This window comes from Mesocricetus auratus, unplaced genomic scaffold (genome assembly GCF_017639785.1).
Source record: "Mesocricetus auratus isolate SY011 unplaced genomic scaffold, BCM_Maur_2.0 Super-Scaffold_100004, whole genome shotgun sequence".
Classification (NCBI taxonomy): domain Eukaryota; kingdom Metazoa; phylum Chordata; class Mammalia; order Rodentia; family Cricetidae; genus Mesocricetus; species Mesocricetus auratus.
The window spans coordinates 31221624-31324446 of NW_024429189.1; the positions used below are offsets into that span (position 1 = coordinate 31221624).

The following is a 102823-nucleotide window of genomic DNA, read 5'->3' on the forward strand; positions in this document are numbered from 1 at the left end:
GGGGGGGGGGGGGTCAGGCTAAGCTCCATCAAAAGGGATGCAGAAGACCTCCATTTCCCATGAGTAGAGAGGTGTGAATTTAATCAACTTCTGGTGATCTTTCTCTGTTATATGTTGTAGGATTCAGCCATGGAGATTGTGGTAAGGTATGGGCTGTTCACTACTGGTTTCCGTGCGAATGTAAGTAGCCTGTATCTACAGTATCTCCCACAGTACCTACTACTCCATGTGGCAAGTATGGTTGAAGTACTGCATTTTAATTTCATCTCATTTTTAATCATTTACATTAAGATAGCCACAAATGACTAGTGGCTACACTACACTTTAACAGTGTGGTGTGATGTGAAGGAATGTGGTATATTAGGAGAAATTCAGGTCTTCTGGAGGCTTGTGACTGGAGAAAGGTTAGGAAAAGTCTGCATGGGAAAGACTGTCAAAGGCTCCATGTGTCAAGGTGCCGTGCGGTTTAGATTCTGTTGTAGATGGGGAGGATCCCTGGAGATTTCTAAGTAGGGAAATGACCTGATGGGATTTGTCTTTTGGAACTCACTTCTGTGAGCACAGAAACACAGGTCTGAGACTCAAAGTTACTTTCTGTGCATTAATATGGGAACTGGTCTTTCAGATCCCACAAAAAACGTGAAACTCATTGTTACAAGATTTCTGATGGTCATCTTGTTTGTAACTTTTAGGCAGAGTACCGCTAGCAAATGCCTATTGGTTATTCTCTTCTCCGGAGCTGGAAAACGATGAAGACCCTTCTGGGCTTGCTTCAGAGACTGTGCTGTGGAGAGCTGAAAGCCACGCGAAGCAGCATTCTCTGGGGCTCAGGGCATGAGTGCTTGTGGTGAGAGAGTCTTTGGAGTATAAATGTGTTCCAGCTCCCCTGTCTACTCTGCAGCCCTATGGCTATGGGAGGTCACACTGTGTGGCCAGAGGGAGAGACATGTTTCAAAACTAGGTAGAAGAAAGGATTTGGGGGTTGAGAAGTGTCTGAAATATCTAGAAAATACTGTGACCCATGAACCTTCAAGCACCTATCCTTGCTTGGATTTAGTTCTTCCAGTCAAAAGAAACAAGAAGAGGTTTTGAGGATATGGAATCTGTAACCAGAAAGGAAGACTTATGTTTGGGGTGGAGTTGGAGTACCCAGAGCAAGGAAACATAAATGAAAGGCCTTCTGGACAATGCTTCCAAATTCATTCCTGTGTATCTGCTGGTGTCCTATGGTGGCTCTTTCTAAATTCTGAGGCAATCACAGACACGGCAAGCTACCCAAAGTTTCTGATTTGACAACAGGCATTGTAGCTTTCTATTATTTGAAGTGAAATTTAGAATGTAAAACTTCAGAAAGATCTTACAGATGCAAATTTTTCTTGTTTAGATATTGCTATTCATTTTATTTTTGTTAGTTTAATTTAGTAATCTAGTAATCTAAGGTAGAGCTCATTAATTCTACAGATCAAAGTAATATCACTTGAGAGGGTGAGGTGTCCCATGGGGAGTCAACAAAGTCTGTCACTTTGAGGTAGGATCAAGGCCCTCCTTCCTGTAATCTGGGCTGAACAAGACATGCTACCATAGAGAATGGGCTCCAAAAAAGCCAGTTGATGCCCTAGGGATAGATCCTGGTCCCACTGCCAGTGGACCCATAAGTCACCCAAGTCATACAACTGTTACCCACATTCATAGGGCCTAGTTCAGTACTATGCAGGTTCCCCAGCTGTCAGTCTGGAGTCAGTGAGCTCCCACTAACTTGGGTGAGCTGTTTTTGTCAGTTTCCCCATCATTGTCTTGACCCCTTTTCTCATAATATCACTTCCCTCTCTTCAACTAGACTCTGGAAGCTAGTGAATCTCTGCATCTGCTTCCATCAGTTACTCTATGATCACCGCACTAGTCATGTATTTTTCCTACAGAAGCATTTTCCACAGCCCTTCACAGAGCCTGAAATTAGTGCACACAAACGACATGGCATAACTTGAAATTGCTGACTTTATTTCCCCTGAAGTGAACAGGAGATAGAACATTGCATCCAAAGTGAGATGTGTGGCTCTTTTTTTTCCCCTCTTCTTTCACAAAGTATAAGAAAATGTAAACAATTTTGAGCTTGAACTTCTGAGCCCTCCTAAATGATCAATGGCCTTGAAAATATCCATGGTCAAAGTCATCCACATGAGGCTCTCAGACTGTGATACAGGCTAATACCTGCGTTGATTCAGTCGGATAAAGAGAAGCATTGTTTGAGGAAGTGGGTCATGTGGATATATAAATGCTTCGTGGACCCGCGAGAGGATATGCCATGGTTCTGGTCAGAGTACCACTGCAACACAATGGAAAAAAACATGCATGTTTTATTCCTGGAGCTACAAAACACACATAGCTTTGGCTTTGTTGTGCTCTTAAATCACAGTGAGTTTCCTAATATGCTTGGAAGATTCTTTTAAGAACCCTTAAATGAATACAATTGTTCGCAGGCAAACATTTGGAACAGGAGAAAGTAGAGTTCTTATCAATATCCAGTACTGTTTTTAATCTTTAGGGTTAGGGTTTACATCCTAAAGGATGAGCTGTTCTAATGGCCAGAATCCTGGAGATTAGAATCAAGAGTCTTGGCTCCCAGAACTGATACACTGGGTCTGTTACTTTGGTTCTTTAGCACTTTGGTTTTTTCATGTGAAAATTAAAAACATTGTATTTAATTTTCTCTAGGATCCTGGTAGCTCAAAAGTTCCATGAGGCTTTGGCCTATAAATCTAATTCTCTGCTTTAGAAAAACCCATATGGTTACATATAACCATAAATACATTTCATAGGACTTTTAAAAAATCACTATAAAGGAAAAAAGGGAGGGATAACATAACTTAAAACTTTATTGTTGGAGAAATTCCAGAAGGATTATTGTCTTTGTTTAGTAAGGGTGGCAAAGGTCAATATGTAATGCTATACATTTACCAAGTTGAATTTCTTTTAGGAAGTCACAATGAACAAAGTCCATAAAAACCTTATCTCACTTCTTGTAAGTTACGTTTTAAAAATACAAACTTCTAAAAGCTGAGGAACTCCCTTCCTGGAGTCCTGTCAAATACAAGCTTTTGCGGGAGAAAATACATTTACTGAAGCAGGGACACGGCGGCTACCAATGGCTGCTCTCCTCTTGGCCTTATTGCCTCCTCGGATACCATTCCACATTCTTCTTGCAACCTGGAATGCATGTGCCAGGCACTGAGCACACACAGATGAACTGATCCTCTGCCTGAATGGAACTGTAGAAATTCACTGAGATTCTGGTATCATTTCACAATTTCTTCTTACTGAATACACAGAACCTTTAGCTGCTCTGCGGCTCCTAGGTTCTGGAGGAACTCTGACGGGCCTCCACTTAAGCACACAGGACTGCAGAACCATTAACTACCCGAGCCTTCTAATCTTATAAATGACCTCATTTTATGTGATTCAGGTCACTTTATATGACATAGGTGGTTTGGCTTACCTCCAGTCCTTGACGGGATTCAGAAAAAGTCTGTGATTCATTTACTTATATTCTGCTTTTTCTACTCACCGGCTGTGCTTTCAGGTTTTACTGAATAAATAACTGTATAAGTATTTATGCAAGACCCCATTCTTTTAGTTTGGTGGTTAAAGACCATGAACAAGGGTAAGACAGAATCATGTACCATGGCCTGGAAATCCACTTGTGCATTAACCAAAGCTTTAGCAATCTGTGCTGAGTTCTGAAAGTGCACATTATCTGCAACAAAGAGAGAGTGAGAGAGAGAGAGTTAAAGTGCTGCTAAATACCAGAAAGCCTAGAGTGACAATGTACTGCCTGGAAATGAACACCAACAATTATCTAGTCATGCATTTGACATTGTCAGCCGCGAGTGATCATGCTCAGATATGGAAATGTTCCTGACTCCTAGGTACTGACCCTGAGCACAGGCATAGGAAGATGCTTAATGTTTCTTAAACAAAGTGATGCTGGCTCAGTATTTTTATGTGTAAGAGTCTTGCTTAAACCTCACCATCTGCTGTTCCGTGGATGAGAAGATAGTCTACATTTCTGAAATATTCTGCTCTTGCCATCACAGTTGAATTCTGGAAAAGGAGAAAAATTAACATTTTAGTTGCTGCAAGTTCTAATAGAAAACTAGCTAAATCATTGTGCAATGGACTTCGCACCAATACTGAAATTATGTATTGCTTTGGTTGATAAATATTTAAGAGTCAGAGCAACACATTTTCCTCATCATTTGCATTACTTCCATCTGATTCTTAGTTTGAGAAACTGAAAGTTTATGTGTCATATGTTACATATGAGTGAGACCTTAGGCATAAATGATGCCCGCTCAAGCTGTGTAGGCGTTGGGGGCGGGGAGGGGAGATGAGAAAAGGGAGGTTAGGGAAAGGAGGATGGTGGAAGAATGGAGTCCCCAAAGAGTATAAGTTCATTCTAGTGATGCATTCCAGTGAACAAAAGATCTTTATTTTTGCCTAGGGATCTAGAACTGAATCTGCAAAACCCAGAATCACTGTTTTAAAATGACTTAACACATTTGAAATAAATTAGTGACCTAGATACCAGGGGAGATGCTTACTTTATAGTGCTCAAGATTATCATCCTTTGTTGGAAGGCCCATGAATCGCTCTGTGTAGATAGATGCTGTGAAAATACAGAAGGGTATGTTATTTTCCCTTCATACATATCATCTCATGCCTTACGTAACTCCTACATTGTAGTTGTTCCCCTGTTCTCCCATGTGGATCCCTTGAGGCATGCTCTTGTTTTACTTGATATTATGGTTGTCCTCAATGAAGTTGTCCTTTCTGTAGCTCACCTCACTGAGGCTCAAGAAACAATGCAGAAAATTATGGAAACGTGAGTATCTAAGCCTTTCCTTTTACAGGCTGCTCTTAAGCTTTTTCACATACTCTCCTTGGGGGAATGTTGAGATGGGGATGGCCTCATTATATTTTAAAATAAACTGCAAAATCCACCACCTCTGGTCCCTTCACTGGTGTCTGGTTGCATCTGGTATGAAATGTGTCTCCTAGATTTACTCAACTCAACATCATACACACATATTCAAACACACAAACACATATCTTTCTGAATAAAGAAGGTTCCTTGTAAGGAATGAATGCCTCATTTTTACTCCAGCATGGGAAAGGGATCTAGAAGAAGCTATTTTTCATTTTTGCATGATTATTAAAGTTAATTTCAAATAAGCATCCTGCATTGGGGTTAATCACGAAAACACACACACACAAGAATTTCTCAATTCTCACACACACACACACACACACACACACACACACGCACACACACATTTTTTTCTCTGACTTGTGAAGCAAAGGAGCTGTGCTCCACACTGTAGTGTGAAGGTGAATTCCTTGGCCCCCAGCCTGACTTTGCAAAAGATATGCTTAAAAGCCATCATTGCTGGAATTAATGTGCCTTCAAAAACGGAGTTAGCTCTGGTGTTAAGCATTTGTTTCAACAGAAACTTAAATTTTCTGGGAGAAAATAAGATACACCAGATTTCTGAAGAGTCCTTCCTCTTAAGACCTCAATCACTAAAGGTGGTTACAGCAAGATAATAATGAGTTCCATGAACAACCTCATTTATAGATTGTATTTTCTCCAGTGATGCTAGGGTGAACTTTACTGCATAATTTGTTTTCCTAGCAACCTCAAATACAGAGTAATTATGTGTTAAATGTTTTCAAGGCAACATTTATGAAATGTTTCCATACCGTAATATTCCCAGCTGGAGACTGGAGCCACTGCTATCCCACATTTGAAAAGCCCCGTTCCGGATGCAAGTGCCAGGGATGAAACATAACCTCCGTAGGACTGCAAAGACATAGTAATTGGTCAGTCCCAGATACACACTCAGAAGTTCCTCTTTGTTGTTAAAGTGAATCTACTAACAGTAAAGACTGAGGGGAGCTGGGGGTATGCATAGAGCAGGTTCTATGCCCACTTTGTACCTTAGCAGCAAGCGCCACTAGTAATTTTATCTCTGAATGTCCTGATCAGACTTCCTGAATACAGGGTAGGCAAAGTTTAAGAGATAAATACAATTACAAAGTTTCTATAAAAACACAAAACTCCGTTTCCTTTTGGATCTTTCTAACTAGGACTTTTTTAGAAAATAAAAACAAAAACAAACAGCAAATACATACACACACACAAGCTCCAAGCTTCTACTTGAAAGAGATGTATAGACAAAGGGAATTGTTTCCAAATGCAAATGTAAGATGCTTTCTAAAGTTCACAAAAGTCCTGTGAGGCAGAATCTGTAGCTACCTTTTTACCTCATCCATGAACAGAGCGTGACTGGCGTTTGTGTTTTCTAGTAAAAAACGCTCCTTTGAGGCATTCTGACACAGCAGTTCAAAAGAAGGAAAATTGTTGGTGTCCTTCAAAACCGTATATTTCTTCTTACTAATTTCACAGAAGAGTAAAGAAATACTAAAGGAAATGAGAGTAATTTAGGTCTCAGAGTTCCCTCCCAAAGGGATCAGAGGGTGTTTCAGAAACAGTATCCCTCACAGAGAAGTTCCATGTGACTTAGCTAGTTGAGTTTCTTCACAGATATGAAGAATTGAATAGGATTCCACAAGGGGTTTCATTCCCTCTTGCGGGGAAAGCTTGCCTGTACAGACATGCTTGGAAGAGATGCTACTTCTGGGAACATGAACTAAGTGGTCCTCTGGGATATGGACTGAAACCAATGCACTGGAGGTTAGAAAGCCATTCCTTGTGCTTTTGTGTGCCTTGATGCAGGAACACCTGTCCACATCACATGGGACCTTGCAACTTTCCCCTGAAGTAATGCAAATCACGCCTTCTCCTAAACTGTTCGTCTTTAGAGAAGGATAGGGGGAGTAAAAGGGGACAGACAGGCCCATTCTTAATCCATGAGCTATAAGGAGTGGAAGACTAGCTAAGAAGCTTGTTGATTTTTAAGAGTTAAATGAAGAACCCTCTAAGTAGTTTGTGGTTTTATGTTTCCATCTTTGGGAAATTTTATTGAGGGCCTTTGGCTGCAAAACACAGAATAAAATAGGCTACTCCAATTATACGATGGCCTCTTTTTTTATTATATTTGGAGGAGAACTAGGTTTTAATAGGGGGAAAATATATTTTAAAAGCAAAAGGAACATTTGGGCTTTAAAATCACTTTGGTAAGTGAAATTCTCTATATGATTTGAAGTTTCACTTATGAAAATAATTCGCTTTAATTAGTAGGACAGCAAGAACGGTTCCTAGATGGAAACAGTTTCCTCCCTTTTTAATTTCAATTTCAAATGAGAGTAGAGTAAACCTAAGAACTTCATTAAACGCCGTTGTTTTGATTTTATCGGAAAAGAGTATTTACTAAAATAATAGCATTGGGTATGGACTCCCCTCTTTGCGTTCCAGAGCAAAGAAGAGTATGGCATGACACTGAAATTCCTACCACATCTCAAAATGTTCTGGAACATTTGTGCCCTGAACATTAGACATTATTAATATGTACTAACTCAGGGTTAGGTTTTATAGCACCATTTTTAAAAATGTTTTTTTCTTTTTAAGGTAGAATACAAATATTGTCTGGCAATTAGTAATAGCAAAATCATACTGTATCCACAGCAAGGCAGGAGAAGTTTATGCTTTAAGTGCTCCGGGTGGCTTGGAAAAGCTATTCCTATTGTAGAAATGAAGAGGGGAGAAAAAACCCACACTGACTTTCTCTGCTCTCTCAGGAGTGGGGCTCCTAGGCAGAGTGGGTGGCTGCTGAAAGAAAAGAACCCACAGAGCAGATTGGCCAAGAGAATTCTAGAATTGTGTCCTTTGCACTTAGATGCCTTGCCATTTTGTTTAAATGAAGGATGCTTTTAAAATCATTCCTGGAAGGGCAAAGAATTTTAAAACAGGGGTACGTATATTCTTATTTAAGCTGTCGTATACACTGGGACATTTTTCGTACCGACAATAACAATAACTAGCTAACACTTATCTGGCCCAGGAGTTCACTGTGATGCTCTTTGAGGTTCCCGACCATCTGTTCATCCTTACCCACCCAACGCCCCCTGCCAAGCCTCTCCTTTCTCCCACTTTGTTCCTTGGATCTCCTGTTGTTCTTCAACTCTGGAAACAGGGTCTGGCCTCAGGACATTGGCAAATGCTGTGACTTCTAGCCTGGATAGCTCTTTCTCCAGAAAGTGCCTGTCTTCATGCCTTGTTCTCTCTTCTTCAGGTCTTAACTCAAATGTCACTTTCAGAGACCTCTATAGTGGTCTTGTTTCAAATCATGCAGGTGTATTGGCCCTTCACAGCTCTCTGTTCCTGTTTCATTTTGCATTTTAAAAAATTTCCCTTACCACCTCTCAACATTTTATATTGTACTTATTTGCCTTTCTTAGTTTCTTCTTCACTATTCTCCAATCTCATGAGTAGAGGCTTTTGTTTGTTTTGCTCATGGATCTATCTCCAACACTGAAATGGTCTTATATTCAGGGGGGATAAAGTACATATTCACTGGAAATATGATTCCACTCCTATCCCCTGCAATCCACACAGTGACCACGGGAAGAAAATGTTGATGTGTTTCATAATGGAGTAGCTCTAACTCAGAGCGAATTTACAGTGGCTGCGGAGTCAGTAAAAACCAGAGTTGGGGTTCAAACCTAGAAGGCCTGCCTGTCTCAGCAACCCTTGACATTGCCTGTCTTCCCACACCAGGGCAGCTTCTTCTGGCAGAAATAATATAGTCTAACATGGTCTCTCATTAAAAGTGTATTCATTCTACATTTACATCATTCTCACATAGCAATTCACATTGCTTATAATTAGTCACTGCAAGAGAAAGGAACTAAGATTAAATAATGAACTGATGCTTATTCAACACCACCTGGCTAGGTCTATACTAACAAAGCAAAGCCTCAAAATGTAGCTTCTTTTTCTAATAGTTTAGGCAAACCTCTCCCTGCTCCTGAACAGTAAGAATAATTGCTTCACTTTTTCATTGAATTTAATGATTTTTTTTAAACCCTATTGATGCTATAGACTTTCTGGAGCAGTGTTGGGCATTTCAACTTCACCCTGTTCTCTGTCGCACATACCAATGACCTTTCTCAAGAGTAAAAACCTAAAATGTCTCGTGCTTGCTTCGGCAGCACACATACTAAAAAACCTAAAATGTATCTAAGTATTGCTAAATGTCTCACGGACAAACCCCTTCCCATCAGGAATCACTAAGTGAACAGGCATTTCTTAAACTCCATGATGGAGACATAGCAGATATTTATCATCTGCCTAAAATGAGGATATAAATATTTTGTAGTATGATTCAGTTAATGAAAAGCGGTGTTGAAAGTGCTTCTTTCTCCTTTAAAAAATCCATATCTTGGAAGAAAATGTAGGACTTGAAGCTTATTTACAAACCAATTGCAAATAACATTTGTTGGGTTGGGCACAACCTATTTGACAGGCCACAGACATACCTACTATTGCACAGGATAATGTTCCTGATATGGAACATTAACACTTAAGAGGCCATTGTGATCATATTTAAAGTCTTCCTCATTCACATCTCCATTTCCCAATAGTCTCTGACTTATTAGTCTGTAAGGGAAAAGGCTAAGGCCTCTTCCCCACTCTTGCCTCTCTGGCTAACTGCAGTCCTTTGCAATTTGTGCCAAGAGTTAACATTCTAGTCCCATTTCTATCCTCAGACCATCTTCTATTCTATGAAATTACATTTCTAAGACACAGACACAGTGGTATTACTAGAACAACAGCACTTCTCATGACGTTCATGAAAACATCTGTTTTCGCACTGTTAATATGTGTTTGTGAAAAGAGAAGGAATAAATAATTGTGGGATAAAATACTTTTGTGCTAAACAAAACAAATTAACATTTTTCTAGTCTTTCAAGGGGCCTAAACATGCTATTCTAAATAAACACCTATTTCCCAAACTGCTAGACCACAGAATATTTTTCTGAAAAAGAAATTTCTTGGTAGGAGTGGGACAAATTTTGGGAAAACAGTAAACTATAGGACTAAATTCAGCTTAAGCAATAATAGAAATGCTTGTCATGGCTTCATATTTTGCTTAACATTTGAGAAAAGAAATCTGAGAAAAGAAAGATACAATCCATTCTCTTGAATATCCCAAATATTTATGGGAAAAATGAATAGCCTAATAAAGCATGCCAATTCCTATAAGAAGAATGCAAAGAGTTACTGTAACCCAAAGGTTGTTGTGTTAAGCTGGATCTTCAGGAATAAGTATTTTCTGTTTTAGAGAGACGAAAGGGTGAGGGTGGATGAAGTGCATGGACATGTCACTAGGAATTTATAAAACATGGGAACAGCAAAGCACAACCATTGTTTAGATAATTATAAAATTTGGAAGAAAAAAAGATTGAAAAAGTAGCAGGAGTGAGGTTGCCAAGGACCTTGCATACAAGGCTATGTATTCTTTATTTCTATTGTGGGCACAGTAGGACCCTAAAAAGTATAAGTAGAAATATAACTTGTTAAAGGTTGTGCTTCACTGTAACAATGACCTGCTAGGTAGTGTGTGCCCCTGGTTCAATAAAGGAATGATTATTATGGATTTAACAATCTTTTGATTTGATTTGAGGCTCACTCCACTCTCTAGGTCTGCTCAAAAGAATGTGTTTGAGAAGGTCAAAAGGTTTATTCTGCTTCTAAATGGACATGTCATCTGACTTCACTTTAAAAATGATGTTTACACCCACAAATTAGTACTGCTCTCCATGTTTTGCCATAGAAGCTTACTTTTGGAGTGAGCAATAGTTAATGTGGAGATTCACAAGTCCTGAGAATGAGGACAAGTAAGTGCCATTTAGACCACTTCCTTCAAGGCTCATGGAACACTGTAGACTGGGTGAGAAGACAGAAAGAACTTAAGAGACCAAGGATGAGGATAAGTTGCTAACATGGACATTGTGCTAATGGATTCAAAGTAACTGTGGCTAACCTGAACAAGATCTGCACAGGACTGGGTCTGTCAACATTTCATCACACATGGAGAGGGGTTCATGAAATCTTACCCTTTGGGGGATGGTTGGCAGTTAATAATTACTGGAAGAGAGGAGCAATTTTATTTAGTGGTATAACCACTAAAATGTTGCCAATGTTGTCTCCTAGTAAATACTTGCCCATAACTCATGCTCATTCAAGCAGCCTTAATAAAAAAAATCAGTGAGTCAAAAAGCAAAAAACAAACAACAAATAAACAAAAAAAACACCCCAAAGGACATGAAAGTGTGAGGTAGGCGTGTTGAGAGGATGGGTCTTGGAGGAAGATGGTAGGAAATGAGAAAGGGTAATAAAGGGTGGAAATGATCAAAGTTCATTATATATAAAAGAGTAAAAAACAAAAAGCCTTAGAATGACACTCTTTTAAGCAACATTGGAGTTTGTGAGGCCCGACTAAAGTTGATGGTTAAGAAACAATTAAAATAACTTAATTAGAAACTGTTATCTGAGGTCATAAATCAAAAGCATCAGCATTGCCTAGAATCTGGTCAGGAAGGCAAACTCTGAGCCTGAGTAGATGCTGTGGTAGAAGGATCTGGGAACTGTTTTAGCAGGCTTTTGGGGTGATGCTTATTTGAGAAGGTCTGGTTTAGTGACTCTTGAAGAGACTGAAATCAAACAAGGTCATTGATGAGGGCAGTAGCTACTTAGCTGTTAGAAGTGGAAAAAGAATTCACTAATCAACAGAACGTGGGGCTCAGGAAGAGGTAAAGATAGGAAGTAACTCTTCTGAGCGTCCTAATTTGGATGACTAGGTAGAAGGTCCTCAGTAATGATGAAGGCTTGTTTTAAGGTTAGTTTGTAGTCAGTGAAGCTTGAGGCCCATGCGAGTCACCTGAAGGAGAGATGACTGGCAAGCAACTGAAATATAAGACTCAGAAGAAAAGTGGATGTAAATGGCCAACCATCATCAGCTTTGAAACCACAGAGTTGGTTCCAATGACCTACAGAGTATTGATGGATGGGTTAAGGCCACACTCAGAAACATAGTAACATTTAAAGAACTTGTAGAATGTGATGATCACAGAGAGAATGCAAAAAGCCACATACAGTCCCCTTCATGTGTCCTAGTAGGTCCTTGTTATCTGAAGGGCTACTTCTCCTGCCGTATCTCAAAGTTTTCTTCATGATTCTTTAGACTTTCAAAGTTTAGCATATTCATAATCAACTTATTTGCTTTATCAAGACCAGGATAAATGTGAGCTTCGCATTCTGGAATGCCCATTTACTAAGCTATTTTTGCCTATCAAAGACACTGACTCATTTCTGACATCTCTATTAGCTCTCACAGCCACAATTAACCACTTTTCTTCCTGTTGTTTTGTACAATGAGTTATATCTCTTGATAAGCCATTGTTTTTCTACTCTCTTCCCCATATGATGGTCAAAAGTATAACTTATTCAGCCTTTTGTCCATAAACAATGTAGCATGAAGGCTGGGGATGTGGCTCTGTTGGTAAAGGACTTGCTTAGCATATGAGAAGACCATGTAAGATATCTAATACCACATAGAATTGGGAAAAGTAGTGCATGTTCATCATCCCAGCACTTAGGAGATGGAGTCAGGAAGATCAGAAACTCCAGGTCATTCTCAGATATATAGGTAGTTGAAAGTTAGACTGTGATGAATAAGACTATGTCTGAAAAAAAAACCAACATAAATTGCTTAACACAGTATCTAGTTGAGATATAATGATAATTTGCAAGGATAGAGAAATGGATGAGTCAGGGATCAGACATATGAGCTAATAAGAATGGAGTTGTTCAAAACTTGAAGAACTGATACAAAAAGGGGCATAGTAGTATGTCTTTTTTGCATTTGTTTCCTCCAGCGATTGGAGTCTACTCAGGCATGGCAGGCACTGGCAATGCCCTCATTGCCTTCTTCTTTCAAACACACTCCCACAGTCTGCTTTATGACCACTGCCACGTGAGAGAGTAAGCAGTGCAGGGAGACTAATACACTATTTCTTTTGATGGCATTTACACAATCTGACATGGGACAAGTTTCTTATGGAAGGATTCTGGCTGACATGGATGATGGGTGATACGTGGGTTTTCAATCATCCCACATATAAGAGTCTCTACCAAACCAATATATAACCATATTCTATAAATGAAATGAAAAGTTCCAGCTTATGGTTACTCAGAGTCCCACAGCAAAATCAAAGCGTAGCTCTAAGCAAAATGTTAATGATTACATAGATTATTTGCTTAAAACGAGACTCTGTCCAGGATTTGCTTTAGGAATTTCACAAAGATGGATGGTAGGAAAGGTCTTGTCTGAAATATCCCCCTATAAAAACATTCTTTTTTTCTATGCATTTAGAATCCCACTCTGTTTAGATACTTAGCGTTTGAAAGTTTTAAGAAGGACCAAATGGCTTGAAATAACAATTTTCTCCAAATTCCTAACAGACCTTCATCTGGTCACTGAGCTGGGAGTTGAGCTGGAATCTGCAAATTCCTTTCAATGTTGTGTTTCATTCCCTCCATCTTGTACAGTTCCCTTTCAGCAAAAACATCCAAGAAAAACCACCCAGGCACAACCGGCTGTAAATTGACTTTCAAATGTACAAATCCAGACCAAAAAGAAAAGCAGACAAACTTCCTTGGAGGGTAATTATAATTTATGATGGGCAAGCCTAAACTCTCCAGTATTTCTCTAGGGTGGCCAGTGACTTCACCACCCACAATAGATAACTTCTGCCACTTATTTTTGTGTTTATTTTCAATAAATGGCATCAGTTCTCAAATGTGGGGGAGTGTAATCTTCAAGAGTAATAGCTAGGTAGCCAAAGAATGCTTCTCTTCAAATTAGCCCAAGTTCACATTGGGTCTACTAGGAGAATCCGTTTGTCCCAAAAGAGGAAAGTATCTAACAGCCCTGGTAGCACTGCTGTTTACTATGCAATTTCTACACTGAAAGTTCCTATAATTTCAAACCTTTGCTCAGCTTTTCATTAAAATGAAGTATAAAACATACAATAAATATTAAACCCCAAATCAGAAAGGCAATCTTTGATAGGCATAGTTCAGTTCAGTACACTATAATTTAGCATCAAAAATTAAGTAAAAATGTGTCAATTATGAGTTCATTTGTTATACAAAGAAGAAACTGAATTAAAGACAGGAACAAACATTTAAAAGCACCACTTCAGAACTGATATTATCCAAATTGACTGTTTCTATTGACAGATTAAATTATGTTGCAACACTGACATTTCATGAGAAACCTTCAAAGCAAACACTTCAGAAAACGAGGATTACCAAACCGAGGAATAGGCAGGAACTTATAAAGCAACTCACCCAGCCCCATATGGCTATTCTTTTTTCATCAATGAAACCCATTTCTATGAATTTTCTAAAGTGAAAGAAACAAATTTTTAGAATTTTAATTGTGTACACATGACATTTACTTCATTACACAAGCATATTTGATCCAAAGGTTTAATAGAAACGCTTCATTTCTTTGTTTAAACACGTGCATAATAAGGCTGAATTTACAAATAATTAAAATAATATTATCGTGTTTTCAGAGAATAAAAGGATCATCTTAGGTTCCCTTCTTCATCTGCAGTGATCCCCGTGCCCTCAGGACCAGTAAGTCCTGTTATCAAAGCCTGTCCTCAGATTGCCTCATTAGAACACAATGGCTCTACTAAGTAGCGCCAAATCCTTGGGTCTTGGAAAGGATCTCTGTTTCATTGCTGATTAGTTTTTTAAATTAAATTTGTATCCCCTTGTTTACTTAGTGTTTGATGACCACCATTTTTTCTAATTCTCTTGTTTTTATAGTATTTGAAGATCACACCTCTATGGTGGGTACATCTCTGAGTACATAGAGACCCTAACTAACTAAAATAATTATGTATACGAAGCATTCGTAATTATAATATTTAATAATTAGAAACGTGATGACCACCATTTTGACTTTAAGCCCCACTCAGAGAAAAAAATCGATCCTCTTGCCCTTCATGAAGACAATTACCGTGGTAGGGACAATTACGTGTATCCTTTAAAATGCTGAAATGATTTGCTTGGTTCCATCACATTTCTAAAACCTTTTGAAAATATTCCTTCCTTGGGAATATCGGACTGTAAGAATAAACAACTTTTAAAAGTCCCAGGGAACCTCTAGACAATACAGAACAATGTATGCTGGTCACTTGGACCTCAGTTTTCCAGATTCCAGAGAAAATGGGACTTACTTGGGGGAATGGGTTAATAAAGTCTCAAGGAAACTTAAGAAGCAGAGAGAAGAAGCAAGAAAGGTGTGGTGGGAGTGGGTGGGGTCTAGAGAACACCACAGTAAGCAGGTGGAAGGGAGGTACCCAAGGTGAGGAAGGCCCCAAAATACTGGGGTGTGGTCCTTGGTTTCTATTGATGGCTTTCTCACCAGCTCTCCAGAAGCAGAACACAAGTGCTTTTTGTTAGTTAAATAATGACATTTCTCCTTTTCTTTTGTTGTGCTGGGGGACTGAACCCAGGTCTTTAGGTATATTATGCTAACGCTTTACCTCTGAGCCCTTTTGGCCAGCTCCGTAGAGTTACTTGAAGGGATTTTATAGCAACCATTTCTCTCATTACATCGACTCAGCATGCACGTTTCTGACGCATTGAAGAGTTGGGCAAATGCCCGGGACAAACAGATGGGAAGAGGCCCCGTTAGTCACAGCTTACCCGACACGAATTCTGAAGGACACTGAGTGTACAGGGTAGAAGCAGAGTAGCGAATGGAAAATTGCTACCTGTGTGGAAGCTCATCAAGGCAAAGCGAATATGCAAAACTATGTGGCCCTTCAGCCTTTTCCCCACAAATTTCGAAATCCAAATGAGGGACGAGAAGGTATACTTTCTTTTTCTTCTTCTTCTTCTTTTTTTTTTTTTAAATAGTCTCGCTACTGGTGTTGGAAGATGGTCCTGAGCCATAAAATCGTGAGCGATTTTATGATCTCGCAGAAGCTAACAATCATACTGCCTTGCATCCGGGGCACAAAGCAAATAACAAAGCAAATAACATGGGGGCAGGAAATTCTTATCCGCGCCCTTCCTAGGTGTATTCCGAAAGGATGACATTTACAGGAAATGATAGTGTAGTGCTTAACATGGAAATGAAACATTAACACTTAATGTGGCAGGACTAGGTTAAAGGTTAGCTAGATAATACGAGCCCTTTGAGATCAACAAGGCTCAATAAATTTCACTTCCAAAATCTGAAAAGCTTCCTGGAAGGTTATCAGAAAGAATTGATAATACTGCTTAATCAACACAGTTATAGTAACAAAAGAATAAAATGCTTCTCTCATGTTAGACATTGAATTGAACTCGAATTTTTTTCCACATTAGAATGACTCTTGCCTAAGATTGTCCTGAATCCTAGTGATCAACTACTACTATTTGAGAAATTTTCTTTTGACACTATCTGTAAGTGTGATAACATAATTTTTCTCATGTAATTCTTCACCATTAACTCTTAAATTACATAAAATTAGAACTACGAGAATATAAACAATGCTGAATAAACTGCAAATGTGTGGTGCTGACCCTACAATCTCTGAAATTGTATGATTTTCTTATATGTGGCATTTTCCAAGGAGCCTGGAGAACTCATGTTACTTTTTCACCAGTGCGTGTGAACTCACAACCATCTGTCTCCTTAGAAGCATTCTCCTGCATAGACCAGCTATGAGGTAGTATTGGCCTGTTTTTCCTCCATTTTCCACTTGGTTTAAATTTATTAGCTTGACTTGACTAGTATTTATTTACTTCTGTTTCAAACACACAAGCATGGTTTTCTGCTCATGTGTATAAAATTAACCTATGTAAAATTTTATAAGAGACTCAAGGAAAATAATTTCATTGCTGGAGTGATTTGACAGTGACAGTCTAGGGCTTACAAAACCCATTTCCTTGGGTCAGCTGTTTGACGTGTGATTCCTAAAACACTTCTTAGAAAGAGAGGGAGGTGAATCATCCTCAGGCTCATCATTATCCTTTCCTTTTTAGCTTTTACTTTTTTAGGGATTGGGTTCAAGGCCTCTTTTACATGTTCATGGAGCAGAGATTTTGAACAAAGACAAGGTTAGGCCTGGAATTCTCTCTACTGTTGAATATGTTGCCTGAATTCTCTCTACTGTTGAATATGTTGCCCGAACCGGGCACACAGCCACTCTGTTCACCGTGGAGCTTGCTAAAAGTTCCTTGAGTAAGAAGTGCTGTTCCCATAGAGCACAGACCGATTATCCATGTTTACCCAATTGTAAATGCATTTAAAGCTAGGACTTCGAGTTGTGCCATTTTGTACAGAATGCAGTATGGCGGTATGTATTAAAATTTGAGATGCCATTGTTAAGAGCATGTGGGTGGCTGTATGCTTACCCTACATAGCTTTCTCTACATTCTATTATAGAAAAGAAGATTCAGAGAAGCTAATGGCCATCATTTTCTACCTCTGGCACAGCTGCAATTATGTACCAAAGTCAAGTTGGTATTAATGCAAAATTGATAGAAGGTAAAAATTGTGGCTCTGTTTTCTCCGTATTGAATGCTAGAAATAACAATTTTCATTAAGATCCTTGTATGGGCTTAAGACTATGTTTTTACTTCTTTAAATAGAGGAAATTAAGAATTTGTTTCTTGCTGAGTACTGTATTTGTGATGATAAATCAGTGTCTTGACATATTTTGATTATGATTATTTTAAGTCAAAGACAAAACAAACACTCCTTCTAGGCCTATCAACCTTAGGGAATACTTGAAGAAACAATGATTTCTAATTTTTTATCTCCATGCCTTTGGGAAGTCTTTGTTTATATTTTTTGGTGTTTTGCATAGTTTTAAGTATTAACAGACAAGACCCAAGATGTACCTCTTACAAAACACCTGAAGAATTAAAATTAAAAAGCTGACAAACATGTTCATACTTTTGATAGGGCACATTAAAGCCTGGAAACTCTAAGCTGAGGATTTAGCTCAGTGGGTAAGCTAAATACTGCAATACTGCAAAACTAAAACAAACATACAAAATCAAAAAAAAGTTCTCTGCTACCCCAGTGGAGTTCATTTTGAACCGTTTCTCCACTGGGCAAAGTTCTTCCAAATAAATTAATAGTAAAAGTCTGGATCAATGAGAATCATGCAGCCTTCAATAAGTGAAGGGCTAATTATAGATTTTGATGCTGTTTAACAATTTAATCATTAATTTACTATATTATATCACAATTAACTGCTTTTACTGAATACATTTTGTCTGTGCATAAATGACTATTCACTGAATGGAAGAAACATAGCAATACATGAGTCATGATTGCCTTTCTATTCTTAAAATTAGCTGCATATGAATCTAAACTTTTCTGCCTTGATTAGAATCAGAAATGCAAAAAAGTGCTGTCTGGGCCTATATACTAGCTGTGAAATATAATCTCTTTTGTATATGTTGATCACTGGTGCTAATAACAATAGCAATAATGGGATAAAAGAAATATTCCATTGAATATTCTAAATATTCTTTTCTTGTGAACCAGTGTTTGGCCATAAATTGTTGCATGTACAAAGTCATCTGCATCTATGAATGCAAAAGATCAGCCAGCCCAGCTTCACCTACTCACACTATAGCAATCAGAGTCTGGGGAAACCCTGTATATTGGCCTCAGTGTAGTAGCAGTTTTACCAACAACATTCTTTTAGGTTCAAGAAAGTTTATGGAATTATAAACAGTAGTTAGAAATATAGCTGGGGGAGAAGAAATTAGATCTGCTTTCCTTCTGAATGTTTTCATAATATTACTTCTATTATAAAAAACAGGGGTTTTTGGTTAAATGAAAATTGGCATATACCTTCATGCTAGCATAGTGAAAATTGACAGCGAGTTTAATCACAAATGAACTCCCAACACCTAGGACATGTAGTGTGATGAAAATCTGAACCATCTCTAAAGCGTAGGATTGAATACATTCAGATATTTGATTTACTGAAGATTATTGCTAGAGTTATATAATATTTTTCTTTTCACTTTTCCAAATATGAACCGTAGCAATACTAATAAAAGTGCATTGGAATGTCTCATATCTACCCAGCATTTTTTCTGCACTTATATTAGCCCTTTTCGATGAACGATTTTTGCCATGTTTGGCCCAAAAGATCCCTTTATAACTAATAATGGTTTTTTTCCAAATCGGGAAACCAGACCAAAAAAGAACACAGTTACTAGGAGTTGAAAACATAATTAAGCCGGGCGTTGGTGGCACACGCCTTTAATCCCAGCACTCGGGAGGCTGAGGCAGGCGGATCTCTGTGTGTTCGAGGCCAGGCTGGACCGACAGCCTCCAAAACAGAGAAACCCTGTCTCGTAAAAAAAAAAAAAAAAAAAAGAAAACATGATTAAGAGTATAGCTCAGTGGTAGGTCACAACTGCCATGTTCAGGAGCCCCATTATGATCTACATAGTGATTGTGCTATGTTTGTTGTGTGGGGACAGTTTGATGGGAAGGTGCTCACCTGACAGCTGTGATCTGGTCCTCAACTTCATACACACCCAATTTTCGGTACACCGCATACAGGAATTTGTCACCTTGGAAAGCAGTGCCTCGACCATCCACCAAGGCAACGACTATTCCCTCCTTACTTGCAAGATAAGTTATCCAATGAACAGCAAATACAGACTTTACACTCTGGCTGCAGGGACCACCATACCTAAAGGAAAACAAAAAATAATCTCTGCAGTCTTTATAAAATTCAGTTTCCTGTAGCAGCCTAGCACTGACTTTGGCAATTCCCAGACCAATTATGTGATGAAAATTCTGATATCAGTGGCATTAGAATTGGCTCTAAATCAAGAGGAGACCAGGCTTCCCCAGAGGTTTGCTACAAGGAAGTTGTTTTGGGACACAGCCTCTCCTATTCCCCAAAACGGATACATCTAGGGTTGGCATTTCAAGGAATATGTGTGGGTTTTTCGTCATTTCTGCCACCTGCCACTTGCTAAAAGCAGACATAAGATATACTAAAAAAATGCATGGTGTTTTAAGCAAATTGTGTGTAGGTCAGCACTGATTTTGGGTGTGATTCCACTAAATGTATTCCATTCCTTTATTTCATTTCTAACTCAATTACATAAGATGTTAAGATGATTTACACTATTTTTTTTGGCTGCAATCTCTCTATCTCAAAGGTATTCTGACACATTCGGCAATTTGCCATCCCAGGGAAATTCAACACAACAAATGCAGGCAAGTCCATCTCAAATCTCAAAACTCCCCCGATCTATTTTAAATAACCATATTTTATTTACTTGGATTAGTTGGGGGAATATATAAAAACAGCATCAATAGGAACTGTTACCAAGGAGAATGGTTCGTTCTATTTCATAAACGTGTATTTCACCCAACATATTTCCAGTAAATAGCTTGTACACTGAGGAAAACATTACGTACACTTGGATCAACATAGGGTACTTTTTTGATCTGTCAAATTGAGGAGGAAGAATCATCTTGTACCACAAAGCTTCAAAAACAGAAAGAGACAATAATTATTCTATCACATGTATGCTATCATTTATTATCATAACAATACACACCATGAAAGCAACCCATAGCAAGGTAAGTCATTTAGAATTAAAAACACATTTTAAGTTGACTTTATTACATATATCAGGTCTAGTTTGCAAATGACTATAAATCTCAAAAATACTTTTTATTCTAGAATCATATATTCTAAAGTTCAAATGAGATAATCTCAACACGAAAATGACAGTGTTGAGATGTAGCTATGAAGATGATCAACTGTATATATAATCATATTATTATGTTTAACAAAGCTAAATATTATTTTGGAAATGTTATTTTAAATGAGAACTTATGTCACATGGGTTGGACTATAACATTTACTCAGTAAGTTTTTTTTAAGTGAGAGAAGTATTCCTTTTCATGTCTACATGTGAGAAATCTTTAAAATATCTTACTAAGTTCACTGTCTTCAAGCTTCTTAATCTCCTCTGTAGGCAGCTGGATATTTCTCAGAGCATTTTCCAATTCTTTGTTTTCTTCCAATATTTGTATTTCTTTAAAAAATATAATGTTCATCATTAGTTATCACTATTTACATAAATAATTTCTTTAAATTCCTTCAGCTTGTGTGGATGACGCTGAAGTCACCAAGGTTCTTTAAGGTACCTCATATTGGCACTTAGTGCATATGTCAGTGTCTGAGGACATCACATTTCTACCAGAGTCCTTCAGTGATCCTTATATTCCCTAATATTTCCAATATTTCGCTGCGTGGTGGTGGCCCACACCTTTAATCCCAACTCTAGGGAGGCAGAGGCAGGTGAATCTTTGTGAGTTTGAGGCCAGCCTTGTCTACAGAGTGAGGCCCCAGGACAGGCGGGGCTACACAGAGAAACGCTGTCTCAAAAAACGAACAAACCAAATAAAGACAAACAAACAAACCAAAAGCTCATTTCCAGAATTTTGAGCAGAAACATAAAAGTAACAATGCTAATTTGAACATGTTTTCCCATATCCAACTGTACTTTTTCAATTTGAAGTTAATTAAAAGGAGGAAATATCATAACCAGATCATTGACCCATCCAGGTGAAATGGTGATAAAACTACAAATCTAATGTATTTTGTGTGAGTAGTTAAACATTGTTTCTGAGATTTTTATATTTGTATATTAATCTTTTCTGATATTTGATTAATATAGAAATATCTCTTTTTGATAACAAATTACTGTGTACATGATTCTTTCTAAATCTATCTCCAAAAATTGTCATCTATCTTCATCCAAGAGCAAAACATGGTATTGTTCTGTTTCATACCTGAAAAACAATCTAAAAGCTGCTGTTAAGAGTCATGAATGGTGGATCCTACATATAGTTTCAGTGTTTTGGAGGCTGAGACAGAAGGATCTCTGTGAGTTCAAGGCCAGATTGGTTCATGGAGAAGAGAGCTTGGGGTTAACCTGGTCTATAGTATAAGAGCCTCCCCCTCAGAACAAAATAAAAGGTTCTGTTTATATTGAGCTAAGTTATATCCCATGTGTTAATGTTTCAAAATGAATAAATCAGTTGATTCTCTGAATGTTATAGATTGACAATACATGTAAATGGGTTTATATCAAGGAAGCTTTTAAAAATAGGTTTTAATTTGATACTAGCATCCTCATGAGGAAAACTAGTCTTTCATATAATATGTACAGTTAGATTATTTTTAATGTGAAAGGGAGAAGTAGATGGCTTGTGAGATATGGTAATTACTACAAAATAGGTCCTGAAGATTTTTGTTGATGTTCATTTTTGAAAAGTGGTCGCCAAAGATAGTGAACTGGAGATCTAACTGCTCTGTTTGTCAAATCACTTCCTGTGTAGCTCTTTGTTTTCATATGCTCATGGCATTTTGCTCCAAAGCATGTTATATTTAATCTTAGCACACATTGAGATGCTTTGGGCATGATTTATATAAAATACATAATAAGTTTCACATTAGCTTTGGGGAACTCATCAGAAAAGAAATACTTCTGACATTAGAAGTTAAAACTCACAAAAATGAAATGCACAAGTCTAAGTGAATCCAGCTCCTTCCTTTCCTCATGTGGAATCTGTATGTGGAGTTCTCCTGTAAGACGTGAACCCTGTGTGAGGCAAGGGTATAAAATGGGTGATGTACTAATTGATTACTAATTCTGTAATCAGACCACAGGTACTGGAAATAGAAGATGTTATCATATCGTAAGATTTTTAACTTCATTGGCATTCTGTTGTTGATTATTGAGTCTTTAAATTTTATGACTTAACGGAGTGCTAGGTTTAATTGAAAGGCCAATCAATATTCCTGTAGTTAGAGTTTTAGTCTTATGAATAGTGAATAAGTCGTTTTACCACTTAAAACACAAATAGGATTTCCTGGGCTATGGTAAGAGTGAGAGGTGACTTGTGGACTTCTCTATGGAGCTGTGCAGTATCAGCCATCAGTTTGTAATGGGTGGTATAGTCTGGACCACATCTTTCTTCCCTTCACTTACTACTCATCCAGCCTATTAAGGGTCTCATGCCAGATATAGAGTCCATACTCCAAATGTTTGTATATACTTTATTATGATGAAACTGAATTGAATTTTAAAAGTGATAGATTGTATATTTGATATTTGTTTGTCATATAGAAATGCTGGTTTTTGTATTAATTAAATTTTGCAAAGAATCTGTGGAAAAGCTGTAAGTGAGGTCATTGAGTTACTTAGCTTAATGAGAACCTGCAATGCCCAAAGCAACTAACTTCAAATGGATACTCAATGTTAAGTGTCAACTCTTCTGGGTTTCCATAGTATCTGATTCAAATATAATCTGCTGTTTTCAAATGACTTTCCTCTTTGAAAGGAAAATAAAGCCCATTGGTTTCCCTAAGGCATTCAAACCTTCATAAAACTCTTTTTCCTCACAACAAGAGATTAATTTCTTCATGTACTTCTGGACCCCACCCTTCCCAATTTCTCAGGTCTTGTATGGTGCAGGCTATGTATACATAGCTAGTATGAAACTTCTGATTCCCGTTTCTCTCTCTCTCAAGTGTTGGGGTTACAGACACATGCCATGTGATTTGTCTAGCATTCTCTAACCCACTTTGGCCTCATAATTTCTTTAATCAACCTTCAACAAATATTTATCATCTCAAGAAACATTAATTGCTGCTAGCTATTATCCAAGCCTTCAACTCTCTTCAAAGACGTATTAGCTAGAAGCATGGGTGACTTGTCAAAACAAACACACACAAAGAAAATACCCACTAATTTCCCATGCAGGTCCAACTTCACATTAATCTTGTCAACTTCTCCACTGTTCTCTAGAAACATCCCCAAAAGTTAGTTGTCATTGTGTCTTTGTCATTTGTATACTGGTGTCTTCTTGAGACTCTCTTATCTCTCCCTTCCCTGGCCCTATTTCAAGGTTATTTACCTCCTATTTTTTTCTTGATCTCCCGTTTTCAGTTCTTCAGTGAAGGCATTCTGAAGGGTTTTGCTCAAGGCTCACTTTTTAGTAACTATCCATCTCATCCACTCCCAAGGCCATAAACACCAAGTTCTCCATAAACTACCAACTTCTTCATGATCATCTTCATTAAAACTGCTGCTTTGACATTCAGATCCTCAAATCAATTCGCCATAGTCAAATCAGCTTGATTTGCACATCCTACCAGTACTTTAAACTCAATATTCAAAACAAATTTCACCATCTCCTCAAAGATCTTTTCTCCACAGTCAGTACTTTGTGAATAAAAAAGCAAACATTTCAACCCGTCCACAAAGCCAACCATCCAAACAGCATCAGCCTCCTTTGTATTCAAGAATCTTGGGTTTAATGAAGGCCACTATGAAACATTTCCTACCTTAAGTAACCCAGACAGGGACTTTCAGGTTTCCTACATTTCCTTTCTCTTAACCCTGCATTTTGTTTCCTCATCATCATCTGTGCCCACATTTGCATCACCCACCAATCTCAATGATCCCTGAGGGCAGGAATAACAGCCAATCTGGCTGTTAGAGAAACAGTACCTAGTATAGTATAAGACCTTATTTAGTAAGTCCTCAATATTTGTCGAATAAGTATGGCTGGTATGAAATGGACAGTGGGTTTTAAAAAAATACTAAAATGTAGTGCACAGGATCTGCTTTAAAATAGCTGTTAGATGGACTGGACTGGAGCCTCTGGGAATTTGTGATAAGCATATGATGTGCTTTGGACATGTTTTCCCCCATAGGCTCATGTGTTTGAACATTTGCTCTCCAGTGAGTGACAACTTTGCACTGTTTTGGAAGGCTGTAAAATGTTCAGGAGGTGGAAGCTTTCTAGAAGTGAGTCACTGAGAGACTGAACTAGCCCTATCCCCATTCTTGGCCTTTCTCTGCTCCCTGACTGCAGGTATCACATGACCAACTGCCTCAGGCTCCTGCCACTATGCTTTCTAACCACAAGGACCTTTTCCTTCAAGCTGCTTCTTACAGGGTCTTATAGAGTCCCTATAAGAACAAAGAGAAAAATAACTAATACAGTGAAAAAGAATACTGTTCTCATTAGACAAGTTGGTAGATCTGTTCTCTAAAAGAATTTGAGTGGTTTCTTGAATTAGAAAATATAAAAATATATCTGATGTATATGGAGAGTGGTGTAATACTTCAAAAGCATTAAAAAGATTAGTATCTGCCTGGAATATAACAAGAACATCAAGAAAAAATGCTAGGATATAGAAATTCATTTTGTGGAGGAAAGGAAGTAGAGTTATATTTTAGAGTGGTGATAAAATTAACTTTAAATATCTATGGAGATTTCCATTAAAACAAAAACTTCAGGACTTGAAAGTAGTATTGCTTTAAAATGTTTTTCCTTGAATGTTGAATAAGTCTAATTAACAAATTTAACCTGTTGTTTATCAAACCATTTCATTATTAGATACAAGGTTAAAATAACTCCAAAATGAAACCAAGTCCACTGTCTCACTTCAAAATCCCTGACCGTTCCTCATGACTTCATTTTTGCCTATTCTAGACCCATTAAACTGATACAAAACAAATCCCCAAGTAGTGTCCTGACTGTCAGCAAGGCTGTCCAGGGACAGCTGCAGGCATGAGTGCTGAAGGCAGAAGCTTTAGCTAGTCCCACATCACCCCTGCTCTCTAGAAACTCCAATCTTTTGGTGTTTAATGGCCAACCAGAGGATAATGGAGAGCTATTGAGAAGAATACCAGGCAGTTACAACCCTGTTGAGAGCAAAACAAAAAGAATTGGCTGTCTTTGAACTGTGAGCTATTTTTTAGCCACTATCAGAAATTCAAGGTAGAGGAGAACTAGGATGACAGCAGTCAAAAATGAGAAGTTTCCCCAAATTCCAGTTCTTTCACACATGGCAACAATGTGATATAATTGTTAACACAAAGCCGAACAAACAAAAGTGCTGGCGTGATAATCACCCTCTGCTCTGAACTGAATCAGAGAAGTAATGTCTAGAATTTTTTGCCAGTATGGAGTGAAAGAAGGAGGAGGAGGGGAGGAAGAAGAAAAAGATACTCCTTGAAAAGCAGGAGCTCTTTTTTGTGTGTCTTTTGAAGAGAAAAGGAGGTGTGTAAGTAGTCTGTGTGATTCTACTCTTCTGTGGTTTAAGAAGGCCAAGGGAGAAGGGAGAATTGATCTCTATCATACGATGATTTCTATTATGTCACATTCCCACTGCCAATAAGTACCAGACTTCATGTGATCAGGTTTATTCCAAGCCACATCTGAATCTGTGGAATAATAAACTTTATGATGATAACATGGTATTATAATTTCTTCTTTCAAGGTGGGCCAACTATCCTACCCTCTGAAGTGGCTCATGGTAGAGAACTCAGGGTATTGATGGAGGCAAGAGAGTACCTTGGTCTGTTCGGCCATCATGGAGGGTGGAAATGGGGAGGCCAGGGCCTGTGTGTAGGACAGAAATAAAAATGTGACTATTGTTAAAAATAGCATTTCATTTTCATCCAGGATTGCTTGTAGTATTATGACTAGTGTCAAGCACAAGTACATCTTTTAACTCTTCAGTGACGTTTTTTTAACCATAGTAAAGCAAACATTTTAAATTACATTTAAACCACATGCTTCAGATCAAAATCCAATCAAAGAACAGTTGTGAGAAAAGCCTTACCTGTACTGTCCCTCTTTCTAGGAGTAACCCTGGATAGTTAAAACATGATTAGTTACAAAGAGAAACCTCACAAGCTGAGAATGGCCTTCTAGGAAGCTGTCACACTGCATCGGACAAGTTTTAGTTGTATATTACCAAGTAACCTTCATCAGTGCCTAGACTTTGTGTCATTTGTTTAATGTTCATTTGTTTTGGTGGGTAAAAACCAATATCCCTTATCCTTGTGATTATTATTTGCAGAAATAATTTTGTATAGAATATCTTTCCTTTTCTGATATGTTGTTTTACATCATGTTTTAGGGGCTATTAATTTATGGCATAAGGAAGGGTGGTATTGTGCTGTTGCTTGAGGGGTTAAAGAAGGAAGGATAGCATCATGAGGGAGGGTGGACTTCAGCGTCTGTCACAGAGACTCAAGCCACGCCTCTAGTAAACTATGAAGTGTGCAGAACTGTCTAAATGGGGCAAACAGGACAGGTCTTTACCCCCTGGCGTAGAGCACAACCATTGGATATGGCCTGTGACTAGATCAATCTCCATACTTGGTACTTGGGTTGTAAGGTGTTTGCTACCAGCATCTTCAGTAATGACTGATAAACATGTCCTTAAGATGGAGGTTCTGGTTGGGTGGTGGTGGCATACTGGCACACACCTTTAATCCAGCACTCAGGAGACAGAGACAGACAGATCTCTGTGTAGGCCAGCCTGGTCTACAGAGCAAGTTCCAGGACATCCAGGGCCACACAGAGAAACCATGTCTCGGAAAAAAAAAAGGAAGATGGCGGCTCTGTTCAGCACATCATTGTCTACAATGTATTTCAAATCTGGGGCCTCTGTGTAGAAACTGGCTATTTTAACAAGGTACACATAAACAAACAAACAAATTAACAGTCACTCATCTGAAGTATAGGATAAAATAATGCCCAGAGCACACTTTGAAAGAGTGCATTTACCTAGGGACTCAATGGGTTGGAAAGCAACACATTTGTGGTTGGGGTAGATGACTTGCCATTCCTAATACCTTAAGGGAGCCCCCATTGGAATCATGTCATTGGTGCCAAATAAAGCAGAAGAGTGACTTCTCTGGGTTCTTGGAAGACCTGCTCATGAATGGAACCTTCTGACTGACTCCTGGCGGCCTTCTCACTGTGGAAAATATGCTTCTGGTTTATTCCGTAGAGCTTGGCATGCCAAGCCCCATGGGCCAATCCTGCAACTGTACAATGTACCTATGTTTGCACAACTGTAATTGTGGGGCCCAGTGGAAGATACACAGCTTACCTCCACCACAATCTCTGACTAGTCCTTACAAAAAACATAAAGCTAATACTTTGATTTCCTGCCTTACTTCTTAGTATAACTTGAGACTAGAGGAAAGAGATTTTTATTTGACTTTCTCGAAAAAGCAGCAGTCCTTCTGTGACAGTCAAGAGTGTTGGGGAAGATAACTGAAAAGCTTTTCCTGAGACTCAGTGTTTCCTCAAAGTTATCAAAAGGGACACCCATGCATATTGCATTTAGGGCCAGAATCTAAGAAGACAAGGCAGTTTAAATCTCCAGGCTTTGATATATTAGCATCCGTCATATGGAATTTTCATGGGCATATGTTTCCAGTAGTGAAAACCTGCATGGCCCAAGAGACATGGCATCAATGTGTAAAATTCCTATTTGTACTGTTTTTGTTTCACATTATGGATACAATTTTTACCTGTGTTAATCCTGTCTTCCAGGGCTCAATAGCCCTTTGGAGAGTTTGAAAGTTACATAATGAGGCGTTCCTCTTAGCCCTAAAGAGAAAGATTTCAAGGTTTTTCCTATGATGGTGCAGTGACTCATTTTACTGGAGCTTCAAAAACACCAGACGATGCGATGCTTCCCACACAGTATATTTTTTGCTAAATGGGAAATTACCATACTGCCGAGGAAGAGTGAGTGGTAGAAAAGTCAGGCGATTCAAGTTCTAGAAAGGACTCTTCCACCAACTTTTGATGAGGGCTTAGTCTTTGGTTCCTTATCTATACTTCAGTGAACATTTAGGTTCAAGTAGATACTAGAGAGAAGCGATACAAAACATGTTAGCATGCTTTTCCTGAGAGCTGTACTGCGTTATTCAAATACAGAGTGCACACTGGTATAAATGCATATGTGTTAATGTGACACTATTGCCTTGCTTATCAGCAAATGGAACAGCAAGAAACAACTATCTCAGTAGAGTTTGCAAAAGACAGTCATCCTTTTCACATTCCACGATGTTTATGTGAAATGTATTAGACACTCCTCTTACTGTTATGAATAGAACAACTAAAGGGATCAGCCTCACCCAGCCTTCCAGGAGAGAGAGATAAACAGATGCTCCAGCATCCTTAGTTCAAGGATGCTGTGTGCCTGACATGTAAGCTTTTGATACATGTTACATAAATATAGAGTTTGGGTTGGAAAATGTTGCATATAATTTGAGAGGGACATTTAATGTTTACCTTTAAATGCCATAATCACAATCAGCACATATGGCCATGAACAACAAGCTCTTGACATTTCAAAGATGCCACTGACCAAACATTTTATGGAAGTGTTATTTCAAACTGACATCTTGTGACATCTTGAAGGGAGCGTTTGGGTTAAAATGGTTATTCATGCCTACATAGTCAAATGAGCTGTGGCTCGGGTTCTAGAGCCAGGTTGTTGGCTTACGGGAAGTGGGAAGTGGCATACTATGATGGCCTCAATTCTTGTTCATTTTACAGGAAACCCACAGGAGGCCTCTGCAGCTGAGTACAGACCTCAGCTGATGAAAGGTTCCATTGTTCTTTAAGTCACCTACCTGCACAGGAGTAATTGATATCAGGAACAAGACGATGTTGTGTACTTTGTTGAATTTCCTGCCAATTGTGCTACCCACTCACCTAAACTGGGGTTGCCAGGGTGACAGTGCAGCAATTATAGAATTAGTGATTCTACTAAACCCTCAGTAGTCACCAATTCTATTGGTTTGTAGTGTTAGTTTGTGTTTCATGTTATTTATTCAATATAACATGGTGTGAATGAAATTAACTTGTCTAGATAGCAAATTATTCGTAAAATGTAACCATGGTCTAAACAACCAGAAAATGCTTTCTGTATTATGCTACAATGGTTCATTTGTTAATTTTTAAATGCATTGCTCAAAATATCTTCCAATTTTTAAGAGGAAGGATTGCGTTTCAAAGATTTACTTTTGTCCCCATTTGATGCTAGAATTAGAAGTATACTTGTCTTCACTGCACAGACCTCAGGTTTCTGGGCCATTGTTCTTTGATACTTTGCCCATAAACGAGGCCAAAGCAGAACAACCACTTACAGAAAAAAAAACTACTTCTGTTTTAACATTTCTCCTTCTGTACCTATATGGTAGATGGTGTCTGCGTGCAACATCATAGTGATATGAAACATGGCGGCTAAAAGCAAAAAGATCAGAGGCAGCCAACTCTTGCTTCAGCCCTGACTATTTCCCAGCAGAGATATACAACTTAGCTGGCTATACAACTTCATCAAGCACAAACAAGTGAGAATAATACCTTACTATGCTGTTTATTCCCCAAGCCTTAGGCATTTGATAAGATCCTTCTATATAACAGGCTCTCAAGAAATGAAAAGCTTCGAAGTAATCAGATGGAGTGACGAGGATGATGACAATGGCTGTGGGGATGGCAATGCTTATGTTAGGTCCGTCACCTACCATAGCAGATGAGTGCATAGTACTTGGCGTCGTAGCTGAAACTTGCTGTGTAATATTGGCACCTTTCTTTCCTTAGATGGCAAGTAACACACTTCTTGCTCGGAGGAGAGTTTCCAATGCTAATTCTAGAGGGAAATGAAAATAAAGCTAAGCTGAAATTTTGAGATTGTATTTATCAAAATGTACTACTCCATGTAAAGTGACTAATTTACATATTGACATCAAACCCACTCTATTTTTCTGTTGCCAATATCATTTAAAGTAGAGGGGAATCACAGTGTTTTGATGTAGCTTGATTTTTGATCCATTTTTGCCTGAAGAGGCACAAGCTTTGAGGGAGAAGTCCTCTGTGGTTTTCCTGAAATGGGAGAGCTATAGAACACTTGCAATGGGAGTGGGGTAGCCATTTTTCACAGCCATTAATTGCTTATGAGGTAGTTGGAGATTCACCACCCCTCCCCGCCCCCTCCACACACCTCCTCTCTTCTACTCCACATCAAAACACAAAAAGAAACCTGGTAGCATTTACTTAGAATAATGTCCCTATTTTTTCCTGTATCTGGAAGGGGACTTTAGTAATGTGGACATAAGAAGACACATTCTATCTGCACCTTTCATCCTTCCAACAGGACGTGCGAGCTTTCGGGAGCTCCACCTAGGATGTTGCCTCCTCCAACACCCACAGGCCAACCTCACCTTTCCTTCTTCCACGTCCCCACACTATGGTTCTGGAATGGAGTGATTAATTTCCATGAATAATAGACTTATGGACCTTACATCAGACACTTCATCAGAATCCCTTTATGGGGATACCTGATGGTGTCTTGACAAGGGTAGGCTGTGTCAGAGCCCGTTCTGACTTTGCCACCTCCCAAGTCTTTCTCTTCCTTCTTCCTGAGATTGCTTTGAGCATGACATGGGCTGGGGGTGGGGGGCTAGAGACATGGTTGTTTCCAGAGAAGGGGGATTCCCAATGGGAAGGTAAGTGTGTATCCGGGTGTGAAACAGGACTATGAATAAGAGGGGTTTGTTTGTTTTTCCTTGTACACATTGCATGCTTGAATTTTTACATGATCTTGGAAATGGCAGGAAGAGTGGTAACAGTAAGTGCTCAGAGGATAGCATACCAATGTTCAAATCTCAACTCCGACAATATTATCTACTGTATAAAGTTATTAAAACCAAATGCAATTATATGTGCAAATTAATCAAGAAGATATTTGAGTTATATTAGATCACTAGCAACATTAACCACTGGTTCTATTTTTATATGCAGAACAATTGGATTGAATTTTAATAACTAATATAGGAATGGAGTTGGCTGGAGCAAAGTGAGCCAGAGTGATGATCACACTACAAGAGTAAAAATAGTGTGACACTTAGCAAGTGCTCAACAAATGTGCATTAGTAAGTAAAAGTCCAGAAATAAATTCAAATTTTCAAAGCATCTACTATTATACAGAAATATTTAGTATTTATATCATCATTAGAATTTCATTTATTGTTCTTTTCAAAGGAAAGCATTTTAAGTTAACTTTTGGGAGCATGTGACTTTTATATTGGTGTTGCGTGTGTCATTTTTCTGAATTATTTACTTTAACTTACAAGTGGATTTTATAACATTCCACACTTCAAAAAGCATCCTATATCTACCCAGGCTTATGATTTGATTTTACTCAAGTATCTATGCATATATATATATATATATATATATATATATATGCTATTTTGAATTGGCCTAAATTACCTGTAGATGTTTCTTCTTCCAGGGTAACCTTCAAATTCATTGCTAGAATAAAATCTGAAATGAATTTAGGAAATATTAAGTGTTGGTTATTAAATGACAAAAGTATTGTCACTAATATTAATAAGTAACTTTGGCAGAAATCCCATTCATTTAATGAAACTATTAATTAATACTTATGTGTAAAAATCACTGCTATGCATAAATGAATTTGGGGCATTTACTGTAACTTACAGAGCATCAGAGAAAGGTAAAATTGATCTGAGTACTCTTTACAATCAAAATATTTTATTCTGATTCATTAACTATGAGCCATGAAAACATGACCTATTTAAACTAATATTATACTTTTCCTTTTCCGTTATGAATGTTTACTGGCTTCTCAACTATGTTATTTATTTTGTCTGTGACTGAGAACACATTTTGATTTATTATACATTCCATGCCAGGAAACTCATCTGAACTGGATGGTATGAACATAGCATGGGCTATGTTAATTCATCAAGCTGCAAAACAAACCACAGGAGAACAAACTTGCTACCTAACTACCCAGGTGCTGGCTCCATTCTGTCTTAATATAGCTATGAAGTGGAAAATCCAGTTTGGTGACATGACTTCCATTCCTCTGTGAATTTATGGGAATATCTCAAAATATCTGTCTTTTTTCCCTCCCTCAAGAAAAGCATAATAGAGTGTGAAAAGTTTAGAAAAAACAAGGTTTGTTTTAATTCTCAGGAGGGCTTAGCACTTCAGGCATCCTCAGTGTCAAAAAAAAAAGTTCCTTAAAGAAAGAGACAACACAATTCAATGCATTTCCTATATGAAATTCATATTCAAAACCTGTGTACATCTGGTTTATTTATGTCTGCACTAATGTCACAGGACTCCAGTCATCACTTTCACTTGCCTTTCCCACACCCTTTCAAACACTGTGTGAATTAACTGCTCACTCCCCTCCCCCAAAGGCCCCTTGAAGCTTTCCCAGGCTGTCAAAGTTTCCAGTATTGCTTTCACCTCTAACACTGCAGGCCAGCCCGCTTTCCCACTTAGCTCTCTCCTCTCCCTTGCAGACAATAATGATTACCCACCCCATCTTTCCTAAACATCTACCCATTCCTTTCATTCACTTGAGAAATATGAACTGAACCCCTACTGTGTCTGGCTCATGCTGAGGACCCACAAGAAAAGAGGCGCATCTCTGTCTTTCTGGTCCACAGTTCCTTGTCATCATGCTAACTCAAGCCTCGGTCACCACTGGCCATCATTACAACTACAGCAGGATCTTCAAGCCTTCAGTGGTTTTTTCCCATTCCTCAAACCTATTATGCCTGAAATCTATCTCCCATTCATTTTTATCTCATCAGTTTTCTGACTCTACTAACTTTTCAGGTTGTTCTGTGTAAGGACCAACTCCTTTAGCTCCTATTCAAATAATTTCATAGAATGGCTATAGGTTCCTAACACTTTCTATATGGTAAGGGTAGATGAATGATTCTGTTCCTTTGCTCCCCATATTCCATTTAATGGCAGTCAGATTATGAGTAGTGAGAGAATATCCCTAATTTACCCAGTATTAGAATTGACAGGGAGGAAAACTAGCAGGGACTTCTGATTAGTTTAATGCACCATGAATGTCTATTCCATGTAGGATGGGCAGAAAGGAAAGAACTTAACGAATTCCCTACTGAGGTTAACAGCAACAGTCTTGGATTTATAAGCTTTAGCTCTGAAGGTTCACCTTCCACTAATTAAATGGCCTTTAGCCAAGTCAATTACATGCTCTGAGTGTCTGTTTTCTCATCTACAAACTCAGAGCAATTATTCTTACTTTACAGTATCTGGCAGGCAGCAATCGTTCAATGGCTAATGGCTGTTACAGATATCATGAAACCCAGATAACACTGAATCTCTACGTAGAGTCTCCCACATCTGTGGACTACCTTCTATAGGGTTTTGAAACTTGTTCATCCCTTTAAGTGTTGAAAAATAAAATTACCCTTAAGAACCGATTGCTTATACATTTCATAAAGGTATCTAACACAATTCTTTCCAGAAGGAAATCGTGCTGACTGGTTATTAAAGAATGCGCACTCTTAATGAAATCTTTGCTATTTGAATGTAACCAGAGAGCAACAGAATGCTCCTTCAGCTAGCTGAGTAGACAGTACAGCCCATCATGTGTACACCCATTGTTTGGTGCCAATTAAAACCTGAATGGTGCATCGTGATGCATGAAACACTTACAGTGAATCCTGTGTCACTCTGAATATATATATGGCCTCCCACTTGCCACTTGTAATTTGAATAGCATTTTCCTATAAAAAGACAAACATTATGTTGTGTGAAGCTGAGCATTACTTGAGCAACCTCAATTCAATGATCCATGAGGAGACAAATCTTGGAAGGAACGTACCACAGTGTCTTTGATGTAATGAATATGTTTGTAACCATCCTTGTCGCTAAATATTTTGTAGTATGAAGTGGCATCATGGCTGAAAGCTGGTGTTGAAACAAAGAACTGAAAGAAATGAACAGAAGTTATATTCAAAGGACAAACTAAAGTCACAGATAGTTTTGTAAAGCCATCTATGACTAACGATCCTAGTGCCTGGCCTCTACTATCGCCTGCCATTCTCATCTGAAAAGCTTTCAGATGACAGCTTTTCCAGTGATTCTCATAGGCACTTACTTGAATGTGCCAACCAGTGCTTGTCTGCCACTGCACCCGCCCTCCCACTGGGACCCCCAGCTTTACAATGTTTAATTTAACAAATTCTTCTTCTAAGATGATGTAGTTTGGAACTGACTTGAATAACGAAAGAGTGTTGATACTAATCAAACCAGACTTTAAAATGAGGCATTTGATCAAAGTATAATTCTCATTAAATCTCACAGTACTTTTAATTTTTAATTTGTCTAATGCTAAGCTCCTAATGTCAACAACTTAATGAAGACATATGAAGGATTCTGATATTGTTGTCTAGCAGTCACAGATTTTAGTAGTCGGGTAGGCCACACTTGAGAGAAACCGTGAAGCATGGTTAGGGAGTAGGGCGACCTTAGCTCTCAGCTCAGGAGGCAGAATGACCTTGTAATCTGAGTGTACCCTGCTGGGAACCACGTAAATGTACTGGACCTACTAAACACTCAAGTGTCTTGGGACAAAACTAGTGACAACTCACTATCCTAAGAAGTACAGAGAACTGAAATGCAAACGTCTCATAGCAAATTTCCATTCATAGAGTCATGTGCTTTCCCTCGTAAAATTTTGATTTGCTCCTATCAATAGTGCCATGTGTCTACCATTGTAAAATTTTATTTGCCCTACATTTATGGCTATTTTTACAGGTTGTCCTCTGGTGAAATGGTGACACCTTTCTGAAAAAACAAAACAAAACAAAACATGAGAGCAGAGCTCGTCTGTATCATGCAAGAGTACCTTAAATCCTGGTTTCTCTCTCTGGTTTAAGTCCATGGAACAGTATACAAAGTTCAACTATTTTACACCAGAAGGAAATATTGGGAAGCTCCACCCAGCTCCACTCCTCCAATTCCAGACTCCGCCCCTGAGAAAGCCTGCCATCTGTGGCTCCTTTCCCTGGGATGCTCAGAACCACACCTACAGGCTATTTGAGGCTCTGCCCTGACCTACCACATAGTTCTCCATCATGGTTTCTCCCCTTCCCCTGGAACGACCCGGGAATGCTTTTCTCAAATTAAAACCCGGACTTTAATTCTGCCTTATCTGATATAGTGCATCGGTGGAGAGACTTAACATTGGGGTATGGAAATCTATCAGAAAACCATAAACACCAAAGCACACACCAGTATCTTCTAGCCACAAACATCTGTCCTTTTTTATATCTTTTCTGAGATCAATTTCTGAGCAAAGGGAAAGTAGGAACAATTGCTATGGACTTATTTCATGATCACATATGGATGTGATCTGAAGCTGGATATTTTTTGATAAAACTATTTCCCTTATATTGTGATAATGTGCCATTAAAATGTAATGTATCTCTTTTATCTCTACAGGGTAAATAATGTTTTTCCAAATTCATTTCCACCTGGATGAAAGCTTAACAGATGTAATTATGATAAAAATGGAAGATGTGGCCTCTTAGATTAGCGTTAGGCCTAGATCCAAGGACCACAATTCTCATAAGAAAGAGGACACCAGGCAACATGGAGAGACACAGGAAAGGGCTCCATGTCTTGGAAACTGCCTGATCGATGAATAAGGCTTTCCTCAAGTAAATTCTGCTAAATGCAAATGTCTGATTTGTCTTTAAATACATTTGTAGCAGAATTGAAAATTGAGTAATGCGAGAATGTCTGCCTATGTATTCATAAGCACCATCCATCATAAGATCTACTCTGTAGGATTTTGCAACTTGAGACAAACTCCATTAAGTCAATCAAGAGGGTTAGAGATTGGAAAATTAATCTGCAGTTTGGTGGACAAGCATTACACTAGTATAGGCTTTTGACAAAGTTGTTCTTTCATTTCTGAAAGTTTTGCCCTCAACTACATAATGGCAGAATTACACAGACCTTCTTTACGATGACTCCCTCATACTCTGCAGTGTGAGAGACAATAGACTCTGCATTGTCTTTGTCACTAAAATGGAACCCAAGTCACAGGACCTTTTAATGTAACACAGTGAAAACTTATTCCCCACAGACCTAGTGAGCTACTTAAGGGACTTTTTTAAATGATTGTATTCTGAGTAAAGCTTACAATTTCATTTGTACTTAAAATAGAAAAAAATTTACAGGACAGACTGTTTTGTTTTAAGATATTAGAAGCAGGCAAACAGGAAGAATCTTTCTGCTAGGATAAGTCTGTTATCTCCTCCCTTTCATTGCACACATGGAAGACAGTTGCTTCCGATGAGCAGGTAGCTTAGGGGAGGTAAAGAGGCTGTGAAATATTTCCGCTATCATGTTGTCAGAGCGAGGACCATAATGCATTCCGAGTTAAGTGCTTCTTGCAGCAAGTCACACCTGGACCCCAGATAAGACATTCATCTGCACTGACCTCAGTTTTAACAAGGCCCTGCTCTGGTTTCTTTATCATGCTTAGATCCCCGATAAATTGCTTATCTCTGTGTGAAGTGCCAAGCCATTTAAAATATCTTACCTAGAGTAAGCTTACATACACAGGGCTGTATTATGCCATCCTCCCGAAATGGCAAAAGATGATGCTTAAACCGAGTTAACATTAGTCAAAAGTGCATGCTTTCAGATACCAAACACAAAATTCCTTTTTGTTTTTTGTTTTTAATCAAGTGGATTTAGCAACAGGCCAGGGATGTATGGAGCATTGCTTAATTAGCTGCTGATGGCTGCTGATGGCTAGTTACAACTCTAGTCTAAGCATTATGAAGAAAATTTAGGTTCTTTTACCTTGAATATTTACAGAAAAATATTTCTAGTTAATTTCTGTGATCTTTGTAGTTTAAATATCACTTTTTAAAAATAACTATTTATTATATGCTAGTATGACTACCGTTTGTAATTTGTCTAAATACCCAATAAACATTCATTGAATAAAGACTGGGGGTGTAGGGCGCTTGCCTTGTATCTGTGGCCCTTGTTGGTCCCAAATACCACACATACATACACACTTTACCTAAATTACTCTATAAATCATGTATTTAGGTTTTCTTGGGTTAATTTCACTGCTGCTAGTTTGACTACAGGTCAAGGAAAACTATTCAATAAAGCAGGTACCTTCAGAAGATGTGAACTATGAATTTTTTGGATAGTTTTTCTTGTAAATTTAGAAGTTCCAATACTAAATAAATTTCCAAAGATTGAAATTAATACTCATATTTCCCTTTCCATAGAACATGTCTAAGTCTCAGCAGAGCAGTTACTCAATGTAAATGCTTGCTGGATGCAATCACTGCGACATGTGGCAGCATCCACACAGCACTTATTCTCCATCTTGTTCTGTACTCTTAATTAATATAGGATACAAGACACAATTTATCGTCTTAAACATGATTATTTTTTACACCAAACAAGCCTCATCACTGAATAACTCTATCAACAGCTTCTGGACACAAGTAACCATAAACTATACACACATTTTCCTGTTTGATACCTAACAAGGTGGAATGCACACACTGTGTAAAACTCAGTTCAGTGAATAGGTTGGGTACCATTAAATAAAGGAAAAGATAGAAAAATCATACTCCACCAGCCCATCCTGTTCTGCTTTCTTCTATATGCTCCTGGGTCTAAAAAAAAAAAAGATCACATTAAAGCATAAAAAGAATAGGTTTTCAAAAGTGTAATCTGGACACTTTGAACAGTTAAGCCACTTGGTCATTGAGTCCTACTGCTCAGTCTCCAGTTCAGGAGACTTCATTCAAGTGGTTTCAGAGCAGCACTACTGAAGTATGCATGGGGGAAATTAGTGCTGAACCTAATTTCGGGATTTTTTGTCTCCTTAACTCTTCCATGCGGCGGCTATTGGAGTTATTGCACACCTGTGGACTGTTAGCACCAACAAGCACATGGTGTGACACAGAGAGAAAGGAATTCCATATTGAAGTCAAGGTTGTAGTCTTTCTCTTCTTTTGGGGTGGCTAGAAACCTAAACATTTGTATTTTTAGATTTCAGCAACGTACAGAAGCATCACATCTCAAATACATTTTTATAAATACTAAAAGGGTAAACAGTACTTTTTTTCTAGGGAAATAACAAACAGAAAAATCAAACTAAATGGACATGTATGAACACAGTCAGCAAGACAAAAAGGCAGCCCGCAGAATGGGAAAAAATATTCACTAACCCCACATCTGACATAGGGCTGATCTCCAAAATTTACAAAGAACTCAAGAAGCAAGTCTCCAAAACACCAAAGGATCCAATTAAAAAGTGGGCTACAGAACTAAATAGAGAATTTTCAATAGAGGAGTCTAAAATGGCTGAGAGGCACGTGAGAAAGTGCTCAACATCCTTAGCCATCAGGGAAATGCAAATCAAAACAACTCTGAGATACCATCTCACTCCTGTCAGAATGGCTAAAATCAAAAACATCAAGGACAATTTATGCTGGAGAGGATGTGGTGAAAGGGGAACACTCCTCCACTGCTGGTGGGAGTGTCAACTTGTACAGCCACTTTGGAAATCAGTATGGAGATTCCTCAGGAAAATGGGAATAAACCTACTTCAAGACCCAGCAACTCCACTCTTAGGCATATATCCAAAAGATGCCCATTCATACAACAAGGAATATCTGTTGCACTATGTTTATAGCAGCATTATTTGTAATAGCCAGAACTTGGAAGCAACCTAGATGTCCCTCAACCGAAGAGTGGATAGAGAAAATGTGGTACATTTACACAATGGAGTATTATTCAGCAGAAAAAAACCAATGGAATCCTGAAATTCGCAGGCAAATGGATGGCACTAGAAGAAACTATCCTGAGTGAGTTAACCCAGTCACAAAAAGAGAAACATGGCATATACTCTCTCATATGTGGATTTTAGACCTATATCTGGGGAGTCCCAGCCTACAATCCCATGGCCAGAGAGTCTGGGAAACAGAACCTTCATTCAGTGGCTCATGGAAGCAGAGGCAGACTCCCACGGCTAAGCACTGAGCTGAACTCAAGGAATCAAGTGACAGAGAGGGAGGACTGATGATCAAAGGCATTAAGACTGGGCTGGTTTAACCCCCAGAAACAGCTGACCTGACAAAGGTTAGCTCTTGAATCCCAGACTGATGCCTGGGAATCTAGCATGGAACTGATCAAGACCCCTTGAATGTGGGTGTCAGTGAGGAGGCCTAGGTAATCTATTGAACCTTGGGTAGTAGATCAGTATTTATCCTGGGCATAAAAATGGACTTTGGACTCCCATCCAACAATGAGAGATGCACTCTCACCCTGAACTCTTGGGGGAGGGTCTAGGCCCTGTCCTGGATGAAATGATAGACTATCGACACCCCCATGGAGGGCCTCACCCTCCCTGGGGAAATGAGGGGATAACTGGGGGGGGTTGGGGGGAGGGCACGGGAGGAGGGGAGGGAATGGGAGAGGGACCTGGAATTGACATGTGAAGCAACCTTGTTTCTAATTTAAATTTAAAAATTATATATATATATATAAAGATAACAGAAATGTCGTCAGTGGAGCTTCTGAAGTATGTTATGGAGCAGAGGACCCACTCCACACCACATCTCCTCTTCTTGGGCTTGTTATTGAACCATAAATTCATATTAAGTATAAAGTCTTTGTATAAAGTATTAAGACACTTAGTCATTGGAATGTTCTCCTGCAGCAGTGCTCTTTGCCTGCCTTGGAGATGTAGTACCTAGAGAATAAAGCTTCTATGTAGGTGGTCAGCATCATTGCCCAGATTTGAGCTCAACAAGGATGACACCAATGAACATGACAAAACAGTTGGGGAAAAGCCCATGAGGTCTTCCCCTCCCACCACACACACACATTTAACAAGCAAGCAAACAAACAAACAACAACAACAAAAAAAAACTATAGGCAAGTCAGGAAAGCTGGAAGCTGGAAAGACGATCTTCCCCAGAACACACCGATTGTTTGTCTAGTGACAAATAGCCTTGAAAACATACACACAAGTGACATTATACAGAATGACCAGTTTCTATTAAGGAATATATATGTATGTACATATGTGCATGCAATAACAATTATGGAAAAGAAGAGGGTGTAGAATTGATGTTAAGTGGGGAGGGGATACGGAAATATTTGGAGGGAGGGGAGAATTGTTGTAATTACGTTATAATTTCAAAAAGAAACAAAATTCTACTTAAGTGAGACTTATCTAGGAAAGAAAAGAACAGGGCTATGGGAATGGCTTCTTGGGAAGGTGCTTGCCTTGCAAGCATGATGACTTGAATTCTAGCCCCAGACTTCATTTAAAAACGCCAAGCAGGCATGTTGGTACACACCTGTAATCGTAACACAGTTTTCTGGGGCCTGTTGGATGCTTGTGTACATAACAGTTCAGTCTAAATGCTGAGCTCAAGGTAATGAGAGGCTCTGTACAAAGGACATGCTCAATATTCCAGAGGATGGCACCTGAGGTTCTCCCCTGGCTTCTACACTCGAGCATGAACACACATGTGTATACCCTCACAACACACAAATACACGCACACACATAGTCAAAATAAAAGTAAGACCTTGAGAGTACTCTTAAACAGGGCATGAAGATGAAAAGAATTTTAAGAGGAATTTTTTATTATCTTCTATGTCTCACAGAGAAAAAGAAATGTAAGATTGGAAAAAAAGATTGTATTTTTAGACCTGAAGATAAAAAATTATTTTAGTCCATTTTTAGAGAGATAAGAGTAATATAGAAGACAGTTGTTCATTAAGTTATAATTTCGTTTCTTTGTCTCCCTCCGTCCCTTCCTTCCTTCCTTCCTTTCTTTTTTGATACAGAGTTTCCTGACTGTCTTGGAAATCCCTCTGTAGACTAGGCTGACCTCAGACTCTTAGACCTCTTGCCTCTGCCTCCCAAATGTTGGGATTAAAGACATGCATCATCACTGCCCAGCAAACTATAAATTTCTTAATTAATCTCACCAAAATTGTTTTATTATAAATAACTGTCACCAGGTTCTTTACCTCTTTCATGTCTGACAAAATGAATAATACATAGAGTATCCTCAAACATTACTGGTTTTTAAAACACAAATACCTTTGTCATGAGTGTGGCTATTGGAAAACTGTGAGTTAATTCAGCCAAGATATTCTAAATACAATTACTTTTCTAGCCACACAGGTTGTTTTCCAGGAACCTCTCTGTCAATTTAGATTAAAATTGTCTCATATTTGGATAAATTGTGATTTCAGATTCCAAATAAATCAGTTTTTATTTGTCTATGTTCATAGTTTCCAAGCTAATAACATTAAAGCAGAGTTCATAATGCTTAGATTCAGGGAGTGTTGATTATACATCCTACCAGAGCCAGTCAATCAGATCAGTGTGATCCAATTAACTAGTTTAATTAAGATCTTAGTTTGTCAATGATACTACTTAAAACTTTTCTTTGTTTATAAAGACATAAATGAGATAAACTCAGTGTCTAGAAATTTTTCTTAGGGTTACTCAGAACTCTTTCTGACAAGGTAATGACTTAAAAATATTTTTAGCTTAAGTAATGTTAACTAGTGTAGCCCTGATATATTTCCAAACAGAATAACATATTCTCCATATGAAATAAAATGTTTTAATTTCTAGATGGAATTTAATGACTTACTTTAACTGATCTGGACTTTAAATTCATAAAATAAGTTTACTCTACATTTGACTTAAAGAAGCATTTCTTCATAATTAGAACACTCTCAAAATACATTCATCAATATTTCCTATTTAAAGAATTTTTAAATATTTTAGTATATAAAATGAGACTTAAAGCAGGTATATTTTAATGATTTCAACTGGTGAGTTTTTGATTCTTTAACTTCAACAGATTATGTTTGAATTTGAAAAATAAAAACAATTGAAACTCAACAGTAAATTTGTATCTTATTTTCAAGCTTCCCACCTCTGGATTAGTACATTTGGGGGCACTCTCCAAAGATAATTGGACAGTTGTGTAATGTGCATAATAATCTAGTAGTTCAAGTCCTATTATCTGGCATTCACCTTTGATTAAAAATAGGTAATATTTGAATCCTTTTTGCAACTTTTCAAAAATTTTGACAAGATAGAACATGTCTAATTTTCATTTCTTCCCTATTTTTCCATGACACAGCTATTTCCCTAATAGACCCACTCATTCTGTGTCTTATCTTCTTTGTTTTGCAAACCTAACAATCTCCAATCAGAGGACCCCCATCATAATGTCACATTGTCTCATTTAGCATTTTTCTACATTCAAAGGAAAAGTAGTTTAAGAAAGCAACTGCTATGTGATAGGTGGCCACAATGCTGGGATGGCTGTGAATAAGGGGCACATTGTTTTAAATAAAAATCACCAGTTGAATGCAACAAATCCTGCTTTCCAAAACAAAGTGTGACCAACAGATAAGAAGCTCCTGTTGTATTTTCATCTTCAGAAATAGTTACCAGTGGTTCTAATACACTTTACCTTTGGGCAATTCCATGTATGCCAATCTTCCCTGAAGTCACATATAGACAAGACAGAGACATTCTGCACTCTCTTTAGCCACTGCAAACATATCCGTTCATCAGTCACCCATGTGAGCCAGCTGAAATAATAGTCACTGCCAACAAACCAAAACAGATGCCCATTGTCACATGTAAGTGATAACTTCATTTATGTTTTCTAAAGTATAGCTGTTATTATAGGACATATGTATTTAGTAGGTAAGTAAGACAAGCCTTCACTGAGAAGAATATTTAAATAGATCTGCTGGCTAGAATAAATAACATCTTATTCATCTAAGGCAATGATTTTATACTTGAGTTTTCTCCCCATTTTTGGCAAAAATATTAAAATGTAAGGGCAAAGTCAAATCTAGGAGGGACAAAAGTATTCAATTTTCTATTATGTACCCATCTTTGTTACCTGGTAGGTTCTGAGTAGAAGGCAAGTTTTAGCTGTCACCATGGTCAAATACTGAAACGTGGGTTAATATAATAATCAGGTGATGTAAATAGCTTCAATGGTGTTTATTAACATACTTAAGTGTCAGTGAATGACTATGATGATTATACTTCTCTCTGAATGAAAATTTATACCCAGAATTTCAGAACTCTTCAATTTTCCATAGAATTAGAAGGGACATGGGGCTCAAATCCTGACCTCATCATATCCTACTGCAGTGAAAGTATTTAGCCATGTAGTTCTTTGTTTCTGTATATATTTGAAATAATAATATACTGACTTAAATATGTAAATATGGGCCGAGAGTGCTTAGGATGCCTCTTGACCTATGTGTTGATTTCACAATTACTTTTGGTACTAAAGGAAATAATATTTTTCAAAAATCACCTACTCAACTACACAACTGAGGTTGTTGTGAGCAATTGTTTGACTCTGTTTGATTCTCCTTGGTGTAGCTGGAAAAGACGTAGGTCCTCCATGTTAGGCAGGTGAGACCCTTGGAGACCTTATTTTCTATTTTTCTTTTTTACCTACTCAACCAGAAAGACACAGAGGACTGGCTTAGGCCTGGAAGGGTGTGATAATCAACATTAGTCAGACAGGTGTGTGAAGTATGCTAGAGAAGTTTTTTTTTCTGTAAAGAAATTTTTTGTCAGGTGTGGTGGCCTGCACCCAGAAGGCAGAGACAAGCAGATCTCTGGAGCTGGAGGCCAGCCTGACCTACAAATCAAGTTCCAGGAAAACCATGGTTACATAGAGAGACCCTGTCTCGAAAAACCAAACGAGCCAAAGAATTCATTTATTTTTATTAAGTGTGTATGCATTACACATCTGAGTGTAGGTTTATGTACATGAGCCCAGTGCCAAAAGAGTCAAGAAGAGGACATCAGTCCTCTTGGAGTTACCCTGCGGGGATAGTGGGAGGTAGACTTCATTCTTTTGCCAGAACACTATGCTCCTGAAGATTCTCTCTAGCCTAAATGCTTCTTTTTCCTGTCTGTCAATAAATAGCTCCTTCACATGCAATTCTACAACCAGATAATCAAAACCAAACTATCTCACAGTAGGAAAATGCTGATGCTTGAGAAGAGTTGTCTTATCTGGTTTATAATACTCCCACGACACATGGAGATCCAGAAACAAGGTTCGAGGGAAGTAGATCAGACTTTAACCGAGTCATGCTGAAGACGTGATAAACTTTCCAATCTGCACGTTGGTCCCACCTTTATATTTCTAACTCTGAGGAAATCCCCAGAAAGGTTTCGATTCATCACCATGGTCACCTTCAAGTGAGTCTCTCAAATGAGTGAGAGGGTGTTTTAAAAACTAGTTCTAGAAACTTATTTGTGACTTTTAATTTGCATGCGTCTTACATGTTAATTTTCTGTTTCTGGCAAGAGTATCTTTAACTCACTAGAAAAGAAATCTAAACTATGATATGGGAAGTTCAGCATGTTAGAATTTAGTTAAATGTGAGACGGAGCCCGGTGGTGGCGCACACCTTTAATCCCAGCACTCAGGAGGCAGAGGCAGGCGGATCTATGTGAGTTTGAGGTCAGCCTGGTCTACAGAGTAAGTTCCAGAAAAGCCAGGGTTACACAGAGAAACCTTGTCTCCGTCTCCAAAAACAAAACAAAACGAGAGAGGGATCTGAGATCACTGACCTTGAGGCTATCATTTCTGGAACTGGTACTTCTATCGGGCCCACATGGTGAGGATAGGTGGTGTCAACAATAAAGACTCGAACAACAGGATTCTTAGCTCCAGCCTACCAAGAAAATGGAAACTTACAAGATGGTACAATTTTACTTACCACTAATACTTTAAAAACATTATAGGACTCTGGGCATATTTTAATAAGTGAATAAAGCTGAGTATATTACAGTTAAAGATATTCTGCACAGAGGCCAGGAACTTAATTTCTATTTTATTAGCAAGGCAATTACCAATGTCGTACCAAAGGAGTCAAATGTATTTCATGTGTTTAATTAGACACTTAATACATAGGAGAAATTACTGGGGATATGAAATGTGTGTCTGCAACCTCTACTCTGTCTTGGTTTTTGAGGCAGCTGTGTTTTATTATTTTTAAAATGATAATGAACAATATACCTGTGTGCTCTTAAGTGTAGGGGGAAGATCTATTCGGAAGAGAATAAAAAGCAGAACTAAATGGAACTTAGCTTGTTTTCCTTTTGCCAAACCATTTGAATTGAATGACCAGATCGTTCATCCCCTTAGCTGCCTCACAACCTGCTACCATTGTTCCCTTTCCAAAGGATAGGGGAAATCTCACTACCAAATTAAGTGTCCACGGGTTTTTACACTTTTTCTTGGTTTGTGCTTTTTGTGCTACTATATTCCTAAAATTTACATGACATTATAAGCCTCATGCCTAGACAGTGTCTTTGAATTGATGTTATTTTGCTTTAGAAAGAATCTTGCAGTTAAAATAAAATTTGAATCCCCAAAGTTTGGAAGCACAGTATTCAGTAATTTCATGCTGTTTGCTGTTTGCCTTCATCTAAAAGCAGTGGTTCTCAACCTTCCCAATGCTGTGACCCATTAATGCAGTTCTTCCTGTTGTGGTGGCCTGCCAACCATAAAACTATTTTCATTGTTACTTCATAACTGTATTTTTGCCACTCTTGTGAATCATAATGTAAATATCTATGTTTTCCAGCAGTCTTAGATGACTCCTGTAAAAGAGTTGCTTGACCCCCAAATAAGTCACAACCTACAGGTTGAGAATCACTGAGCAAAGGATGTTTTTGTCTTTGCTGAGACTTCTTCAGTTCTTTGGAATTTTCTAATCTCCTCATCTAGTACTAAAGGTTTTGGTGTCCCTAGTCTGTAAAGACACATGAGGACTTAGGTACAGACTTCCAGACAAGTGGCAGTCACTCCTCAGCTTTGAGTGTCTTCATCTCTTCTTGCTCACATTGACTCTTCAGAACGTTCCAGTTTTTGTAATTGTGCATTCTAAGTATCAGGCTTTTCACTTCCAAGCATCTCTAACTTTTCATTTTTTCTGCACCGTCCTTGAGGGGACTCTATCTCAACACTCATTTCCTATCTCCTCCCGTTTCTTAAATGACCTTTAACATAAACATTGTAATCCTACTTCTCCCTCTGGGGTGTCTTCTGCTTGTTCCAAAAGCCACTTTTGTAAATGCCACATCCATCCTGTCACATATAGGGACCCACTGGAGTCATTCATGACTAGGGTTTGGTGAGTAAAGGCAGTTGGAGCTATGTACAAAAAAGCCGCATTCTAAAAAATATCCAATTCTTTTGAAAGAGGTCAATTCATCCCTGATTTTCTGCTCTCATGCCTTTGTCTAAACTTAAAATAGGTTACAATGCCTCTTCCCTGTCTCTTAGTCATTCTGCTGCACACTCAGGTCCTTCTCCTCCAGGCTTGGAACAGAACAAAAAGTGTGCATGATGTTTGCTTCCATTAATTGCCTTAATGAAGAAATGGAGGCTCACAAACTTCACTAACCTCTCCACAAAGGGTCTTAGCATGTGTCTGATGCTACCTGACCAAGACATCAAATTCCACATTTGAATTTCCTTTTCGGGTTTGCGTTTACATGAGGATTTGAGAGGGAATGTGAAACAGAACTTTATCCTGAATTTGGAACATAGGATATATATATATATATATATATATATATATATATATATATATATATATAATTAAAACTAAGTTAAGCTTGTTTTTCCTCCATGATCTAGACCATATGTTTTTTTTCAAAGATTCTGCAATGGATTTTGCAAAGTCTACTTCTTCCAGCATAGCCAGATGTCCAAAGCAACAGATGTCCACATAAACAATAGAGCACAGTACAGTGTTTGCTTTACAACGACAAGGACAAGAAGCTTTCCAAATGTGTTGATCCCACCTCTATTCATGGTAATGATTGCTCATTCTGACATCAATGGAATAAAGACCTCTACAAAAAGTTGCTAGCATACCTTTGGGTATGGAATATTTATTGTTCTAGGATACTGCCCATCACCGTAATAGGAATAGGCAATAATTGGTATGTCCGAATCATTAAATTCTGCATATGCCAAAAATTTTCCATTTGGAGACCACCAAAGAGCATATTTTGCAGCAAGCATTTCCTCTGAAAAATAAGTATTTACATATTATTTACAACTATAGCTTATTCTTAAAATCACTGTCAATACTTCCAAACAGATATTTATTGACTTAAATCATGTTTTTAATGTGGATGTAACTTGCTGTACTTTGGTTATTAAAAAACTACTGTGAATTAAGAGGAACAGTTTAAAATTCATTCTATATCAAACATCAATTAGTCTTGTTAGTAATTGCTGTTAGCCACAAATGCAACATTTAAAATAAATAATAAACACATTGGTAATAATTAATTTTCCCTTTAGGGCAATTAAAAATAACCTAAAGTAGCCCAAATAGACTATGCTACAGACTTAACTAGACTAGGAAGTCTAGTAAGTAGGCAATGCTTAAAGTAGACAGAGAAGGCTGTGATTTCACTGCCGAGTGACATTGCCAGTGGAGGTTGAGTTTCATTATTAAGAAGTTTTTTTAAACCAGGTTTAATTTGTGTGTGTGTGCCCATGTAAAAATATTCATACACATATATCTTTTTAAACAAAGGGACTAGAGAAGTAGAGACTAGAAGACCTCAAGTCCAATGAATCCCCATGCACTACATGCACTAAAATAAGGATAAATTCAAGAGGATGTCAGTATAAAAAAATAAGAACATTTTCCTGCTTGTCAGAAAGGAAAATTCTTTCTTTAGCAAAACAAACATGGGCTAACACATTAACTCAGTAACTAAGGACCAATACTTCTTAGAATATAAATCACATACTTTGTAGTAACATTAATGAATAGCGGTTCCACTGGTCCCTGATGACAAAGTTTTCATTCTTTTAAGGTGTGTCAATTCACAACCTGTTAACAGTTGTCAGAAGGACAACCACTCATAAAAATACGATGCCATCCAACTAATTCTTCCTGAAAAAGTGAGTATATTTTAAGTTTTAAGCCGAATACAGCAGTAGTAGAAAAGAAATATAGCTCACCTTCATAAACCCAGTCTGGAATCCCATTAAATATTTTATTTTCTCTTCCAGAGTAAGTTATTTGAATAGGTGGGTCTCCTGGTCTTTGTTTCAAATAAACATTGTTTTGATAAACATATGCCTTGAAATTATAGAAAATTAGTCAATAAGAGAAGATTCTCTAACAAATATAACAACAACATATATTCAATTATTTATCTACTATCTTTTAAAGGGCTGGTAATTCAAATGCAAAAGGATTCACAACTAAAATCATTTAACAAGTTAAAAATATAAAAATTTGCATCAAATAAGAAATAATTTCTACTACAAAGCAGTTTTTTTATTACCCAATAAGTAATTGTGCATATTGACAGGCAGTCAAACAAATCCCTGAATATTAATAGCTAGCCAGATCTAATCTTTATTTAGCGTCCTTAAATAAGAGCTTGGACAAAATTTCATGTTGTCTGAAGCTAGTCTGGGAAACTTGTGAAAACCATATTTTTCCTGAGTTTTCTGGCACAACGCACTCTGGCTGAGTATAAGGATAAAGTTTTTGACTGAGATATTTAAAGAAGTGTATCCATGAGCTTGAGGTTTTGCGGAATTCTCAAACGGGTTTCAATTTATCCAAACTCTTCCCATTTTTAGCCCCTGAAATAGTCATGATGTATCTTTTTTTTTTCTTTTAGGCAGGGAAATTTAACAAAGGCCAAAACGAAATGGCTCCTCTTTTATTTAAATGATTAAACCCTTCTATAATCTAAACACTTACTAATTTACTCCCAACAGGCGACCAGCACAGATACTGAATTGGACGAGGAAGCTCATATCCTCTTACAAATTCCCTAGAAAGAAAGAAAAATAAATAAATAAATATATTTATAAACACAACTCTTGGTGTTCGATATTAAAAAAAACTGTATAAACAGGTAAACAAACCATGAAAATTAAGAATGTCTGTAAGAAATATTCCCCCTTCTACAAGATCAAAGGAGGGGTACACAGGAATAAGGTAGTAACGTCATACACGGTGGCTGCCATCCTCTCACTGGCTGTTTAAAAGTCACCTAACTGTTGTGTTTTCAGAGCATTACAGTAAAGTAAATGGCTAACACGTCTACAGACTGGGTCATCTAGAGAGCACCTAATAGGGTTCCCCTGTGTTATAGAAACCCTCCGTGAGATATAGAGGGATGGTAATGACTTTAAAATTGCATTGCTATTTCTTGGGCAGACCCCAAATAAAGCTCAAGTCATTTAACCCCTGAGACTGTAAAATTTGCACACACCAGACTAAGATGGTCGCTGATGTGCCTTCCAGCTCCGAGTTTCTATAACTGTGCTCAAGTTTAATATGTGCTCTTCCACATATTCTCATTCACAACCCCCCATCTCTGTGAATGCATATGAATTTCAAATTCTTGAAAATAAGATGCCATTTGACAATCTCCCTAGGGATCTGACTTGAAATCAGAGAAGGAAAGGAACATCTGATCTCAAGCTAAACTGAAAAACAGATCGGATACTGGGCAGTGTGCCTTAAGCTTGCAAAGTTCTCCACCCATGGGGAAATTTCAGATATCTTATTGGCCAAAAAAAAAATCTCACTTTGATGTTTAGAGTCCCTGCAAGCTTCAGCTAAGTGAGTTGTATTGTGGAGCTCTTGTGGCTTTTCAATGAGAACACATCAATGTTTATATACTAAAGAATCATAAGCTGTTTCTACTTTATTGATTTCAGCCCTAAATTTGATTTTTTTCTGGTGTCTACTCCTCCGGGGTGAGTTTGCTTCTCCTTTGTTCTAGAGCTTTAAGTTGTTAATTCTCTAGTGTGATGACTCTCCAGTTTCTTCATGTGGGCACTTAGTGCTATGAATTTTCATCTTATACCACTTTCAAAATGTCCCATGAGTTTGGGGTATGCTATGTGTCTTCATTCTCACTGAATTCTAGGAAGTCTTTAATTTCTTTTTTTTTTTATTTCTTCCTTGACCAAGGCGCAATTGCTCATTGTTCAATTTCCATGAGTTTTTGGGGGGAGAAGAGGAGGGGAGAGAAGAACATGAGGGAGCAGGAAGACTGAGTCAGGGGATGAATTGAGTAGAGCAAGAAAAGAGATAGAGGGAGCCAGTATAGGTTTAAAGAGAAATCTGGCACTAGGGAAATGTTGGGAGATCTACAAGGATGACCCCAACTAACAATCTAAGCAATATTGGAGAGGCTACCTTAAATGCCCTTCCTTGATAATGAGATTGATGCCTATCTTATATTCCATCCTAGAGCCTTCATTCAGTAGCCGATGGAAGTAGAAGCAGAGACCCAAGCTAAACACTGAGCTGAACTCCTAGAATCCAGTTGCAGAGAGGGAGGAGTGATGAGTAAAGGGGTCAAAACCTGGCTGGAGAAACCCCAGAAACAGCTGACCTGAAAAAGGGGGAGCTCATGGACCCCAGACTGATAGCTGGGAAACCATCATGGGACTAATACAGACCCCTTGAACGTGGCTATCAGTTAGGAGGTCTGGGCAATCTATGGTGCCTATGGTAGTGGATCAACATTTATCCCTAGTATATGAATGACTTTGGGAGCCCATTCCACATAGAGGGATGCTCTCTCAGCCTAGACATATGTGGGAGGGTCTAGGCCCTGCTCCAAATGATATGACAGACTTTGAAGATCCCCCATGGAAGGCCTCACCCTCCCTGGGCAACAGAAAGGGAATGGGATAGGAGATTGGTGGGGGACAGGGGAGGAGGGGAGGGAGAGGGAACTGGGATTGGCATGTAAAACAAGCTTGTTTCAAATTTAAATTTAAAAAGGGGAAAAAATCTTAAGCTTCCATGCTGAAAGTTTGCCTGCTTGAAAAGTCATCTTAATAGTGTCTTCAAGACTGTAAAGATACATTTAAGGTGATGAATCAGAAGCCATTCTGTACCTGCTTCACAATTCTGTATCAAGTTAACATTCATATTTCATTTGACTGACATTGTAACACTGCCTAACTTACAATGTTATGTTGTACTTGCCTAAGTTACAGAAAACTGCCTAAGTTTTCTCTATGGAGAAAAGTTAAGCTATGCAATGACATAAACAATGGCAAGTTGCAAATCCGATTGCATATCTCCTTATGACTGGAACATCACCTGAGCTGTCATTTTGTGTTTTTATGAGTCACAAATGCCACAAAGGGAACGTATTGTAAAAGCTGTCACCTATGAATTCCCACCTTGCTTAAATCACAACTATCTTCACTATTCTGTGCTAGACTATTTTATTAAATTTTTTGTACAATATATTGTGAGGATGTTTCACCCCATATCCATTCTACCTCCTTTTGAAAAGCACAAAAATGAAAATGAACAAATAAGAATATAAAAGCCAAAAACAAAACCAAAAATCCCCAACAGCAACAACAAAAACTACAGAATTTGTTTTGTGTTCATCAACTGCTCCTGGACATGAGACTCACCCTAGCATGTGAATGAGACACCCCTGTAACACGTCACTGGATTTTTTTCCATGTTAGTGGGTATCAATTACAAATGACTTTTTGATTAGATGCTTTAATAACCTTCAGAAGCACTGGATTAGTGGTATTCAATCAAAACTTGACTTTCAATCAATTTGTCATCTACAACTAAAATTATTAGATATGTTTTACATGGCCAAAAATATCTAAAAAAAATTAAAAAGAAAACAGAACACACACACACACATACAAAAAATCCACATATAAAACCAGAAAACAAACCATCAAGCCCAATGGTTTGCCTAGCTCTACTACAGAAAAGCTAAATAAGTAACATAGTTAGAGGACATAATTTTACCTAAGCCATTGTTAAGAAATCAATAATCATCATTTTATTTGGGAATATTTTCATTTGGGTACTTCTCTATGTGGTGAACTTCAACCTCAAGAATTTTTAAATGATAAAGAAAGAACATGATTAAAGCCTGAATAAAACTGCTCCACAAGGCTACGATTGCCACCTTGTCAGCCTGGAAGGTTCTTAGGAGTAGAGTTGGTTCTTTCAATTCATTTACATTTTCCCATATATGCTTTTCAGGCTATAGAGCTCTGGAAATACTTCTTGCCTTTAGTGGTGATATAGAAACAGAAAGGAAACTCCAAACCCGTTAGATTAGTGGAGACTATGTTATAAAAAACCAGGTCTTATTTCTTCCCTGAACATTTAAAATAAGGACGTGATTTTAAAACATTTATTTTGTTCCTTGTTTGACAAAAGGGGAAATAGCCCAGAAGAGGTTTTTCAATACCTCTTCAAGACATACAATTATTCTTTCTTTTTATATAACAGTAAAGAGGGTATCATATTACAATGAGTAACTAAACTAACCCATTTCCTCAATTAGCCAGAGTGAGTTTTCTAATGTACAAATCTGATTGTGTCATTTCCTATAAAATCCTTCAATGGTTTCCTTTTGTCTTCAGAAATAGATCTGAGTTCCTTTTAATAGTTACCTAGTCATTACTGGCCCCTGTTTTCAGTCCCCAAATCCTTTTCAACCTTATACACCCTTCCATAGCAGGCTGCTCTCCTCTAATCAGTGGAAGTGAGATATTTAATGTTTTCTTTTTAAAATGCTTTGTATTCTCTCTGCCTGGAAGCCATCATGTACTCTTCTGTCTAGAATGCTGTCCTTCAATCTTCCTCTACATTCGTTTTTTTTTCTTTTAAATTTTAACTAATGTAGTAGGAATATATATATATATATATATATGTGCATATATATATAAATGAAGAAAATAGTATATTCGGTCTATAACTGAGAGATATTTAACACCTTAAGGATTAAGACAAGAATTTTGACATTTTAAAAACAATCAGTTTTAAATCAGTAAGTGGCATGTGTATCCAGACAATAAATAGTTGTTGCCCTACCTCCTGTCTCCAGCTTCTTTCTAATGCAGTGGGTCACCTAGTTAAAATAGTCTCATTCCCATGCATCGTAAAAAACATTTTTATTACATGTGTTAATTTCCGTAAGTAACACATCTATCATTTTTCTTTGAAATTAATAAAATCAAAGATAATTTGTATATAAAATACACAATAGTAGTTTAATAAGCAAGTAACTATATCATTGGAGGGTTGCCCTGTTTTGTGGGTTAACATTTATTGCAAACTACATATGTGATATCAGTAACAAGATAATGTAGTCTTAAACTGAGGTCAGCGCTAGGAGTCTTAGAGACAAGCTACATTAACAGTGGTGATTTACCCATTCCGAAGGTCGTAGATGTGGTATGTTGCTGTGTATGAGTACCGCCAAAGCTGTTAGGAAGAGAGGCAAAGACGGAAGACAAAGTTTTAAAGCTCATTCAAATAATAATGATAGATTTTCACTGGGCTCTAGAGGAGAAATGTTCCAATGCAAAGCAGGTTTTCATTTACTTTTACTGTACACTTCATGCTGTTTGTCCAGGTTCCAGAGGGCACCTCAGGAACTCCATCCAAAGCATACCCCGATTCATTTCACAGTATAAAAAACTCATCTTTGACACCCATTGTCCTCAGAATGCTCCTCTAAATGGAAGGAGGCCCCTATGATGTTCATAGCCTCCAGCATCTGCATCACACCTTGGTAAGAATTGGTTAGAAGGAACTTCACAGGACAACCTGTTACAACTATCTTCCTTTCTTTGGGTGTGTATGTTTAAACACAGAACTTGCAAAACAAATAGGAGAGTTTAACTTAATATTTCTATGGAACAAACCTGCCCTTTATCTACTTGAGGGTGTGATGGGCTTAGTGACTAATGCAAGCATTGTTTTGGATTCTGTTTCCTAAAGGACTTTCAAACTCTTAACAAGGTTCATTAGGCTGAAATGCATATCTCTGAGGATTTGGGTCACTGGGGCCTGAGTTAAAGGAGAATAAGCTTCTGTCTGGGAACCCAATAGTGGTCAGAGTGACCTCCCTGTTGGAATAGGAAGGAAAGCTTAACAGAGAGCATCATCTCAGGGAAGATCTGAAATGTGCAGTCAAAGCAAAACTTTTCTTTTTCTTTTATCTTCCTTCCTTTCTCAAAGAAACGGTCTCAAAAGAACTACTAAAATTTTAATTTGAAAGTAAGTTGCTTTATACTTTTTTCACATATGGAGAAAAGGAGTGAGATAACTGTCATCTATCTACACCATTCAGGAAGAGAAAATTAAGACCAGTAACACTAAAGGATTGGGCTTTCAAATACACAAAATCTGAGCCCTCTTCTATTCTACATTGACTGTATACTCCTGTGTTGATATATGATTTAATATGCTACACCTTGATCCTTCTGTTTGGAATATCAGTATTGTTTTGTGAGACTAAATTGCACAAGAATTAACTAATGTGTTATGATGACAAAGACTTCTAGAGATACCAGAATAACTATTCTTTTTCTGATGGATATCAGTATGCCCAAATGAAATTTTCTTACCTCTGTAAAACAATGGTTTCTGTTACTTGATAACCAGATGACAAGAATAAAGAAATGTCAAATATAACTTATTGTGTATGTTTCAGCAATGTTTTATTTATTCATGGATTTCTTACATGTTTAAAGATGGATTTAGACACCTACTGGTTGGAACCTCCTCTCCTAGTTTCAGTTAAATTTTTCTACTTTAATACACTAACCTGTATGTTAATGAGAGAAATAATTATATCTATATATGCATATGTACCAAAATTAAGTAGTTGATACCTTGGAATAATCACTTTCTAGATATGCAAATTGCCGATCAGGTGACAAACCATAATCTGAAGCATTCACACTTTTCTGAAATTATAAAGAAGTTGGTTAGAATATAGAAAAAAACGACATAAATTTTCTGTTCTAAAGGAATATCACATTGTTGGTATACCCACATGTGATTTCAATGCAATTTTAAAAAATGGATGCCATACCTAGTACAAATGAGGGGATTTCATAGACACTATGGGAAGATGTAATAAAAAAACACAGTAATTTCAAAAGCATATAATACTAAATCTTGCAGATGAGTACAGTGCAAATTAGAAAGTTATAAAAGTGATTCCACACAACATTGAAAAAGCATTAAGGGGGGTGAGAGTATTGAAAGGAGAGGATAATTGGTTACACAGACTACAAGGATATCCTTTGAGCTCAATTTGAAAGACTAGTGGGTACTCGAGGATAGAGATGTAGGAGGCTTGAAGGCCCAGGAAGAAAGAATGCTATTAGCCAAGCATCGTAAGTACCATCCATTCAACATCTATCCTACGTTACACAATCACTAAGCACTTTTCAATGCTATTTGGTTTAATAATGTCTAAAGAAGCATTATTGCCCTCACTTTATAGTAGAACTGAGGCATAGCAAGCTGGGGTTGTGTAGTAACTTATCCAAAGTTTCACATTAGTGACAGAAGTTGAATCTCAGTTCTCTTGATTCTAGGTTCCTAATTCATATCTTACACCGTTACTTTGACAAAGAGAAAAGATACTATGGGATAGAGCAGAGGAGGAGGGCAGTGGTTCAGCGAGTCTAGAAGATGACACTGGAGATGGAGGTGGGAAGACGGGTTGTATCCAGATCACCACTAAGAATTTGAGTGTGGTCCTGAGTCAGCGGGGTGCTTGCAAAGGTTTCTGAGGCAGTCAAAGATGCTGATACGTACCATGGTGCTATTGCTCAAAATGACATATGATTCTCTTGTTTCAACATTATAAAACACGATGTTGTCATCCGCAGACTGATGAAGATACTCTTGTGCTTTAAGTGCAAAAGAAAACAAAACATAAAATGATCTCTCTTAAAGAAAATATTCATAACAAAACAACCCCCCTCGGCTCCACAGATAGACCTTGCTTTCGTCCCTATTCAGCATGTAGAAGCTGATGATAGGAGGGACTAAACTGCTCTTTCTGCATCTCATAATGATGGCACATTTGCTAGCAGCAGCCCTTGTTCTAACCTATTCAGGGTGCTCAGAAATAAAATGTCATTTTCTCTGAGTTATGAAGAGGACACACTGGTTTAAAACGATGAGTTTCTTTTGTAATAATGAAATAAATATAATTTGGGCCTTGCTTTGATTTACTGTAACAGATACTTTACGTGAATGTTCTTTTCTAAAGAGAAAAATGGTAATGTTCTACCTTGGTAAACAACTCTTTATATATACAAGTAACAAATGTAATGCAATCTACTTAATCTTACCATTTTGGGTTTTTTGTTGTTGTTTTTGTTTTGGTTAGACCTATTTTACCATACTCTAATTATAAAAACTAGGAATATCAACTCCTTAAAGGTCTAAAACTGGCTCTTAGATTTTCTAGATCAATGATAGACTCTCCCTTTAGGTAAAATTCTCATGACTCCTCCTAAACAGGGACCTGCTTCCGGCTCCCAGAAGCAATGTCATTCACTGACACTATTCCTACATAGTGTTCCTAACTTACTCTTTCCTGCTAAGATTCAAGGTAGCTTCATAACAATTGTGCAAGCCCAAGATGAATGGCAGTGTAAAAGATTCCCTGAATATTCTGAATAGTTTGTCTCCATTCATTTCTGTGGTGACCAGTAGTTCCACTTATTATAAAAGAGCCTTGGCACAGACAACAAAAAGAATACATATTTTTACAAACTCCCAGAAGACAGGAAATGATTCATTTACCTGAAATCCAGTTTGGAAAAAATGTTTTATATGAGAATGTTCCATTTAAAATATCCTTCAACACGAGAGGTCTCCTTGTGCTTCTTTCAGGGATGTGGACTTAGGGGGAGGAAGACATGCATTATTAGAAACAAGGTTAATGGCCTAACTAAATTCTAAACTTGTTCTTCATGTGTTCTTTCTCAGGTATGGACAGGCTCAGCCATTGCAAAGGGCCTGTTCAACTCCTAAATAGTGTGTTTGCTGACAGGCAAGCCAGGCTTAGAGAGTACTCTGGTAGCCTGGGAGGGAGAGTTGGGGGGCTGTGTAGAGGAAGGTGAAGATTTCGGGGCAGCTGGAATACTATCTTACAGCGGTAAAAATACAACCTGTCAAAGACTTCTAGGAAGGTAGAAGTTCCAACAACTTGGGACCTCACAGAGCCGAGTTTAAAAGCTACCTCCGAAGCAGCACCGAACTTCCCCTAGCCTTCACTGTACTCCACCACACGTCCCCACTGGCAAAGCCTGGCTTGGTTTTCTATTCCTATTTACAGTGCTGCATGTTATAATTCCACTTGGTGGAATGATATCAGTCAGAATTCCTACCCTCTGAAATCTTAAGAAGGGCCGTCTGAATACAGGCGATTTCCTTAGCCCTGATAATGTACTTTCACAAAAAGAAACTGAACCAGGAGGACCACAATAAGTATCTTTTAAAAAATCACAGAAAGTCATGGAACAGCTAACCTTACATATAGCTCACAGACCACATGTAAATTTCTTCCACGTGTAAATCCTTCTAAGAAGTTGTATTTTTTTTAACATGACTATTTCCTTGGGAGCTCATCAGAGAGCCCCGGGAGGGTCATGCTAAGCCCTCCCAATATCCCTTCATGGTCCTGATGCTGCTCTCCCTCCCTCCCACCTGCTCCTTCTCCAGGCCACCACTTAGAACCTCAGAGTTACAGGAAAGCCCAATACCTCAAAATAGCATTTATGAGTCTGGCATTCACCCAGGTGAAAATAAAACTGTTAAAGATGAGAACCATAATATTATCCTTCTGCTAACAGTCTTGCATAGCTTGCCACGGCTCTCATTATAAAGATAAAAATTCTAAACTTGGACTACAGGTCCTGGCAGGTCTAGGACAGCCTCTCCCACTAGTCTTTCCTGATCCTCCCTCATTATGTTCTTGCCCCCAAACATGCTGGGCTTTATTTCTAGCCCATAAACACCTGTATTAGTTACTTCTCTGTTGCTGTGATAAACTGCCCTGGCCAAGGCAATTTAAGGAAGGAGTATTTGGCTTAATGGTTCCAGAGGGTAAGAGTTCATCATGGCAAGAAGGGATGTGGCAACAGGAGCAGGTGGCTGCCTCCCCACATTTCTAAAGGAAAGCATGGAGAGAGTACAAACTAGAAGTGGCACGAGGCTTTAACCTCAAAGCCTGCCACTAGCAAGGCTGCACCTGGGGAGTCATGTTCAAATGCAGGAGACTGTGGGAAACTTTTCTCCTTTAGACCAACACAACACCCCTGTCTCTTTGCAAGGCTTCTGTGTCTCTCTCTACCCTTCTGCTTTGCCTCATGGTTTCTATTTAGGCTTCAATGTTTAATTGTAGTCCTGTGCTTGTGAGAAGTCCTTTCTGGACCTCCCTTTGAATTACAAAGCATATGCACTCTGTTTTAGAGAAGTTATCTTTGAAATTATATATGCATTTGTGTGACTATCTTATTACTGTACAACCCAAATGGTGACCATAAGTCTGGAGACCCTGCCTTATTTTGATTGCCGTCACATTTTTGTGTGTGTCTAGTATACACAGACATTTAATAAGTGAGTGCTTATTAAATTATATTGAATGAATGTATACATGAAGTGAAGGATGGATAGAGGTGTGTCAGTATGAGTGGGTGGGTATGCATTCTTCCATTAAATTCCTGTATTGCAGCCCTAAGTTTGCTCACAAAATGCAAGAGATCTGGCTAGAAGATACAATAAACTCATTCAGCTGTACTAGACTACACTTGGAGATGTGGGGCTCAGTCTGTTTAACTTACCTTGAAGTAACATTTTTGTGTGCCCTGCCATCACAGCTAAGTTGTTAATTGAACAGTAACATCTTAGGCTATTTTAACCTATTCCTATTGGTGTGCACAAGCTCCACACATCTGATCATGACAATGGGTTTGCTTACTGTGGTGGTTTAAAAGAAAAATGTTTCCTATGAGGCTCAAGTATTTGCATACTTGGTCTTTAGCTGCTACAAATGTTTTGGAGATTAGAGAACATTCAGGATATGGACCCTTGTGAGAGAAGGTACTTTACTGGGGAGGCATTAAGAGTTTCTAGCCCAGGTGTTGGTGGCACACACCTTTAATCCCAGCACTCTGGAGGTAGAGGCAGAAGGATCTCTGTGAGTTCAAGACCAGCCTGGGCTACAGAGCGAGTGCTAGGATAGGTTCTAAAGCTACACAGAGAGACCCTGTCTCAAAACAAAATAAAGAAAACAAAACAAAAACCAAAGAGTTTCTAGCCTGACCCTGCTTCCAATTCCACCCCCTCTACCGCCTCCTGTATATGGATAATATGTGACCAGTCAGATGTTGAGCAGCCCACTGTATCCCTTTCTTCTGTATTCCTTTGAAACAGGATCTCCCTCTAAAGCTGAAGTGAGTTTGTCCACCAAAAATGTCCAGCCACCCTCCCATTTCCACCATCTACAACACTTGTTTACAGACACACAGGATTACACATTTTTTTTCTTTTATGTGAGGCTTGAGGATTTGAGCCCAGATTTCCATGATTACACAGCAAACTTAACTGTCTTAGCTGCTGAACTGTCTCCTTAGGTCAGGAGTATTCATTAAATACCTACCACCTGCCACTCTGTGTGTGTGTGTGTGTGTGTGTGTGTGTGTGTGTGTGTGTGTGTGTGTGTGTGTGTGTGCACGCATGTACAAATGGAATCCAGAAGTTAATGCTGGTGTTTTCCTTTATCTTCTGTCGTACTGACTGAGAAAATAGTTCCCAGTGAACCTGGAGCTTGCTGCTCTGGCAAAACTGGCTGTCACGTCCCCAGTATCCTTCTGTCTCTGCACTGCAACTTTGGGGTTGTAAATGCTTGCCTCTAGTATCCAGCCTTCATGTGGCTGTCTCCAGTGTCCAGTGTTCATGTGGCTGTCTCCAGTGTCCAGCCTTCATGTGGGTGTCTCCAGTGTCCAGCCTTCATGTGGTGTCTCCAGTGTCCAGCCTTCATGTGGGTGTCTCCAGTGTCCAGCCTTCATGTTGGTGTCTCCAGTGTCCAGCCTTCATGTGGTGTCTCCAGTGTCCAGCCTTCATGTGGTGTCTCCAGTGTCCAGTGTTCATGTGGCTGTCTCCAGTGTCCAGCCTTCATGTGGTGTCTCCAGTGTCCAGCCTTCATGTGGCTGTCTCCAGTGTCCAGTGTTCATGTGGCTGTCTCCAGTGTCCAGCCTTCATGTGGTGTCTCCAGTGTCCAGCCTTCATGTGGGTGTCTCCAGTGTCCAGTGTTCATGTGGCTGTCTCCAGTGTCCAGCCTTCATGTGGTGTCTCCAGTGTCCAGCCTTCATGTGGGTGTCTCCAGTGTCCAGTGTTCATGTGGCTGTCTCCAGTGTCCAGCCTTCATGTGGTGTCTCCAGTGTCCAGCCTTCATGTGGGTGTCTCCAGTGTCCAGCCTTCATGTGGTGTCACCAGTGTCCAGTGTTCATGTGGGTGTCTCCAGTGTCCAGCCTTCATGTGGGTGCCACCAGTGTCCAGCCTTCATGTGGGTGCCACCAGTGTCCAGTGTTCATGTGGGTGCTCAGGAACTAGACTTGGTTCTCATGTTTCTAAAGCCATGTCTATTCAGTCCTTCAATCAGTTATTTATGTCAATGTTTCCCAAGTAGTTTGATCCTGGACATTTTTCTATGTGTTATTGTTAAATATAAACTAAATCACAGTTCTATCAATGTAAATCTAGCCGAGGCTATTGTGCAAAAGTGAAAGCACACTTCTATTCTAACTTAAACATAAACAAGGCAGTTACTCTTGGAATACTTTGGCTATTATGTAGCTCCTTAACTAGTATGTTACAGTTGCTAATGTAAATAAAATTAGTACCATATTCAGCATATGGCCAATTTTTCAAAGTATTTAAAAAAACTAGTCCCTTTCTCTTTCATATGGTTATTGGTCACCTGGTATTTATTGGATTTCTCAGGAAGAAGCCAAGAGTTTGCTATTTTCTTTTACAATCTCTAAATTACATGATACAGAAAGGTTGTCCTTGATAGAATATTTTATGATTTCCTAGTTAGTCATTTATTTATATGGGCACATAGTAGTTACAAATGCCAACAATCTATTTAGAGAAGTTAGCATATGTCATATTATGGCTCAAAATATCACTAAAGTATTTAAATAGTATCAATCATACTACTCATTGGCGTAATGAGAATAGTACTTACCTCCAAGCAAGCACGATGCACAACATATGTGTGCAGATAAAGGATACGGCTCACAGCACAGCCTCAGGTAGGAAGGTCATTTCTAAGCTCATAGTACCCTTGTAGACTAAGGGCTTGCAAAGTGTGGCTATGTTGGTATTAGACTAGACATAGCTGCATCCATCCTTGGAACAGGGAGGATTTAAACTGGGTTTTCTTTTCCTGCTGGGATTTACCAAGTGTCTGTAACTCAGTGGACGTTGCATCTCTACTCTAGGATGTTGCATCAAATTACATTAGAGTAGAACTAACACAACAAAGATCGTGAGTATTAACACTGGGTCACCGCACCACCCATTGGCCTTTGGCATCTAACACATCCTTGGTGAAGCTGTGCATTCAGTATTGAGTATGTGTATTTTTCATGTCTAAGAGTTTGACGGGACATAGAGCTTCAAACCATGAAGACAGAAGTCATGTCTGGTTTTTATTACTAACATGTGCCCTACAAACAGAAACACAGAAATAGCTTTGGGTGAAAAAAAAAATAAACTAAGTTTACAGATATTGTATTACTTTGTTTTTATAATTCTCTTATATTTTTGTTTGTGAGCCTAACCTTTAATGGCTGAGCCATCTCTCCAGCCGTGTTTAAATAATTCTCCATCAAGGACATACCCAGCCTTGTTTTCTATGCTCTAGTCTGTATTGTATGTATATATTAATATGTAATATGATATATATTTGTATTCATATATTAATATGTAATAAATAATGTGTAATATATAATACATAATATATATGAAATATTTCACTTATGTGCACCTTCATTTAAATATTTACCCAAATTTGGTCCTTGGACCCCTGTGGAATGCTGTCTAAAAGATAGATTTCTGTGCCAAGGTGACACAGGTCTATATTCCTAGCTATCTAGAGGCTAGGGTAAGTGAATAGAAAGCTCAAGGCCTGTCTAGGCTGCTGAATTTGTTCATGGTCAGCTTAGACAACTTAGTGAGACACTATGTCTAAATAAAAACATAAAAAGTACAGGGATGTGGATAGGACTCAGAGGTTGAACACTCACCTAACACAAACAATGTCAGGTAAGTTCACTCTTTAGTGCTGCAACACACAAAGAAAACGGGTTTCTAGAGCCCAGCATGGCCACTTCTGCTTATTATTATTAGCATCAGGAAGACCTGATCAGGCAGGGGAATTTTTATGAATTTGTGGCTAGCCTGGGCTACAAAGTGAGTTCCAGGCCTGCTTGAGTTACCTTGTGAAACCCTATCTCAAAAAACAAAAAAATCAAAAATAGGCAAGTCAACCCCAAAACCTGAAGCAATCAAGCCAACACAGTTTTTTAAAAGAATTTTAGTTTTTCTCAAATTCAAACTCACTGAAGCAGAGTCTCTGGCTGAGGTCTGGTATCTGGTAATTTTTTTTTCCCGTGCCTCTGGATAATTCTTACTTGCTTCACTAGAATGCTGTGTTCAGTGTGTCCTTCACCTGTCATTAGATCTGCTTCCTGACTACGGATTCCTGGGAACTTGTAAGGCCATCTTGTAGTCTGCATACTAGGGAGACTAGCTGCCACCAGACTAAGCAGTGACCATGGCTCTCAGGAAAGGTGGGTGGTCTCTTCCAACATGTATGCTCCTGTGCAATAATTGTGTGCACTGCCTGCAGTGGGCTTCCCTTCCAGCACACTCACCTTAGTGACCCAAAAGATGGGGAAATGCAAACTGACTGATTCTGTTCCAGGTTAGATGTAAGATTACAGGGAAAGCATTCTGGTCATTGATTGTGGGGTGTGTGTGTGTGTGTGTGTGTGTGTGTGTGTGTGTGTGTGTGTAAATAGTATGTGTATGAAAATAATCAAACATGTGAAACAAATTTGAATCATTATTTCATTAAAATACTTCAGTATTCAAATTCTTGGAGGAGTAAATGCATTTTCTAAGCATTTTCCAAACAATGGTTGAGGCTGGAATATAATCGTTGGGTGATTTTAGAATGGCGGCTTTGCATTTGTGGTTCCAAACTCCAGTGGCTTTAAAGAAATAGAGTGTTTACTGTCAAAGCATATCTGTCTGCTCTATATAGCTGACATTTGCCCATTTAACACGTTATCCTTGACTGTGCCCTTAAATTCAATTTGGCCCATCTTAGCATAGTTACTCATACAGCACTTAAATGTCCTAATTAGCCATGCTTTAATTATTTGAGTTTTCAACATATTAAGCAAAGCTGAAAGCTAGCTCAATTATTTATTGAAGAAACTAGAACTCACAAAATGATTCACAAGCACATAATGAGCCACTGTGCTCCTAACAATTTCTGAAAACTCTGTGTCTTTATGAGGCTGTGTGTGCCATTTAATTGACTAGTCCTAAAAGATTGAGAGTGTGTGTCAGAGTAGAAACATCCAATCTTCATGCCAGGAAACACATAAGGAGGTGTGCGGTCTTAAGTGGGCATATAATGGCAGGCAGGTCTTTTTGTTCTTATTTTCCTGAATGAGTTGCGATTGATGCCACACAGCCACTCCAAGGAAGACAAATGGCCCCAGAACACTGCTCCCAGCCTCCTGCCAGATTTGTGAAGAGCCTACTTAAGAGGAGGAGCCATCATTTTTTTTCTGTCTGAATCTTCCTCATTTGAGTAAGAATTATAGGGTATTTGATAACCATGTTTAAAAATGTAGCTATCCAAATACTATTGTAAACACCCAATGATTTGTTTTACCTGCAGTATAAGTATTTTACTTGGTTGGCTTACACAGTGGTTAATAATGTTTGTTAATGTAATCTAACTGCGGTAAACCTTTTATGAACAAATATTGAAATTTATTCAAGTCAAATAAAGAATCTCTAATGACTTTTGTTAAAGCTTCTATTTAATAGTTAAGGAGAAAAGTTTGTATGGCATACAAGATGCAATTATCAGTAGATTTTACATTTAATAAAAAGACAGATGCATGAAAAAAATAGAGGAGCCACCATCCTAATCATCATATTGGGCCTTGCTTGTTGGAAAAGTGCAGAAAATAACTGGATAGAAAATATACTTAAAGCTGCATAAAGTAAAGTATGACTCAAGACCCACAACTTTGTTGGGGAAAAGGGTCGAAAGTAATAAATTTCTGACATCAACAGACGTTCTTAGAAGCTTAGAAGCACTTTCACATCCACACCTATTAAGTCCTCACAGTGCCCCTCTGAGATGTACACTATTGCGAACACTGTTTGCAAGTTAGGAAAGGGAAACTAGAGTACAACTCACATGCCTAACGATCACAAACTTGGACTTTACAATCCATCTGATTACAGGATGCTGAGTCCTTTGCCGTTGTAGTTTAACACAAGAGCACACTTGTAGTAAAACAATAAAAAATATAAAAATTAGACCAAGAACCAAACGCACAAGGAGAGTAAGTATGCTCCAAAGCATAGATGAAAAGAAAAGGAAGAGATGTGGGCTGACTTCCAGCAGAGAGGCACGTACTATCTGTCTGGCTAAAAGAGGATTAGTAGATCCTCATCTTAGAAAGGAGCAACCGCACTGAGTAGCAGGCATCCAGGGGAAGCGTCAAGTTTTCCCGTAGTAAGCTTTCTAAGACCACGGGACATGGTCAGCGTACTGCATAGGAGCAGGCGTGTGAACACCTTTTGGGGATTTATAGACACAAAGCCCATCCTTGTCTGCTTTTAAGACTTGGTCTCCTTTGGTAGCCCATCTTCTGTTTGAAATTGTGATGTTGCTCCTCTGCTGCTATTGTGTATGTCCTGAGGAAGAGCCACTTTCTGAGATCATCTCATTCTTTCAGGAGCTTTTAGGCACCCACCCGCTAGGACCAGTACCACACCTGAACCCCACTTACATACACTCCAGACCTCTGGGTGCAACGTCTTAACATCTTCACTTGTATTTCAGAATCTGCCGATGTGGCCCAATGGTAGACTGGTTACACACATACACAGAGAAATGGATGGGGGGTTAGGAGGAGGAGGAGAAGAAGAAGAGAAACTAACAAAAAAGAAAGAAAAGACAGAATAAATAAAATGAAACAATTCCCGGATTCCTCCACTGACATGATTGGGAGTGGCACTTGCCTTCCCCTTCCCCCATAGTCTTTGTTCAGCAGCTAGACCTGAAAATTCATTAGCTACATCTCTCTCTACTCTGGCTGCTTTCCCCCCATTTCCTCTGCCTGCCGAATTACAGTGGATGAGTTATTTTCCTGCTATTTTCCTTCTGGGCATTTCCTTGTGATTCTGATTTGCAGCTTTCTAATGATGAATGATGTTGAGCAGCATCCACACGCTTACTAGCAGCACTTGTTAGTTTTCTTCGTGTATCCTTCAGACAGACTTTTAACCAGTTTATTCCCCTCTTTACTGGGAATTGTTACAGGTCTTCATATGCATACTCTTTACAAATATTTCTTCCCATCTAGTGAATATGCTTTTCACTTTTGCAACGTTATTCTTGACCATTTAAACGTGTTAACTTTTGAAAAGTTTCTATTGGCCTGTTTTGTCTTTTACAGTTTGTAATTTTTGTCATAGTTTAGAAAACATCTGTCCACCAAGGGACCTAGAGGTTTTCCCTGGGTGTTGAGAGTTTGATTATGTTGGTCTTTTATTTAGGTCTTCGGCCCACTTTGAATTAACTTTTTCAGGGTGTGAGGGCAGAATCCATTCTTTTACATGTGGATATCCAATTGCTTCAGTTGAAGTTTCTGTTAATATTTTCCCTCAAAATTTGTCAAGGTAACTATAAAAGTTAATTAACCATTTTTGCAGAACATTCTCTCCTTTAAAAAATTGTTTTAACTATTTGTATGGAGAGAGAGAGAGAGAGAGAGAGAGAGAGAGAGAGAGAGAGAGAGAGAGAGAGAGAGAGAGAGAGAGAGAGGTCATGATATGTTTATAGAGGTCCGAAAACAGATTGAGTGTCAGCTCTTGACTTGACTTCCATCTTCTTGAAACAGAGTTTCTTTTGCTGTCTGTTCTGCAGCAAGATGTCTGGCCAGTGAGTGCTCAGCTGATTGTCCTCATGGAAGCACTGGGATTGTAGATATACATAGCAATACATCCTGTTTGTTGTGCGGGATTCTGCATGAGGGTACCAAATGCAGGTGGTCTGGATGTATGCAAGCTAAGATCTTCTGCCCCCTGAGCCATCCCTCCACCATAAAGTTTTGCTTCTGTACTGTCTGATTCTACAGACTTTTACGCCTTCTCTTGTGCTAGTAGCCCAACATCATACTTGCCTAGTTTTCGTACTAATTTTTGATGTACGAGGTACAAGTTCCCATGGTTTACTTTTCAGTAATGTTCAGCTATGTTATGGCTTTGAGGAACAACTGACGGATTTCTGTTAAAACTATGTAGAATATCAGTAGAAACTGTATCCGTTGCATATATACATTTACAGATTTTGCCATGTAAAAATATTGTTTTTCTGGGATAGCTTTCCATTTGTTTGTATCTTTCTTTCCGGAATGTATATATGATAGTTAGCTATAGTTGTCGAATTTGGTTGCTCTGGAATGAACTAAGGAAATTTCTCTGGGCATAACTGTGAGGGTGTTTATTAGGAGGATTAACTGAGACGGGAAAACTTATTAGAATAGCCAGAGGTGCCTTCTAGGATGGTCCAAACAAAAAGAAGTCTGACAGAAAAGCTGTATTCCCTTTTGCCTGTCCACCTCTACCCCTTGCTGTCAAATTCTCAGTCTCTGCCACATGCAGAGAGCTGTTGCTAGTCTATGAAGACTGTGTCATGTGAACATAAATTCCCTTCATAAACATACCTTTAATATACTGTTTTCTTATTCTGGGCTTGATGAGTGGGTTCTGGCCTGGAACTGCCTAAGTAGACCAGGCTAACTCCAAACTTGCAGCTATTCCCCTACCTCTGTATCCCCAGTGCTACGACTGCAGGTGTGTGCGACTATACATTGCACTAGTAAGCCAAATGTTTCTCAAATCCTTTATCTGTACTTGTTTAACGATAATGTGGGTTTTTGTTCTTTTATTTTCAGTTAAGAAGGCTTATTATATTCATTTAAAGTGTTAAATCAACCTTATATTTTTTGGGAGAAATCTCATGGTTATGAGGAACAATCTTTTAAAATATCACTGAATTTAGTTTCCTATCACATTTTGTTGAGAATTTTAAAATGTATTGTCATAAAGTATACTGGCCTACATTTTCTCTTTCTTCTTGTCTCCTTTGGTTTGCTTGTTTTAATGTCAGACAACACTGACCACAGGCAGGTATTGAACTCTCATGACCTGGACCTTCTGGGATTACGTACTTGTGACAACACATGAGCTCTCACTCAGTCTCGTTAGGAGTTACAATATTATTCCAGTTTTGTATTTATTTTTGGGTCATGAGTTCTGATATCTACAATTGTCTGAGAAACCTCTCTCATCTAACTTTCCTGGATGCCTGTTTGCTTGTGTTTAGTATTGGTCATGCTGATTTTTTTTTTAAATCTGTTACCCTTAAAGTATTCAGCACAGTGATTTTTTCTGCCAAATATAAAAATCATGGTTTGCACATAATAAATTCAGATCTTAATGCTATTCTTGTAATTTTAATAGGAATAAAGGTGAATAAAGACTATGGGTTACCTGGCACACTTTGCGTGTCCATCCCACAATGAGAGATGCTCTCTTAGCCTGCACACTTGGGGGAGGGCCTAGACCCTGCCCTGAAAGAAATGACAAACTCTGGAGATCGCCCATGGAGGGCCTCACCCTCCCTAGGGAATGAGTAGGGATTGGGTGGGGGGATGGAGGGCTGGGAGGGCAGGGCTGGAGGGAGCTGGGATTGACATATGAAGCAAGCTTGTTTCTAATTTAAATAAAAAAAATTAAAAAGGACTACAGGTTACTCAGTTTTGCTCTACCATTTCAGTCAGTTTATAAGAATATAAGGATAAACAATATAAAAAACAAGCAAAAAAGAATAAACAACATGCTCATTCCTTTCAGCACAATGGATACTAAGGAAAAGGCAGATTTTGTATTTGGTTGTCTGCTCTACAAAGACACCCTTTCATTTTGTACCCTTTGTATTGATAACTGCCATTCTTAAGTCTCAGTTTTGTCTTGTGTGGTTTTGAAAAAGAAATCAGGCTTGCTTTTCTACGTCCTCAAGCTGAACTTTAGAGACTATTTTGTGTTTTTCCCAAGGTAAGTCTATGGCTAGATGTCCCTGTGGAGGGTGAAATACAACTTTCTTTGGAAATCTGAGACAGATAAACTTCTTTGGATTACAGAATTGTCTGAAAGTTATTTTTGTAATTACTGAGGATTTGACAATACTAAAAGGGAGTTAGTTTGATATGATTAATGTTTTATTTTGGAGTAACAATCACAAAAATATGATCTATACATTTGATCTGCTTGTGTTCTACCCGGAAGTTCTTTTATTCTCATGACCTTTTTGGTTCTTTCACTTGACCTTTCAGAGTTCCCCCGTATTCCCTCCAAAATAACAGTGAATAAATAAACTTAAACTCTTCAGAAATATTAGAGAGTTTGTTTCACAGTTGTAATTTTTACTTTTGGAGGGACAGGATTTCTCTGTGTAGGTTTATAGACCAGGCTGATCTCGAACTCACATAGATCCGCCTGCCTCTGCCTTCCGAGTGCTTGGTTTAAGGTGAGTGCCACCACTGCCCATCTCACAGTTGTATATGCTAATACTGGACAAATCTTAAACATATAGTCACGTCTCCTTTCAAAATGATTGCATTTCACAAAATTATTTCTACAAAAAGTAACTACAGAGTTATAACAGTTTTAGTTACCAGAATAATAACTATTTCTGCCTAACCTAAGATTGAAATGATTTTTCTTTTTAGAAGGTGTTAATCTGTGTTCTATTTAAATTAGCTATGAACTCAAAAACCTTCTAAAATACATTATATGTTATGAGTAGCTATTATTAGTGAGCGTTATCAAGTGTTAGTAGTATGTTTATACAATATTGTTCTCTATGTTTTCTTTGCTAATCACTGAAATAGTTCTGGAGTCATGGCTCTTTCTGGTTTCTTGAACATTCTAAAAACATTCCTGAGTCACAGGCCTTGTCCTCGATTTCCCCCTATAATGAGGGCTTGTCATGAGCTTTTATCCTTTTCGTTCTTAAAGTCCTAGCACAGATATCATCTCAAAGAGAGTGTTACTAATTGCTCTTGTCAACTTGTTATGGGTGGACTTGTATCCCCTAAAAAGTGACCAGCTGAAGGCCAGTAAGATGGCTCAGCATTTAAAAGGGCTTCACCTCCAAGTCTGAAGTTTTATCATGGGATCCACACCATGGAACAAGAGAATCAAGGCCTAGAAGCTGCACGCTGAACTCCCTACAGGCACCCTGGCACACATATACACACAAGGAGAAACATGCAAACATATAAAAAATATTTAAAGGTTACAAACTAAAGGGCAAACCCAGTGTGGTTCTATCTAGAGATTAAGGATGCAGTCAAAGTTAACTGACACAGCAATGGCAAAGCTCTAATCCGGGAGGACTGGTATGATTGCAAGAGGAGGAAGCAACATCCGGGACACACCGTGAGGAAGACATAGTAGTCTACAAGCCAAAGGAGGTCTGGACAAAGGAACAAGCTGGCACCTTGGTTTTAGACGTCTAGACCCCAGAACTGTGAAGAAATTAAGCTCTGTCAAGTTTTCCTGGCAACTGTAACAGATTAGTTCTGGTATGCAAGGGTAGGAAGCTACTTTCACAGGTAATGTATTTATTTGTAAAGAAGCCCAAGAGTTCATTTCTTATCAGAAATCTGATTTTAAAATTGACGTCCATCACAAATTTCTATAAAACATATTAGGTTAAATCAACAGCAATAACTAATGGGGGAAAGTGAGGAAAGACAGACAGGAGAGTGTTTGGGTGGTCCAAGGCTAAAGTGACAGTGTCCTCCCGTCCTCGGGAACCACTAGAGTTCAAGGAACCTGTGATTCTCTGCACCGTGTGACTCCCTTTGTTTTCTTCCACTCAGCTTTATACCCCAACTCCTTTTATCTTTCTACATTTTTTTTCATTTTAAGACTGCCACACACACAAAGGTTTCTAAAATATTTGTTATTTTAGGTCCAAACAGGTGGAATAGAGAAGCAAGGATGACACTCAGGGAAAAAAGTCCCTACTATCAGAATTAAGTAGAAATTAAGAAACATAAATATATCAAATACAAGTCTATGAATCATCTTTTATCACACACACACACACACACACACACACACACACACACGCCCATATTAAGATGGAAGAGAAAATAGAGTTATACACACAACTTCTTGAGTATATAGCACATGCTATAAATTTTAGAACTAAAAAAAAATCATAGTTGGGATGATGAGATGGCCCAGAGGTTAAAGGTGATTGCCTCTAAGCTTGACAACCTGAGTTTGATCTCAGGAGCCAATATGGTAGAAAGCGAGAATCAACTCCCATAAGTTGCCCTCTGACAACCATATAAACATTCCCACACGCATATACACAGAGATGCACATGTAAAACAAATAGATGTAAAAAAAAATTACAGCTAACATGCATGGAGTGTTTGTGTATTACCACATGGGGTAATGTACTATCCAAAGAACTGGAGGAGGAAAAGGCAAAATTCAGAAAACACAAATCATGAGTCAAGGAAGGTTATGGAGATTTTAAAGAATTCTAAGACCTGCGCAACTTTCTAATTTTGGTTTTAGTTTTTGTCATATTTGTAAGTCTCTTAAAACAAGAAAGTGTGTGTGATGGTGGTCATCAGTGTAGAAAAAGGGAACCCAGGAGCACTGTACTGACGTTTCCCCCAGGCTGCATCGTCATCCTAGAATGAGGGTGATGCCAGGGAAGAGATCCTCAAGACAGAGCATTAATGGAGGCAGGAGAGAAAAGAGGGTGAAATGAGGGGGAAGGAGCCAAGAACCTCATGGGACTGCAGGGTAGAAATGCATGTGTGTGTTCAGTTTGGATTAAAATTAAAATGAAATCTTTTAGGAGTTTCAGAAAGAGCTGTAACACAGTAGTTTTTAATATGTAAGTGAGCTAAACAGAGCATCGTTATTCACTACCACATTTCTACTTATCCTAAGATCTGCTCTTTTCTCCACAACTCTTGTAAGCTGGGAGCTGATCCTTTGTGGACATCTACCCCGGAAGGAAAACTCCCTATTCTTCCTGACTCTGTTTCTTTCACTTATGTGTGTGGAGAGTGACAGAAATCTTCTTCTATAATGGTGGTGATGGCCGTGTGTTTTGAGGTGTGCAGAGTAAAGAATTATTCCTTGTTCATCTGAGGGAAAATTGAGATTACTAAACTTTGTAACCTCCACCAAGAGGACAATGATAGGAGGTGCTTAGAGGAACCTAGTGCATTCGTGTTTAAATAAAGGAATGGGTGGCTATTTCTTGACTTCTGTTACAGTGGCATGTAGCATCTGGACTAGGAACAAAAGGCTCAGAAGACAAGCGAGTGATGATGGCGTTTCTGACTAAGTGGGTGTAGAGGCTCATATAGCTTTTAGCTCTCTTTTCTGTTCCCTCCTACTTTCCTCTGAATTCCCACCTCAAATTCTGTTCTCACAGGCACTGGAGAGACAGGAGGTAGGGTGGGACCTGATACCCAGCCTGGACATGGTGAAGGTGTGGGGCATGAGAAGAAAGAAAAGGCGGAGTGTGGTAGGAGGTTGGGAGGATGGGGGCGGGGGGGAGGGAGAGGGAACTGATAGTAACATGTGTAAAAAGTTAAACAGAGAAATTATTATATATAAAAAAGTGACGAGGTCATCACACCAGACCCCAGACCTACTGTAGAGGTGAGGAACAATTTGTCTCACTCAGAAGCTGTTGTTCGGGTAACATTATACACACAAAAAAGTAGTCCTAAGCATTTTTTATCTCTCCATTAGAGAGATAAAAACTTAAATGAATATTCAAGTTTTTATCTTCAGGTTAATTTGATTATTTCACAATAACAGGAAATTACTTAGAGAATCATCCTTTCCATTGAAAATAGAACTCTATGTTATAAAAAAAAACACAGGACTTTTATGTTATATATAGTTTATAACATATTTTTGAGTATGCTATTCATAAAAAACTTGGAAAGAAGATAAAGATTGGGATTATATGTAATTACACAAATGTCTATATCTATAAATATAAGTATAGACCCAAATATCTATCTGTATATGCTATTTGCATTGGATAAATATGCTTCTCATTGGAAATACACTTCAAAGTCCAAAGTTCAACACTGTGGTCAGGAAAGGCTGTCTCAACAACGTCCATATACTTTTGTTCTGAAAACTGTTAATTTTTGAGGAGCAGATTTTCCATTTCAAGCTCTAGTGAGTGTCAGTAAAAGCCAAAGGACAATTTTTAATAGATTGCATTAGAAGAGTCAGGGACCTAGCCCAGCACTCAGTAGCTCTGGGCTGAGGGAAAGGTATCCCTTAAAACACTGAGGTGATAGTCTGGCTTAAAATCAATTCGAGCTTGAATTTATTTTGAAAAAAAATGAAAATAGAGCCATATATTCCAATATCCCGGGAGAAGTCTTGTGTTGTGGGGAGTGGAAGTACAAGCTAAGTATTAAAGTACAGACAGTAGGACACTGCTCTCGTCAGGTTGACCTGTGTGTACTTTCTAGCTCTGGGAAGGCCCCGCGGACGTTGTGAACTGCTCAGCTTTTTGTGTGTGCGTTTTCAGGGTTAACGGCAACAGCTAATTCAGGTCTCGAGTGTTCTTTGGCTGAAGGTGCACCATTAACCCCCTTTAGTGTTAGTTCACTTTTAACCACAGATACTTCCCAGCTTCAGCCCAGCTCCTACAGTACAGGATCTGCTATTGTTACATCATGTTTCAGCTTTACAAGCTCAAGTTGCGGTTCACAGAATTTTCATAATAAGAGAGAGTTCATTATCAACTGATAATATTAAACTAAACTAGTTTCAAAATCAGGTCTCAGTCAAGTGGCACCATTGTGAGCCCAAGTCTCTCTTGCACAAAATAAACAAACAAAAAAACCCACAAAACAGTTTATCTTGATAATGCTCGCTTAACTATACCAAGCCTCCAATTTAATTGTTAATTGCTACTGCATAGAGACCAAGAATTTTACTTTTCCTATACGGCTATTCCTGAGACTTCTATTCTGAACGTCTTCCTTAAATTTTTAGAGGCACTATTTAGTGATTTCAAAGCCTCCATAGGTTCTTTTTTTAACTTTTCTATTCTTACTCATTATTTTTACTTGCCACCAGGCAAATCTAGTAATAGAAAACAATGCAAGTTAAAAATATTGTCTTGAAAGGCCTATCAAAGCTTGTCTTCTGCATGTATTTTTGGGGGTGGTGGGAGTGATGCAGAATAGCTCCCAGGTTTTTCTGTTGCCGAAATAAGACTCTAAATCTCTTCCTACCCTTAACTCTTCAGTGTTTCTGGTCTTGCACACAACACAACTGTGAACTCTTAGAAATAACAGGCTTCCTTTGGAAAACAGGCACTTAGGAAATGTTCACCCGTTTGAGTTCACACATTGGTGCATTTCCCAGGCTACAGTAGGCAGACTGAGTGAATCAGAAAATTTCTTACCTCTTGAGGGACGTAAGACAATGCATATCACGAGTAAAGCAAGCCCAGCCAAGGTGGCAACTCCAATGACAGTTTTCATCCATGTCTACATAGAATACAGAACATTTTAGACACGGCCTTAGTTGCTACGAAGAAATGGTAAGATTTTGTGGAGCCCTAGCTCCTATTTCTCCTCCCCTACAAAGCTTGCGATTGTGTTCCGCTGATCTGGCGGTAATTGCTGGAACCTTTCCAGTTCTGCTAAAACAAATGTTTCTACAGTGTATTTAGAGCCCCTTTCCAATCCTAACACACGCCAGGAAGCGATACTCACAACAGACCCTCACCTTTAAACAATAGAAAACTCTGACAATACTCAGCCAAGGCTGCCTCTAGGCTGTGGTAATCCCCGAGTCCACAAGCACTAACCTTCATTTTCCCAGATGTTTTTGAAAGTTAGCTGATTCTCACTGCACTGCGCGGGTCACCGCATCTGTGAAAACCGTTGAAAAGAAGCAAGTCTGTCTTCCAGTTGGAAACTGGAGTCAGGACCTGAGGGCTTTTTTTTTTCCTTTCCACGGACTTTTGACTACTGTGCCAAATTTCGAAAGATTTCTGTAAAATTAGAAACAGATTTTGGGGGCGTTCTTGGCCTTTAAATGAACTGTGAGTGGCTCAAGGGAGGCTTTATAGTCCTCCTATCCTTGTAAATTCTACACCAACATCTGCTTATGGTGTCATACAGAGGTTGTTTTATTTCACTTTTTTTTTTTTTTTTTTTTTTTTTGGTGTTCAAGTTTGTGTTTCATTTTCTCCTGGAAATAGCTCAAGTCACTTTGGTGGCAATGTTTTCTATACTCCTCCCATTTGAAGCTGAAAGGAGGAGTTTCAAATAAAGAAACTTTCTGATGGATGCACCATCCATATCTAACTATTAGGAAGGGAAGAACATTGGAACCGATTGCGGCTTTGTGAGAAATGCATGGTGTAAGCTGTACACTTTCCTCTTAGGAGCCCGTAAGGTGCAGCAGACAGAAATGTTTTTCTTTCTGCACAATTTTCTTTGTCCATATAGCACCATATGCACTCTCAGTAAATACAGAAGTTTAAAAATTCAACTGTCTAAACCCACGGCTGCTTTCCTTTGGAGAAACGAAGCGCCATCTGTTGAAATGTAGTATGGGTTAGGTGTGTTTGCACAGGCTAGAAAGATGGAAAGATCAGTGGGAATAATTTACCAGCAGACCTTTGGGAGAATGGAAATGGCTTTGCAAGAGTGATATTTTTTGCTTTGCTCTCAGAATAACTTCTGAGAAAGGAGAACATTTAGTAATTATAAAGACCTTAAAATAAATTTTAAAAAGGCAAGTAAAAAGAGTTGTCATGTGTACTTCATTTTGACTAAGTCCACATATTTCAAAATGATTGGTCATCTTGGCTGATCAGTAAAATGACTGATGGGATACACACACACACACACACACACACACACACACACACACACTACACACTACACACCACACATACACATACACACTTTTTTTGGGGGAGGAGAGGCCATCTCTCTGGACCAGAGCAATTCCCTAGGGCGGATTCTCTGTTTCCATGCAGATACAGTTGCTGATTTCCCCCAATGGCTTTCTTCAGAAGTGTGTAGTGTCCTTTGTCTGACTATGCCAAACTTCATGCTGATCTTTAATGAACTGTTTATGGAAAGTAATGAGGAAGCATTACTGGAAGATGTTGCCGTTTGCCTTAGTTGACTGTTCCAGTTACCACAGGAAGCTTTCTCCACCATAAACCAGGACAGTGGCTTGTGAACTTCCTCTCAGACATTCTCCAGACAGCCATCCCCAAATTCCAGCCTCCTGAAAGTTCTACTAAGGAAAATGAGTCATTAGCACGTACTGGCAGAGAAATGTACTTACAGCCCTCAGCAGCTTTGGGGTGAGTCCCTCTCCCTTTGCAGTTAGTGAGCTCTCACTTAACAAATGGAGGGTATCACTGAGAGCAATCACAGGTGTGCTGTGCACTTACAGATTTCTCCATGAGTCTTGATTGTGAGGCCTCAGTCCAAGATGAAACCACCAGCCGGGTCTCAAATGAGCCGCTCTCTGGAGGATTGTCTCAGATGGGTTATTTTCTTTGGCATAGCCACATAATACTTTCTCAGAAATTCTGCCCCAGCCTGCCAAACCCCACAAAGTCAGCAAGTACTTGGTAGCAAATGATTCCCAAGGCCTCCTTTTCTGGACAGAAACTGTCACCAATAAAAGATGAAGGTATAATTAAAATGCATACTGCTGGCTTTAGCAATTAAAAACACTGTCACGTGACTAGAATGAGTACCACTTAGGACTCTAGCGATGAGTGGAGGACTCATCATTAGGACTCACAGAGACTCATCAGACTGGCTTTATGAAGAAATCAGGGTGCCTTAGAAAGAGCGTTTAAGTTGGAAGTGTTAGTGTGTGGGGAAATTATAAAGATGATTAAACATTTCACTTTAGTTTGTGTTTTCCCTAGGAAGTGGGTCAAATCAGACTATAACATCTGGAAAATTATTAACTGTTTGAACTGTTTCAAGTAGAATGTGACTGGGTACAGAATTAAAGATGGACTCTTGCATAGAATTTTATGTTAGGAATATGTTTCTTATAACAGAGTTACAGATAGGTATGTGACCCAGCTTATATCCAAGCAAAGGTTTCCAAATACTTGGACATTTAACCATTTCAACAGTTTTACCTTTTTTCTCTTTTGGAGTAAAAATTAAAATACTTTTGATAAGGTTTGTGTTTTTCTTTTTTTTTTCCTACTAAGGAAACTGACTTTATAAAAAATTGCACAGTTATTATCTAGTCAATTTTTCCTGTTGGGAAAACAGACAAAGATAATGGAGAGTAGGTCTTTTTCCTCAGGGAACATATGCTCATAAAAGTAGGGAAGGAGTACCTCTGTTTATTTTTCCTTTCTGGAGATCCTGCTAAGTATCTCAAAACAAGGGCCATGTAAGGCTTAGTTTAAAATACGATGATATTCTGTTAAGCACATTGGGTAAATGAGCAATAATACATCTCAAGAATATGAACAGACCTTGCTAGAGCTATTTACTAACAGATATTGGTTGCTTACCTAAACAACTCTGTTGTAGTTTGGAGCTCAAGTAGCCTCTAGATATTCTTGTCTTGAAGAGTTAGTCCCTATTGGAACTGATGGGAGCTGTTGAAAACTATAGAAGTTTAAGCTAACCTGAAGAAGCTAAGTCACTAGGAATGTATCCTTGAAGATATATAGAGGACCTTGGCCCATTCCTGTCTCTTTTTGCTTCCCAGGTATCATGATGTGAGTAAGTTTGCAGTACCACCCTTCTGCTGTTAACTCTTTGCCCACCCCTTGGGATCTTCAGACATAATGAACATTTCTTCCCTATTCTAAACACAGTGCCTTAATATATAATTTCATCATATCTGTGTCCAAACTCATTTACTGATTATAAAACAGAATCCAGTTTAAAAATTAGACAAATTGCCCATGATTCTAACAGTGCATAGTTTCAAAAGATTACATTGATTCTTTCTGGTAATTCCTTAGTTGCTTCTAAACTAATAATGATTATTTACATTAGTGAATAGCCCACTGTTTTTCTATGGGACACACCTGGGAATGTCATGGTATTTTTTAAAATAATCATACCTAATATTTTAAATATTAAAACAATATTTTCATTTTGAACCACATCCTTGGTCTGCATCATCATTGTTCATTTCTCAGATGAACAGTCTTGCTCTACGAAGACCATGGCCACAGTATTAAGTTGGACAGAGTGTTATGAGTGATCAGAGAAATATGTTTTTTTCTGGGGGCTATGAGATCTCTCTTCAAATATGTAAGTAATTTAAGGAATTTGTCAGATTATCGTCAAAGGGATTTCTCAGATCCAAGCAAGAATGTGTCCTGACATCTTGAGAACATATAATAGCTGTCACATAGTCATAGATCTGGAAGAACTGGTGTGACATAGTGTCGGTGGAAGAGGATATCGCTTAAACTACTTTTAAAATCTAATCTAATTTCTAAAATTATGATTTTGATGTAAGGGAGAATATGAAGAAACATGTCTTTCAGTTTATAATTGTCACCCACCATGTCATAGTTAAATGCCAGGGGTTCATTATCCTATCACAATTAGAATGAGTTCTGGAAGCAGGGGGAATTATCTGTCAAATACAATTAGAAAGAAAATAAATAATTAATTACCTTCTCTGGTACGGACACAGAGACTCAGCAGATGAGGCAATGCTTCGATGAAATTTATGTTGTATTTCATTGTTTTTTTTTCCTTGGGTTTGGAACTCACCCTGTAGCCCAGGCTAGCCTCAAACACCTCATCTTTCAGATTCTGCTTCCTGTGGGAGCTGAGACCATAGGAATTTACCATGACTGTCTTCAGTGATATTTCAAATCCAGTTCCTTTTAAGTGGTTCATCAATGGGAGGATTAATCAGACAGTATAAATTGCACCTCAGGTGGTTCAGCTCATAAAATATACCATTTCACTAGCTTGTGAAGTTAGAGAAGACTACGGGTAGTCAGTGGTCATTGATGATTTTTTTCTCAGCCTGACTTTTCTTTATAAGCACCTTACTATTACCATCTCAGTTCACCCTCAGAGCTTACTGTCTTTATTGTCCTCATTTTACAGGTGAGAGCACAGATGCATGGGAAGTTTAAGCAGCTTTCAAAAGTGGTGTAGATTGGACCAAAAACAAGGAGTCTATAAGGCAATTTGACTGATCCACACCACGCTTTTAGCTGGAGAGTATCTGGGGCACATGACTGGATTGTATAATTAAGACTAGAACTGGGAGGTGAATAAAAACAGAAGGAAGACTTTGGATTAGCTAGTACACTAGAACTTTTCATTAATTGAAATGCACATGTCATCAAGTGGGAATGAGAGAGCTTTCACTAAACAGCAGTAGGTTTCAGCTAAGAAACAAGTCCTCACTGACCAGGGCAAGTGTAGACTCAAAGAAATGAGTGGTTAAGAGATAAAACACTGCCAATAACTGCAGGCAGAGGAGAGCTGTCTTGAGTTGCATTTGCAAATCAAATTCTTTATAAAAGAGTTGGAGAAATGGGAGTTCAAATTGGCAAGCTGAACAATATGCATTGGTATTTCATTCATTAGAGTGTAATATAGAGGAAAGGAGATCAGTCAGGTAGCAATGAAGAAAGTGGGGGAGGTGTCATTGGATAGAAGATAAACACCTCTCCCAGACACACTTAGAAAGGGAAGTGCTTTGTCTGGAAGAAATGAGGAACACCGGAACTGACGTGGCATTTGCAACAGAGGGTGGGAGGGTGAGATGGAGCTGAAAAGAGGGCTAATTGGATACTAATATATGGACATTTTTGCTTTTGCTTGCAGAGGAATGTGAGGCTTGGCATCACTGTCAGGCCGAAGCAGATTTACTTTCCAATGATATCAAGGCGTTACTAGAGGAGTATCAAGGAGCCAGCACACCAGAGCCAACCCATCCTCCAGCTTCAGGACTTCATCTGTAGCTTTAATTTGCCATCCACATATGAGTGTGTCCCCATACTAATTTTCATATCTACTCTAAGATATCTAGGTAAGAAAGATAATTTTATTAAAACAAGACAAGTTAAATATCTAAAGTGTGAAAGAAAAAATGAGCAAAAGAAAGTTCAATATGCGGAAGGAAAGTACATCCAAAGGGGGGTAAAAACAAGAACAAATGACTGTCAAATAATCCCATGGATTGTTTCAGGCATTTTTAATGAAACCTTGCTGAATCCCCTCAGTTATAGTAAGTCCAATCATTACTATCATTTAAATGCAAGATTATGAGAAAATAAATTTTTGATTATAAAAATCTTTATGATGGAGAATTTTGTGTACCATTACTTCTGTGCTCCTCCAGAAAAGTTAGCTCTTGAATCCACAGTAAGAGCAGCAATAAAAATCAGTCCTTATCAAAGTAGGCAAAAATCATCTTATCTCTTAAGAGTCTGAAAAGACCAAAAAAAAATCAAAAGAAGAATAACTCTATCAACTATCTATCATCTATCTATCTGTCTATCACCTATCTATTCACCAACCTATCATATATAATCTATCTTCTATTTATCTGCCTATCAATCACCTATCATTTACCCATCTACCTATTAATCATCTATTATATATTTCTTTTCTCTACCTATTATATATCTATGCATGTATTTATAAAACTGTCCCTCTTCTATTTACCTATTTTTTGTCTATATATCTATCATACAGATCAACCTATCTATCCATCTGTTATCTATCTATATAGGCTACTATCCATATATAGCAAAGGTGGAATAGTGTAATAGAGCCCTTAGTAGGCCCCCAGACCTTAGCACAACTGACTCCATGACAGAAGTCCCATTCGGGCTGTAAAACTCAGCTTAACAGACAATACCACAAGACAAAATGAAAACAAAGGCCTAATGCCTCAAAGTTCATAATTCTAGAAACATATCTAAATGTACTAACCTTGACTTTTGGCTTCTGTATTTCTGCTTCTGGCTAACTGTTCTTGTTAACTGAAGTATTTCAACCCAGAATATGGTTGGTTTTGTTTTTGTTTGGTGTGTGTGTGTGTGTGTGTGTGTGTGTGTGTGTGTGTGTGTGTGTGTGTGTGTTTAAAAATTCACCCTGAGAAAGGTTTAGGACTACCGTGGGATCCTAAGCACCCAGTATAGTTAGTTGAAAACCTTCTGGCTAGTAAAGACTTTCTGTTGACTTAAATCCTTGTCGGAGCAGTCTTCTCTTGTAGATACTCTACAATAGATAGCGTGATAGAAAAGATAAGTGACACAGAAAAAAACACTCAGGGAGTTCAAGGACTAAAAGTCAAAGGTAAGCATTTCAAGAAGTAATTCTATGCTGTTATGGAAAAAAAATGAACAGATCCTGACCTTAAATGACATGTAATGTCCAGAAGGCTCCAGGAAAGAAAAAGAGAGAAATAAGAATGCACAGTCTATGAATAAAGAAACAGTAAATCTGCTGAAGTTCTTGCTCTAATGTCCTGTTTTTAATAATGCCTTATTCCATATTTAAAACCAGCCCCTATTTCTTTTAGCATTGGGAAAGAAGGCAGAGGCAGAAAAATTACCAGATTCAGGACAGCTTGGGTTACCTAGGAAGTCCCAGGCCAGAGTAGAATGCATAGCAAAGGTATATTGAAAATATTAAACAAACATCCCACCAAATCCCAAATGATGATAATAAAATAATTGGAAAAATAATTAACATTAAATAAAATATAATATAATTGACCACTCTTAGGGGTTCTAGTGCAACTTAGTAGTAGTGTACTTGCTTCATAAGTCCAAGGCCTGGGTTCAGTCTTCAGTACTACAAAAATAAAAAGAAATACATATATATATGTATATATATATATATCATAAGTAAATACAAACGAAACAGACCTTTTTAGCTCCTTATATTTTCTTATTCTTTCTAGCCTGCATTGAACTGATCACTTGCCAATATCCTGTAACATGCTCACTTATTTTCTTGATTTCTTCTTGGCTCTTTGCCCTACATATTTCCATCAGACAAATCTTCAATTTTACTCACGTGCCCAGGGTTCAGGGACAACATTAGCATAAAACATGTATGGAATAAATACTCATGACCCAGTGAATTAGGGAAGGAAGGCAGAGAGGAAGAGATCTGTCCTGGTTTCCAGTGGGTCCAGCTTTGACAACACTAAAGGGGTCGCGTCCAGGAGTGGTTGGTAAATGCTCAAGTTTATTTCTGAGATGCAATCAGATATCAGTCATTGTTATCCCACAATGGTCATGTAATCCTGCGCTATTGCATCCAGGTGCCTTTCAATGAGGATTTCAGGGTTTACATTCTAAGTGGAGCATTAGTAAGAGGAGACTTTCCTGCAGTTATTCTGGTATGTTCCCCTGAGAACAGAGGAAAGCTTACCAGCTATTTATTGGAAGTATCTCTTATGGATTAGCAAAGTGAGAATTATCCAAACTCCATGTCTCCTTCTTCATCTTTTTTTTTTACTTTTATCTGCATTTATTTTATGCTGAATTTGTTCCCGTGCCATAAGTTTTTGTTTCTTCAGTTTCTTCTGGGATATCTTTTTCTTCTGTGCCACCTCCTCTTCTGGCTTTGGAACAATCTGTTCCTTTTCCGTGAGGATCATCTTGATGTTCAGGGGGAGAGGGAGGGGGGGCTCATGTATGGGTTAATCCGGCTGTGAGCTCTGTAAGTTTGTCTACGCATCTTAGATGCTTTGTTCACCTGGATGTGTTCGGTGACCAGAGGATCTACATCTAGACCCTTAAGCTCAGCATTACTCTCTGCATTTTAAGCATGTGCAGAAAAAATTCAGTACTCTTTTTTGGCCACTGACCCTGTGTCCAGCCCCACTGTTTGGCCTGGGCGCACCTGCTGTCTCCACCATTGTACCGCCGGAATGGCATACATTGCTTCTTCAAAGTGACATCTTTCAAGTAGTTGGTGGCTTTCCCGATATGCACGCCCTTGATGGCCTAGGCAGTTTCATGGGTATTCTTAAAGTGAACCCAGAGATTTGAATGTCTTGACTTGCATGATTTTGTAGGGTTTTCTGGGTCAAGAGAGTAGCAAACCACCTTCACAGGTTACCACAGGTTGCTTACAGGAAGAGCCAGTGTCTCCTTCTTACGACATTTTAATTAGTGAAATTTCAGTAAATGCACAATCTAGAAAACAATACTGTGAGTCTAGCAACTAGGACATTTAAAGATGTATAATCATACTAAAATACCATTTTATCATAAAATCAACCATTTGATTGATTTTTACAAGAGGTAGAAACCTGTAAAATTATTTTGTAGCTCAACATGCCAGACTGTGTGGTGATTTTTTAGGGCATGATTTTCCTTGATTGCAGTGGATGACTTGGCTGAACCATGCCCAGCCGTTATGGTGTTACACAGGGCACCTCTGTAGAGTCTTTGAGGCCATCAGGTCCTAGAGTCTGTGGAGGGGTTGGGTTTTCCTCCCTTCCACTCAAACTCTGACACAGTTAAGGGCTTCATTCCCTGCAGCTCCTCTTCCAGACTCATCCTAGTAAAAGTATTCTTAGTGGGGTCTCCGTTATGAGGAAGGATGGGGAAGCAGCACGGTGAAGAATGGGAAAAGTGAGAGATCTGGTCTCCATAGCCAACACAACTCTGGCATTGGTTCTGGTATATTATCCTGGGACAGGAATTCCTATGGGAAGATCAAACCAAGCTTTAAGATAAAGGGTATCTCTGTATCTCCACTCAACTCCCTGAAAGGGCTGTCAACCTAAAGTCTTCGGGAGTTCTGCAGTGAATACAGTAGTCTTTAAAGGGAAGGCAGAGCACGACAAACAGCAGTGTTGTGATAAAAATAGAGTGTCTGGAATGGCACAACTCTCTCACGGAAGTAAAATAGGTGAGAATTGCATTAGAGGATAAGGCACTAATGTTAACAGGCAAATCTGACACAAACCATGGAGCTTGGGGGACTATAAGGAGAGCTTTGTGCCCCTTCTGCTCTCTGTCATCAGATGATACTGAAACAAGGCATCCACCCCACAGCAAATGACTTTACCTTAGGCTTAAGGCCTCTAGAACTCTGAGAAATAAACTCTCATTGCTCTTATATTTCACAGCCTTATGCATTTGTTAGAGCAGTGGCAGCAGACACAGACAAGCTCTTTGCCCAGATTCTCTCTGCATGACCTAGGTAACAGTACCTGAGCCAGATAGTTTACAGCTGCCACCCTGTAGGCTCTGTCCTAGGTTCTGCCAAATGCCTCAAATAGCACCATTCCCCTTTGGGGGTGGCTTGAAGCCAAGTAAGTGAGGAGTGTTGGGACTCACAAGTCTTTCTCCACTTCATTTCTGACAACTGTGAAGGGGCATCCCAGCTCCTGGAATCCTGGTGGGGCTGAATGAGGCCCCCTCTAAGATTGCCCCGCAGTCTAGATTTTTGTTCTGCTACATTGGGTCTCCTTCACCTCTCTTCAGGGAACCAAGAACAATGCCTCTCCCCACTTGAATACACAAATAAACCCTGAATACGTTGCTCCATCTTAGGGTCTGTGTACAATGAACTCTGCTTAAGAGAGAACGTTGTCTCTCTCTGTATCTGAGGCAGGAGTGTAAGCAGCTTGGTGTTGGGGGAAGAAAGAGCTAGACTTTGTCTCATTTCTGTATCTTGTAACTAAACTTCTCCGTATATAGGCAGGGCCACAGTTCCTTCCGACCCTTCCTCTTCTTGCTCCTTCACTGTTATTGCTTTCCCCTTTTCTGTATATTCACTTCCCTAAACACCACAATAACAATGGAAGAAATAGTGCCAGTGGCCATGTCAGAGGAGCAGTAGGCGACAACTGACTTCAGGAGATTGATCCACCAGAATGCAAGGCACCCGACGGGTTAATCTCGGGTAGACAAGGACACAAGGGATTTGGCTCCAGAATGTTTCTTGCTACTACTACTGCGCCTTTATATGTTGGCCACTGCCATTTTTCTCTGGTAACTGGCACAGGGTGGATGGGTGTTGTAGTGGGGGTATCCCCACGGCCTTTAATGTAGTGTGATTATCTCATGCAAATATTCTGTTTCACTGGGTATTTTTACCTGTGGATTATTATGAAGATTTTTCCTAAGCTACATGTACTGTTTAAGTGAAGTAATGATTTTATTCAATGATAGCATTAGTTTAATTAGGATTTTCATGATTGAGGTCTTTAAATAAATACAGTAAGGGATTAAGATAGATGTTATTTTAGTGAGAAAATTAATATAGGCAAAGACGGGATATAGTGTTGTCCCTGACCCTGATAAATCAGGGGCTGCAGAGGATAGAAAATAAGAAGAAGGAAGTGTCACACAGCTAGGACTTACGAGTTTCTCTTGAGGAGTCATACACATTGTTGCTTAGGTTAATGATTTAGGAAGCAATCGATTTCCAGAAGCCAGGCTAGCTCAGGTTCTTAATGTTGGGAGATATGTTCACAGGTTTCAGTGTTCATCATAGTTTTAAAAAAAGCATTAAGTAATGATTAAGCTTAGGTTAAGATGTTCTTGCTAATATCTTTGAGGTAGAAAATCTTGGGGAACAATTTAAAGTTTAGAAAGGCACACTTTTAATAGTTGAGTGAGGGACTCATTGAGGTCAAGGGACAAGATAATGGCAGCCTGGCTATTGCTGCTGATGTACCCTTATTGCTAGCATCAGTTGGTAATCAAAGGTGTTGATTAATTCCTTGCACTCATTTCTGCCTTCAAATTCCTAGTATTAAAAAAAACTGTTGATGAGTGGGTACACACACTATGGATTTAAAGTAGAGCTTACTGATTGTTTTTCAAAACAAAGTTTATATTAGTGATTCTTTTAATTTTTTATAAGATTACCTTCTTAGATAAATAATAAAGTGATTGATCCTTTCTTTGTAACTTTGAAATGCAGCCTGCCAAGAAAAGGACTGGCTGAGAAAAATACCTTGCTTACTTACATTTCGTTAATCTATAACAAGTTGCTTGGTCATGAATGTAATTGGGTTCTTTGGACTAATTTGTTTTTCATATGTAATATGTAAAATATTTAATCATGTAAGGGATAGAGAAAGCATGTTTATTTTTAATTGTATTCATTTAGTCATTCACTTAAAAATGGAGTATAATCACACTATAATTTTTATATTGCTTGAAAGATTCTGCTGGGGTATATAATCTGTAAGGAAAAAAAGATACAGATGGAATACATAGGGATAGGAGTAAGAAAAGAAACAAAGAAGATGAAAGAGATGATAGAAAGACCCTAAAGACGTGTGTGTGTGTGTGTGTGTGTGTGTTTCCTTTTTTTGCTGCCCCAGAGAATTAAATTTTTCCCTGCTTGCTGGCAACCAGAGAATTGTTTTACTTCCTCAGATGGAAAAGTCAAATTGAATGATTAATTCGCTGACTCCATAGCTCCACCTCAATTCCTGAGTTGCCGAAGGCTGGCTCAAAACATTCAGTTATGGCATTGGGTTGAAGTGTGAGACAATTATCGCCAGACTAATTGGTCATTAACAGAGAGATTGTTAAACTCCATTTAACTTGACAGGACTTAAGAGTCCTTGTCACCTAACAAGATGCACCTTGGGTTGTGTTTATGAGATCATACCTAAACGAATAAAGAGGAGAAAGAAACATGAGTGCTAGCATTCCTTTCTACCTGCTTCCTACAGAGGGACACAGTGTGCTCACCTATTTCACACTCTGGCCATCATGGTGGATATATTTCCTCTTCCTAAGGGAATTTCTATTAAACGATTAGACAAAATAAACCCTGTCTTTTCTAGGGTCGTGAATCCCATCTGTGCAGGCAGAGATCTTAGGACTTTGTATGGCCCCATCTCAGTATGTGTAAATTAGGTTTTAGATCCTAACAAGAATTTGGGGGGAGACTTTAAGCCACAGGGACTACAATATTGATTACAAAATATTACTCAGTGTTTGGTGGGAAAAAATGTGCACAACTGGAACAAGAAAGCTAACAAGAAGAGAAAAATAAAAGACTAGAGTTAAACAGCCTTCAAGGAGTGAATTGAAGAGCTCACATTGAAAACAAACTCTATACCTGTCTTTTGTAAAGTTTCTAGAACTGCAGCATCCACCTCCATGGCCACCAGACACACATGCCTACTGAGTGTCTGCAGAAAGACTGTATCAAATGAGCTGTATAAGTATAAAATACATACCATCTTTTGAAAACTTGCAAAAAATAAAATAGTATACATTATCTTAATGATTTCCACCTTGATGGTGTGCTAGTGAGTACAATAAACAAGTTTTAAATTTTTCTCTATTTAACTTTAACAGATAGCCAGGTGATAGTGGTACAAGCCTTCAATTTTAGCACTTGGGAGGCAGAGGCAGGTGAATCTCTGAGTTTGAGGCCACCTGGTCTACAGAGCAAATTCCAGGACAGCCAAGACTATACAGAGAAAACCCTGTCTCAAAAAGCCAAGCCCCGCCCTCCCAAAGAAAGAAAGATAAAACTATTAAATTGTTCTTGTTCTAGAGGATGTCTTTTCCTTCTTTCCTTCCTTCCTTTCTCCCTTTATTATTTTTTCAGTGTAAGGGATCAAAGCCAGGGTGCCATGAATGCTGAGCAAATATCCTACCACCAAGCAGCATCCTTAACCTTAAAAGAATCTGGAAGACTATGGACACCCCCATGGAGGGCCTCACCTTCCCTGGGGGAATGAGGGGATAACGGGGGGGGGATGGGGGGGAGGGCACGGGAGGAGGGGAGGGAAAGGGAGAGGGACCTCGTACTGACTTGTGAAGCAACCTTGTTTCTTATCTAAATTTAAAATGGAAAATAAAAAAAATTAATAAATAAAAAAAAAAAGAATCTGGAAGTCATGATGGCATCATTCTGGAGTTTCGGAATGTTAGCCCCAAACACTTTGCTTGACTGTTGAGTCACTGCCTTAGTCAATTTCTGCTGCCTTAGCAAGACACTGCACACTGGGTAGCCAAAGTGATGGAAATGTGTCCCCCAAACAGACAATGCTGGAGACTGTAAGTCAAACACCATGGTATGAGTATGGCTGGGTTCTAGTGAAGGCTCTCTTCCAGCCTTATAGATGGTTGGCTTTCTGCTCAGTACTTAACAGTAGGAAGCTGCAGCTAATTTCCTTTCATTGCTAGATTGGAAATGGACACAGGGTGTTACCAACATCCACTGGCCACTTATACTGAGAAGTGGAGTCCTTAGGAAACCAATGGTTGGCCTCATTGACAACTAAAAGAGATTCTGACTCACTTTAAACCCTTTCCTCAAGGCAAGAGAATTGCATATACCATAAGCCAGTGTGCCTAGACTAGGAAACAGCTGTAGCTCATCGAATCTGTTCTCGGGTGCAATGAAATAGTGATTCCATATGCCAACAACATGAGGACACATGGCATCAATGACAGCCAAAAAGAACTATGAGTCACGTTTAGGGCAAAAATAAGGTAATGCAAATAAATTACTTGTATTTGTTTCTATCACCAACTGTGCTGCACTTTTGTATTTATTTTGTGTATTGCCATCAATTTCCTGCCAACAGTATTTTCTTTAACTAGTGATTTTATTACAGAAGCATCCAGAACCACTCATTACTTCCATTCCCACTGCCAATGACCAAGTCCAGATTTCTGTTACCTCAGCCAGGATGATTCCTTCCAGCTCCTTTCTTCATCTTTTTCTTTCCAATTTTTCCCTCTCTTCAATCTATGATTTTGCCTGTTAACTCCTTGTAGGTCATCTTTTCCAAAACATGTCATTTTCCTGCTCAAAGAAACTAGAATAACAAGAAACATGTCATTTTCTTTTCCTAAAACATGTCATTTCCTAGCTTAAGAAACTAGAATGACATCATATTGTCCAGACAGTATGGTAAGCCCAGACACAGTATGGCACTCCATCAAATCCAGACACAGCATGGCATTCCAATAGACGTGTAAAATATGTTAGGCTTTCTTCTTCTGTCTTTCTCATTTAGAACACACTTCCTACCCTAATCTACTCTTGAAATTGTATTGAATTAATATATATGGAACGTTAAATATATATGGTATTGCCTAAATTGCTTACTTCTATTCCAGAAGCATTTCTCGAATAATCCAGAGCATCTTTTTAGTGGGTTGCTGGCTTTTCTTGTGACACTTGTACTGGATGTGACACTCTCTTGTATGCTCATCTTCTATCTGATATGTTCATGCTTCTAGTTAGTGTACTCTTAACCAACTTGCTAGCTCCTCCAGGTCAGAAATGCTGGTTCCTGCCTCAAATAAGGAGAGGAAATTTATATTTATTAACTTCTTTCTCTGTGCCAGTCACTGTAAAGTGTACTTAGCGCTTGTTGTTCAGAATTCCCTCTATTGCTTGCTTATGTGTGTGATGTCTCTGCATCATTTCCATATTGCCCTGCCAGACAGCCCTGATGACTAATGCCAAATATTACCAACTCAAGTAGTCAGTAGCAGATTTACTGGTGCTTTGAGACATGATGGAATTTCCACAAGTCAGCTCTTCCCCTTGGGCTGCAGCCTCCTTGCCCTGCTTCTGAAACACTCTTCCCCTCCGTTCTTCACCCTCTTTCTAAGTGGTCCTATTTCATGCAAGATGGTTTGGCTATCTTTTTGTGTTCATTCCTAACAAAGCCACAAGAAGGCTTTGTTTAAATAGAAAAATACACCCATGAAAGAGTTCTTATAACAAAGAGACTTGCTTTTCTCTTTGAGATGTTTTCTTCCTGTCATAAGTGCTTCATTTTCTAAGCCACACACATTTTCTCATTTGGTCCTCTCACTAATCCACTTCACCGCAGCTGGCAATAAACATTCACTGGGTGTTTACTTTGCACCAGGACTGCCCTGGGTGTGCTATCTATTGTCTTATTGAGCCTGGGCTATAAACACTATTATTCTTCCTCACATTTTACAGATTTGAGAGTGAATGTAAGCAGCTGTATCAGAAAACTTGAAGAATGATCAAGTGTCCTAATTAAAAACCAAGGCGGTTTGATCCCAGAGCCCAAACACTAAATGTTGATGTTGGTATCATTTCTGAGAGAGAAGAGAGAGAGAGAGAGAGAGAGAGAGAGAGAGAGAGAGAGAGAGAGAGAGAGAGAGAGGGAGGAGAGGAATTGAGACCTGTGAGGTCACAAGACCTACTGTGGTCGCAGAAATGGCAACTGCTGTGCTCCGGATCCTTGCCCTCACCACAAGAACAGCTCATTGATCTCATCCGTGAAAGTCTATACTTAGCCACATAGATTAAGGCCACATCAATGCGCTGGAAGGTCTCTCCTCTTACAATCTTTGATTTTTCTTTTCCTTGATTCTCCATATTCTTGTATCAACAAATCTCACATCAAAATACCTCCATTCCATCCTGGCCATTCCATTTTCTTTATGCTGACACACGGTAGACTAGCTCTGCACCACTCAATTCCTCTCTGCATCTGTGTTGTCCATTCCTACTAACGCATCACAGCAGCTGCAGAGAAAATCAGTTCCTACCACTGCCCTGGTGAAAATCTCCAGTGGCTTCTGATCGCTTTGGATTTAAATGCAACCCTAGATGGTAGCCATCAGGGTCTCGTGTGACCTGGCCTCTCCTCCTCTCCAGCTCCAATAGCTGAAGGCCATTCTTAGCTGTTCTACTTAAGCCCACTGACCTTTCCATGCAGTTCTTTGACTAGAATGCAGTTTTTCTCCATTGGGGACTCAGATCAAGTTGCTGATTTTACCAGGGATATGCCTCTTCTCTCTTTAGGTAGTCGTCTGACTTTGCAGAGGACCCTGTAAATGTCACTTCTACTTAATTCTTTTCTGAACTTTCCCTTCTTTCAGCTCACGTTTGTCTCCTGCATGACATCTGAATTAGTAAATGGCTGGGAAATCCAGTGGCGACTAATGTATGTAGTAGACAAATCCTGCGCTGATGAACGGGTGGAATGAATAGACGCAAGGAGAATAGAAAGCAAAATACATGAAATAACTAGAAAGCAGGCTTAAAGTAATAAGAAATGTTCACCAGTATGTACAGCTTAGAAACAAGGAGTGTGAGGAAAGTTAGTATGAATGAGGGGAAATTAACATAGGGGGTTCACCAGAGACGGCTTCATAGAGCAGCAAAATTTTACTGTGCAATGTTGTATACTTAGAAGAAATTAGTATATGAACTATAACTTGGTGGGAATAGAGATGTCATGCTAGACAGTAGTTCTAACAACCAGGCATCAGATTGGGAAGGACACCAAAGTGGTGTGTTCATACACCAATTTGAAATTCATATTAGTAATTGATTTTAAAATATACCCGGAGTTAGGCATGGTAGTTCTTTAAAATTTTAGACACTTATGAGGTAGAGACTGAGCATTGAGAATTCAAGACTGTCAAGGCTACATAATAAGTTTAAGGTCAACCTGGGCAACTAAATGAAATCCTATCTCAGAATAAAAGTACAAGAAGTTTGGGGATGTATGTAGATTAGGGATGGCCTAGATCATGTTGACTAGCATGTGAAAGGCCCTGGTTTAATCCCTAGTGTGCATAAAGGAAAAAGAAATGTAGTAGAATTTACACTCTTTAAGACTCTGCTATCTTTCCAAACATTGAAAGCACATTTCCTGTGAAATGACACAGATAGTGAAGCGCACACTTTTGTGTCTATCAGTAGTCTATCAAATATTTGCAGTTGTATTGTCAATTTTGAAGATAAGAAAAAATAATTTCTTTCAGCTAAGCCTAGAAGATTAACTGAGATAAGATGCTATTAATATCTAGCATCAAAGATAGCATCTCTAATGATAAACATTCTTATCTGTATGCTGCTGGCTATCTCTGTCTATATCAGCTATCCATCTTTTTCATACAGGTATCTATATCTGTCTACATATAACACCCATATGTATCTATCAATCGCTGCATGTTCTGAAGGTCATACCATTGGAAGTATCTAGCAAAAACCAGACTATGAGCTTCTCAATCTCAGTCTAGACTCAACAGTCTCATTCACAAACATGGATTCTGAGGCTATCTTGAAAAATAAACTGTTTTGGCTGTTGGTTTAACTTTGATAATAAGATTCTAAATACTTCTATCCTATTTAAGTAGGCAGATTTTATAAATTTAAGAAAAACTTCCTTTAAAAAACAACTTAGCCAAGTATGTACTCCAAAGAGGAATTCTGTGCTTAAAACTAGAATTCTATATTGATTCTTTATATGATGTGTCCGTGTTTGCTTTAGGGTCTTAACTGGGACATTAGCATTTTTTAAAACTTGTTATTGACTCTTTGTGGATTTTACATCCATGCATCTCCATCTCACTCGTATCTCTACCTTCTACCCTTGCAACCTCCTCCCACAAGATAAAACAAAATAAAATGTAAAAGAAAGGAAGAAAGGAAGGAAGGAGAGAAGGAGGGAGGGAGGCAGGGAGGCAGGGAGGGAGGAACTATCTTGGTGTGGAAGCTGTAGTGTCACACAGTGAGTCATGCAGTGAACCCTTTAGCCCACACACCTTTACTTGCAAGTGTTCTTTGCTATGAGTCATTGGTCTGGACCTTCACTGGGATTCCTCTTGGATATCCTGTTGATGCCCTGTGTCATGGAGAACCTGTAGCTTTGGATCTCCAGGCCCTGCCCCTTCACAAGGTCCAGCAGATCACATTTGGGGTGGCTGTTGGCATTGACCACCTTTTGGTCCAGGTTCTGGGCCTGGGTGGTTGCTGGGTTGGTTAGCCCGCCAGTTCTATCCTCATCCTCAACAGTAGGGTGAGCTCTCCAGTATTGCCCAAGCTAGCTCACCCTATGGAGTAAGCAGCAAGGGGTGGAACCAGTTCTCCAACTCTCTCTCATGCCCTCAACCACACCTACACCACCAGACCAGCTCTATTGTGTTGCCCAGGTGAGGTACAGGAGCCATTTTCCTAAGTACTCCAACTGGTGAGAGGCAGGGCCAGGTCCCCTGTTCTTGTGACCTCAGGACCAGCTCTCCCACTGCCACAGGCGGTGTGTGTGTAGGGGAGTCACTCACATCACCACATGGCAGATGAGGTGTGAGGCCTCATCTCTCACATTCGTGTTCTCAGCCCAGCCACCGCCCCCTCCCCCACACCACCAATCAACAGGGTCAGCTCCACTGTGCTGACCAGATGAGGTGTAGGGCCCGTTCTCCCAAGTGCTGCCGCTGGTGATGAACAGACTCAGATTGTGGGAGAGTATTTTATTTTAAGGTGTGTGACTTTTGTTTACGCTGCCCTTGCTTGACTCTGTGAAGCTGTGATCCTTTGCCTGCCTAAAACAGCCAAAAGCAAGGCAGGAGCAAGGATAGGCCACAAGGGCGAGCAGAGAGTATAAATAGAAGAAGAAACTAGGTGAGGAAAGAACGAGGAGAGAAGGGCATCAAGGGTCAGCCACCCAGCCACCCAGCCACCCAGCCACCCAGCCACCCAGCCACCCAGCCACCCAGCCACCCAGCCAGCTATGAAGTAAGAAGGAAAGTAATATATGCAGAAGACAGATAAAAGCCCAGAGAGTAAAAAGGTAGAAGGGCTAGAAACAACCCAAGCTAAGGCCTAGCATTCATACTTATGAACAACAGGACTCCATGTGTGGTTTATTTGGGAGCTGGGTGGTGGGCCCCTCTAAAAAGCCAAAAGAGCACAAGGGCACACAACACCAGATTTCTCTCCTGCTGCCAGGGGCTAGGAGTAAGTGGGGAAGGGAATCTTTCCCTCACACTCATCACCACATGGCCGAGGACAGGGTACAGGGCCAGCTCTCCACTCTCACGACCTCAGGGCAAGCTCACCCAAACTCCACCACAAGCAGGGTCAGCACCACTGTGCTGACCAGGCATGGTGCTGGGCCTGCTCTCCCAAGTGCTCCAGAAATGTGAAGGGCAGGGCCAGCTCTTCTGCTCTCATGACCCAGGGTCCTGCTCTCTGCCTGATGAGTGCAGCAAGGGACAAGGGGCAGCAGGGGAGGGGTCATTTCTGCTCACCCACACTGCCACATGACAGATGAGTAGTGGGACCAGCTCTCCTACCCTCATGCTCTCGGGGCCATTCATCTGATTGGGAAAGTGAAGAAACCTTAAACAGTTTGTGTATAACACTGAGGACAGAGCTTTGCAGCTAAGCTACATTCAGTAAACGTTGGATACTTTTATATTAATCACATTTTGAGAGGCCAATATTCTCTATTTCATCAGCACATTTTAAACCTACGGGAGCAGTGGACAGGTGGAAGGTCTATATAGAGGGGTTCAGGAATAAGTTCTTTCATAAAAGCTAAGCTTTGTCTCTTCAGTCACTAAGATTATTTCACAACCGGTTTTTAAATTAAGTAATTAAATTGTTTAGTTATAAAATACATTCTGTTCACTCTCTAAATTATTTGGGTAATTAATTGGTCAGACATGTTGAGTCATTTCCTATGTGAAACATAATGTTGTAATACATGAGTAATTGGCTATGAGAAACTTGCAACTTTTTCCAAACTAAGCCTCTTGTTTCTTTAATGATGATTGTCACAGTCCAAATCAATATAGAAGAGGAAAGCACACGATAATTTAAACAGGTAGTTTAAAGCAAATCTAGTAATAGCTAGTTTCAATATCTAAAGCAGTTAAAAGACATACACACTGCAGACAGAAGACTGACTACCACTCTTCAAACTGTGATGTAACAAGTGAGATCAAGATCTAGACTTTTCTAGAGGAGGTAGTGTGGGACATTGAATAACAAAGGTTCTGTGAAGTCAGTGGAGTTCCTTGGAAGGTGCCCGGTAAAGTGCCAGGGGAAACTTCACAAAGGCTATCTCCAGAGACACTTAAGCAATTGCCTGAGCAGGTGCCTGGAGAGCTGCCACTTAGAGAGTACTGCCAGTAGTGGACTCCATCCGAGTACTGGATACTGGAGCACCCAAGAACCAAGAAGCAAAACTCTTTCTTCCTGCAGTGTCTTTTCAACACTTGCTACTGCAAAGCAGAAGTAATAAAGGGTCAGGATGCATTTTCAGGGAGGTTCCAAAGGCTGTGTTTGAGATGAAGAGGCAATGTGGTAGTTGATGGCATGTTTTTGATATTTTGATATTATAATATTCACAAGACCTGCTTTTAGTCAGAAAGGACACCTATGGCTTGATCATCTGTCAAGCTCCAGATGGGCAGAGGCAAAGGATTGCATATAGGATCCCTATAAAAGAAAGCCTGGCAGAAAGGGTTAGGGAGAGAAAAATAATGCCAGGTGATTTCAGGGAGATAATCTCAATCTTGAGAAAAAACAGAGGTCACATGTCAGCTCATAGACTAGTGAATGGTTCTTTGGAAAAACAACTCAAATGAATTAAGAGACTTGTGTAATATGCAAGAATCTTTTGCTTTTTCTGCATGCCAGAAGTAAATATTTAAATTAGTTTTTTATTAACCTGGTTGTTGACATTGAGTTTCCCAAATATAATCACATACGGAGAGACTCAGCCTCATGGGTCAAACTTAATCAAAGTTACAGAGAGGGAGAAGTGATGAGTAAAGGTGTCAAGACCAGGCTGGGAAACCCACAGAAACAGCTGACCTGAACAAGGGGAAAGCTCATGTGATGGGGGAAGGCCTTCTGTGTATGTGTTTGTCTTATTGGTTGATGAATAAAGTACTGTTGGCCAATGGGAAGCAAGATAGGTGGGACTAGGAGTCAAGGAAGATTCTGGAAAATGTAGTGAAGAGTGGAGAGTCATCATGTGACCCCAGGAAGAGAGGACACATGAGACTGGCATCCTCAGTAAGATAATACTGAGTGTGTGTGTGTGTGTGTGTGTGTGTGTGTGTGTGTGTGTGTGTGTTATGGGTTAATACTTAAGATAGAAAGCCAATGAGAAATCCTGAACATTGGCCCCACAGCATTGTAATTAATAGAGTCTCTGTGAGTTATTTGGGGTTGACAAGGCTCTGGGAGCAGGCTGGCAGGAAGAATATTCATTACACTCATGGTCCCCAGACTGATAATTAGGAATCCAGCATAGGACAGACCCAGACACCCTGAACATGAATGTCAGTTAGGAGGTCTGGGTAATCTATGGGGCTTCTAGTAGTGGATCAGTATTTATCCCTAGCATATGAATGGACTTTCAGAGCCCATTCCACATACAGGGATATTCTCAGCCTAAACACACCGGGGGGAAGGGGGGACCTAGGCCCTGTTCCAACTGATGTGACAGACTTTGAAGATCCCCCATGGAAGGCCTCATCCTCCCTGGGGAGCAGAAAGGGATGAGATGGGGGGTTGGTGTGGGGCAGAGAGAGAGAGAGAGAGAGAGAGAGAGAGAGAGAGAGAGAGAGAGAGAGAGAGAGAGAGAGAGAGAGAGAGATCCCTGCCTGGCTGGCTTTAATTTCATTCAAGATGACCTTCCTACCTCTGATTACAGGTACAAGCTACCATCTCCATCTTCTACAAACTTCATGAGTACACAAATATAACAACCCAGCCTAATCTCCTGCATGTGTTTACTAAATAATATTTTTACATTTGCTATTTCTGACTCAGCTAACTACAATTCTCTTCAGAAGCCTGAGTTTCTCAGGAGCTGTTGGTGAATTCATCAAAGCAAATTTAAAAATCATAGCTGATTACCTTATGTCTCTGCATTCGTCCTCTAATCTTAGTAGACAGCCTGGTGGCTGATGACAAGAGAATTAATCCCAGCTACTTCTGGGTTAGTACCTTAATTTTAAGGTGGGTCTTTTCACTCATTTTTATATTTTAATTTTTGCTTTCTAATGGAAGCGATAGCTATGCTGTTTGTCTAGCCTTAGATGACTACCTCTTCACTTATGTGGTCATCCTCTTCCATCTCCCAAGATACCTCTGTCCTTCTGTGCTTTAAACATTTCATTGCTTCCTGACTTATTTCTCAGTCTGAAAATGCCTCAAGTTTTGGACCCATTGTTAAAACTTTCTTCATATCTTTTTCTCTTTCATTCAAATCCATTTGACTGTCAGCTATGGTTATTACATCAATTATCTCACTCTTCACTTTCACTGAAGAATGCCTACTAGGCTCAGTTGTATAACTCAACCAATCTGAAAATGCATCATAAAACATTTAACTTTTAAAGCACTATTTGATACTAATCACTACACTTTGTGAATAAAGATCTCATGAAGTTATACATGCATCCAATCCCAAATCTTTCCATCTGTCTCTCTGGCTTCAGAGAGAATTCTGACAAGCTGAGTATTCATTTGTCTAGGATGGGTATACCCAATGACTTAAACCTGGGCATATGACTCTAATGAGTCTGTTGTTTATGCTTTTGTTTAGAAGAAGCTGAGGAAAACAGGGTTATTCTCAAGGCATTTTTGAAACATGAGGGGTGTGATCAAAACAGAGACACACATGGTTTTCCTCCCACTTTGGCTCCATTCAGAGAATCCCAACCTCTGCTATATCAGAACTCTACATCTTCGCTCATTAGAGTTTTTTTTCCTCAACCACACTTATAAAGAGTTAAATTTTATTAATATTAACTTAATGAATATTAGTTAATTAGATAAGTCTAGTAATATTCTTTCAACAAACATTGTTATTTGCACATTACTGACTCTAAGAAACCTCTCAGCAATCATGCCCTTCAAAGCAGGAATGTTTTTGCCCTAAATGTGTCCAGAATGAATTTTTCTTTACCAAGACATAATGATAACTAATAGCAAATTAACTGTCAGGTGACTTGCTACAGTTCTCTCCTTATTTACAAAGCATCAATCCTTGACACCTTCTCACTCAAATATGGTAACAACTTAGAGGACATTAAGGAATTCCCCCAACACCCAAAACTCTAAGGTGGTTTTCTTTTCTCCATCTTTCTTTAGTATAAACTTCCTTACTGGTTTTTATTGATTCTTAAACACTTGGGCAATCTCTAAGTAAATTCCAAAAGCAATGGAGAAAATGCTCTTTTTTATTCTTTATTATTAATATCTAAAATGCATTTCCCTTAATTGTATCTAATTCATTAAATATGTTTGCTGACTAGATGCAGGAAGAACTAGTCATTAAGTATATCCTTTTAAGCTAAATTTATGTCTCTTTCTCATTTCTTTGATACTTGTCTTAATGTGAATGTATTTTAATCTTTTGCTAATATTTCGCTTTGTTTATTTTCTTCTTAGCTTATTTACTGCTTTTTCTCTTAGGTATGAAGTACAACCAATCCTTTTCTTAGAGCAAAACATTTAAAAATGCTTATTTCCATTATTTCAATATTATATTTTACCCTAAGTAAATTATAAGAATGAAAAACTAAAGATATTTATTAAAGCTTACAGGATATTACATGAAACTTTCTCAATGTGGTAGTGACATTCAATGTGTGTGTGTGTGTGTGTGTGTGTGTGTGTGTGTGTATAAATCTGCTTGGAATAATTTAACATAGATTATTAACATTTTAGAGAGAAATTTAGGATTCACTTATCAAGTGAGACCTATTCTGCGAAAAACAAGTTAAGTTATAATTTTAAACTCAATGCAAATTCACCACAGATTATCAAAGAAAAGTCATACAAATTCAAACCAGGGCCAAATCCTAAGGAAAGGAGTAATTTAATCTTAGGAACCTTACCTTAGTGTGACACTAGATTGACATTAGCCTCATGTGGGAAAATAGCTTAAGATAACCCTAAGTCAGCTATTGTAGACATTTTAGTATTATAAAAATCTCCAGAGTTTGATAGATATTATATAGTGTTCCTGGATTGTTTAGTTGTTCACAATGAAAGAAATAGCCATCCAGAAACTCAGTCACCCAGGATGGAAGACATACAAGCTCACAAAGGACAGCAGAAGACAAGTTGTAAAGGAGCAATTGATGTTAAGAATGGTCATCCTTAGTTAAGTACTTTTAATTGTAGCTAAATGAACCACTTGAACCTGTCTTCATATTTATCAAAGAAATTCTATTTTTTGCATTTGCATAACTAAGATAGCAAAATATATTCAAGTAACATTATAGCTCAAGTATATTATTAGGTACATGGTTCAATATTGTTTCCTATGATCAGTCTTCTGTTCATTGTCATACTTAGGACCTGGGCTTTAACTGTATTTAAAACCTATAAATAGAGCCAGCATCTGTCCACATTTTATCTTCAAGAGAAGCACTAATGAAGTTAATTTCAGGTAAAGACTAATTGACTTAGTGGAGCCCATTGTATATGGAGAGATACCTTGCCCAGCCTAGACACAGGGGTGTGGGGGAGGAGAGGTACCTTGGCCCTGCCTCATGGAGATGATGGGACAGACTTAGTAGACTTCCTAGGGGAGGCCTTACCCTCTCTGTGGAGCAGACAGGAAGAGCAGGGGAGTGGAGGGAGGAGAGAAGGGAGGAGAAACTGGGATTGGAATGTAAAAAATAATTTTAAAAAAGAGAAAAAATTTCATGTAAAGAAAGACTTAGTAAAACGTGAAAGTGTTCTAAATATTGCAAAGAATATCTACAACATTTCTGTGATGCTGCACCGATAAATGGCACACTTACTGAAAGTAAAAATAAGTATTTATTGTAGAAATTACTCACAAGAGACCAAACAAGTAACCCAGATGAGCCGAGTAGTTTTCCGCCGCCGAACCGGAAGCCGAAAGCTGGAAAAAGAGACTGAGACTTCCGTTGTTCAGTCTTTTATACCTTCCTCCATAACACCCCTAGCCATGCCCAAAAGTGGGCCTGGCTAGTAACGTAGTTCACCGCCTACGTATGTATACGTCTTTATGTCTGTCCGTATACATCTTTAGTCATGCCTAAAGTGGGTGTGTTTAGCGGTGTGGTAAACTGCTCTTTTATTACCTCATCTGTATGCGGCTCTAATAAGTCACATGGCTAGTGGCAGCACACGGCTTCTTTCTACATTTCTGTATTTCATATTTTAATGATTTTTCATTCTGAGATTATTATGTAACTACATCTCCCCTCCATTCCCTCCTCCAACCCCTATCATGTCATCATCATTTTCTTTCAAATTCATAGCGTCTTTTTACTGTAATTGCTGCTGTGTCTATGTGTATTCCTAATATATATAAATACAACCTGTTCAACTTGCATTGGATTTGTATGTGTATATCAATTTTACTTATATGTGTACATCTTCAGGACTGACCATTTGGTATTGGATTCCTGGTCCATACTTGGAGTTTGGTACTGGCTCTGGGGGTTGGAGCAGAAGTGAGGAGTGGGGAGGATCAGGCAGACTCAGTAAATTAAACCCTGGAGAAGGATCCATATTTCACATTTTGTATGTTAGGATCTGAGAAAAAGTTTAAGGACTTTGGAACAAACAGAAAGCAACTATAAATTGTGTTATACAAACATTACAAATAATAACTCAGTTTCTCCTCATTAGTCCTAACTCAATCGATACAGCATTACTATAAATTCTTTAGGTGAAGACAGAATATAATTAAAATCATTCTTAGATAGACCTAGTTAAGTCCAAAAGTCATGGTTTAATACAATACTTATATTTACATTGATCTTTGTTTTGCACATAGAGACTTAGTCCTCCCCTTAGCCACCATGAATGGCATATTAACAACAATAATGTTGGTTATTACTATTTCTTGGGATGGCCCCTCTATGATGAGTGTTGGTATGAGAGACTTCAACTGTGTGTGTAGATTACTTAAAGATTAAATGCAGATATAAAATGTACTATTGCTATGCTCTTTCTGCTTCTTTGACTACTACAGAGGCTTCAGCTCTTCTAGCAACTTCTACTGTGCTCTATGGTTATTTCTTGTACAGGCTAATGCCTGGCATTGGTGAGTTCAGTGTGTATGTTTCCAGGATATCTCTTCAAGATAGTTACTATTTCTTTTGGCTTCAAAGAGATTAGTGGCTTAATCTCAAAGCCCCCAAACTAGTAATGACCCACATATGAGTTTATTTTATTCCACACTATAATTACAAAAACAAAAACATATCTAGCAAGACTAAATAAGGCAAACATAAGTTCCTAATTAACATCATAATTCTTAGAATTCTTAGAACAGCATCATGTCTGTGTCTTGTTTTGTGCTTATTGCTCTGACTCACATACTTGTTTACCAATTTCATGAGTATTTATGCTAAGAGTGAGTGAGCAATACTTTCCTTACAAGCTCTTTTCATTTCTGTTCTGGAAATGTAAGTGTAGCTGAATTCTTGGAAGTGACATCTGGATTTTGTTTTTGCAAAAATCATGAAAGATATATGCTGAAGGGGAAGTGGCAAAGAATGATTTCATATTTGAGTAAGGATCAAAGTGACCAGAAAAACACTGTAGCAGGAACATCAGCTAAGGTACAAAATGTCAAGGGTACCCAGTAGGTGATTTAACTTAAGGCAGTACAGACATTTCTCTTTCTCTTATATTGTTCTTCCCTAACTTCTCAATGTATTTGAGACTCTCACATCTTTTTTTCCCTCTTTTTTTTTATTTAATTTAAATTAGAAACAAGTTTGCTTTACATGTCAATCCCAGCTCACTCTCCCTCCCCCTCCTCTCCTGCCACCCTTCAACCCTCCCCCAATCCTCACTCCACTTTCCAAGGAGGGTGATGTCCTTCATGGGGGATCTCAAAAGTCTGTAATATGATCCAGGGCAGGACCTAAGCCCTCCCCCATGTGTCCAGGCAGAGACAGCATCCCTCCACGTGGAAGAGAGCTGATCTCCAAAATTTACAAAGAACTCAAGAAGCAAGTCTCCAAAACACCTAATGATCCAATTAAAAAGTTGGGTACAGAGCCGGGCGGTGGTGGCGCACGCCTTAATCCCAGCACTCGGGAGGCAGAGGCAGGCGGATCTCTGTGAGTTCGAGGCCAGGCTGGTCTAGAGAGTGAGTTCCAGGACAGCCTCCAAAGCCACAGAGAAACCCTGTCTCGAAAAACAAAAAAAAAAAAAAAAAAAAAAGTTGGGTACAGAACTAAATAGGAAATTCTCAATAGAGGTGTTTAAAATGGCTGAGATACACTTGAGAAAGTGCTCAACATCCTTAGCCGTCAGGGAAATGCAACTGAAAACAACTCTGAGATACCATCTCACTCCTGTCAGAATGACTAAAATCAAAAACACCAAGGACAGTTTATGTTGGAGAGGATGTGGATAAAGGAGAACAATCCTCCACTGCTGGTGGGTGTGCCAACTTGCACAGCCACTTTGGAAGTAAGTATGGAGATTCCTCAGGAAAATGGGAATCAGTCTACCACATGATACAGCAATTCCACTCTTAGGCATATACCCAAAAGATACCCATTCATACAACAAGGACATCTGTTCCACTATGTTCATAGCAGCATTATTTGTAATAGCCTGAACCTGGAAGCAACCTAGATGCCCATCAGCTAAAGAGTGGATAGAGAAAATGTAGTACATATACACAATGGAGTACTACTCAGTGGGAAAAAAATGGAATATTGAAATTTGCTAGCAAATGGATGGCACTAGAAGTAACCATCCTGAGCGAGGAAACCCAGTCACAAAAAGACAAGCATGGTATGTACTCACTAATATATGGATTTTAGGCATGAAACAGGGGAGTGCCAGCCTATGACCCCACAGCCAGAGAGTCTGGGAAACAGGGAGGATCCTAAGAGAGATATGCATGGTAGCCCAGGGAAGGGGAACAGGAAAGAATCTTATGAAGGGATTGGGA

At 38.8% G+C, this 102823-nt stretch overlaps 1 protein-coding gene and 1 pseudogene across 3 annotated transcripts; both read right to left on the minus strand.

Annotated features, from left to right (window-relative positions):
- Positions 1-1977: 1977 nt before the first annotated feature.
- On the minus strand, positions 1978-75197 carry LOC101843933 (fibroblast activation protein alpha). 3 transcript variants are annotated; one of them, XM_040745455.1, is made up of 26 exons: positions 74973-75177; positions 74565-74649; positions 57491-57589; positions 56492-56586; positions 55555-55629; positions 54087-54139; positions 49616-49688; positions 48859-48979; positions 47752-47906; positions 45435-45538; positions 43291-43426; positions 38399-38443; positions 34609-34713; positions 34440-34510; positions 32199-32252; positions 30452-30576; positions 26466-26513; positions 21026-21124; positions 20499-20568; positions 19564-19758; positions 14375-14429; positions 5758-5857; positions 4599-4663; positions 4026-4098; positions 3678-3751; positions 1978-2323 (listed from the first exon to the last, which is right to left on the minus strand). In XM_040745455.1, exons 1-26 carry the CDS (start codon positions 74976-74978, stop codon positions 2219-2221), a joined length of 2286 nt encoding a protein of 761 aa, XP_040601389.1. In that variant the 5' UTR covers positions 74979-75177; the 3' UTR covers positions 1978-2218. The 3 variants fall into 3 exon arrangements, 1 of the variants encoding a protein (XP_040601389.1); XR_005877158.1 differs by lacking the exon at positions 1978-2323 and having other exon boundaries at positions 3695-3751; positions 3932-4098; positions 74973-75188; XR_005877159.1 differs by lacking the exons at positions 1978-2323; positions 3678-3751; positions 14375-14429 and having other exon boundaries at positions 74973-75197.
- A 6102-nt stretch (positions 75198-81299) lies between these two features.
- On the minus strand, positions 81300-88548 carry LOC121140151 (annotated as a pseudogene).
- Between the last annotated feature and the right edge of the window lie 14275 nt (positions 88549-102823).

Bases quoted from the DNA above. Each gene is read 5' to 3' on its own strand.
- LOC101843933 (XM_040745455.1), bottom strand. The intron at 21,125-26,465 runs GTACTCTCTTGC...TATTTTTTAAAG, and splicing joins TGATGGCCGAACAGACCAAG to AAATACAAATATTGGAAGAA. The intron at 14,430-19,563 runs GTGAGCACCTTC...CTTTCACTTTAG, and splicing joins GACCAGATCACAGCTGTCAG to AAAATTCATAGAAATGGGTT.